The sequence below is a fragment of the Molothrus aeneus genome, chromosome 31 (genome assembly GCF_037042795.1).
Source record: "Molothrus aeneus isolate 106 chromosome 31, BPBGC_Maene_1.0, whole genome shotgun sequence".
Classification (NCBI taxonomy): domain Eukaryota; kingdom Metazoa; phylum Chordata; class Aves; order Passeriformes; family Icteridae; genus Molothrus; species Molothrus aeneus.
Genome location: NC_089676.1, coordinates 429,682 through 556,669, shown reverse-complemented (window position 1 = coordinate 556,669; position 126,988 = coordinate 429,682). Strand labels below are relative to the sequence as shown.

The 126,988-nt window shown below is 62.7% G+C and overlaps 18 protein-coding genes and 1 long non-coding RNA gene across 27 annotated transcripts in view; 8 read left to right on the top strand and 11 right to left on the bottom strand.

The window, feature by feature from the left end:
• EFNA1 (ephrin A1) overlaps positions 1–4 on the top strand; it is a 3,138-nt gene extending 3,134 nt beyond the window's left edge. Inside the window, exon 5 of the mRNA XM_066567936.1 lies at positions 1–4. This exon is cut by the window's left edge and continues 736 nt beyond it. The gene's annotated coding sequence lies outside the window, so the exon portion shown is untranslated.
• Positions 5–1,204: 1,200 nt separating this feature from the next.
• Positions 1,205–3,778, top strand: SLC50A1 (solute carrier family 50 member 1). Of its 2 annotated transcripts, XM_066567931.1 has the most exons (6): positions 1,205–1,321; positions 2,272–2,349; positions 2,452–2,575; positions 2,651–2,809; positions 2,875–2,994; positions 3,566–3,778. In XM_066567931.1, the coding sequence occupies exons 1-6, from the start codon at positions 1,257–1,259 to the stop codon at positions 3,665–3,667; spliced, it is 648 nt and encodes a 215-aa protein (XP_066424028.1). In that variant the 5' UTR covers positions 1,205–1,256; the 3' UTR covers positions 3,668–3,778. The 2 variants fall into 2 exon arrangements, with proteins under 2 accessions (XP_066424028.1, XP_066424027.1); XM_066567930.1 differs by having other exon boundaries at positions 2,875–3,674.
• A 3,673-nt stretch (positions 3,779–7,451) lies between these two features.
• DPM3 (dolichyl-phosphate mannosyltransferase subunit 3, regulatory) lies at positions 7,452–8,127 on the bottom strand. Its single transcript, XM_066567940.1, has 2 exons — positions 8,023–8,127; positions 7,452–7,760 (listed from the first exon to the last, which is right to left on the bottom strand). Exon 2 carries the CDS (start codon positions 7,752–7,754, stop codon positions 7,467–7,469), a length of 288 nt encoding a protein of 95 aa, XP_066424037.1. The 5' UTR covers positions 7,755–7,760; positions 8,023–8,127; the 3' UTR covers positions 7,452–7,466.
• A 584-nt stretch (positions 8,128–8,711) lies between these two features.
• Positions 8,712–11,703, bottom strand: KRTCAP2 (keratinocyte associated protein 2). Its single transcript, XM_066567938.1, has 5 exons — positions 11,604–11,703; positions 10,900–11,054; positions 10,046–10,109; positions 9,788–9,854; positions 8,712–8,917 (listed from the first exon to the last, which is right to left on the bottom strand). Exons 1-5 carry the CDS (start codon positions 11,656–11,658, stop codon positions 8,797–8,799), a joined length of 462 nt encoding a protein of 153 aa, XP_066424035.1. The 5' UTR covers positions 11,659–11,703; the 3' UTR covers positions 8,712–8,796.
• Positions 11,704–12,149: 446 nt separating this feature from the next.
• On the top strand, positions 12,150–20,890 carry TRIM46 (tripartite motif containing 46). 2 transcript variants are annotated; one of them, XM_066567902.1, is made up of 10 exons: positions 12,150–12,279; positions 14,136–14,386; positions 15,049–15,392; positions 15,865–16,008; positions 16,130–16,225; positions 16,349–16,602; positions 16,695–16,816; positions 18,859–19,158; positions 19,827–20,124; positions 20,457–20,890. In XM_066567902.1, exons 2-10 carry the CDS (start codon positions 14,137–14,139, stop codon positions 20,830–20,832), a joined length of 2,184 nt encoding a protein of 727 aa, XP_066423999.1. In that variant the 5' UTR covers positions 12,150–12,279; position 14,136; the 3' UTR covers positions 20,833–20,890. The 2 variants fall into 2 exon arrangements, with proteins under 2 accessions (XP_066423999.1, XP_066423998.1); XM_066567901.1 differs by having other exon boundaries at positions 14,131–14,386.
• Positions 20,891–23,913: 3,023 nt separating this feature from the next.
• On the bottom strand, positions 23,914–28,888 carry MUC1 (mucin 1, cell surface associated). Its single transcript, XM_066567918.1, has 7 exons — positions 28,275–28,888; positions 26,960–27,561; positions 26,704–26,777; positions 26,462–26,604; positions 26,074–26,192; positions 25,825–25,971; positions 23,914–24,166 (listed from the first exon to the last, which is right to left on the bottom strand). The coding sequence occupies exons 1-7, from the start codon at positions 28,315–28,317 to the stop codon at positions 24,092–24,094; spliced, it is 1,203 nt and encodes a 400-aa protein (XP_066424015.1). The 5' UTR covers positions 28,318–28,888; the 3' UTR covers positions 23,914–24,091.
• Positions 28,889–31,279: 2,391 nt separating this feature from the next.
• On the bottom strand, positions 31,280–38,557 carry THBS3 (thrombospondin 3). Of its 2 annotated transcripts, XM_066567888.1 has the most exons (23): positions 38,455–38,557; positions 37,545–37,751; positions 37,180–37,436; positions 36,987–37,089; positions 36,741–36,767; positions 36,396–36,478; positions 36,249–36,300; positions 36,016–36,164; positions 35,717–35,857; positions 35,471–35,548; positions 35,237–35,389; positions 35,025–35,135; positions 34,816–34,923; positions 34,433–34,592; positions 34,229–34,347; positions 34,054–34,106; positions 33,709–33,902; positions 33,456–33,634; positions 33,301–33,349; positions 32,964–33,160; positions 32,713–32,885; positions 31,734–31,873; positions 31,280–31,579 (listed from the first exon to the last, which is right to left on the bottom strand). In XM_066567888.1, exons 1-23 carry the CDS (start codon positions 38,531–38,533, stop codon positions 31,521–31,523), a joined length of 2,871 nt encoding a protein of 956 aa, XP_066423985.1. In that variant the 5' UTR covers positions 38,534–38,557; the 3' UTR covers positions 31,280–31,520. The 2 variants fall into 2 exon arrangements, with proteins under 2 accessions (XP_066423985.1, XP_066423984.1); XM_066567887.1 differs by having other exon boundaries at positions 36,016–36,300.
• Positions 38,558–39,206: 649 nt separating this feature from the next.
• Positions 39,207–43,431, top strand: MTX1 (metaxin 1). Its single transcript, XM_066567932.1, has 8 exons — positions 39,207–40,182; positions 40,266–40,335; positions 41,454–41,533; positions 41,676–41,768; positions 42,041–42,223; positions 42,460–42,536; positions 42,785–42,939; positions 43,043–43,431. The coding sequence occupies exons 1-8, from the start codon at positions 40,102–40,104 to the stop codon at positions 43,267–43,269; spliced, it is 966 nt and encodes a 321-aa protein (XP_066424029.1). The 5' UTR covers positions 39,207–40,101; the 3' UTR covers positions 43,270–43,431.
• A 1,684-nt stretch (positions 43,432–45,115) lies between these two features.
• LOC136568058 (lysosomal acid glucosylceramidase-like) lies at positions 45,116–48,970 on the bottom strand. Its single transcript, XM_066567905.1, has 11 exons — positions 48,677–48,970; positions 47,646–47,754; positions 47,329–47,520; positions 47,109–47,255; positions 46,854–46,987; positions 46,396–46,568; positions 46,065–46,302; positions 45,761–45,985; positions 45,508–45,671; positions 45,305–45,430; positions 45,116–45,224 (listed from the first exon to the last, which is right to left on the bottom strand). Exons 1-11 carry the CDS (start codon positions 48,968–48,970, stop codon positions 45,116–45,118), a joined length of 1,911 nt encoding a protein of 636 aa, XP_066424002.1.
• Positions 48,971–51,817: 2,847 nt separating this feature from the next.
• Positions 51,818–57,034, bottom strand: LOC136568063 (lysosomal acid glucosylceramidase-like). The gene is made up of 11 exons (XM_066567911.1): positions 56,995–57,034; positions 55,813–55,926; positions 55,422–55,613; positions 55,201–55,347; positions 54,943–55,076; positions 54,435–54,607; positions 54,095–54,329; positions 53,210–53,434; positions 52,198–52,361; positions 51,995–52,120; positions 51,818–51,923 (listed from the first exon to the last, which is right to left on the bottom strand). The coding sequence occupies exons 1-11, from the start codon at positions 57,032–57,034 to the stop codon at positions 51,818–51,820; spliced, it is 1,656 nt and encodes a 551-aa protein (XP_066424008.1).
• A 2,590-nt stretch (positions 57,035–59,624) lies between these two features.
• GBA1 (glucosylceramidase beta 1) lies at positions 59,625–63,211 on the bottom strand. The gene is made up of 10 exons (XM_066567907.1): positions 62,793–63,211; positions 62,329–62,520; positions 62,108–62,254; positions 61,894–62,027; positions 61,642–61,814; positions 61,312–61,549; positions 60,977–61,201; positions 60,741–60,904; positions 60,496–60,621; positions 59,625–59,943 (listed from the first exon to the last, which is right to left on the bottom strand). Exons 1-10 carry the CDS (start codon positions 62,857–62,859, stop codon positions 59,841–59,843), a joined length of 1,569 nt encoding a protein of 522 aa, XP_066424004.1. The 5' UTR covers positions 62,860–63,211; the 3' UTR covers positions 59,625–59,840.
• Positions 63,212–63,308: 97 nt separating this feature from the next.
• On the bottom strand, positions 63,309–69,689 carry ENTREP3 (endosomal transmembrane epsin interactor 3). 2 transcript variants are annotated; one of them, XM_066567903.1, is made up of 12 exons: positions 69,174–69,689; positions 68,531–68,587; positions 68,292–68,402; positions 68,035–68,160; positions 67,833–67,940; positions 67,521–67,681; positions 67,322–67,421; positions 67,154–67,238; positions 66,500–67,078; positions 66,128–66,196; positions 65,127–65,377; positions 63,309–64,315 (listed from the first exon to the last, which is right to left on the bottom strand). In XM_066567903.1, the coding sequence occupies exons 1-12, from the start codon at positions 69,390–69,392 to the stop codon at positions 64,145–64,147; spliced, it is 2,037 nt and encodes a 678-aa protein (XP_066424000.1). In that variant the 5' UTR covers positions 69,393–69,689; the 3' UTR covers positions 63,309–64,144. The 2 variants fall into 2 exon arrangements, with proteins under 2 accessions (XP_066424000.1, XP_066424001.1); XM_066567904.1 differs by having other exon boundaries at positions 66,128–66,193; positions 69,174–69,688.
• Positions 69,690–70,212: 523 nt separating this feature from the next.
• Positions 70,213–73,505, bottom strand: SCAMP3 (secretory carrier membrane protein 3). Its single transcript, XM_066567929.1, has 8 exons — positions 73,336–73,505; positions 73,098–73,217; positions 72,901–73,021; positions 72,680–72,808; positions 72,370–72,529; positions 72,115–72,216; positions 71,917–72,034; positions 70,213–71,459 (listed from the first exon to the last, which is right to left on the bottom strand). Exons 1-8 carry the CDS (start codon positions 73,450–73,452, stop codon positions 71,313–71,315), a joined length of 1,014 nt encoding a protein of 337 aa, XP_066424026.1. The 5' UTR covers positions 73,453–73,505; the 3' UTR covers positions 70,213–71,312.
• Positions 73,506–73,624: 119 nt separating this feature from the next.
• On the top strand, positions 73,625–77,272 carry LOC136568087 (uncharacterized). Of its 2 annotated transcripts, XR_010785184.1 has the most exons (5): positions 73,625–74,447; positions 75,180–75,229; positions 75,546–75,598; positions 75,709–75,822; positions 77,053–77,272. It is a non-coding gene; the product is annotated as an uncharacterized lncRNA (long non-coding RNA). The 2 variants fall into 2 exon arrangements; XR_010785183.1 differs by lacking the exon at positions 73,625–74,447 and having other exon boundaries at positions 74,484–75,229.
• Positions 75,603–89,884, bottom strand: CLK2 (CDC like kinase 2). Of its 2 annotated transcripts, none has more exons than XM_066567908.1 (13): positions 89,774–89,884; positions 85,766–85,935; positions 81,735–81,969; positions 80,019–80,115; positions 79,605–79,671; positions 79,190–79,306; positions 78,804–78,970; positions 78,297–78,391; positions 77,912–78,041; positions 77,145–77,227; positions 76,855–76,934; positions 76,585–76,675; positions 75,603–76,261 (listed from the first exon to the last, which is right to left on the bottom strand). In XM_066567908.1, the coding sequence occupies exons 2-13, from the start codon at positions 85,933–85,935 to the stop codon at positions 76,079–76,081; spliced, it is 1,515 nt and encodes a 504-aa protein (XP_066424005.1). In that variant the 5' UTR covers positions 89,774–89,884; the 3' UTR covers positions 75,603–76,078. The 2 variants fall into 2 exon arrangements, with proteins under 2 accessions (XP_066424005.1, XP_066424006.1); XM_066567909.1 differs by having other exon boundaries at positions 80,019–80,112.
• Positions 89,885–90,758: 874 nt separating this feature from the next.
• Positions 90,759–100,813, top strand: HCN3 (hyperpolarization activated cyclic nucleotide gated potassium channel 3). Its single transcript, XM_066567896.1, has 8 exons — positions 90,759–91,069; positions 93,476–93,905; positions 94,039–94,200; positions 94,931–95,149; positions 95,549–95,695; positions 96,231–96,471; positions 96,959–97,123; positions 97,607–100,813. Exons 1-8 carry the CDS (start codon positions 90,759–90,761, stop codon positions 98,728–98,730), a joined length of 2,799 nt encoding a protein of 932 aa, XP_066423993.1. The 3' UTR covers positions 98,731–100,813.
• Positions 100,814–103,922: 3,109 nt separating this feature from the next.
• On the top strand, positions 103,923–107,923 carry FDPS (farnesyl diphosphate synthase). Its single transcript, XM_066568198.1, has 9 exons — positions 103,923–104,116; positions 104,197–104,337; positions 104,822–104,902; positions 105,111–105,233; positions 106,240–106,328; positions 106,476–106,548; positions 106,792–106,869; positions 106,946–107,080; positions 107,674–107,923. The coding sequence occupies exons 1-9, from the start codon at positions 103,979–103,981 to the stop codon at positions 107,872–107,874; spliced, it is 1,059 nt and encodes a 352-aa protein (XP_066424295.1). The 5' UTR covers positions 103,923–103,978; the 3' UTR covers positions 107,875–107,923.
• A 243-nt stretch (positions 107,924–108,166) lies between these two features.
• Positions 108,167–116,238, top strand: RUSC1 (RUN and SH3 domain containing 1). Of its 2 annotated transcripts, none has more exons than XM_066568248.1 (10): positions 108,167–108,207; positions 109,078–110,790; positions 111,214–111,330; positions 111,712–111,788; positions 111,905–112,079; positions 113,037–113,142; positions 113,233–113,279; positions 113,512–114,493; positions 114,771–114,902; positions 115,642–115,779. In XM_066568248.1, exons 2-10 carry the CDS (start codon positions 109,152–109,154, stop codon positions 115,655–115,657), a joined length of 3,291 nt encoding a protein of 1,096 aa, XP_066424345.1. In that variant the 5' UTR covers positions 108,167–108,207; positions 109,078–109,151; the 3' UTR covers positions 115,658–115,779. The 2 variants fall into 2 exon arrangements, with proteins under 2 accessions (XP_066424345.1, XP_066424344.1); XM_066568247.1 differs by having other exon boundaries at positions 108,169–108,207; positions 115,637–116,238.
• A 2,549-nt stretch (positions 116,239–118,787) lies between these two features.
• The window catches only part of ASH1L (ASH1 like histone lysine methyltransferase), an 83,695-nt gene continuing 75,494 nt past the window's right edge, over positions 118,788–126,988 (bottom strand). For both annotated transcript variants that reach the window (XM_066568007.1, XM_066568008.1), the window contains exons 23-28: positions 126,315–126,453; positions 125,141–125,313; positions 123,656–123,822; positions 122,690–122,730; positions 121,778–122,079; positions 118,788–120,955 (exon numbers count right to left, since the gene is read on the bottom strand). In XM_066568007.1, the coding sequence (XP_066424104.1) occupies positions 120,864–120,955; positions 121,778–122,079; positions 122,690–122,730; positions 123,656–123,822; positions 125,141–125,313; positions 126,315–126,453 (914 nt within the window). In that variant the 3' untranslated portion in view covers positions 118,788–120,863. The remainder of the gene's footprint in view (positions 120,956–121,777; positions 122,080–122,689; positions 122,731–123,655; positions 123,823–125,140; positions 125,314–126,314; positions 126,454–126,988) is intronic.

Below are 126,988 nucleotides of genomic sequence, written 5' to 3'. Positions count from 1 at the left end.
CCACGCCGAGCTCCTGAGACCTCCCCCACCCTCCTGGGCCAAGGCTCTCCTGGCCCCTGTGGGGGGTTGGGCTGGTTAATTAATTAATTGGCTGGTGTTTGCACGGGGCTGTTAAGTGGCAAAGTGCCACAGTGGCTGGCACTGTCCCCGGCTTTATCTGGTGACACAAAGGCCTCCCCTGAGGGTAGGGACCCCTCCCCCTGCACTGCAGCGAGATTCCAGGTGGGGGGCAGGGGTTGTCCCGGGACAAACCCCATTGGAATGTGGCAGACCCCGGGGGATGGGATAAATCCCACTGCTGGTGAGGAGGGGGCTGGGCAGGGGACACAGCCTGGCTGCACCCCAGGGACCCCCACGGGGTGACCCCAGGGATGTGGGAGCCCTGAGAGGGAGACGGTGTGGGTGCAGGGAGCTGGCATCGCAGGGATGTGGGGTCCCTGGAATTGGGAACTGCAGAGAGGGAGGGCCCTGGAGAGGTGAGATTTTGGGGCACAGGGATGCAGGACACCCGAATGTGGGGGATTCTAAAAATGGAGGGTCATGGAGAGGGATCTCAGGGATGAGTGACCCCAGGATGTGTGCGGGCACCCTGGGACAGTGGGGTCACAAGGAACTGTGGATCCCAGGGACGCAGGATCCTGGGGAATTGTCACAGGGATGTGTGACCCCCAGGATGTGTGGGGGCACTCTGGGGTCACAAGGAACTGTGGATCCCAGGGATGCAGGATCCTGGGGAATTGTCACAGGGATGTGTGACCCCCAGGATGTGTGGGGGCACTCTGGGGTCACAAGGAACTGTGGATCCCAGGGATGCAGGATCCTGGGGAATTGTCACAGGGATGTGTGACCCCCAGGATGTGTGGGAGCACCGTGGGACAGTGGGGTCACAGGGCAATGTGGATCCTGGGGAATCGTTGTCACAGGGATATGTGACAACTCCTGCAGGAGGCGGGGGTGGGGAGCTGGGCTCACAGGGCTCTGAGACCCCCGGGCTGTGCAATCTGCACCGTGGCGTTCCCCCTGGCGATGCCCAGGGACCCCCAAACCTGAATACACGACACCTCGGGGCTCCTCCCCCCATACCGGCCCCGGTGCCGGCCCCGGTGCCCGCGGGGCGGTCACGCCGGTGCAGCCGGCGCTGCTCCCCCCGCTCGCAGCCGGATCCCCGCCGCTCCTCCCCGGTAGTGCGTCCTGCTCCGCCCCGCTCCGCTCGGCCGCGGGCAGCACCGGCTCCGCCGCGCTCCCCGGGCTCCGGCATGGTCCTGTCGGTGCTCGCCGGCCTCTGCCTGGCCGCCACCCTCGCCATGTTCGCCACCGGCCTGTGAGCGATCGGCGGCGGCGGCCCCGGGCGGGGCGGGAGCGGTGGGGAACGCACCGGGGCCGGTTCGGGGCTCACTGAGGGCCCGGGGTGCAGGGGGGGACCCCAGGGCTGGTTTTGGGCTGCAGGGGGGGCCTTGGGGGTGCAGTGGGGCCATGGGGGATGAGAGTGCGATGAGGACCCCAGGGCTGGCTTTGGGGTGCAGTGTGGGGCCTGGTGGGAGAGTTGGGGTGCAATGGGGAGGGCACCAGAGGAATTTTGGGGGCTGCAGTGGGGGCCATAGGGGTGCAATGGGAAGGGCATCAGGGCCAGTTAGGGGGTGCAATGGGGAGGGCATCGGGCCCAGTTTGGGGGTGCAGTGGGGGTCATAGGGGTGCAGTGGAGAGGGCACCAGGCCCAGTTTGGGGGTGCAGGGAGGGCCAAGGGGTGCAGTGGGGAGGGCACCAGGCCCAGTTTGGGGGTGCAATGGGGGCCATAGGGGTGCAATGGGGAGGGCATCGGGCCCAGTTTGGGGGTGCAGTGGGGGTCATAGGGTTGCAGTGGAGAGGGCACCAGGCCCAGTTTGGGGGTGCAGGGAGGGCCAAGGGGTGCAGTGGGGAGGGCACCAGGCCCAGTTTGGGGGTGCAATGGGGGCCATAGGGGTGCAATGGGGAGGGCATCGGGCCCAGTTTGGGGGTGCAGGGGGGGTCATAGGGGTGCAATGGGGAGGGCACCAGGCCCAGTTTGGGGGTGCAGGGAGGGCCAAGGGGTGCAGTGGGGAGGGCACCAGGCCCAGTTTAGGGGTGCAGTGGGCAATGGATGGCTGGTGCAGAGGGATTGGGGGTGGTGCTGACTTTTGGGGTGCGGGGGGAGGTGAGTGGGGGGCGCAGTGCCTGCTGGCTGCAGAGATTGGAGCCTCCCCCATCTCAGCACTGCCAGGCACCCAGGAGGACGCTGCCCTCCACCCTCCCCAGGTCTGACCTGCGCCAGATGTTGGCGACCAAAAGTGTGGAGAACATCCAGTTCCTGCCCTTCCTCACCACCGATGCCAAGTACAGCGGGGTCGGGTCCTGGGGAGGGGGAGGTCATACAGATTTGAGGGGCTGGGGGGATCCCCCAGGCTGCAGCCAAGTGCCTGTGCCATATCCCTGCAGCAACCTGAGCTGGTTGGGCTATGGCTGCCTGAAGGGGGACGGGACAGTGATCACTGTCAACGCCATCGGGGCAGCTCTGCAGACCCTCTACATCCTGGTGTATCTCTACTACAGCCCTGCCAAGGTGGGGCAGGGGCCTGGGGCGATGGGGAGGATGGGGGATCCTCACCCTGACATCCCCCCCTGCTGTCCCTCCCAGCGCCCCGTGCTGCTTCAGGTCCTGCTGCTCCTGGCTGTGGTGGTCACTGGCTGTGGCTACTTCACCATCCTGGTTGACACAGGGACACGCCTGACACACCTGGGGCTCTTCTGCAGCGTCTTCACCATCAGCATGTACCTCTCACCACTGGCTGACCTGGTGTGTGGGGCTTGGCAGAGCTGGGGCTTGCCAGCCCAGGCCCTGCCTGACATTTGCTCCTGCAGGCCAAGGTTATCCGGAGCAAGTCCACGCGGTTCCTGTCCTTTCCCCTGACCGTCACCACCCTCGTGGCCTCCAGCAGCTGGACACTCTATGGCCTGCAGCTCCATGATCCCTACATCACAGTGGGTTGGGGTGGTGGAATGCTGAGGGGTGCCATCCCATCCTATCCCATCTCACCATGTCCCAACCCATCCTCCTCCATCGCATCCCACACAGTCCCATCCCCATCCCACCCCACCCTGGCCTGCTTCATATACATTCCACCCTTCTCAATCCCATCCCATTCTGTTCTGTCCCTCTCCTGCCCCATCTCACCCCATTCCACCCCTGTCCCATCCCATCCCCATCCCCACCCCACTGCCATCCCATTCCATTCTATCCCATCCCAGCCTATCCTATCCTTCCCCATCCCCATCCTCACCCTACTGCCATCCCATCCCATGGATCCCATCCCATGGATCACATCACATCCCATCCCATCCCAGCCTATCCTATCCTTCCCCATCCTCATCCTCACCCCACCCCATTCCCCTCTCATGGCTCAGCACTGGCCCCGTTCAGCCCTGCCTGTGTCACCCAGCCAAGCATGATGACTATTGATTTTAATTAATTAGCTGGGATGGGGCCAATAAACCTCCCCCAGCAGCACAGGGGGGAGGGGTACATCCACTGTCCCCCCATGTCCTCCCACAGGTCCCCAACGTGCCAGGGATCGTCACCAGCCTTGTGCGGTTCTGGCTCTTCCAGCGGTACAGACCAGAGCAGGACAAGCCCTACAGCCCCCTGCCTGCCTGAGAGGTGCCCTCAGGAGCACCCCAACTCTGCCCTGGGCTGGCCCCACCGCTGTCCCCTTGGCCACTCCCAGTGGGACACCAGGAAGGACCTCCTGCCTCCAGCCCTGCATCCTTCAGCGAAGGCCCCGGAGCTCTCAGCGAATCCTTTGGGGTACCACAAGCCCCTCAAACCCCAGGGTGGGAGGATAGATTTCCATGCCTATGGCCCTGCCTGGCAGCAGGATTTCGAGGGGCAGGGCTTTTGAGTGGCTTCCAAGGGTCCAGGTGTCACTTTTGTATGGATTCAAGTGCCTTTTAATAAATCAGAGACTTCCCAGCGCCTGCTTCTTGTACGTGCTGCAGAGGATGGTGCTGCTCAGAGGATGGTGCAGCTCTTGGCCCTGCAGCTGCTTTGGGAGCTCTTTGTGGCCAACCAGGGGGCTGCTTATGGCCATACAGGGGCTACTTTTTGGGGGAGGCTCATTCTGACACACCCTGGGCTCTAGCAAACCCTCGGTAGGCATCAGCCGTGGTGTTGGGGACACAAGGGGACCCCAGGGAAGCCAGCGCTGCTCTGAGCCCCCTGAGGGAGACACCCATCACAGTGTGGGGGTAAAAGTGTGGAACTGATGAGCAGCCACCATGGCAGGACGTGGGAATCGATGGGAATCCTTGCTAAACCCCCTTGGATTGAGCAGGCCTGGATCAAGCATCGCTGCTCTGTCAATTAATCAATTAACAGCAATGTGGAATGAAGATATTGGGCTGGTGCCTCGATGGAGGAGCCAAATCACAGAGCAGACACCAGAGCCTTGCAGAAAGAGACCCCCACCCCATGCAGGACCCCCTCAGGACCGAGGAGCTCATCCCATGCTCCCCCCACGAGGGGACCACAGGGAAGCCAGCGCTGCTCTGAGCCCCCTGAGGGAGCCACCCATCACAGTGTGGGGGTAAAAATCTCTGGAACTGAGGAGCAGCCACCATGGCAGGAACCAGGAAATTGTGGCAGCAGCTCTGGTCACAGAGAGAAACAGGAATCGATGGGAATCCTTGTTAAACCCCTGTGGATCGAGCTGGCCTGGATCAAACATCAATGCTCTGTCAATTAACCAATTAACAGAGATTTGGAATGAAGATGTCGGGCTGGTGCTTCGGTGGAGGGGCCAAATCACACAGCAGACACCAGAGCCTTGCAGAAAGAGACCCCCACCCCATGCAGGACCCTCCCAGGACAGAGGAGCCTCATCCCACACTCCAGCCAGGTGACACCACTGGGATGAAGGACGCTGGCAGGAGCTGTGCTGTGCCTCTGCTGCTTGTGCACACCTCGCACACAGCCTGCAAAAATCCATATAAAGGGACAGAGCTGAGCGTGGTGCCGAGGGAAGGAGGACAAGCTCCCGGCGTGCTCTGTCTTGCCCTGTGGAGCTTGGGCTCCCCGTGCCTGCTCTGGGGACTTGGCTCAGCAGGGAAGAGCCCCCAGTTTCGGGAAAGAGCTCCCAGGCCGGCCCCACAGCCTGGGGAAAGGGCTGCCGGGCTGGCCCCACAGCCTGGGGAAAGGGCAGCTTTCTCCACTGCCACACCTTGGCTGCCAACCGGTCGCTCCGGCTGCCCCGTGCCGGGAGCGGCTGTGACGTGGCCCCTCGTGCCAGCTCCCGGATGCCTCCATGCAGGGAGGAGCTGCTGCCACAAGGGCTGGGAGGAGCTCCTCGTGGCCATGAGTAGAGGCTCTGGATCGCCATGAGTAGCCCCTGCATGACCATAAGTAGGTCCTTGAAGGCCATGAGTAGAGGCTCTGGATTCCCATGAGTAGCCTGCACAGGGTCATGGGTAGCTCACAGATGGCTGTGAGAAGCCCCTGGATGACCACAAGGAGCCCCCTGGCTGGCTGTCAGTAGCTTCTGATGGCCATGTGCAGCCCTTGGATGGCCACAAGGAGCCCCAGATGGTCCTGAGCAGCCTGGCAGCAGCCCCTGGATGGCCACAAGGAGCCCCAGGCAGTCCTGAGCAGCCTGTCAGTGGCCCCTGATGGCCAAAAGGATCCCCTGGCTGGCTGTCAGTAGCTCTGATGCCCACAAGGAGCCCACTGGCTGGCTGTCAGTAGCCCCTGATGGCCACATGTAGTCCCTGGATGGCCAAAAGGAGTCCCAGGTGGTCCCAGGTGGTCCTGAGTAGCCTGGCAGCAGCCCCTGGCTGGCTGTAAGTAACCCCAGGATGGCCACAAGGAGCCCCTGGTGGTCCTGAGTAGCCTGGCAGCAGCCCCTGATGGCCACAAGGAGCCCCCTGGCTGGCTGGAAGGCCACAGGTAGCCCCAGGATGGAGCTGGATTGCCATGAGTAGCCTGCAGAGTCATGAGTAGCCCCTGCATGAGCACAAGTAGCCACTGGATAGATGTAGCCCTTTTGAATGATCATCAGGAGCCCGTGGCTGGCTGTGAGCAGCCCCTGGTGACCCTCAGTAGCCCACACCAGGCTGTCAGTAGCCCTGCTGTGGTCCTGACCCCACCAAGGCCCCACGTGGCCAAATCCAGGGCAATGTCACCCCCCCAGCCAACCACCCATGTGCCAGCGAGGGCTCAGAGCTTCCCACTCTGCTCCCACCAGCCTTTGCTGCTCAGGAAACAGCTAATTAGCTGCTCCTGCTAATTAACCCGAGTCCTCCCTCCTGCTCCCAACTGCTCCTTTCTGCAGAGCATTCACAGCTGCTAATTAAAATCCCAAAGTCCTTTGGCTGGAGGAGCTGGTGGCTGCCAGGGCAGCAGGTTCCTGCGCACAGGGTCAGAGAGCAGGAATGGGGGTCCCCAGACAGAGCCCCCCACCCCTCCCTCTTCCCAGTGAAGCCCAGTGTGGTGCTGTGGATGGGCAGAGGAGTTGGGGGAGCTGCCCTGGAGCTGCTGGGTGGGGTGGGGGACAGCACACCACAATTTAAAGGCCGTGTTGCCTGCCCCACCCTAGCAGTCCCTCTCCTCCTTGCTGGGAACTCAGCCAGCAGGATGGGATGGGGCTCCTCCAGCTCCCACCTGCCGGGGTGAGCCACATCTGAGCTGGGAATGTGTCTGGATCCCACTTCAGAGCCAAATTCCAGAGAGCTCAGCCAGGGACAGGGGGGACATGCACGGAGACCCTGCCCTTCACAGAACCCCCAAACCCTCCCTGCACACCCCGAGAGCTGAGCAATCCCCCTGGGAGAACCCAGTGGTTCCTCCGGGTGCCTAGCAGCAGCCCCCGAGGCTCTCAGTGGACCCTCATGGAAATTCTTCCCTTCACAGAACCCCCAAACTTTCCCTGCACACCCCAAGAGCTGAGCAATTCCCCCAGGAGAACCAAAATCTTCCCTCTGGGTGCCTTCCAGCAGCCCCGGAGGCTCTCAGTGGACCCTCATGGAAATCCTTCCCTTCACATAACCCCCATCAGCGAGAGCTGGTAGATTCCCCAGGGAGAACCCAGTGACTCCTCCAGGTGCCTTCCAGCAGCCCCCGAGGCTCCCTGTGCCTGCACCTCCAGAGACTCCCGGCCCCGTTGTGTCCTGGGTCACACACAGCACGGGCAGCACCGTCCTGGGGTCACACACAGGACAGCCAGCACTGTCCCAGGTGACACACAGCATGGCCAGCACTGTCCCAGGTCACACACAGCACTGTCCCAGGGTCACACACAGCAGAGCCAGCACCGTCCTGGGTCACACACAGCACGGCCAGAACCATCCCAGGGTCACACACAGCACTGTCCTAGGGTGACACACAGCACAGCCAGCACCATCCCAGGGTCACACGCAGCACCGTCCCAGGTCACACACAGCACGGCCAGCACTGTCCCGGGCCTTTATTCGGCTCCCAGGCGCAGCCCCCGCCGCCGCAGGTCGGCCCTCGCCGCCCTGATGTGCTCCTGCAGCTCGGCCGCCGCCTCCTCGCAGTCGTTGAAGGTGGCCAGGCGGTAGCCCACGGTGGCCAGGGAGTAGCAGCCGAAGGCCACGAGCAGGTAGACGGGCAGCGGCAGCAGCGCCTGGCGGAGCGGGGCCGGCGGCTGCAGCCCCGGCGGGGCCAGAGCCAGTGCGGCCCAGGCCGAGCCCAGCAGGGCCAATCCGCAGAGCCACTGCGCCAGCTTGGTCATGGCGGCCTGAGGGGAGAGGAGAGTGGGAGAGCCGTGAGAGGAACAGGGGAGAAAACGGGAGAGGGGCAGAGAAAGAAGGAGCGGGGAACCGGGAGAGACGGAGCGCCCCGCACCGGGCCCAGCTCCCCCGGGGCCTCCTGACCCCAATTGGAGCGCGGCCCCAATTCCCCCTGGGCCTCCACCCGCCGGACCGAGCCCTCCCCAAAGACCCAGAACCCGGACAAGGACAAGGACACGGACCGGGACCCGGGCCCTGCCCCACCCCCACCTGGCTCGGTCCCGCTCCCGGTGCCGGTCCCGCTCCCCGCCCGGCGCAGTGATGACGTCACTGTAGCGCCGCGCGCGCGAGGGCTGCCGGGAATCGTAGTTCGGCGGAGCGCGCCCCCTGCTGGCGGGGCACGGCAGCACCGGGAGCCCTCCGGGAGCCCCGGTGCGGCCCCGCTGCCGGTGCGGCAGGAAGCGCCGGGCTTTGTGGGCCGCAGCCGGGGCCGCAGGAAGCATCTGGTTTCCTCTACGTCCGGTCGGAGGGGGTGCCAGGGAGCCGGCGTGGGAGCGAGTCCCGCCCGCCCTCCCACGGCTGCGGGAACCGCGCCGTTCCCACCCTCCCCCCCCACAACCGTGCAGCCCCGGTGCCCCCCCGGTGTCGTGCGGAGGGCACAGACGGGTCTGTGATGCCCTGCCAAGGGCAGCATCCTGAGCTGTGCCAGCACAGCTGGGGCTGGACCCCCACAGCCCCCTGCCCACTCCAGTCTGCTCCAATCCTGGCTCTGCTGTGATCTTCCTCCCTGGCAGGTCCGGGCACACAAGGTGCCAGCAGCACATCTCCCACCTTTGGCCACCTCTGGGCAACCCAAAACCTACCCCAGGCTCCCCCCAGGCTCCAGGGCCACTTCCAGCCACACTGGCACACAGCAGGGCCAGGAGCTGGGCTGGCAGCTGGCACAGGGGACAAGCAGCTACAAAGAAATGGCTTTATTGGGCGGGGGGGGGGTCCCGGATCGGCCACAGGGAGGGGGCTGCCCCAGGAAGGGGCAGCAGGACATCAATTTCTCTTCCTGCCCTTGCCAACAGCCTTGGCAGGAGGAGCGACGGGCGCTGTGGACTGGTAGAGAGTGGAGGAGATCTTGTTGATGTAGTAGAGACCCACCATGGAGAAGATGAGGCTACAGGGGCAGAAGGGCAGAGGCTGCTCAGCTGCTGGGGGCAGCAACATGCCAGGTTCACCCCAACACCTTTCCCCTGGGTCCCATTCCCTGCCTTTCCTAAAACAACAATTTCCCCCTGGATCCCACTGTGCTGCCCTTCTTAAACACTTTCCCCTTGGATCCCACTGTGCTGCCCTTTCTAAACCAAAAATTTCCCCTTGGATCCCACTCCCCTGCCCTTCCCAAACACATTCCCCTTGGGTCCCACTCTTCTGCCCTTTCTAAACCAACAATTTCTCCTTGGATCCCACTGTGTTGCCCTTTCTAAATCAACAATTTCTCCTTGGATCCCACTGTGCTGCCCTTTCTAAACCAAAAATTTCCCCTTGGATCCCATTCTCCTGCCCTTCCCAAACACCCTCCCTTGAATCCCGCTCTCCTGCCTTTCCTAAACCAACAATTTCCCCCTGGATCCCACTGTGCTGCCCTTCTTAAACACTTTCCCACTGGATCCCACTCTCCTGCCCCTCCTAAACACCCTCCCTTGGATCCCACTCCCCTGCCCTTCCCAAACCTACACTTTCTCCTTGGATCCCATTCTCCTGCCCTTCCCAAACACCCTCCCTTGGATCCCACTGTGCTGCCCTTCCTAAACCAACAATTTCCCCTTGGATCCCATTCCCCTGCCCTTTCTAAACCCACATTTTCTCCTTGAATCTCACCCTCCTGCCCTTCCTGAACCAATTTCCCCTCAGATCCCACTCTCCTGCCCTCCCCACCAGCCCCCTGATGCTCCCTGCTCAGCCTCCTGCCCCCCTCCCAGTGTCCCCCGTGCCCCCTCAGTGTCCCCTTGGTCACTCCCACCCCCCAGGGCACCTCTGGACCTACCAGGTGGTCACACAGACCCTGTGGATGAGGCCAGAGGCGAACAGGGCCAGCAAGAGGCAGGTGAGGACTGTGGAGAACCAGGAGACACACGGTGCTGCAGGGCTGCCCTTGGCGATGGAGGGGCAGCAGAATTTCCCCCAGACCCCAGAAAAAGCTCAAGAGGAGCTGCCACAGTTGCAGGGCAGGGCTGGGACTGTCCAGTGCCACTGCTGGGGCACCCCCAGCCCTTTGGTCACCCCCGTGTCCCCCAACACTCACTCTCAGGGAATATCTTGGCCTGGAAGCCCTTCCCAAAGATGAGGTTCTCCAGGTTGTTGAAGGCCTGGGTGTGGAGTTAAGGCACACAACGGGATCCTGCTGCCCCCATTTCCCATCCTCCCTGACCTCTGCAGGGAAGGGCCCTCTCGAGGGTGTGAGGGGGACAGTTTGGGGGTGCAATGGGTGCAATGGGGGGCGGGGGGGTGTAATGGGGAGGGCATCAGGCCCAGTTTGGGGGTGCAGTGAGGGCCATAAAGGTTGTAATAGGGGGAGGCACCATGCCCAGTTTGGAGGTGCAATGGGGCCCATAGGGGTGCAATGGGGAGGGCACCAAGGCCAGTTTGGGGGTCAATGGGTGCAATGGGGGGGTGTAATGGAGAGGGAATCAGGCCCAGTTTGGGGGTGCAGTGAGAGCCAAAGGGGGTGTAATGGGGGGAGGGTATTAGGCCCAGTTTGGGGGTGCAATGGGGGCCAAAGGGGGTGCAATGGGGAGGGCATCAGGGCCAGTTTGGGTGTGCAGTGAGTGACAAAGGGGTGCAATGTGGGGAGGGCACCAGGCTCAGTTTGGGGGTGCAATGGGGAGGACAACAGGCCCAGTTTGGGGGTGCAGTGAGGGCCAAAGGAGGGTGTAATGGGGAGGGCACCAAGGCCAGTTTGGGGGTGCCATGGGGAGAGCACCAGGGCAGTTTGGGGGTGCAGTGAGGGCCAAAGGGGTGAAATGGGGCACCAAGGCCAGTTTGGGGGTGCAGTGAGGAAGGCAGTGGGGGGGCGCTATGGGGGCTGCTCCCCACCACCCCTGTGCTCCCGTTCCCAGCCCACCATCCCCTGCAGCCCCTCCGGTGTCCCCGGGATGCCGTGAGGGAGCAGACGAAGAGCGCCGAGCCCAGCAGCCCGCCCTGGATGGTGAGCCACTCGGTGGAGGCCAGCTGCCGGCTGTACATCTGCATCCCTGCGAACAGCAGCAGCGACAGCAGCGACGACAGCGCCAGCGACGTGCCCGTGCCTACGGCTGAGTCCCGGGGCCGCCTCAGCACCGGCACCGGGGCTGAGCTCAGGGCCGTGCTGTGCCCCCCTTCCCCCAGCCCAGCTTCTCCGCAGCTCCCGTTAACCCCGTTATCCCCGTGCCCCCAATACCCTCCTGCGCCATCACACCTCCATTCCCTGTTCTCGTTACCCCCGGCCCCGGTACCCCCCGCTCCCGTTAACCCCGTTATCCCCGTGCCCCCACTACCCTCCTGCCCTGCCACATCTCCATTCTCCTCTCTTCATTGCCCCCCATTCCCGTTAACCCCGTTATCCCCAAACAACCTCCTGTGCCATCACACCTCCATTCCCTCTCTCTCCCCTCTGCCCCCCGCCCCGTTACCCCCGTGCCCCGGTACCGCCCGTTCCCCCTCCTTTCCCGTACCCCCGCTATGCCCGATACTCCTCCCGCCTCGGTTACCCCCGTTACGCCCCCGTTACGCCTCCATTACCCCTCGTGCCCCCGGCACTTCCATCACCACCCCAGTCTCCGTGCCCCCCCGTTCCCCGTTCCCCCCCGTGCCCCTCCCGTTACCCATGGTGCCCCCAGCCCGTCCCGGTGCCGCTCCCGGTGCCGCCGTTCCGCGCATGCGCACTCTGCCCGCTCGCAGGAGGGACACGGCAGCAGCGCCCGGGGCGCTCCACTGCGCATGCGCGGGAGGCCCCGCCCCTCTCAGCGCACCCCCCCTGGCGGCCGGGAGTGGCACTGCAAGTCCGCGCCGTCCCGGAGCGCCCTCTGGCGCCGGGGACGGGAACAGCGCGGGGACGGGACCCCTGCACCGAGCACCGGCCTCGGTACCGGCACCGGGCCCCCCCTCGGGAACGCCCCCGGGAGCATCGCCGGTACCGGTGCCTTGTTCATCCTGCCCGCAGCCCGCCCCCGGCGCCGCTCCTCGAGTGTCGCTCCTCGGGGGATGCCCGGGGGTACGGGGAGAGCATCCCCGCGCCACTCCCCCCCACCCCACACCGGTGCCGCCCCTCCGGTGTCTCCACCGCCCTCCGGTGCCGGCGGGGCGGGCGCCGCCGAGCATGCGCGCCGCCGCCCCCCGCCCTCCCCCCGGCTCCGCCGCTCCCTGCAACACACCGGGGCGATCGCGGCCGCCGCTGCTGCCGCCGCCGCCGCAGGCACGGGCGCGGGTAGCGGAGCCATGGCCGAGGGCGAGGACCTGCAGACCTTCACCTCCATCATGGACGCGCTCGTCCGCATCAGCGTGAGCGGCCGCGGTGGCGGCGGGGGGGCGGACAGGGGTCCTCCGGGACCGGGTCGCCGTGGCAACGCGGCGGGGACTGGGGGGGAGGGCGATGCCCTTGAGGGTTGGGCGGGCAGCGGACCCCCACCCCGACTCACCGCAGCGACCCCCGGGCATCCCCCGGCATCGGGACCCCCCCACACCGAGCCGTGGTCGAGCTGGGAGCACCGGGTGCCGAGAGGGCGGCCCCATCCCGGCCCCGGTCTTGGTGCCCAGCCCGGTCCTGGCGCCGGTCCCAGGGCTCTGCTGTGGGTCCAGCTCCAGTCCCCATCCCAGCCCCCATCGCCATCCTGGCCCCCATCTCCCTTTCCATCCCAGTTCCAATCCCACACCCATCCCAGTCCCCATCCCCATCCCAGCCCTGGGCCTAATCCTGGCGCTATTCCCAGTGCTGGTCCTCATCCCCATCCCCAGCCACCATCCCAGCCCTGGGCCCATCCTGGTACTGATCCCAGTAGTGGCCCCCATCCCCATTGCACTGCCAGTCCTGATACTGGTCTGATCCTGGGCACAGCCCCAATCCCATCCCCACACCAGGCCTGGGTCCCATCCGGGTTCTGATCCCAGTCCTGGTGCTGATTCTGCCCATGCTGCTGCTCCCAGGCCTGATCCTGGCTCTGATGCTGGTCCCTGTCCTCATCATCCCCCCATCCCTGCTCCTGCTCCTGGCTCTGGTGCTGCTCCCAGGCCTGATCCTGACCCTGCTGTGATCCCAGCCTCAGCCCCCAGCCCCATCCCAGTGCTGATCCTGGTTCTGACCGTGCTGCTGCCCCCAGGCCTGATCCTGGCTTTGATGCTGGTCCTGGTGCCAGTGCTGGCCCCAGTCCTGGTCCTGCTGTGGCCCCAATTTCCACCCCCAGTCCAGCCCTGGGTTTCATCCTGCTGCTGGCCCTGACTTCCAGGCCTCATCCTGGCCATGATGCTGGTCCCAGCCCTCACCCCTATCCCAGTGCTGCTCCTGACACTGGCCCTGCTCCTGGCTGTGGTTCCAATGCTGGCCCTGATCTCGGCCCTGCTGCTGATCCCAGCTCCATTCCTCATCTCAGTGGCAGCCCTGATCCTCATCCTGCTGCTGCTCCTGGTGTTTGTCCTCATCCCATCCCTGGTGCTGGTCCCAGGCCCATTGTTGCCCTGATGATGGTCCCAGTCCTTGTCTCCATCCCAGCCCGGTTCCCAGTACTGGTCCTGATCCTGATACTTGCCCTGGTGTTAATTCCAGGCCCTGGTGCTTATCCCAGCCCTGTTGTTGATCCTGGCCAAGGTGCTGGTCCTGGCCCTGGCCCTAGTGCTAGTCCCAGGCCCTGATTCTGATTTCAGCCCTGATGTTGGTCTTGGCCCTGATCCTGGTCCTGGTGCTGATCTCAGCCCTGATGCTGATCCTGGTCCTGATCCTGGCCCTGGTGCTGGTCCTGGCCCTGGTGCTGTTCCCAGGCCCTGATCCCAGCCATCGTGCTAATCTCAGTCCTGGTGCTGATCCTGGTCCTGGTGCTGGTCTCAGCCCTGGTCTCAACCCTGATGCTGATCTTGGCCCTGCTGCTGGTCCTGGCCCTGGTGCTGGCCCTGGCCCTGATCCTAGTCCTGGTCTCAGCCCTGATCCTGCTCCTGGCCCTGGCCCTGGCCCTGATGCTGATCTCAGCCCTGATTCTGGTCCTGGTTCTGGTCCTGATTCTGGCCCTGATCCTGGCCCTGATGCTGATCTCAGCCCTGATTCTGGCCCTGGTCCTGGCCCTGATGCTGATCTCAGCCCCGGTGCTGGTCCCATCTGGTCCAGCCCCGCTGTCCCCAGCGGGTGACGCCCCCCTCTCTCCGCAGACCAGCATGAAGAACATGGAGCGGGAGCTGGTGTGCCCGGTGTGCAAGGAGATGTACAAGCAGCCGCTGGCCCTGCCCTGCACCCACAACGTGTGCCACGTGTGTGCCAGCGAGGTGCTGCTGCAGCACGGCCACCTGTACTGCGACCCCACCTCCGAGCCCACCTCGCCCGCCGCCACCCCCTCCACCCGCAGCCCCCGCCTGGGCCGCAGGGCTGTCCCCAAACCCGACCGGCTGGACCGCCTCCTCAAGTCAGGTGGGGCTGGAGGGGCTGGCAGGAGGGACAGCAAGGGGACAGGGATGGCTGGAGACAGCAGGGAAGGCTGAGGGGGTGGGGACAGGGAGGGGTTTGGGACAGCCAGAGGGGATGGGGAGAGCTGGAGGGGACAGGGATGGATGGAGGAGAGGGGGATGGCTGGAGGGGACAGGGATGGCTGGAGGGGACAGGGATGGCTGGAGAGGTTTGGGACAGCCAGAGGGGATGGGGACAGCTGGAGGGGACAGAGATGGCTGGAGGAGAGGGGGATGGCTGGAGGGGACAGAGATGACTGGAGAGGACAGGGATGGCTGGAGAGGATGGGGACAGGGATGACTGGAGAGGACAAGGATGTCTGGAGAGGATGAGGACAGAGATGGCTGGAAGGCACAGGGATGGATGGATGGATGGATGGATGGATGGATGGATGGATGGATGGATGGATGGATGGATGGATGGATGGATGGATGGATGGATGGAGGAGAAGTGAATGACTGGAGGGAATGGCAGTAGGAATAGTAACAACAGAAGGGATGCGCATGGCAGGAAAGGACGGGGACAGGGACGGCTGGAGAGGTTGGGAGCAGGGACAACAGGAAGGGACGGAGGTGAGGATGGGGCTTTTTGCCCTGCTGACCCCCATCCCCTCCTCCCTCCCACAGGCTTTGGCACCTACCCGGGGCGCAAGCGGGGCGCCGTGCACCCGCAGACCGTCAGCTTCCCGTGCCCCGCCTGCCAGCGGGACGTGGACCTGGGCGAGCGGGGCCTGGGCAGCCTCTTCCGCAACCTGACCCTGGAGCGGGTGGTGGAGCGCTACCGGCAGACCATCAACATCAGCGCCGCCATCATGTGCCAGTTCTGCAAGCCCCCGCAGCTGGAGGCCACCAAGGGCTGCACAGAGTGCAAGTCCAGCTTCTGCAATGAGTGCTTCAAGCTCTACCACCCCTGGGGCACGCAGAAAGCCCAGCATGAGCCCACGCCCCCCACCCTCACCTTCCGCCCCAAGGTGGGTCCTCCTGCCCGCCTTAATCCTCTTGATTAAGGCTGAGAGGGTTGGGATTGTTCAGCCTGGAGAGGAGAAGCTTTGGGATCACCAAATTGTGGCCTTCTGGTGTCTGAAGGGAGCTTTTGAAAGGATGGGGCAAGTCTGTTTACAAGAGCCTGGAGTGACAGGATAAAGGGCATTAGATTCAGATTGAGAGAGAGTAAGTTTAAGTTAGAAATTAGGAAAAAATTCTTGTAGTGAGGGTGGTGTGGTCCTGGGAGAAGTTGCCTGTGGAAGCCAAGATGGGGCTCTTAGCAATGGGGTCTGGTTGAGGATGTCCCTGCCCATGTCAGGCGGGTTAGAACAAGATGATCTTCAAGGTCCCCTTCCAACCCCAACCATTCTGTGATGCTGAGATCTGGGGTGCAGGGGTGGGACTCTCGAGGGTGGAGGGAGGTGCAGAGCCCTGCTGAGCCCTGCTGTGCTCGTGCAGGGGCTGATGTGCCCGGAGCACAAGGAGGAGGTGACTCACTACTGCAAGACCTGCCAGCGGCTGGTGTGCCAGCTCTGCCGCGTGCGCCGCACCCACACCAGCCACAAGATCACCCCGGTGCTCAGCGCCTACCAGGCCCTCAGGGTAAGGGCTCCTGGGGCCAGGCTGGGGCTCTGTGGGGAATTGGGGGCACCACAGAGCCCCAGTGCAGATGAGGGGTGTGGGGCGAGGGCTGCTGGCACCACGTCTCATCACCTTCCTGCAGGAGAAGCTGACGAAGAGCCTCGCCTACATCCTGAGCAGCCAGGACACGGTGCAGACCCAGATTGCTGAGCTGGAGGAGACAGTGAAGCACACAGAGGTAAGGGCAGAGGGTGCCCATCTGTCCCTGAGTTGTCCCTAGGCAGGAGTGGCACAGCCACCCCGGTCCCCTCTGATCCCAGGAGGTGCCACACGCTGACCCTGCCATGCCTGTGCCCGGCAGGTAAACGGCTCACAGGCCAAGGAAGAGGTGTCCCAGCTGATCCAGGGGCTCTGTGCCATGCTGGAGGAGAAGCGGGCCACGCTGCTGCAGGCCATCGAGGAGTGCCAGCAGGAGCGGCTGGCCAGCCTGCACGGCCAGATCCGGGAGCACCAGGCCATGCTGGAGAACTCGGGCATGGTGGGCTATGCCCAGGAGGTGCTGAAGGAGACTGACCACCCCTGCTTTGTCCAGGCTGCCAAGCAGCTGCACAACAGGTACTGGGCTGCGGGCACAGGGCTGCTGGGGGCGTTGGGACCCTCTGGTGCCCGAGGTGCCACCCTGACATCCCTGCTCTCCTGTGCTGCAGGATCCTCAGGGCCACCGATTCGCTGCAGAGCTTCCGTCCTGCAGCCAACGCCTCCTTCAGCCACTTCCAGCTGGATGTCAGCAGGGAGCTGAAGCTGCTCACTGACCTGGCCTTCATCCGAGGTAAAGGCACCGGGACCCGGGCACCGGCTGTGCCCCGTGCCGAGGCACAGCCCCTGCGGGCAGAGCGGGTCCCTGCCCGCCTCGGAGCTGCAGCTCAGCCACGGCTGCCCAGGGCTGCTCGCGGATCTGCCGGTGCCCCCTCCCCGTCAGGGACAGCCCCCGCCCCAGCAGCCCCCAGAGATACCCCTGCCCTGCCCTGTGCCAGGGCGTCCGGGCCAGGGGCAGGCAGGCAGGGCCATGGTGCCAGGTGAGGGCAGCAGCAGTGCCGCGGGGTGAGTACGGAGCTGCCCCCGCTGCCGGGCAGGCGCTTCCCGCAGGGCAGGAGCCGCGTGGCCCTGCCAGACCCGCTGGCGACACGTTTCAGACCTGCTTCTACCTCTCTTTGTTTATAGGCTGCGGCCGCTGCCGAGGCGTCACCGAAGTAACTGAGGCAAGTCACACCCCTGCCCCAGAGCCGCCCCGCTCTCTCTTCCCATCCCTCCATCCCTCCATCCCGCTCCCGTCCCTGGCCCCGCTCCGCCACCATCCTCCGTCCCCGTCCTGCCCGCCGGCGCTGGCAGCCGGTTGGCTCTGCCTCCTCCATCTGCCGCCGCTCCTCCTGCCCTCCCGCCCCCTCTCGCCACATTTCTATCCCCATCCTCACCCCATTTCCGTCCCCCTCGCGCCCCATTTCTGTCCCACTCCTTGCTCCATTTCCATCCCTTTCTTGCCCCATTTCTGCCCCCTCTCACCCCATTTCCATCCCCCTCGCGCCCCATTTCTGTCCCACTCCTTGCTCTGTTTCCATCCCCTTCCTTGCTCCATTTCTGCCCTGTCTCACCTCATTTCCATCCCCTCTTGCCCTGTTTCCATTTTCTTCCTCGCCCCATTTCTGTTCAGCTCTCACCCCACTTCTGTCCACATCCTCACCTCACTTCTGTCCCATTCGTCATCCAATTTTCTGCCCCCTCCTCATTCCATTTCTGCTCTCCCTTGCCCCATTTCAACCCCATCCTTGCCCTTTTCCCACTTTCTTCTCATCCCGTTTCCATTCCCCCACTCTCAATTTCCATCCCAGTCTCACCCCATTTCCATCCCAGTCTCACCCCATTTCCATCCTCTTCCTCATGCCATTTTCATTCTCTCCTTGCCCCATTTCCACCCCTCTCCTTGTTCATCTTTCTTCCCCCTCTTGTCCCATTTCCATTCCCTTCCTTGCCCCATATTTGTCCCCCCTTCACTCCATTTATGTCCACATTCCTCCCCTGTTTATTTTCCCGTCTGCACCCTGCAGACAACAAGAGAGACGTTCTCTCCCCCTTTCAACCCATTTCCATCCTCTTCCTCGCTCTATTTCCACCCCTCTCCTCATCCCATTTCTTTCCCCCCTCACCCCATTCCCATCTGCCTCCTCACCCCAATTCCATCCTGCTGACCCCATTTCTTTTCCTTTCTGCATCCCATTCCCACCTTGTCCTTGCCCCATTGTTGCCCCATGTCCATTCTCCTTCTCTCTGTATTTCCATCTTACTCTCACCCCATTTCTGTCCTCTTCCTCTCCCATCTCCATCCCTCTCCTTGCCCTATTTCTACCTTCCTCACCATCCAGTTTCCTTTCTCTTCCTTGCCCCATTCCCATCCTTTCCTTAGCCCTCTCCCACCTGCCACCCTTCATCTCTCCTCCCCACCCCGCCTCTGTTCCTGCCAGTACCTTCTACCACCCTCCATTCCCATCTCCTCCTCCTCCTCCTCCTCCTCCTCTCCTGCTGCCTCCATTCTCTCTCTCTCTCTCTCTTTCTCTCTCTCTCCTCCCTCCTGACTTGCACTCAGCCTGTCTGGTCCCTGGAGCCCCACAGCAGCAGCTCCTCTGTCTCCCTGACTCTCGCTCTCCTCCGGTGCCGACACACGGTCCTCCGCAGTCAGACCCCTCTAGACTCCGCTGGTTGTGCGTCCGTCCGTCCGTCCGTCCGGAATCCCGGAATGCCCCCTCCCTGCGTCCGGCCGCCTCCCTGCCCGTGGGGTGGGGGATGCTGCCTGACGCCCGCTGCTGCCTCTCCCCGCAGCGCCCGAGGCCCCCGTCATCGACACGCAGCGCACCTACACCTACGACCAGATCTTCCTGTGCTGGCGGCTGCCGCAGCACTCGCCGCCCGCCTGGCACTACACCGTGGAGTTCCGCAAGACCGACGCCAAGGCCAAGGGGCTGAAGCTGTGGCAGCGGCGGGAGGAGGTCAGGGGCACCTGCGCCCTCGTCGAGTACCTGGACACCGACAGTGTCTACGTGCTCAGGGTGAAGGGCTACAACAAGGCGGGCTTTGGGGACTACAGCGAGGACATCTACCTGCACACGCCGCCCGCCCCAGGTGAGAGGCGATGCGATCACATCGGGGTCACCAATTGTCACCAATTGTCACCAAAGGGATAGCACCTGCCAGCCCCAGGTGAGAGGGGATGCAATCACATCGGGGTCACCAATTGTCACCAAAGGGGTATCACCCACCCGCCCCAGGTGAGAGGAGATGGGATCACTTCGGGGTCACCAATTGTCACCAAAGGGGTGTCACCCGCCTGCCAGCCCCAGGTGAGAGGGGATGGGGTCACGTCAGGGTCACCAATTGTCACCAAAGGGGTACTGGGGACAGACAAAGGTGATATAGAGACTCCATCATCAGAAGGCATGAAAAAAGGCACTTTATTATTAGAAATCTACAGTTCTTATAGAAACAATGGTGGACCTAAGACCTGATTGGCCTTTAGGAATCTTCTCTCACCTGTTGGTCAAGAAGGGACAGCTCCCTCTTGTAAACATCTTTGACAAACAGAGATTGGCTGCTAGGTGCAGAGATTGAGATAACAATTGTTTTAATTCTTTCTCTGAGCTTTTTCACAGCTTCCCAGGAAAATCCTGGGAGAACTATGTCTCTCTCTGTTCAGAGGATACCTGACTACCACAGATGGGTGCTTGGATCAACGCGGGGCGCCCCGCTGTGCTGTGCTGCTCACCTTTCTCCTCTTTGTCTGCTCCCCACAGTCCTCAACTTCTTCCTGGACAACCGCTGGGGCTTCAACCGGGACCGGCTGGCCATCAGCAAGGACCAGCGCGCAGTGCGCAGTGTGCCCGGCATCCCCATGCTCTTCGCCGCTGAGCGCCTGATGACCAGCTGCCACCTGTCCATCGACCTGGTCATCGGCGACGTGGCCATCACCCAGGGCAAGAGCTACTGGGCCTGCTGCGTGGACCCCAGCTCCTACCTGGTCAAGGTGGGCGTGGGGCTGGAGAGCAAGCTGCAGGAGTGGTTCCAGGTGCCACAGGATGTGGTGAGCCCCAGGTGAGCTTGGGGGGTGCAGGGTTTGTTCCTACCTCCCCACCAGGGTGTCAGGGGGCTCCTGGAGGGAACATCTCTCCACTGGGCCCAGAACAAACTCCTTCAGCACTGCTGGGGAGTCCCATGGGCAGCCAGTCCAGCCAGGGGGGCTGCTGGGTGCTGAGGCACCTTCTCAGATGGGTATTGGAGCTGGATCCCTGCACCTGGGTACTCTGCATGGCAGGTGGAGGGGCCACAGGTGGGGCAGGGCCCTCCTGGGTGGGTGCCTGTCCCTGGAGGCGTGGGGGGATCTCCAGCCTGTCCCGTGGGAGGACTCACCTGACCCCTCTCCACAGGTATGACCCCGACAGTGGCCACGACAGCGGGGCAGAGGACACAACGGTGGAGGCGCCTCCTCCCTACGCCTTCCTCACCATCGGCATGGGCAAGATCCTGCTGTCCCACGGCTCGGCCCTCACGTCCCGCGACCCCAACGGCTGCACCGTGCCCCTGCCCCCACGCATTGGCATCTGCCTGGACTACGAGCAGGGCAAGGTGAGCTTCTACGACGCCGTGTCCTTCCGTGAGCTCTGGGAGTGCGGCGTGGACTGCTCGGGGCCCGTCTGCCCCGCCTTCTGCTTCATCGGAGGCGGGGCCCTGCACCTCCAGGAGCTGGTGGCCAACAAGCAGGAGAGGAAAGTGACCATTGGGAACTTTGCCAAGCTGGACTGAGCCACACCCATGGTCCCCACATGTCCCCGGGCACCCTGCGAGCACCAGGGGGACACAAGTGGCCAGGGAGCAGAGCAGAGCAGAGCAGGGGTGGCCCCAGCCCTGCCACCACTGGGGACAGGCCAGGTGTTTGTTTTGTGGGATGGGGGGACTGGGACAGCTTTGCCGTCCCCTCCTCACTCTGTTTGCCTGCCCCTGGCTCCAGCCAGCCCCAGGCTGCTCTGGGCTGGGGCTGTGGGCAGGGCTGGCAGAGGGTCAGCCCTGGAGATGGGTCAGGGAGGGGGACAGGGCTGTGCAGGGAGGGGGGTGGAAGGTGACAGTGGGGTGACAGTGCAGGGGAGAGGCTGGGTGCTGGTTGGGGTGGGGGAGGCAGCTGGGGTGGGGGAGAGGGAGGTGGGGGGAGGCTGGGCTGGAACAAGGTGTGAAGATGTTTTGTAAAATGGCTCATTTTCAACGTGGATCATCTGGCTGCAGCCAGGCACAGCCCCTGCACACAGCCAGCGTGGGGTCCCTCCGTGGGCTGCTGGGCACCTCAGTGCCTGCCGCCTGCTCTGCCCTGTCCTTGGGGAGCAACGTGCCTGGCCAGCCCTGCACGTGGCCTCAGGGCCACACTTGGCTCCCGTTACACCTCTGGGTGCCCAACCCATGGCCGGGGTGGGCTGGGCCTGCAGGGTCTGGATCTGACCCGCCAGGGAACCCCAGTGCTGTGGGGGCTGTGCCAACAGTCCCACACCGGGGTCTGTCCAAGCTGCTGTCATTTCTCCTGGGTTCTGTTACAACAAACGCTGTATTTTCATGGTTTCCTACAATAAACTGCAATGCCAGACTCGTCCAGAGCCTCCCTGGCACAGGGGGGCCATGGGACTGAGCTGTGCAGGGGGCCAGACTGTGCATGGGGGCAGGGTGCCAAGGGACATGGGGAGCTGGGTCTGGGTTGGCTGGGGGGGTCACAGGGCTCTGGGGTCAAGGGCTATAGGGTCATGGGGCTGTGGAGTCATGGATTTGTGGGGTGGGTCACAGGGCTATGGGGTCTCAGGGCTATGGGGTCTCAGGGCCATGTGGTCACAGGGCTGTGGGGTCTCAGAGCTGTGGGGTCTCAGGGCTATGGGGTCTCAGGGCCATGTGGTCACAGGGCTGTGGGGTTTCAGGGCCATGTGGTCACAGGGCTGTGGGGTAGCAGGGCTATGGGGTAGCAGGGCTGTGGGGTCTCAGGGCTGTGGGGTCTCAGAGCTGTGGGGTCTCAGGGCCACGTGGTCACAGGGCTGTGGGGTAGCAGGTCTATGGGGTCTCAGGGCTATGGGGTCTCAGGGCCATGTGGTCACAGGGCCGTTGGGTAGCAGGGCTATGGTGCTGGGCTGGCCATGGGCCCATGAGAGCAGGCTGTCCAGAGGCACGTGTCCAGAGGCGTGCACGGGACCGGGGCCATGGGGCCGGGCTGTCCCTTGGGCCATGGCCAGCAGGTGCCAACCCTGCCCAGCCCGGGCAGTGCTGACGTGTCAGGTCCTGCCTGTGCTCTGCCTGGCCACGTGGTCACTGCCACCCCATCAGAGGGGGCTCCTGGAGGGGACATCTCTCCACTGGGCCCAGAACAAACTCCTTCAGCATTGCTGGGGAATCCCATGGGCGGCCAGTCCAGCCAGGGGAGCTGCTGGGTGCTGAGGCACCTTCTCAGATGGGTATTGGAGCTGGATCCCCCCACCTGGGTACTCTGCATGGCAGGTGGAGGGGCCACAGGTGGGGCAGGGCCCCCCTGGGTGGGTGCCTGTCCCTGGAGTTCCCAGCCCCTGAGCTGGAAGGGGAGGGGGCCACACGGCTGAGCTCTCTGTGAGCAGGCAACTCTTTGTAGGGCCCAGCCCTTCAAATCAGGCCCCTGTTCTGATCCCTGAGCTGGGGGGGCTGGGAGGGGAAGCAGCAGTCCAGGCACACCCCATCCCCTTTGGGGCTCTGTCCTAAGCACAGACCCCATATCCAGCTGGCAGAGAGGATCTGGGGGTGGGGGGTGCTCCACTGTGCCAGACCCCCCCCCCATCAGTGCACCCCCCCCAGCATCTCAGGGAGCCCCCTGTGCTCCAGAGACCCCCCAGCCCCTTGCCTGCACCCCAGCCCGGCTCTGATAGCTCCAGCACGTGCCAGGGTTCCTGGGCTCCTGGCACAGCCATGGGCCCCACCCAGAGCCCACATTCTGTGGCCCAGGGCTCCATCAGCTGCCCAGTGCTGGGCTGCTCCTGGGGCTGTTCCCAGCCAAGCCCTGGCTCCGTGCCTGCCACCACATGGGCTTTTCTTTGGGGAAGGGTTGGTTTCCTTGTTTTTCTGCCTTTTCAGCAGTTGCCAAAACACTCCCGGTGCCCAGGAACAGGCCCAGCTCAAACTGGAGCTGCCAGGGGGCCACCAGGGATGGCTGCTCCCAAGGTTTGTGCCCTGCTGCTGCCACACAGCCTCTTCTTCCAGCACCCCCGGAGCCTTTTTGAGGCTCACTGAGTGTTTGGAAGAGCCTGAGCCCGCAGGGGAGGGGAGCAGGACATGCTGCAGGCAGCCAGGGACACACGTGCAGCTGGACATTCCACCTGTGCAGCCACGGGGAAAGCGGGCACGTCAAACCAGACACGTTAAATCACGAGCAGAAACTGCCAGGAGGGGTGGGAGGGACGGGGTCTGGCAGGACATGTCACACACATCCAGAGGCATGCAGGGACCAGGGACACGGTGACACCCCCAGCACCAAGCCCAGGAGTGCCTGGAATGGGAAACAAGAGCCACCACCCAAGCCCAGGCCACCTATGTGGGTGACAGCCCTGTCCCAGAGAAGCCCCCCTGGCACATGGCTGCCCCCATCCTTTTATTTGAACTGTGATAAATACACCCCAGCCGAGGAGCTGCCACCCCGCCGGGCCGAGCCCGGCACCAACACCCCGCAAACAGAGATATTTATATAAAATAACACCACAAAAAGAGCCATGGAATCGCAGGGGGAGCACCAGCCCCGTCCTCCGCCCCCCGGCACGGAGCAGGGTTGCAAAGCCAAGCGAGTGCGGGGACCGTGGGCTGTGCGGGACCCTCCCTCCCTCCCTCCCGGCCGCCGATCTCCGTTCATGCCGTTCTGTCATGTGCACGAATCCGGCTGCTCCAGAACCATCCGGCTCCCGCTGCCCACGGCCGAGCAGCACCGGGGGATGTGCCCGGGGCCGGTGCTGCCCTCCCGGGAGTGGGGGGCTGCGGCCGCCCCCTCCCCTCGGCAGCCGCCCTCCTTCCAGCGATCCCTTCAGAGGTTGTCGGAGCCGGCGGCGGGGTTGGTGTAGGTGAAGGTGCCGGCCCTCGTGGTGCTGCCTCCGGCCACCTTCGGGGCAGGAAAGGTGAGAGGGGGTGTCAGGACTGGGCTGAGCCCCCACCCCGGGGCAGCCGAGTGAGACCTGCACCCTCTCCATGGCCACTATGGGCAAGCAAAAATCACATCCTCCGATCATGGTGGGCACAGGAAGACCTGCACCCTCTCCATGCCCACTGTGGGCAACTAAAAATCACATCCTCCCACCGTGAGGGGCACAGGAAGACCTGCACCCTCTCCACGGCCACTGTGGACAAGCAAAAATTGCATTCTCCCATCATGGTGGGCACAGGAAGATCTGCACTCTCTCCATGCCCACTGTGGGCAAGCAAAAATCTCATCCTCCCACCGTGATGGGCACAGGAAGACCTGCACCGTCTCCATGTCCACTATGGGCAAGCAAAAATCGCATCCTCCCACTGTGATGGGATACTGCCCCCACCCTTGGGCACTGCGGGCACCCTGGGCCCCCACCCATGGGCACTGCGGGCACCCTGGGCCCCCAGGGACACCCCGGGCCGCCCCCCCCGTGCGCAGGAGCCGCGGTGGCCCCGGCCGTGTTCCCGCACGATAAGCCGGCCTGGCGAGTGCGAAGGTAAATATTTACCCAGGCCCCTGGTATTTGCTCAGGGTGAGCTGCTCTCAGGGAGCCGGAGCAGCTGGACACGGCCCCCGCCCACAGCCCCGCCTGGGGGGAGCACAGGGCGGCCCCCCGTGCCCAGCATCGCCTTGGAGAGCCCTCTGTGCCTCCGGCAGCTCCCGGCGCCGCAGCAGCAGCTCCAGCTGCAGTTTGGGAGCTGCCGGTGCGGGATGAGGGATGCTGGCTGCGGGAATCGCCTCCTCAGCTCCCCCGCCTCAATCAGCTCTGCGGTGCCCCAGCGCTGCTCCCCACCCACGGCAGAGGATGCGGGAGGCCTGAGGGTGCGGCTGGGACACAGCAGAGCAGGAGAAGGGGCAGGGTGGGCAGGCAGCGAGCCCCCTGCTGCCGGCCACGGCGAGAGGCTGCCCAAGGTCGCCGGGAGCTCCCCGGAGCCGGGCCGGGTCTGCCCGCGCCGGCCGCTGCTCCAGCCAGGCGTGAATGTTCCACTCACCTCCCGGCGGGGCCGGCGAGGGACGAGCTCCCCGCGCAGCCGTCCCTGCCCTGCCATCCCTGTCCCTGCCCTGCCATCCCTGTCCCTGTCCCTGCCATCCCTGTTCCTGTCCCTGCCATCCCTGTTCTGTCCCTGACATCCCTGTCCCTGCCCTGCCATCCCTCTCCCTGTCCCTGCCATCCCTGCCCTGCCATCCCTGTTCCTGTCCCTGCCATCCCTGTTCCTGTCCCTGACATCCCTGTCCCTGCCCTGCCATCCCTCTCCCTGTCCCTGCCGTCCCTGCCCTGCCATCCCTGTCCCTGCCCTGCCATCCCTGTCCCTGTCCCTGCCGTCCCTGCCCTGCCATCCCTGTTCCTGTCCCTGCCATCCCTGTCCCTGCTCTGCCATCCCTGTCCCTGTCCCTGCCATCCCTGCCTTGCCATCCCTGTCCCTGCCATCCCTGTCCCTGTCCCTGCTATCCCTGTCCCTGCCATCCCTGTCCCTGCCATCACCTCCCACTAACCCAGGGACCCCAGCCATTCACCCAGGGATGCCCCCCTGCTCTCTGGGAGCCCTCAGGTGTGGGGCTCTGGCTCTCACCTGGCTGTAGGGGTTGGCTTTGCTGTTGGGGGACACGTAGCGCCCGTGGCTCTGGTACTGCAGGTACTCAGCCATGGGGTGGTAGGAATCCTTCTGGCTGAGCAGGTCCAGCTTCCCTCGGCTCTTCCGGCGGCAGCTGCAGGTGGACTTGGGGAGAGAGAGGGGTCAGAGCTTGGCTGGTGTGGGGACAGGGACAGGGCACCAAGCAGCAGAGTGCAGGTGAGGACTGGGGTGGGGATGGGGCCTCACCATCAGGAGGAGACAGGTGAAGATGGTGAACAGCAGCAGGATGCTGACCAGGACCAACAGAGCGATGGCCCAGTCCGGGATCATGGGTGCTGGAGCTGGGGATATCACTGCTGCAGAGCCTGAAAGGAGCAGAGCTGTGTGTGCACCACAGGCAGAGCTGGGACAGAGCCCTGAGAGGTCCCTGGGATAGGACACCAGGGTCTGAGCCCTCCTGCATGGGATCCTGCCTGACACAGGCACTGGGAATGTGCACTGGCCCCACCCTCTGCAAGCCCCAAGCCCATCACAGCACCAAGCAGGGCCCCTGCCTCAACCAGGACAGGGCAATGCTTCTGGAGCCCCCCAAGCTTCCCCCAGGCTCCACCCCCGTCCCTCCCCAGCCTCTCACTTTGGATGCTGTCCAGCTGCAGGCCCATGATGAAGCCATTCTGGTCCAGGCTCTTCCTCAGGCGCTGCTCAGCAGCGTCGGCAGTGACGGCATCACTTCCGTTCCCAAACACGAGGGTGGACTGGACCTCCACCGAGCCTTGGCTGCACGGGAGGAGGCATCAGCACCCAGACTGCCCCCTGAGGGGGTGCAAACCAGGGGGATACACTGCAGAACACCTCACTGGTGCTGCTGCTGCTCACCTGTACTGCAGCTCGCTGCACCCGGTGTAGGTCTGCGTGCCCATGCAGCCCGCGCAGCCAAAGACGTGTTGGAACTGGAAGGAAGCATTGAGGTCATGGCCACCTCCACACAGACACAGACACAGACACCCCTGTTTCCTGTCTCCATGCAGAGCTGGCAGAATGGATGCTTCAGGTGCTTCCATGGGAAGCCCCAAATTGAGGGGGCTCCTTCCCAGCACAGCCCAGGGCCTCTGCTGGTGGGACTGGGACTCACCATGATCAGGACAGTGCGGCTCAGGCTCCTGTACTCCTGTGACGCTGGGTCACGCAGGCTCTCATTGAAGCTCCTGTTGATGATACGGAAGGACAGCGGGACACGGACGAGCAGCTGGGCAGCAGGCAGCTGGGCTGAGGTTTTGCTGGGGTTGGGACCACCCTGGGTGGGAGCTGTGCTGCCCTCAGATGTTATCTGGGTGGGAAAGACCTGAGCACTGGTGCTCCCGTTGCCTTTGGTGCTGCCGTGCATGGTGGTGGGAGCAGCAGAGCTGCTGTTGGTGCCGAGGTGGGGGGCCCAGCCGCTGCTGTTTGAGGTGACATTGGCATGGGGGATGGCTGGGCTGCTGGGGACAGGCACCACAGTGCCATTGGATGTGGCATTGCTTGTGGAGTGGTTGCCAAACTGGAAGTTCGTGGTGTTTGTGCCAGGGAATGCAGTGGCATAGGGGAAGACAGAGGTTTGGGGCCGGCTGGCCCGTGTGCTTTTGGGGAATATATTTGGCAACCAGGTGGTGGTGCTGGTTTCCGTGGTCATCTCCACAGTGGTCGTTTCAGTGGTTTCCATCTCCATGGTTGTCTCGGTGGTCATGGCACTGGTACCTGGAGGAAACCCCTGGAGTCAATGCCTGCAGCCCAATCAGGGAAGGTTTCACCCAAAACAGCTCATCAGCTGGGCACTGTGGGCAGCACCACAACCCCCAGCAGCCAACAGCCAGCTGCCGTTGCCCACGAGGCTAAGGAGACCTTCAGCAACACCCCACATCGGGCACTTTTGGCACCACCAAGGGTCCAGGTGGAGCTGGCTGGGCGCTGACACCTGCGCCATGCCCAGCCTTGCAAACCCTGGGGTGTCCCTGCCATGCTGGGGGCTCAGGCACGCCACCCAATAAAGCCCCCCTTGCTGTGGGTGACAGGCTGGGGTGCCCTCGTGCCCTCCAGTCCTGCCTGGCCTGGCTGGGGGCCAGTACAGGCAGCTCCCGGGCAGGTTCCCAGCGGGGTCCGGGTGCTCACCGGGACACACCTGCATTCCAGCCCGCGAGCCCCGGGCACAGCCTGCTCCGGCTGGTCCCGGCACAGCCCAGCCCTTGGCCGAGCTGTGGACACGGCAGAGGGGCCGTGCCCTGAGCCCCCAGGTACCAACACACCTGGGCACGACCAGCCTGGGGCGCTGCACCCCAGAGCCAGAACAGGGACAACGTCCCTGCTGCCAGGATGCTGCCAGTTCCAGTATCCCCCGGTCCCCACGCTGATAGGGACCCCACTCTGCTCCCCCTGCCCGAGTCCCTGCCCCTCACCTGTGCCCAGCCCCTCACCTGTGCCCAGCACCAGCAGCAGCAGGAGGACAGGGAACGCCATGGGGCTTGTCCGGGGGGTGCCGGCGCCTCTCAGGGCTCGGCAGCGGCTGCTCTCCCGTTAGCTGGTGGCACACGCCTCAACCCAGGGATCCGGAACTGGCAGCTCGGCAGCGGCCCGAGCTTTATAGAGCACCTGGAGCAGGTGGGGAGGCCCCGCCCCGCCGCCGGCTCCAGGCGGGGGGGGTCGTTCTGCCCCGCTTGGCACAGGGGTGCCACGGCGCCCATGGGGTCCCCGCAGCATCAGCCCCCCAGGGTGGGTCTCTCACGCTTGCCCGGCTCAGGGAGACCCCGCTGGCAGCGTCCCCGTTCCTCGGGCAGACACAGCCGCGGTGGTCACAGGACGGGACAGCAGCCGGGCATCCTGGGGCAGGGGCGGGAGCAGCATCTGCCGGGCTCCCTGCGCGGAGCCACCGACCTGGTGAGGGGCACGGGGGGGGACACGGAGTCCCCCAGCCCCTCGTGCAGGGGGGGCCTCATCCTCTGGCTCAGCCCAGGGTTAATCATTAGCAGCTGGTCATCGCCTCGCCCTACACTCAAATAAACACTGACCCCCCCGAAACGCTTACGCAGGTACAGCCCAGGGCCCCACCACATCCCAGTACCTCCCAGTAAGCTCCCTCCAGGTAGCAGGGCCCCCCCAGCAGGCACAAACCCCCATCCCCAGTCAGGACACGGGTGATGCCAGGTGCCAGTGCCCCACCCCAGAGGTAACGGGCACCGCCCGTGCCTGGGCACAGGTGACATGTGCTCCTGGCATGGATGGGCATCAAAAGCTACTGGTCCCACTCTGCCCCTGCCCTGCAGAAATTCCTGATCCGTGGGAGAGCCCCAGTCTCTCAGCAGGGTGCTGATTCCTGTGGGGGTCCCAGTTCCTGGGGAGGTCATGGTTGGGGTCTCCACACTTGGCTCCTGGCCAGCCTCATGTGAGGCCAAAGTGCCACCCCAGCCACACCAAAGGCGAGGTGGTGCTGAGAAGGGGAGCAGAGAGGGGGACCCTGCATTCTGCAGTGATTGAGGGCAAGGGATGGATGTGCAGGTGGGGTGGGACCCAGCAGCACTCTGCTCCCCCCACAGCAGCCACAGCCTGGGCAAGCCAGGCCACGTGCAGGCAGCTGCAGGCAGGATGCAGGCAGCACCTCTGGGCAAACATTTCCTTCCCAAAAGGCCTCAGCACAGGAATGGCTCTCCCCGTGCAGTGATGCTGACCCCTGCTACCCTCTGCTCCAGCCCTAATCCCTCTCCCCACGCAGCTCTGGGGGCTTTCCCCTGAGCCAGCCATCCCCCCAGAGTGAGGGCTGCACTTTTCCTCCTGCAGACACCCACAGAGGACTGTGTGGGGGGCTGAGGGGCAGGAGGGTCCCAGCAACTGCTCTCACTCACCAGCCCTGGGAGCAGGGGCCATGTGCCCACCCTGTCCATGCTCAGTGGGTTCCATGTGCCCACCCTGTCCATGCCCAGTGCATCCGTGCGTCCACCTTGTCCATATCTTGTGGGTCTGTGTGTCCAGCCTGTCCATGCCCAGTGGATTCTCTGTGTCCAGCCTGTCTGTGTCCCGTGTGTCCAGCCTGTCTGTGCCCGGTGTGTCCGTGTGTCCGTGCCCAGTGTGTCCCATGTGCCCAGCCTGTCTGTGCCCGGTGTGTCCGTGTGTCCGTGCCCGGTGTGTGCCGTGTGTCCAGCCTGTCTGTGCCCGGCGTGTCTGTGTGTCCGTGCCCGGTGTGTCCCGTGTGCCCAGCCTGTCTGTGCCCGGTGTGTCCGTGTGTCCGTGCCCGGTGTGTCCCGTGTGTCCAGCCTGTCTGTGCCCGGTGTGTCCGTGTGTCCGTGCCCGGTGTGTCCCGTGTGTCCAGCCTGTCTGTGCCCGGTGTGTCCGTGTGTCCGTGCCCGGTGGTCCCGACTCTCCCCGTCCCCGCCCCGCGCGTGCCCGGCCCGGGCCGGTGGTCCCGAACCTGCGGCGCCCCCTGGCGGGCACAGCCCCGCACGACGCTCCCGCCGCGCACCGGGACCGGGACCGGGATCAGAACCGGGACCGGGACCGGGAGGGGAAAGGGGACCTCTACTGGAGTGAAACCGGGAGGGAGACAGAGACTGGGACTGGAGCGAGAGTGGAACCGCTGCTGGGAACAGATCGGGAGCAGCATCGGGAGTCGAGTGCAGTAATGCAGAGCGGGAGTGAGACCGATACTGGAGCGAAACGGGAGCGGGACTAGGAGAGGGAGCAGGAGCGGAGCGGGACCGCAGCGGGAATGGAACCGGGAACGGTACCGGACCGGGATCGGAGAGGGAGCAGAAGAAGGACCGGAACAGGAACGGGAACCGCGGTCGCCCCTCGCAGCTCGGGGGCGCGGGAGGACGCGCTCAGTAGCCACCGGTGATTTCACCTGTCCCGGTACTCCCGAGGAGAGCCAGCTGCGCTCCCGCGGCGGCCCCGGGCACAGGCCCCGGCCCCGGTCCCGTTCCCAACACCGGAGGGCAACCCCGCGTTGCCCTTTTAAGAGGGGCCCGGTGCCGCCGCGCCCATTGTCGCCGCCGCCGCCGCGGGGCGGGGGGGCCGGGCCGGTGCCGGGGCCGCGCTCTCCGGGGCGGGCGGGATGGGGGGGTGGGGGCACATTCCGCCGCGTTGCCGGGACAGCCGTCGCCGTGGCGACCGGTCCCTGCCGCCGAGCCGCGGTGCGCGCCGCGCAGTTCCCACGGAGCGGCCCGGGCGGCGGCGGCGGCGGCTCCGCTCCCTCCGGGGCGGCGGGAGGGCCGGGATGCGGTGCAGTGTTGTGCTCTCGCCCACCAATATTGCACTCGTCCCGGCCTCCCGCCGCCGCGGGCTGCGCCGGCGGGACCGGCCGGGCGCTGACCCAACCCCGCGACCACCGGGAGGACGGCGCGGGACGGAACCGAGAGCACGGCGGGGGCGGGGGGGGGACCCACGGCCCTCTCGAGCCAGCGGGAACCCCCAAGGGACCGGGCGCGCAGGGTAGAAAACACTCAAAACTTTATGGCCAGGCGTGGGGCAAGGACCGGAGCGCCCGGGGCAGGCGTGGCGGGAGCCCCGGCACTGCGGGGCCCCGGTACTGGCAGTGCAAAGTCCGCGGGGGGCCGGGAACGGGGCCCGGCCGGGAGGAGCGGCGGGGCCCGGTGCGCCCCCGGGTGCCGTCGGTGGCGGGAGCCCGGAGCGCCACCGGTGCCGCTGGCGGGGGAGGCCCGTGCCGGGCGCGGTCACTCGCGTCCCTCCAGCAGGAACCGGCGGAAGGGCTCGAAGTCGGCAGGGATCGTGTCTGTGGGGAGCAGCGCGGGGGGCGTCAGGAGCCGCCGAGGGGAGCGAGCCCCGGTAAAGCCCCCGGCCCAGGACTGAGCCCGCCGCAGGGGCGAGGGAGGGGATGCTCGGCCGGCCGCCGGGCCGGTGCGGGGGTCCCGGGGGGCCCTGCTCACCGTTGCAGCGGTACTGCAGGTTGGACCAGATGATGTTCTCCTGGGAGAAGCAGAAGACCCCCAGCCGGCCCCCGCGCATCGTGGTGTCGATGATCACACCGGAGTCGGCCACCAGCTGCGGGCCCTCGTACAGACGGACCCTGCCGGGGAACGGGGCCCGACCGGGTCAGCGGGCCCTCACCGGGACCCCTCCGGGGCCAGCTCCGGGATTCCACCGGCACCCCGCCGGTAACCGACCGGGGCAAACATCGGGATCCTACTGAGACTCCATCGGGGCCAGCACCTGGATCCCACTGGGACCACTCCACGACCAGCACCGGGCCCCGGGCATCCCGACCCGGGGACGGTGGCACCGGGCTGGAGCCGGGGCATCCTGCGGGAGACTGGGCCGGGGGCACCGGACCGGCTGGATTCTCGGGCCGGGGCCCCCCGCCGCGGCCGGGCTGAAGCCCCCCGCGCCGCCCCCGGCCCGGCCCCGCCGCCTTTGTCGGGCGCTTTGCATGTGAAAGGCGCCGGCGGGGTCGCCATGGCGACGGGACAATGGCCCCGGGGGCCCGGGGGGCGGAGGGCCCGGCGGCGGAGCCCCCCCGCCGCGGCCGTCCCGGCGGGAGCCTTAAAGGAGAAACGCGGCTGCGGCCCCACCGGGGAGAAACCCTCCCCACGGCCAAAATCCCCACACTGCGGTGGTCTCAGGGGCTGGATCCCCCCACGGCCAAAATCCCCACACTGCGATGGTCTCAGGGGCTGGATGCTCTCCCCCACGGCCGGTATCCCCTCATTAGGGTGGTCCCAGGAGGCACAAGGCCTCCTCACGGGCATCCTCCTGCCCCTGAGGGGGATCCGCAGGGCAGGACCCTTACTCGTGGTTATCATCAGGCCTGGTTTCTCCCCGGCATCCCCCCACTGGTGTGGTCCTGCTGGGGGTGCACCGTGGTGTCACAGCCCCCTCCCCAGCGGTCCCCACGCCCCCCCTGCTTACCTGATGTAGCCCACCTGGGGCCTGTGTGCCAGCTGCCAGCGGTAGGACGTCTTGTCCCTCCAGCCCACGTTCCGGGGGTCCTTCCAGAGCAGGCGGACGTGGTCGGGCGTGTGGCCCGTGTGCCACAGAGCATTGCGCAGGTGCTCCCCGGGGCCCGTCGAGGATTTCACTGCCTGCAGGTGCATGGGGGCTTCAAGGGGGGCCTCAACAGGGGGGGCCTGACCCAGCCCGTGGGTGGGGCCACCACCCACCTTGAGCTGCAGCCCCGGCTCGGCCACAGCCCGGAAGGGGGTGGCCTGCCAGTAAGTCTGCTCCGTCTGCTTCCACATCACCACGTAGAAGCTGGCGCTGTCCTGGTAGCTGAAGATGAAGCCAGCGTAGTCATCGTCGGTGATGGTGTTGACGTGGAAGGTGCCCTCAAAGTCCACCCCGTTGAAGGCCGTGTAACCTATAGGCAGGAAACGCTGCGGGGAGCCCTCTCTCCCCACGGGGGTCCCAGCCCACCCACCCTTCATCCCTCATCTGTGGGGCAAAGAGCCGGCTCTTATTCCCCTGCACGGTGGGAGTAAGGGGGTGAATATATCTTACCCACAGCCAAACCCGGGTCGCTGTTCATGGTCTGCACGATCTCCATGCCCTGTGGGGGGGACAGCTGGGTGAGGGGCACCCCTGGGCCCCTGAGTGTCCCCTGAGCTCCCACCCTGCAGCGCAGCCCCCAGAAACACGGGGCGCAGCACCCACACCTGGTTGAGCACAACCCAGTTGGGGTCGATCTGGGCGTCCCCCTCGGGGTCAAGGATGACGGTCTGGTAGGCGCGGAAGTCGGTCAGCGTCACCTCGGCGCTCTCGGGGCACACGTCCAGCTGGTCCACCACCGTGTCATTGTCAAAGTCCTCCTCACAGACGTCACCCACACCATTCCCTGGGGACACGTGCTCAGTCAGGGCTGGGCTGAGTCCAGGCAGGTCCTCCTCCCCCTGCCCACCCCGTGCTCACCGTCTGAGTCCTTCTGGTTGGGGTTGGGAATGAGGCGGCAGTTGTCCGGCCCAGGTGCCACATAGTCCGGGATGCCATCATTGTCATCATCGTTGTCACAGTCATCCCCCAGCCCATCGTTGTCCGAGTCCAGCTGGGAGCTGTTGGGGATCTCAGCACAGTTGTCCTTGGTGTCCTGATGCCCATCTCCATCACTGGGAGCAAGAACAAGGTCAGAGCAATGGACAAAACTGGGGATCTCCCCAAAGGCCCCATTGTCCCTCCTGACAGGTCCCTGAACCAGGAGCCCAGTTCTGCCCCCCAGGACACAACTGGGAGGTCACCCCATGGCAGTGCTATCCCCACCTGTCCTCGTTGGTGTCACAGATGTCTCCTACCAGGTCACTGTCCATATCTGTCTGGAGGAGAGCGGAGGCCTAGTTCAGTGCACATCCTGGGGCGAGGAAGAGGAGCCTCTGCTCCCCACTGGGCCAGGCCCCAATCATCCAGGCCCCCAGGCCCAGTCTGGCCCCAGCCATACCTGAGTGGGGTTGCTCATTTCAGGGCAACTGTCACAGGCATCCCCAACACCGTCCTCGTCCCGATCGGTCTGCAGAGGGTTGGGCACCTTGGGGCAGTTGTCCAGCATGTTGGGTATCCCTGCAAGGATGGTGCTAAGTGCATACTCTCCCTTACAGGATACCCTGCCCCCTGGCACAGCCAGGCCAACCCAAGAGCAGCTCACCGTCCCCATCAATGTCATTGTCACAAGCATCCCCCTCGCCGTTGCTGTCCGTGTCCCGCTGGTCATTGTTGGGCACATTGGGGCAGTTGTCACAGGCATCCCCAAAGGAGTCAGTGTCCGAGTTCTGTTGGTCCTTGTTGGGGAAGAGCCGGCAGTTGTCCTGTGGAGAAGAGGATGGGGATGTTGGCAGTGTGGTGGTGGGCAGACAAGAGGCCACAGTCCCACAGTGGTCAGGGCAGACAGACATCGCCAGCACCCTGAGACCATTCCCAAACCACCAGCCTGCTGCTCCCCAGGAGAAGCATCTTGAGGGACTCAGAACTGGGCCAAAACAAGAAACCCTCCTCGAGCCACTGGCATGGCCACCCATCCAGCACAGCCACCTCCACATTCTTGACACCATCACCATCAGCATCGTCATCACACTGGTCCCCAATGCCGTCGTTGTCAGCATCCTCCTGGCCAGAATTGGGCGTCAGGCGGCAGTTGTCCTGCAGGCACAGCCAGCATTAGGGACAGGGAGGAGATGAGGTCTGGAGCACAGCCCTGCTGTGGATCCTGCACCCCCTGGGCCTCCCCTGCAGGAGCCCACCTGCTTGCAGTGCTTGTTGTTGTCGATGCAGGGCAGGGGCTCGTCCGGGTACCCGTCCAGGTCTGTGTCTGGCCCACACACGTTGCCATTGCCAGCCCAGCCCACGTTGCACTGAATAAAGAAGAGATCAGGAACTGGAAAGGGCCCTGACAAGACAAATGCTGTTGTGCTGTACCCCCCACACCCTCCTCCTGTCCCTGTCCCCTGCTCACAGCACAGGAGATCTCCCCATTCCTCTCAAACAGGCAGAAGCCGTTGATGTCGCAGGGGTTGGAGGTGGGAGTGCTGCAGGACCTCTGGGGGATGCAGCCAGACGTTTGGTTGCCCACAAAGCCCGACTTGCAGGGGCCGCACTTGTAGGAGCCCTGGGGGAGAGAGGACAGGGCTGGGATGAGGGAGCTGAGTGGCCCCAGAGGCAAGGGAGGGAGCGGGACAGCACTGCTCACCAGAGTGTTGGTGCAGATGGAGTTGGGGTCGCAGCCCCCATTGTTCCCATCGTTGCATTCATCAATATCCGTGCAAACCTGTGAGTAATGTGGGAGGAATGCTCACCTGGGGCCTGTCCCTGTGGGTAGCTCTGCCCATTCCTCGCCATGAGAAGCTGTCCTCCTCCACAGGCACTGCATCATCCACGCTGTGCTGCACTCCAGGGACCCCACAGGGACCCCACAGGCCCATGGCACTGCACTCACCTGCTTGCTGGCCCTGGCATAGTCCACCCCCACGCCAGAGACGGTGTTGCCTCGGTAGCCACGGGGGCAGGGCTCGCAGCGGAACCCCGGGGCTGTGTTGATGCACTTGGAGCCGGGGAAGCAGGGGTTGGCATGGGCACACTGCAACACCAGGAGAGACACAGGCTTCATCCTTGGGCACAGCATCCTGCAGGGTGGCTGCTGCCCCAGGCCATCCCGGGCATTCCCAGAGGAAGCATCCTCTGCACGCAGAGCCCTGGCAGTGCCGGGGCTGCTGGTGCCCCCCAGCCCATGCCCACCTCCTCGATGTCAGCGCAGTGGGTGCCGTTGCCCTCCAGCCCCGGCGGGCAGGGCCCGCAGCGGTACCCAGGGTACTCGTACGTCTCCATGCAGTCCACACCACTGAAGCAGGGGTTGGGGTTGCAGCGGGACCGGTGTTCGTGGAAGCCTGAGGAGAGGAGAGGCAGGTGAAGGGTGAGACAAGGTGGCTCTTTGCCCCCCCAGGTGGGAGCAGAGCCTCGCCAGCACTCACCGCAGACCTGGCACTCCATGATGGTGTTGCGGATCAGAGACATCTCCTTCACCTGCAAGCCAGCAAAGCAGGGAGCATCAGGAGGGTGCTGGCACTCCCTGGGCTGGGTTTTCCCAGAGCACAGTGCCAGCACCCTCTCAGTCCCACCTGGTCCCTGATGTCTTCCCGCAGCTCGGTCAGGAGCCGGTTGAAGAGGGTCAGCTGCGTGACGAGTGCCTTGGTCTGCTCACCTGCCAGCAGCAGAAAGGAAAGGTCAATCCCAGCACAAAATCTCCCAGGGCTGTGGGCCAGGACTGTTCTGCCCATTGGCACTGAGCTAGGAGGATGAGGCAACTGACAGCCCATGCTCACACAGGGCACGTTTCCCTATGGCACACCCCACACCCTCTGATCCCACATGGGGCACTGGGACAGGCTGTGCAGGGATTTCTGCCTCTGAGGAGCCCCAAATGCCTCACACCAGGCAACGAGGGAAGTAGAGCAGGGACTTACCCAGGAGGGAGGCCAGCACACTTGTCACTGCAAGGAGAGAGACGAGACATTACCAAATGCCGCTGTCACACCCCAGCAGCGTCACCTCACATGGTCACTACTGGTAAGCACATGGGCAGCACTGTAGCTCCCACCTGTGTGGGGACACTGGGCCGGGAGGGACAGGAACATCCCTCTGTGCTGTCACCCCCCACCGCCTTGTGCCACGACCCACACGCGTGACCCCAAAACCCCCCAAGCCCTTACCTGCACTGTGAATGGACTCATCTCCTTGGAAAGGGCACTCACTCAGGGCCCCTACACGGCTCATGGACCCTCCCAGGATCAGCTTCATCGACTCTACAAACCCCTGATGTGTGTGGGGAGATTCTGTCAGCATGGAGGGCTCTGCCCATCCCCAAGCATGCATTGGCCGGGCTCTCATCCCCCTGGCACTCACCTGCATCCTCTGGTAAGCCTTCACCCCTGTGCGCACCTCAATGGACTCCACCTCGGCCAGGGGGATCTCCGAGAGCTCGGGCAGCCCCACGCTGGAGTCCATCTGCTTGCAGTCCACGTAGAGCTCCACGCTCAGCGTGTCCCTGCGCAGCCCGCTCAGGCGCACGATGACAGAGTGGCTCTGCCCGTCCGCCACGTGCGCGTGCTGCAGGTTGACCGAGTGCACCTTGTTGTCCTCCCGCAGGTACCTCACCAGGACTGCAGGGGAGCGGGAAGGGGCCGTCAGCTCCCCCCCAGCACCGGCAGCACCCTGGGAGCTGCTCTTCCCTGCAGGAGCTCAGCCAGGGCCTGTCCATCCCCACCCACCTTTGTTAATCTTCCCCACGACAGACACCTCCAGCCATCGGGTGTTGTCCTTCTTGGAGTAGAGGCCGAAGAGGGTCCCCCCCTGCTTGGGGGGCAGGCGGAAGGTGGACAGGAGGTACACGTCGTTGACAGTCAGGAGCTCCATGCGGATCTTGTGGGCCACGCTGGCCATCTGCCGAGCCTCGCTCACCAGCAGCAGGTCGATGACTGCGGGACACGAGCACCGGGGTCGCCACTGCACCGGCAGCCGCAGCTCCGGTGCCCGGTGCGGTCAGAGCCGGGGTGGGTGGGGGTGTCCCTGGACCGCCGGGCTCTGGGGGGACCAGGGAAGCCCGGGGGGCTCCGGGGCCGCCCCCGCGCGGTGGCGCTCCAGGACCGGCCGCGCCTCCTAACGGGACCCGCGGAGCCCCCGCACCGGCGGGACCGGCAGAGTCCCGGCCCGGAGCCCGCCCCGCTCCTGGGGCTTCCCTGCATCCCGCTCCGCGGAGCTCCCGGCGGGCCAGCCCCAGTAAGGGGCGATCGGACCGGGAGACACCGGAGGGACGGTCGGGGCTCCGGTACCGGCTCGGGGCGCTTAGGGGGGAGCGCGGACAGCTCGGTCCCGCTGCCGCACGGGTGCCCTCCTGCTCCGTGCAGACGCACCGGGCAGTCCGAGAGGGGCTGCGACGCCGGGGTCAGCCCCCGCCTCGCACTCCCCCGCGGCCCCGAGCCAGCACCGGAGCCGGCGGCCACCCAGCGCCCCGGGGTGAACCTTCTAGCGTCCCCGGTGGCCGCAGCCCCGCTCCCCCGGGGCGAGCAGAGCCGCTGTCAGCGGCCGTGGGACGGGGTCTGCCGCCGCCGACCCCCGAGTGTCGCCCGTCCCGCCGCCCCTTCGGGGCCGCCCCGCCGCCTCCCCGAGCCCCTCCGGTACCTTGCAGCTCCTGACGCGCCGCGGCGGCGGCGCCCAGCAGGAGCAGCGCCAGGAGCGCGGGGCTCCCCGGTGCCCCCATGGTGCCGCCGGTGCCGCCGGTGCGGAGCGGAGCGCGGCGGGGCGGGGTGGCGCACGGGGGAGGGGCCGGCGGGGCCGGCGAGGAGGAAACAAAGAGCCGTCAATCACCGGGCGCATCCCGGGGACACCGGCGGGCCACCGGCCGCGGCTCCAGCCCCGGAGAGGGGCACCGTGCCGGCGCAGCGCACTGGGCCCGGGGCTTCGGAGACCCCCCCGGCACTGCCGGCCCCGGGGCAGCCCCCGTTCACAGCGCCGGTTCACCGGGAGGTCAGGCGAGGGGGCTGGGGCCGCCCCAGCAGAGCCGGAGCATCCCGGCCCGGGAGAGCGGGACCGGCCGCGGGGCCGCTTGTGCGGGGGTGCCCCGCGCCGCGGAGGCCCCGGGCCCGGCAGAGCCTCGGGGCCGCTCCGCACCGCCGGGGGATGCTCGGGCCGCGGAGCCGCTCCCGCGGAGCTCCGGCCAAGGCGGGCGGGCGGCCCGCGGCGTCCCGGCCGTGTTTACAGCTGTTTCTCCCGGTACCATAACAACCGGCCGAGCCCGGCCCCGGGACTGCCGCAGCCCCGCGCCCCCGGCCCGGCTCCGCGCCAGCGATCCCGCGTAACGAGGGGGTGCGGGCGATGGAGGGGGGTGGTCCCAAGCCGCACACGGGGCGTTTTCCCTCCGCCTCTGCCAGCGGGCTCCCGGCCCGGCTGCTGTCCGTGGAGAACTGCGGGAGGGTGCGGGGCCGAGCAGGGTGAGCAGTGCGGGCCCACGCGGGGAGATGCGGGGTGCAGCAGGAATGTGCGGTGCGGAAGCGAGAAGCGTGAGCAGGATGGAGCTGAGCTGAGCCGTGCGAGGCAATGTGGGGCTCTGCGGGGAGATGTGGGGCTGAGCAGGACGGAGCAGTGTAGAGCTGAGCGGTGCGGGGCAGTGCAGAGAGATGCGGGACGCGGCGGGACTGTGTGGTGCGGGGCACTGCAGCGTGAGCAGTGTGGAGCTGAGCTGAGCCGTGCGGGGACAGGCAGGGCACGGCAGGGCTGTGACACGGTGCGGGACACAGGAGAGCTGTGATCACGGTGCGGGGCTGAGCAGCGTGGAGCTGAGCGGTGCGGAGCAATGCAGAGAGATGCGGGGCACGGCAGGGCTGTGATCACGGTGCGGGACACGGCAGGGCTGTGAGCACGGTGCGGGGCACGGCAGGGCTGTGAGCACGGTGCGGGACACGGCAGGGCTGTGACACAGTGTGGGGCACGGCAGGGCTGTGATTACGGTGCGGGACACGGCAGGGCTGTGACACAGTGTGGGGCACGGCAGGGCTGTGATTACGGTGCGGGACACGGCAGGGCTGTGATCACGGTGCGGGACACGGCAGGGCTGTGATCACGGTGCGGGGCCCAGCGGTGTGGAGCTGAGCTGAGCCGTGCGGTGCGGAGCGGGACGCGGGTTCTGCCGCAAGGACCCTGCAGACCCCCACCACCACCATTCCCAGCCCGGACCCCGCTCGGCTCCGCTCCATCGCGGGGACCCCCGGTCGGTGCCGCCCCGCGGCGGGGGCGGGCGGGGCCGCCCGTCCGGTTCCGGGTCGGCGGAAGATGGCGGCGCCCATGGAGCTGTTCTGCTGGGCCGGGGGCTGGGGGCTGCCCTCGGTGGATCCCGACTGCCTGGCTGTGCTGGTGAGCGCCGGGGCCGGCACGGGGGTGGGCCGGGGTCCCGCGGGCAGAGCCCCGCTCTATCCCTCCGTCCGTCCCTCCCGCAGACCTACGCGCGGTTCACGGGGGCGCCGCTGAAGGTGCACCGGGTCACCAGCCCCTGGAGGAGCCCCTCCGGTAAGGGCCCCGCCGAGGATACCGGCACCACCACCGGGACCCCCACCCCATGGCAGCCCCGTGATCCCCTTGTCTCCACTCCCCATCCCTGCACGCCTTACGCCTCCCACCCCATTACAGCCTCCCAGCCCGTCTTATCCCTCCTGTGGCCCCACACCGCTGATCCCCTGCCCTATTGCACCCCCTTATCCCACTGCAGCTCTCTTCCCCTATGGCCTCTCCTCCCCACGTGGCACCATCCTACCCTATTGCACCCTCTGTACCTCATCACACCCCCTGTCCCGTTACCACCATTACCATCTCATTGCACCCCTTGCCCCATCACACCCTCCCACCCCATAGCATCTCTCATGTCCTGTGGCCCCACACCGCTGATTCCCTGCCCTATTGCACCCTCTTGTCCCACTTCACCTTTCTTCCCCTATGGCCTCTCCTCCCCACGTGGCACCATCCTACTCTATTGCACCCCCTGTAGCTCATCACACCCCCTGTCCCATTACCACCATTACCATCTCATTGCACCATCACACCCTCCCACCCCATAGCATCCCTCATCTCCCGTGCCCCTGACTGCACCCTCACACCCTCTTATCTCATTGTACCCCATTGTCATGTGTCCCCCACCACTGCACTCCCCTCTATCCTGTTCCAACTCCATCTTCTCATCACCATCCCTGTTCCATCACACCCTCTCTTGCCCTATTGCACCCTCATGCCCCACCACATCCCCTGTCCCATTGCACCACCCCATCCCATTGCGACTCCTGTCCCATTGAATGCCCTTATTGCACCCCCCACCTCATTGCACCCCCCCTTTGTTCTGTTCTCCCATGCATCACTGCACTCTTATGCCCCATTGCTGCCCCTGTCCCATCGTTCCCCATTGCACCCCCTGTCCATCCCCACCACACCCCTCTTGTCCTGGAACGTTCCCCATTTCCCATCACACAGCTTCTGCCTCCTCCCCTGCACTGCTCTGTCCCCACCTCACCTTACACCCCTGCACTGCCTCGTGCCCCATCCAGGCATGGGTGTCCACCCCCCATTGCAGTTCCCTGCACCCCTCCCCTGCTCAGGGCATGGTGACTGCAGCCCCCACTGATTCCCCCTGCCCGCAGGGCACCTGCCCGCGCTGAGGACACGGGACGAGGGCACCATCTCCAAACCTCAGCAGATCATAACCCACCTCAGGAAACAGGTACAGAGGGGCTTGGGGAACCCCCTGCCCTGGGCTGGGCTGCTGGGTGCTGGAGCCCCTCAGGGAGGAGGGGACTCTGTTGTGTCACCCACAGGTGGGATTTGGGGTATCCCATGGGATCAAACTGGCATTTTCTCTGCAGAAATACAATGCTGACTATGACCTGTCAGCCACACAGAGCGCGGACACGCTGGCCTTCGTGTCCCTGCTGGAGGAGAAGCTGCTGCCAGTACTGGTGAGGCTGCAGGGAAGGGGGGCTTGCTGGGGATGGGGTCTGCTCTCTGGAGCTGTGCAAGCAGGCTTGGATGTGCCCAGCTGCCAGCAGTAGCATCCTGGCAGCCTGGCATGGCAGGGATGGGCGTTTGTGGGTGGCAGTCGTGGGTTGTGCAGCCCAGGCTGAGGTTTGCCCTTGACCCCTGGTGGTCTCCAGGGTGGCTGTGCCAGGCAGGGGCTCTGGTGTGCCAGCAGCTCTGCTGTGGCCAGGCTGTGGATTGTTCTCCACCATAGATCCACACCTTCTGGGTGGATGCCAAGAACTACGTGGAGCACACGCGGAAGTGGTACGCAGAAACCATCCCCTTCCCCCTCAACTTCTTCCTGCCCAACGCCATGCACAAGCGGCACCTGGAGCGGCTGCAGCTCATCTGGGGGGATGACTACATGGAGGATGAGGAGAAGCTGGAGAAGGAGGTGAGGGATGGGGTCTGGGCACAGTGGGTCCTCACAGGGAAATCCCTGTGAGGCTGTCCTGGGGTGACTGTATGATGCTCGTATCCCCATTTGTCTGTTTAGCCCAGAAATAAGCTTTGCACCTTTAAGATTGGCTCTGAAAAAATCCAAACTGGGGTGTGGGTTCCCCCCTCCTGCTCCCCTGAGCTCTGTGGTGGTACCTGGGCAGGTGACAGCCCTCTGTCCTCCTCCTGCAGCTCTACCGGGAAGCTCGGGAATGCCTGACACTCCTCTCCCAGCGCCTCGGCTCCCAGAAGTTTTTCTTTGGAGACTCGTAAGTGGCCAGAGGGGGGAGAGGAAGGGGCCTGAGAGCCCCCACACCCCAGCATGGCTGAGGCCCCGTGGTCTGCAGGGGAGCTGCAGCCACTTTGAGGGCAGAACAGGCTCGTAGGGGACAGGGCACTGTCCCAGGGAGGGAGAGCCACGTGCTGTCCTCTAGGGGTGCTGGGGCTGGTGGTGTCTGGTGGCTCTGGGTGGCTTTGGGTGGGGACAGTGGCCCAGACAGGGCTCTCTGTGCCCCAGGCCAGCTTCCCTCGACGCCTTGGTCTTCAGCCGCCTGGCGCCGCTCCTGAAGGCGAAGCTGCCCAACGGGAAACTGCAGCAGCACCTGAAGTCCCTGCAGAACCTGTGCAACTACTGCACCTCTATCCTCAGCCTTTACTTCCCCTGGGACGGAGGTGAGAGCCATCCCCCGCCTCAGCCTGCAACCTGTCCCCCCCAGGCGCTTCCCTCACTCTCAGGGTGACCCTTCCCACCCACACCCCTGCTCTGCCCCTGCAGGTGACCCCCTGAGCGGTGCCCCTCGGGCTGCAGGCACGGACAGCAGTGAGGCAGAGGAGGACCCCCACAAACGGCGCAAGCAGCTGCTGTCAGTGCTGGTGGGGCTGGCGGCCATGCTGGGCTACGCCTTCCTCAGCGGCATCGTTTCCATCCAGCGCGGCAGCGTGGGGCCGGCCGGCCGGCAGCCCATCGCCATGGAGGAGGAGGAAGAGGAGGAGGAGGAGTGAGGAAGAGCTGTGTGACTGTTCCTTCCCAGCCCCTGGAACTGACTGTTTTTACTCTGGAAGCCTGGCAGCATTGCTGCTCTGCTCTGTGTCCCACCAGGAACCACAGCCCTCTCCGTGGGAGCGTCCCTGCCTCACCAATAAACCTCCCTCTCTCCACCTGCACCCTCTCGTACTCCCAGCACCCCCAAGGCACTTCCCAGTTTCCCCAGTTGCCCAGGCTGGAGTTTTGCAGCAGGCACCAATGTGTCCTGCCTGTGGCTCTGCCCCTCCCTCCAGCCTTGGGTCTTGCTGAGGTCCCAGAGGGGGGACCTAAAAGCATCTGTGGCATCTGAGCAGTGTCTTTGTCCCTTCTCCAACAGCTGTGGGGCTGAGCCCCACATCTCCCTGCATCATTCCCCTGTGACAGCACTCAGGGTAGTGCAGACAGCAGCTCTGCAGGGCTGGTACCGCCCCTCCGCGCTGCTGCCAGCCCAGCAGCACAGCCGAGACACAAAACCAGAGCCAAGGGCAGCCGAGGCTGCTCGTCAGGACACGTCCCCAGCCCAGGAGCTCTCCCCACTGCCAGCGGGACACCCGGAGCCCCGCTCCAGCAGCCGGGATCCCTCCAGCGCTGACATCTGTTTGCATTCCAGCACGCCTGCCAGCGCCGGGGAGCTCCTGCAGCTGGCACAGCTGGGAGCGCATGGCGCGGGCTGGGAGCGGGGTCGGGGGCGGCCACCTGGGCTCCGTCTGCCCCCGCGGTCCCCTGGGCCACCGGGCGTGGGGCTGGTGCCGGTGCTGGCCGCGCCGCCGCTCCCGCTGGCCGCTGCCGGTTTACGATGCACGGATGGAAAGGCGGCGCGGGGCCAGGCCGGCACACAGCCCTCGCTTGTTTGGCCGCCGGCTGCCACCGCCAGCGGCATCCCAGCCCTGCTGCTGCGGCGGCTGAATGTCCCCAGGCTGCGCTCCTGTGCCCCCCAGCCAGGCACCGCCAGCGGCATCCCAGCCCTGCTGCTGCGGCGGCTGAATGTCCCCAGGCTGCGCTCCTGTGCCCCCCAGCCAGGCACCGCCAGCGGCATCCCAGCCCTGCTGCTGCGGCGGCTGAATGTCCCCAGGCTGCGCTCCTGTGCCCCCCCTAGCCGGGCGCAGTAGCCAGGGGCCCCCACACTGGGCTGGAGCAGAGCCACGGTGCTGGGCCAGCTGCGGAGCCTCCCCCATACTGGCCCAGTTCGAGGGGCCCCACTGGGAGGGGATGAGTCAGTGCAAACCCACCCCCCTCCAGCATGCTCCCCTCTAACGTCACTCGGGAACTATGTGCCCCGTGCTCTCGGTTCCCATTAGCTGCAGGGGCTGATGGCTGCTCCAGCAGGAGAAAGCACAGCTCTGGCTGGGGAGAATCTGGAGCTGCCGACGCCAGAGCTCTGCTCTAAATCCCGGCTGCGTGTCCTGACTGCAGCTTTGGGCCCTTCCCTGCCTGGGGGATGCTGCAGTGGAAGACAGGAGAGAGATGCCACCCCTTATGGGGACAGCCCCTGCATCCCCAGCCCTGTGGGATGCCCCAGGAACCTGGGCAGAGGAGGGATGGGACCCATGGGGCCTCAAATCTGTCTCCTCTGGCCCCTAGCATAGTCCTGCCCATAGAGCTGGCACCAAGGGGAGGCCAGGGGTTCAGGCAGGTTTGTAGAAAACCTGTTTATTTTATGAAACATCTAGAAAAGCACAGGCTTTGCAGCCCTAGGGTCATACAGGTCCTCTGGGGTGCAGGAGATGCAGGGACTGTGCTGCAGCCCCAACCCCATTGGAGTCTTCTCTCCAAGCTGCCACCAGCAGAGTGTTCCTGGCTCTGGCACCTCCCTCCTCTGCCAGGCTAGGCTGGCTGCTTCCAGAGGAAAGTCTGGATGGAGTCGCTGGGAGCCACGGCCTCGATGAAGCCGACGTGTGGGTCAGAGATCCCAAAGGACACGTCCGTGGGGGAGCTGTGGGGAAAGCAAGAGGGGATGGGGGCTCAGTGGGCTCAGTGGGGCCTTTTGGCAGGGATCAGAACTGAGCCACTCACCGGTTCAGGACCACCAGCACAACGGCGCCGTCGGGGCGCAGGAAAGCAGAGTGCTCCAGGTCACACCGGTGGCACTTCTTGGAGACAGCCAGTCCCACCCGCTGGGAGCCCTCGGGGATGAACTTACTGTGGGGACAAGCAGGGTCAGAGTGTGGTACGTAGGATGTGGTACCTGGAGCCAGCAGCCTGTGGCCCTGACCCACCTGAAGTGCCCCAGGTGGTAGAACATGGGCTGCTTGTAGAAAACATCCTTGCTGCTGTCCACGATGACGGGGCTGTCCACGTAATTCTTGCTCCAGTTGGGGCCTCCCTCCATGTCCAGGGCCAGGTTCCAGTCGGTCCAGCCTGTCACGTAGTTGTTGAGGTTCTGCAGGGCAGGGGGTGGTCCTGAGCCACGGGCAGGCCCAGGGGCTGGCCAGGGTGGCCAATGTGTCCCCAGCTCCCACCAGGCCCTACCGACAGGATGCTGTGGCTGTACTTGCTCCCACGCTCCCAGCCACCCAGGACCACCCTGGGCTCCCAGAAGTAGGAGCCTGTGGAGGCCTCCGTGGAGAGGAGGAAATAGTCTGGGAAGAGGTGATGGGTGATGGTGAGTGTCAGGTCGATGGGTGCCAGAAAATCCAGGTACCAGTGGATGCCGATGCCGCTGATGTAGCTGGCAGCCACAGGGTCTTTGAGAACCTGGCAGGAGAAAAGGGTCACCAGTGCCCAGGGCTGGGAGATCTGCTGTGGGGCCAGGACAGCTGCTGTGGGCACTCACCACCTCGGCCCAGTAGGGCAGCATCACCCTCTGGTCATCCAGGATGATGAGCTGGACGTGGCGGTGGGAGCTGTTGGCCAGCGCCGGGCCCAGGTCCTGGGCAATGAAGTCCCTCTGGTGCTCAGGGGAGAAGCCCAGGCACTGGAAGGGGTAGAAGACAATCTCACCAGCCGTGGGCTCGTTCCCTGCTGTCACTGCCCAGAAGGTCAGGTTGTGCTTGGCGTATTCATCCAGGAACCTGGTGTGGGGTAGAAGGTGAACGGCCCCGTCACACCTGTGCCAGCTCCAGGTATGGCATCCCTGGCACCCACCACACTCCCGTGGCCCCTACCGGATAAAGTACTTGGCCCAGGCCCGGTGGTACTTGTCCCCAGGGCTGCCCTTCAGTGTTCCCCTCCCTGTCATTGCTCCATTCGTCTTCATCCACACGGGGGAGGTCCAAGGGCTGGCATACAGAGACAGCGGCCGCTTGGCCACTGCCTGCGCTGCTTGGAGGATGGGGATCTAGGGAGAAGTGGGATGGCACAGAGATCTCTGGGTCTGTCCCAGTGCTGGACAGCAGGAGGAGTCACCTCCCTCCCCAGAGGCGGGATGGTGTTCCCTTTCCCCACCCCATCCCATCCCATCCCATCCCGTCCCATCCCGTCCCATCCCGTCCCATCCCATCCCATCCCATCCCATCTCATCCAATCCCATCCCATAGATCCCATCCCATCCCATGGATCCCATCCCATCCCACCCCACCCAGGCAGCAGCCCCAGTCCCTCAGACCCTTCCTGCAGGACTCACCTTCATGTGCGTGTCCTCCTCGGTCAGGTTGAAGTGCCTCAGCTCGAAGTCGCCCTCGGCGTCAGCGTAGGTGTACAGGCGGATGGAGAAGTCAGTGCTGGCCATGGGCACACGCACCAGGTTGTACTCAATGCCTGAGGATGGGGCAGGTGGTGATGGGCATCCTCAAGTTGCATTTGGGGGCTCCAGATCCCCCAGCTCCCCAGAACTAATCTCAGCAGCCAGACCCCAACAGCTTTGCTGCCCTGGGCTCACCTTCCTCGGAGAAGTAGGAGCGGAGCAGGTGGTTCTGGGCAGCCTTGGACAGGGACTGGATGTTGATGGCAGCTGCGTCAGTGATGGAGCCACCAAAGCCCTTCACCTTCTGGTACCTCTGTGTTGTGTCCAGGGTGAGGTGGAAATCTGTGGGGACACACAGTGTCACTAGCCCTGCCACCTGTGAGAGGACTGACCCTCCCACAGCCCAGGGTGGTACCTGGGCTCTTGGTGTTGTGCTGGAAGCTCCCCTGGCTCCGCTCCAGCCTCTTGCCAGCCTTGCTGCTCTCATATTTGATGTAGGAGCCAGGGGCTGGCAGGACCAGGGGGTCCAGAGTGTCACAGTACGTGGCACTGCAGGCACAGACCAGTGAGCCGTGCCCAAAATCCTTGGCATCACAGGGACGGCCACCTGCAGCAGAGGAAAGAGTGAGTGGGCACTGAGGGCTGTGGCAGGAGCCCAGCTCATCCCTTTGACTCATGACAGACTCCAGATCTGCCACCCTCCAAAGCCCAGGGACACGTGCCAGCACATACCTGTGACCTGCAGGGCTGCCTGTGCCAGCAGGAGCCAGCCCAGGACACTGGCACAGCCTGGCCCCATGGCACCTCTGCTGCAGCGGCTCCGACGATGCCGATGGACACGCTGGGAGCAGGACAAGGTGTCAGCACCCAGAGCTGCTCAGCCTGGCCCAGCCACACACAGGGACAGAGACACAGGGCAGGGAGAGCCCCAGCATCATCCCCCTGCCCAGGGGACCACTAGAACCCCCCTGGAAGGGCTAAGCCTGTCCTGCCCTCTGCCCGCTGCTCCAACCCAGCACCCACCTTCCCTCCCACCCCTCCAGAGTCCACCAACAGTTCTGGCCATGTCCCAGGTGGGGGTGCAGCCCCCCAGGTGTGGGCAGCCCCCAGGTGTGAGCCTGCTGCTCCTAGCTGCCCACACTGGCTGTACCCAGCAACTTTGTTCACTCCCATCAATTCCCTCCCACTTCTTCTCCCTCCTCACCCGTTCCACAGCTGTGCCATGCCATGTCATGCCATGCTGCATCACCCCATGTATCCCCAGTGCCCCCCGAGCCATGCCCAGGAGCAAACAGCTCCACACTCCCAATCCCACATGTGTGGCAGCTGGGGTTTGTCCAGCCACAGTGGTTTGGGGCTCCAGCCCCTGGCATGGAGAGTCCCACATTCCCCTGTTCTTTCAGGTGCTCACACCCTGTCTTGTCCTTCCCATGGTGCTGGGCAAGGAGCCTCTCAATGAGAGCACAGGAGGAGCCACCTCCAAGCCTCGGGACCCTGGTGCCAGACTGAGGACCCTGGGGACCTTTGCCAGGGTGGGATGGTGCTGTCTTGTTGCTCCCCAAGCTCCTATGGGTTGTGGAGCAGGGCCAGGCAGCTGTCCCACCTCCACTGCCTCCCACTCCCTGCCTGGGAATGATGCCCAGCTTGGCCAGGACATGGCCTCAGCACGGTCCTGCTGCCCAGGGCTGTCCCATGCCCATACCTGTGCCCATCTCTGTCCCCATTCCCACTGGCTGAAGCCACCTCAGACCCAGGGGACTCACCTGCCTCCAAACCACCTCTCGCTGCTGCGTCTCTGTGGCAGCAGTGGCAGGTCCCGTGTCCCGGCTGTGCCTGGTGGGAGGGGATGCTTCTGGAGGAGCAGGAAAGGTGAGTTTGGAATGGGACAGCTCATGGGACTCTGTATTTGAAGAGGAGCCTGGGGATGATTTTGCAACCTGGCTCCAATGAGCTTTCCACACACCGCAGCATTTGCAAAGCTCTCCTGAAACCTGTTCCAGTGGCCAGAGGGAAGCTGGGGAGGGGAGGATGCTCACCAGCCCCCCAAGTGCCTCCATCACCCCCCACCCTCCCTTTGGGAAGAGCAGCCCTGTGTCCCTGGGACACCTCGGACAGGGCAGGGCAGGGCTGGCTGTGCCCGCCTTGGGTCCCTGCTCTTGGCAGCACCTCAGCTTTGTGCCACCACCACGACCTGTGTCCCGTTTGTGGCTGCTCCAGGACCTTTCCTGGCACGGGCAGAGGCAGCAGCCGCTCCCGGCAGGGACTCCCGACCCCTCCTGGGGTGGGCACAGCGGGGGCTGCCCACTCAAGTCCCCTCGCCCCCGCCGTGCCCCGTAGGCTGGAGCCCCACGCTGCAGCGGGCTGGGTGGAGCCGGCAGCAGCGGTTTATCATCGGCAAAACAAGTCTGGGCTCCACACCGTCTAATTTGGGATCCTTCCTAATTACAGGCATCTGCTCCGCAGGAGAAACAGGAGGCGGGCAGAGGCACCGGGGGAGTGGCAGCTCCCCGGGGTCCCCCTGGGGCAGCTGGTGAGGGTGGCCAGGAAGAGACCCCCACCCAGGGACCACCGTCCCTCACTCAGTGTCACATCCCCACCCAGGAACCACAGCCCCCGAGCCGGGGTGACAGCACCCTGTGGGAAATAGTAAAGGTGAGATGATTTTCAGAGAGCTGGAAAAGCAGGCCTCAGAAACAGAAAGAGCAGAGAACTAGCTGCAGCTGCAAAGTCTGAAAGTAAAAAATGTTATGAGTACTTTTAGTACTTTTAGTAATTGGCTAAAACAATTGCCTGTGAGCTTTAGCAATGTGCTATTGGCTAGAAAGTTTTTAAAATGCTCTGTAACAAAGAAATCTTCAGCTACTACTGGCTGTACATGAGCTTTACCTTCCTATTGTCTCAACCGTGTCATGAGGCTGATGCAGCAAATAAAGCTCAAGGAATGTACCCCAACAGTCCCATCCCATAAAGAAAACACCTCTCCAACACACCTCCCACCCAAGGCCCTGCTCCTCCTGCTGCCCCCGGAGAAGGGATCCCCCAGCCCACGCTGCAGGCAGTGAGGATGGTGGGGGTGGTTCTTCAGCCTCACCCCACCCCTCACAACCATCCTGCTGTGGTTCCAAACAGGCAGGAGCAGCGAGACAGCCCAGAGGGACTGGGCTAAAGCCTTTCCCTGCACGATTGCCCCTGGGCACTACTGAGCACCAGGGAATGAGGGCTCTGTGTGGGCCATCCCAGCACAGCAGAGGTCCGATGTCCCTTGAGAAGGGGACATTCCCAAGGTGTCAGGAATAGAGTGGCAGCAGGACCCGGGCACTGATGAGGTCATACCTCGAATCCTGGAGGTCAGATCTGTGCCCCTCATGAGGGCTGGAGCATGTCCTGAGAAGGGGATGGAGCTGAGGAGGGGTCTGGAGCATGTCCTGAGAAGGGGATGGAGCTGAGGAGGGGTCTGGAGCTCCAGGAGGAGCTGGGGAGGGCTCAGCCTGGAGAAAAGGAGGCTCGGGGGGACCTTGTGGCTCTGCACAATTCCCTGACAGGAGGGGGCAGCCAGGTGGGGGTCAGGCTTTGCTCCCAGAGAACAGGGACAGGACAAGAGGAAATGGCCTCAAGTTGCATCAGGAGAGCTGTGGCATTTCCCAGGAGGGATTTAGGTTGAATATTAAAGAAAATTTCTTCATGGACAGGACTGTGCAGCCCTGGCATCAGCTGCCTGGGGCAGTGGTAGAGTCGCCATCCCTGGAGGGATTTAATAAATGTGTAAGGAGCACTTGGGACGTGATTTAGGGCTGGCCTTGGCAGTGCTGGGGGAACTTGGGTTGGACTTGATGATCTTCGAGGTCTTTTCCAACCTCAAGGATTCCATGACTCTATTCTATGATTCTAAGCACAGGCAGCCAGACCCAGCTGCCGTTGGGGCCAGCACTCCCCAGGAACATGGATAAAAGCACAGGACAGGCTGGTGTGCTCCAGGAACAGGGCTGGGACGGAGCCCGGTGCCACCTTCACACCACACTCCAATAAACCAGCTGTAAAGCCTCTGGGTTTTTCATTTTCCCCAACCTCAGCAGTTCCGTGGCTTTCACACAGGGGCATTGGCCAAGGAGAGCTCTGGTTTTCTCATTCCTGTACTTCAAAGGTGCTGGTAACGTTCCCAAAGGCACAGGGAATACTGTAACTGGTATTTAGGGAAAGCAAACAGGACGGGGAGGTCACTCTGGGCTGCGGTCGGTGTTGGCCACAGCCAGAATAGAGGGGACTCTGTCCAGAGGCCACCCTGGAGAGGTGGCACCAGCCTAATTTGTCCATAAGGTTTGGTGGATGGGCACACTGATATCATTTACTCTGTCTTTCTGACAGCATCTGACATTTGGATTTTTTTTTTTTTTTAATTCCCCAAAAAAAAAGTAGGCTGGGGAAAACCAACAGCACATATGGAACGAATCAAGGGCTGGCAGCAGCAGAGGCTCCAGCTGCAGGGATAAACAAGGAGCCACCCGCAGGCCACGGGGGCCGGAGCCCCCGGGGCAGCCCTGGCCCCGGCGAGGAAAACCGAGCGATTTCCGAGCGCGCAGAGGAAACACTGACGGGAACAACGGCGCATTCCGGAGGGAGCGCGTCATGGCTTTACTTGGCGGCCGCCACACACGCGAAGGTTTCAAGGGGGCCACGTGTGGAAGTGTGCTCCAGGAGACGGCGCTAAGGGAACTTCCAGGGGGATGGGAAGTGCCGGGAGGGAGGGGAGGCGGGGAGCAGCAGGTCCCGGCGCCAGGAGCGCACGGAGCCCCTCGTGCAGGGGCTGCACTCCCACCTGCTGCTTCCACCCTTGAGGGATGCTGGAAAGGGTGGGGGAAGAGCTGACCCCCAGCATCCCCCTGAGCCCCCCAGCACTCCCCTGGCTGTCACTGCTGGCGCCACAGGTAGGTCTGGATGGAGTGGGCTGGAGCCACAGTCTCAATGAACCCCATGGCAGGGTCCCGGATTCCAAAGGGCACATCCCGGCCAAACCTGGGGAGCGAGAGAGGCTGAGCAGGCACGGCTGGGGCTGAGCACCACCCCCATCCCCTGCCTGGGCTGACCTGTTGAGGACCACCAGGACAAGGGCACCGTCGGGGCGCAGGACGGCCACGTGCTCCAGCTGGCAGAGGAGGCAGCGGCGGCTGCTGTGCAGCCCCACGCGCCGGGAGCCCGCGGGGATGAACTTGCTGTGGGGAGAGGACCAGGAGAGGGGTTCTGCCCCTGGTCTGGGGCTAGTGGCCACACCTGAGCCCCCCTGACCCACCTGAAGTGCCCCAGGTGGTAGAACATGGGCTGCTTGTAGAAAACATCCTTGCTGCCGTCCACGATGACGGGGCTGTCCACAAAGTTCTTGACCCAGTTGGGGCCTCCGTCCAGGTCCAGGGCCAGGTTCCAGTCGGTCCAACCAGACACAAAGTGGTTCATGACCTGGGAGGGCAGGAAAGGGGCTGAGTGGGGCTCCCCCAGCACTGGATTGGGGGTGTGAGGGCTGTGTGAGGGCACTGTGAGGGCAGAGTGAGGGCTGTGTAAGGGCACTGTGAGGGCAGAGTGAGGGCACTGTGAGGGCACTGTGAGGGCACTGTGAGGGCAGAGTGAGGGCAGAGTGAGGGCAGAGTGAGGGCAGTGTGAGGGCAGAGTGAGGGCAGAGTGAGGGCACTGTGAGGGCACTGTGAGGGCCGTGTGAGGGCCGTGTGAGGGCACTGTGAGGGCCGTGTGAGGGCCGTGTGAGGGCACTGTGAGGGCCCTGTGAAGGCCGTGTGAGGGCTGTGTGAGGGCACTGTGAGGGCCCTGTGAAGGCCGTGTGAGAGCAGAGTGAGGGCACTGTGAGGGCCCTGTGAAGGCCGTGTGAGAGCAGAGTGAGGGCACTGTGAGGGCCCTGTAAAGGCCGTGTGAGGGCACTGTGAGGGCCGTGTGAGGGCCCTGTGAAGGCCATGTGAGAGCAGAGTGAGGGCACTGTGAGGGCCCTGTGAAGGCCGTGTGAGGGCTGAGTGAGGGCAGTGTGAGGGCCGTGTGAGAGCAGAGTGAGGGCAGAGTGAGGGCCATGTGAGGGCACTGTGAGGGCCGTGTGAGGGCTGAGTGAGGGCCATGTGAGGGCTGAGTGAGGGCACTGTGAGGGCCGTGTGAGAGCAGAGTGAGGGCAGAGTGAGGGCCGAGTGAGGGCAGAGTGAGGGCCGAGTGAGGGCCGTGTGAGGGCACTGTGAGGGCACTGTGAGGGCACTGTGAGGGCACTGTGAGGGCTGAGTGAGGGCTGAGTGAGGGCAGAGTGAGGGCTGTACCGTCAGGATGCTGTAGCTGTAGTGGTCTCCTCGCTCCCAGCAGCCCAGGGACACGGCGAAGCGGAACATGAAGAAGCCAGTGCAGGCCTCGGTGTAGAGGAGGAAATGGTCAGGGAAGAGCTTGTGAGTGGCCTCCAGGCTCCAGGCAGGTGGGACGATGGCGTCTAGGTACCAGTGGACGGCCAGGCCAGCCACGTAACGGGCAGCTGTAGCATTTCCCAGCACCTGGGGAGCAAAGGAGATGCCTCACACTGAGGCCACCCATGCCTGAAGCCTGCAGAAACGGACACATGGACTCCATATGGCCTCTCAGAGCCACCTCTTGTCCCCTCCTGTGGGCACCACACCCTTTAAGCAGCACCCTAGCATGGATCTGGTGCCCCAACATGGCTTTGGCACCTCCTTGGGGGCAGTGCTAAGGAGGTGGGCACAGGTTTTCCCCTCAATGGGCCCCTTGCCCCCAGCCCAGCTCTGCTGCTGCCTGGTCCTCTCCCCACACACCCCTGGGGTGGTCCAGCCCTGCAGCCATGGAGGGAAAGGAGGAACACACTGCCTGGCTTGAAGCTGGGGCAGGAGCACGTTTTCCTTTCTTTCCTCCTAATTTAAGGCAATATCCCCAAACAGTATCATGGGGGGAAACCAAATCAGCCAAAACTCTGCCCGGAAAAAGGTGCTGGTGCCCAGCGGCTGCGGCAGGATCCGGGGATCCAGGGTGTGGGTGCCACCTCCTGTCCTCACTCCCGCCGGGCACAGGCGGAGGCGGCCGCTCCGGCAGACCCGGTTTGCTCCCACTCTCTAGGGCTGGGAGAGGCCACGGCTCCATCTCCCAAAGAGCCTGGGGCTGGGCAGCGAGGCGGAGGGGAAGGAAGGGGCGCTGCTCTTCACCACTTTGGCCCAGTGCGGGAGGTGGATGCGCTGGTCGTCGAGCATGAGGAGCCGTGTGCGGTGGGGGCTGCGGGCCAGCGCGGGGCCCAGGTCCTGCGCGATGAAATCCCGCTGCTGGGCGGCCGTGAAGGCGATGGTGGGGGCTTGGGGGGGCGTGAAGAGCCCCGCCAGCGGCTCGTTCTGGGCCGTCACCGCCCAGAAGGTCACGTTGCGTTTTGCATATTCATCCAGGAACCTGGTGTGGAGAAGCGGGGACAGAATCAGATGTGCTGCCCCCCCGACCCCACCCCACTCCCCGATCCTCCCGCTGTCCGTCCCAGCCTGGTTCCACAGACGGTACTTGATGAAGTAGTTGGCCCAGGTCTTGTGGTACTTGTCCCCTGCCTTCCCCTTCAGAGTCCCCTTCCCACGGACGTCCCCGTTACTCTTCATCCAGGCTGGGGCGGTCCAGGGGCTGGCAAACAGCAGCAGCGGCCGCTTGCTCATGGCCAAAGCTCGGCGCAGGAGGGGAATCTGTGGGAGGGGGCAGAGGGAGAGGGTCAGCTCCAGCTGCAGCTCCCCAGAACCACAGAGCCCAAAGCACGGGAGAACTCAAGGGACCTCAGCAGGGACTGGCAGCTGGCAAGCACCACCCCCCGGCACAGCACCCTGGCTCCTCACCCTGCCAGTGCCAGCTGGGATGCGCCAGGACGTGCCCCGGAGGAGGTGCCAGCTCCCACAGGCTGTCCCCATGCACACTGCCACGGCGGGCAGGGACAGCAGCACCTGGTCCTGGGGGTCCCAGCACACGCAGGAGCTCCGGCACAAGAGGGGACAAGGTGCTGATGGTAGCGGCTTCAGCCTCCCACCTTCATCTTCACGTCCTCGTCCGCCAGCCTGAAGTGCTTCAGCTCGTAGTCCTTGGGGACATCATCATAGCTGTAGGGGCGCACGGAGAAGTCGCTGCACGCCATGGGGACCCGGATGAGGTTGTACTCGATCCCTGAGGAGCAGGAAAAGCATCAAATGGCACCGGAGCAGGTGACGATGTCCCTGCAGCGGGGACAGGCACAGCCACCTCTGGTGACCCCAGGATCTGCTCCCACTGCCGTGCCCTCACTGCTCACCGCTCTCGGAGAAGTAGGAGCGCAGCAGGTTGTCCTGGGCCGGCTGGGACAGCTTCAGGATGTTCATGGCAGCAGCATCGGAGAGGGAGCCGCCGAATCCCTTCACGCGCTGGTACAGCGTGGAGATGTTGAGCGTCAGCAGCAGCCCTGCGGGAAGAGCCCTGCTCGGTCCCTGCTGCCCGGGGGGCCGCGGTGGCACCGCCACCCACCAGTGGCGCTACCTCGGGTGCTCAGACTGCTCTGGAATTTCCCCTCGCTCCGCTCCAGCCGCTTGCCGGCCTTGCTGCTCTCATATTTGACGTAGGAGCCGGGGGCTGGCACGACCAGGGGGTCCAGCGTGTCACAGTAGGTGGCATTGCAGACACAGACCAGCGAGCCGTGCCCAAAATCCTTGGGGATGCAGGGTCGGGCACCTGGGAGGCACGGGAGGGTGGGGGTGGCTGCCGGCTCAGGGACGTGTCCCCATCTGCTCCCCTGCCTGCCCCGGGGAGATGCCACTGTCCCCATGCTCCGCATCCCGGGCACCTCCCGGGCACCTTCCGGGCACCCAGCCCCGCGCTGCCCCAGGGTGCCCAAGCCCCGCTGCCACCCCCGCGACGTCCCCGGGCTCACCTGCCACCTGGGGCACCGGCAGCAGCAGCAGCAGCAGCAGCCAGCCCAGGATGCCGAGAGCCCGCATGGCCCCTCCGCGTTCCCCGAGCTCTGGAAGGTCCTGGGGAGCAGCACCTGCGGTGGGGACACCCTCAGGCCCGGCAGGGGGATGGAGGGATCAGCCCCATCTCCTCAGCCCCTTCCAGCGCCTCGGAGCTCCTGTCACACCCTGCATTCCCCCTAAACCCCCTCGTCTCGCTCGGGGAGGGTCCAGCCCTGCCAGGAGCCCGCAGCGCGCCCGCCTTCACCCCGGCTGCTCCCGACCTGCACTGCCGCCAGCCCTCCTCCTCCTCCTCAGCAGCTGCAGCCTCCCCACCTGGCCTTTACAGGGAGCTGCTCGGAGACCTCCCTCCGCAGCACACCCTCTCCCACCCCCACAGCTCCTCCTTGCTCCGCTCCCGGCCCGTACCTGCCCTGGGGCGAGGACCGCCGATCACCTGCTCGCCGGGTCCCCTTCGCCCTCCACTGCCACGGCAAGGAGGGACAGGGACATGGTGCTGGCAGCTGGGCCTCAGTGAAAGGTCCAACCTGCACAGGGAAGGGTCACAGGAGCAGATCTGAGACCCCACCGAAGGAGGAGCTGATTATTTTGTCAGGCAGGGTCTGGATGAGCCCCTGAGAGCCCAGCAGAGCCAAGGGCAGGCTCATGGCACGACTGTCTGTCCTGCTGGGCACCTCCAACAGGACACCCACTTATCCCTGCCCACCACCCCGCTGTCCCCACTGTCCCCCAGGAGCCACAGGGCCGTGCAGGATGGTCCAGGACACCCAGGCAAGGTCAGTGAACGTGGCTGCACAGCTCAGGGCAGCATAGGGGCACAGCAGGGGTGGCCACGTGGGAGCTGGGGCTCTTGCCATTCCCTGCCCAAGCCTTTGGCATCACTCTCCCCAACTCAGCATGTGCTGGGGAAGGTGACAGCAGTGACAGCAGTGGCAGCAGTGACAGCAAGCAGGCAATACCCCAGCTCCTGGGCAAGCAGGGCCGCACTCCAGCTGTCAACAACAGCAGTTAGACCCTCAAAGGGGACCCTGCTGTCCCAACACCATGCCAGGAGCAGAGCCCAGCTCTGGTGCTCCTGTAGCACTCCAGCCCAGCAAGCCAAGGCTGAACTGGGCCAGCTCACCTGGGCACACAGCCCCTACCTGGTGCCATCACCCAGGATGTCCCCACTCCTGTGGACATGTACCCCTCACTGTGGGGACATCCTCAGCAGCCCCACACAGGGCTGGTGTGGGAATGGAGAGTGGCCACATCCCAGCCACAGCTCCCAGCCACAGCTCTGCTGGCTTGGAGCATCAATCAGCAGCTCAGGGCTGCCCTGCACAGGGTTAAACTGCTCCGTTAGATTTCCCTCCATGGGTGGAGCAGCACTTTGTGACTAATTTTCTCCATTTCTGGCATATCAGATACAGCTCTGGGGCAAACCAATTCATCAAATTTCCTCCTAACCCCAGCATTGCCCTGCCATGGGCCCTGCCACAGTTCCACCCCTCTGCTGGGAGCTGAGCCATGAGACACCTGAGCCTCTGGGGCTGGGGCAGATGGGGCCAGGCAGCCCCTGGTTACAGCTCACGGGGCAAACAGGTGCCCCAGGAAGGAGCTCCTGTCCCTGTCCCGCTGCACCGTGGCTCTCCCACCTCCCAAGTGTGATTAAGGTGTGACCAGACTGCTACACCCAGGCTAATGAGCCCCAATTTTGGGGAGGGATTAATAGCTCCTAAGGCAATCAGCCACCTTGGAACTCATTTCCAGACATCCAGGATGCCCCCACTCACCCTTCCCCATTCCAAGCTCCAGTTCTTCCTGCCCCCCATCACCCGCAGCCCCCCAGCTGGCTCAGGTCCCACAGCTCCTGGAAGCAAAACACTGCGGAGGCTGCTGGAGCTCATCCTTATCAACACCAGCTGATAAGAGCGCCCTGCTGAGCAGGAAAAGTGAGACCCAGGGGCCAGGCAACGCCTCACATGGCACAGCAGATACCAGGCAGCGCCACCAAGCCCACAAAGCTGCTTCTTGTGGCCAATCTTTAAAGAGGGGGAGCTCCTGGGGGTGGCAGGGGCCTCGTGGCATGGTGTGACCGCCCTTTGCAGTGCTCAGGTGGGTTTGTTCAAGGAGGTGGGGTCAAAGGAGCCACCAGAGGAGCCAGAGGGTGAATTTTGTCCCTAAGCCAGGCCAGTGTGGATGGGGACACAGGGACACGGAGCTGGGCTGAGTCACCTTTCAGGGGATCTTTGTTAATATTTATGCCAAAGAGCCTCAGTGTGGCATCACAGCAACTCCTTCCCAACAGCGAGACCCCAGCCCGGAGCACGTGGGGACAGTCCTCAGGGTGACACCAGGGTGACACCAGCAGCCCCCAGTCACCACGAGGCCCACACAAGCCAAGGCTTTGCACAAGAATTAATGAGCAGAGCCAAGCCCAGCGACGTCGGAGGATTCGCCCCCGCTGCGTTTATCCCAGAGTCAGTCGGTCCTTGAGCACCGAGCCGAGCGCAGCGGCACCGGGGTGATTCAGCATCCGGCCACAGCTGCGAGCAGCCGGGCAGGTAAGCGAGGAACAGGTGGGGGAGCGGCCCTGCAGCGGGAGAGGGATGCTGGCAGCGGGGCGATGGGGATGGGGCTCGCTTCGTGATCCTGGAGAAACATTTCCCTCTTGTGGACAAACACAAACAGCCTCGGGGCAGGAGCAGGCTGCTCTCGCCAGGACTCTGGCGGCAGCTCCCGGGGTCCCACGAGCAGCATCCCTGTGGCTCCGTGGCGTGCCAGTGTCCCAGGGTGACACTGTCACTCACCGGCCACGCCTGGGCTGTGCTCAGCCCACGCAGCATCGCGGCTGTCAGTCCTGACAGCACCCCTGGGCACATCCCACCTGCACGGATCCCCGCCGCCCTCCTCGCCCTGAAATTATGACCTCCCTGCCCTAATCTCCTGCTCTCACACCCTGCCAGCTCCCTCCCTCCTTCCTGGGTGCGCCCACACTTGGCACCCACTCCCGGTCCTGCCCCCGCTTGCTCCAGGCACCCCAGATCTGTGGTGGGTGCTGAGCCCCTGGTGCACCCCCAGTTTCCCCACCACAGTGGGGACCCCTCAGATCAGCCCCCATGGGGAACAGGAGGCTCCAGGCAGGGCTGCTGCAGCCTGGACAGCCTCCCTGCCCCAGAAAGGCCCCAGGAGCAGATGGGGCTCAGCTAGAGCTGGCTGGGACCCTGAGCCCCCCATGCTGCCGTGCTCCTGGAGCTGGCCCTGCCTCCAGCCCTGGCCTCAGGACCTTGGTCTGGGACAGATGTGACCCACAGAGCCCCTGGCCTGACATCGGGCTGCAGGTGGCTCCAGAGTGGCAGGGAAAGCACAGAAAGCTGAGGCTTGGCTGCAATCCCTGCTCAGCCCTTCCATCGAGGGTGGGTGTCCAAGTGCTTTGTGCCTGCTCCTGATGCAGCACCCAGAGCATTCAGGGTGACTCCCGAGCCACCTGATAGCTCCTAAAACCTGTCCCCATCAGCAGCAGGAGCACACCTGTGCTCTGCTCAGCCCCAGCCAGGCAGTGCATGCTCAGAGCTGGGAGCAGACTCCTGCCTGGAGCATCTCAGCAGGGTGAGCCCCACGGGAGCCGAGGCGGGCAGAGGGGCAGGGCAGGGAGAGGGGGCTGCCCACGACGCTCCAGCTGCTCTGTGCTGCTCTCCAGGCTCCAGCAGGCTCCACGCCGGGGTGGCACCCAGCCACAGTGCCCAGGAGCGGGGGAGGGACCCGGAGCTTTCTCTTCCAGCCACAGACATCAAGGCAGCATCCGTGTTTAATGTCGGAACAGCAGAACACAGCGCTCACAGCCTGTGGGGTCTCCACCCTGAGGGGCACCGTGCCCCCGGCCCTCCTGCACACGCTCAGCGTCCCCGGCCCGCTCTGGCTCTGTCACAGCCCCGGGGACGCTGCCCCCGGCCCGAGCCCGCGGGCAGCTGGGGCTGCACGTCTGGCCCCCGGCGCCTCGGCCCCGTCACTGCCGCTGCCACACGTAGGTCTGGATGGAGTTGGCCGGAGCCACGACTGCCAGGAGGCCCACGGTGTCTGCCAGCCCAAAGGTGATGTCCTGGGGGGACCTGCGGGGTGACAGCAGGGCGGTCACACCTGCAGCACCTGCACAGGGCCCAGCAGGATGGGGTCCCATACAGGGGTGGCAGGATGGGGGTCACACATAGGGGTGATGGGACAGGGGTCCCACATGGGGGTGGCAGGACCGGGATCCCACATGGGGCTGGCAGGATGGGGATGCCATACAGGAGTGGCAGGACCGGGATCCCACATGGGGCTGGCAGGATGGGGGTGCCATACAGGGGTGGCAGGTGGGGGTCCCACACAGGGCTGGCAGGATGGGGGTCCCACACAGGAGTGATGGGACAAGGGTCCTACACAGAGGTGGCAGCTTGGGCGTCCCACACGGGGGTGGCAGGACGAGGGTCCCACATAAAGCAGGCAGGATGGGGGTCCCTCATAAGGCTAATGGGACAGGGGTTCCACACAGGGCTGGCAGGATGGGATCCTACACAAGGCTGGCAGGACAGGGGTCCCTCACAGGGGTGGCAGGACAGGGGTCACACACAGGGGTGGCAGGACGGGGGTCCCACACAGGGGGGCCAGGCTGCATCACCCACCGGTTCAGAACCACCACAACCACAGCCCCGTCGGGGCGCAGGAAAGCCGTGTACTCCAGCGCTGTCTTCTTGGACTCTCTGGAGGCAACGAGCCCCACACGCTGGGAGCCCTCGGGGATGAATTTACTGAACAGACAAATGAGAAACAACCTCAGGGAGACCCCAGAAGAGCTCCTCTCGAGCCAAATTTGCCTTGCTTCTCTCAGGACAAGGCAGCTTAGCACATGTTGTGGGCTCCAACCCACCTGAAGTGCCCCATGTGGTAGAACATGGGCTGCTTGTAGAAGATGCCTTCACTGCTGTCCACGATGATGGGGCTGTCCACATAGTTCTTGACCCAGTTAGGGCCCCCCTCCAGATCCAGGGCCAGATTCCAGTCAGTCCAGCCGGCCACAAAGTGGTTCAGATTCTGCAACAGGACAGCTCAGAGGCCTGCCCAGCACCAACAACCCTCCCCAGGGCCAGCACGCAGGGGCCTCACCGTCAGGATGCTGTGGCTGTATTGGTTGCCCCGCTCCCAGCAGCCCAGAATCACATCCCGCTCCCAGAAATGGGCCCCGATGCACGCCTCCGTGGCCAGGATAAAGTAGTCAGGGAAGAGCTCATGAGTGGGCAGCACTGTGTCCTGTATGGGGCCAATGAAGTCCAGGTACCAGTGGATGCCGATGCCATGGACGTAGCGAGCTGCCTGCTCATCCTCCAGGACCTGGCAGGGAGAAGAGTCAATCCCATGGGGCACAGAGGCCCAGCCCTCCACAGGCAGAGCACCCAAGCCCCCCACAGGACAGGGGTTCTTCCCAGGGTCACCACACTCACCACTCTGGCCCAGTGTGGCAGGTGGAGCCGGTTGTCATCCAGGATGATGAGCTGGACGTGGCGGTGGGAGCTGTTGGCCAGTGCTGGGCCCAGGTCCCGAGCAATGAAGTCCCTCTGCTGCTCAGCTGTGAAACCCAGGCACTGGAAGGGGTAGTTGTTGATCAGCCCTGCCGTGGGCTCGTTCTCTGCTGTCACTGCCCAGAATGTCACATTGTGCTTGGCGTATTCATCCAGGAACCTGGCGTGGGGGGAAGGGGTGAGCCGTGAGGAGTCCCCAGCGCCACCACTGAGAGGCCCCCGGGTATCTCCCTGGCCCCAGCAGTTCCTCACCGTACAAAGTAGTTGGCCCAGGTCTTGTGGTACTTGTCCCCTGCCTGCCCCTTCAGTGTCCCCTTCCCCACGTAGGACTCGCTGGTCTTCAGCCAGGTGGGGGAGGTCCAGGGGCTGGCGTACAGCGACAGTGGCCGCTTGCTCATGGCCGAGGCTCGGTGAAGGAGGGGGATCTGCAGGAGGAGGTGGAGGGGCCAGCTCAGCTCAGCCCCCGTGACCCTCCACCCTCCCCTGCTCCCTCCCACCGCTCACCTTCAGCTTGGTGTCCTCGTCCCGCAGGGCGAAGTGGGTGAGCTCGTAGTCGTAGGGGACGTCATCATAGGTGTAGGCATGGAGGGAGAAGTCACAGCTGGCCATGGGGAGCCGGATGAGGTTGTACTCCAGCCCTGCCAGCACAGCGGGACACGAGGTGTCCATGATGTCCATACTCCCTGTCACCATCCCACCTGTGTCCCCCACGTCCTACCCTCCTCAGAGAAGTAGGAGCGCAGCAGGTGATCCTGTGCTCTTTCCGGCAGGGATAAGATGTTGATGGCGGCTGCGTCGGTGATGGAGCCACCAAAACCCTTCACCCTCTGGAAGCGCTGCGTCGTGTCCAGCCTGAGGACAACATCTGCAGGGAGGGGAGCCCAGCATGATGGCGGGTTGCTGCAGGGTCCATCCCATCCCTGCCGGCCGCGGCAGTACCTGGGGCGCAGAGTTTGTGCTGGAATTTCCCCTCGCTCCGCTCCAGCCGCTTGCCGGCCTTGCTGCTCTCGTACTTGACGTAGTAGCCGGCGGCTGGCAGGACCAGGGGGTCCAGCGTGTCACAGTAGGTGGCATTGCAGACACAGACCATGGCATCACGGCCGAAGTACTTGGGGCTGCAGGGCCGGGCGCCTGGGGGACACGGAGGGTGGTGGGGGCAGCCTCAGGGACGTGTCCCTGCCAGCTCTCCCGCCTGCTCCGGGGGTGACGCCATTGCCCCCGTGCTCCACACGCCGGCACCTCCCGGGCACCGAGCCCCACGCTGCCCACGGACCCCCAGACAACTCCCGGGCATCCCCGGCCACGGACTCCAAAGGTATTCCCAGCTCCTCCCCTCCCCTTCCGGGCCGCCCCGGGACCCCCATCCCCGGGCCCACCGCGTATCCCGGGTCTCCCTCGCTCACCTGCGGCCCGGTGCACGGCCAGCAGCACCGGCATCAGCCGCCAGCACAGGGCACCGACTGCCCCCATGGCCCCGCCGCTCCCGGTGCGCTCGGAGCCGGCCCGGCAGCACGGGCTCCGCCGCCGGCCTTGCCTTTAAGGGAGCCCGGGCAGCTCGTCCCGCCCACACCCGGTGCAGGAGCGGCACCGACTCTGGGCGGGCTTGGCCTCGGCCCTTCCCCCGCTCCGGTTCTGGCTCCACGAACCGGGAGAACCGCGTGGGAACGGGGTCGCTTCCCCCCGACCCGTCCCCGAGAAGAGCAGCCAGTTCCAGTCCTGGTTCCGGTGCCGGTCTCTGGGCCGGTGCCGGTTCCGTTCCCGGTTTCGGTCCCCGCTGCCTCCCCAGGCCCCGACGGCACCGGTCGCCCCGTCCCGCGGAGCCGCTACAGGGAAACCGGGACCCGGCACCCCGTGACCGGTCAGCTGACCGCCCGCCCCGCCCCGTTCGGCCCCGCCCGCCCCGTGACACCGGCCCCGTGGGCGGCGGCGACCACCTTTATTCGGTCTCTAGCGAGGGGCAGCGGCCGCGGGACCGGCCCCGCAGCGCGGCCCGGGCGCAGCCGGGCGGGGAGGAACGGGCACGGCCAGCACCGGGACCGGCACCGAACGGGGCGGAGGGCCTGGAGAGGAGACGGGCACGAGAGACAGAGCAAGGGACAGGCATGGCAGTTCCGGGGTACGCTGGCACAGGAGGCCAGGGACCGGGCCAGCACAAGGGACAGGCAAGGTCGTCCTGGACCGAGGATCAAGCCAGCATAGCCAGCCAAAGGGACACGGCAAAGGACAGCATGGCCAGGGCAGGGGACAGGCACGGCCGGCACAGGGGACACACGGCCATGCCAGGCTACAGGCACGGCTGGCACAGGGGACAAGGGATGGCCAGTGTGTGGGTCAGGCACAGCCACAACATGGGACAGGGCAGGGGACAGGCGTGGCCATCCCAGGGAATAGGCACAGCTGGCACAAGGGACAGGGCAAGGGACAGGCATGTCCAGAAGAAGGAATAGGGCAAGGAACAGGCATAACCATCCCAGACAGGCAGGGGACAGGCACAGCTGTCCCAGCCCCCCACAGACACTCCAGGGGACCAGCCCCGAACCCCAGCCCTGCTTGGGGAAGGGGCCCGGCCGAACCCCCGGGGCAGCAGTGCAGGGCCCAGCCCCACCGGGGCAGCAGCAGCAATGTCCAAGCAATGTCCAGGGCTGAGCCCAGAGCAGGATTCCCTCCCCAGGGAGGAGGGTCCCTGCCCGGCCCCAGGGCTGAGCCCAGAGCAGGATTCCCCCCCAGGGAGGAGGGTCCCTGCCCGGCCGTGCCCTCAGAGCGCGCTCTCCTTGCAGGCCCCGCTGAGGCTCCGCGGGCGGCCGTGCTCCAGGCGGCGCGAGGACAGGAGCCGCCGCAGGGACGAGGTGGAGCTCAGGTCCCCGCAGCTCTGCAGGTGGATCCCTTCGTGGGGCCGCTCTGCACCTGGCCAGGCACTCCAGGGAACCTGCAAACCATGGGGACGGGCTGCAGCCACAGGGATGGCAGCCCTGGCCGTGACACCCCTGCCCATGGTACCCCTGCCCTTGGCACCCCTGCCCATGACAGCCCTGCCCATGGCATCCCTGCCCGTGCACCCCTGCCCATGGTACCCCTGTCTGTGACACTCCTGCCCATGGCACCCCTGCCCGTGGCACCCCTGCCCGTGGCACCCCTGTCTGTGCCACCCCTGTCCGTGGCACCCATGTCCATGGCACCCCTGTCTGTGCCACCCCTGTCCCTGGCACCCCTGTCTGTGCCACCCTCCCGTGCTCACCCCCCTGTGCTCAATCCCCCCCACACTTCAGCACAGCCAGGCAGCACACGGGGCAGGAGGACAGAGGTGACAGGGATGGCAGAGGCGTGCATCACGCGCCCACACTGGCATTTGGGACAGGTTGGTTCCCGTCAAGGCCTCCCGGGCTGCGCAAGGACTCCTGTAAAGCTGAGCTGTGGGGATGTCCCAGCAGCTGCCTCCAGGTGCAGTGACTCAGGGGCAAAGCCAAAGCCATTGCAACAGGAATGATTTTCCCAGCTGTGGCTCCAGTGGGGATCAAGGAAAAGGAGCTGCCCCCCAGGAAGGGCTGGGCAAGGACAGTGCTGCAGGAAGAACGCTCTGCCTGCAGCCAGGGTGCCCACACAATGGGGGTGCAGCAGGGGAAGGGAAACAATGGAAGGGCCAGGGTGGAGGTGTTGATGAGGAGAGAAGGGAGGGGAGCATGGATGAGAGTTCTCTGGGAAGGAGGAGTTGCCCATCCCTTGTAGCTTCCAGAACCCACCTGTTTGTGCCCATGGAAGCTGTGCCCAGACACCTCCATGCTGCGCTTGGGTCTCTGCAGGAACCTGGCCACCAGCCCACGGGTGCCCCGGTAGCCCTTGAGGTCCCCCAGGGAGCGGGTGGCTGTCTTTGACAGCTGCTGTGGCACCTTCTTGGAGGGTGGCAGCTTGTTCTTCCCCACAGAGCCAGCCCGGAGCAGCGGCGGGGAGTCACAGTGGGAACGGTGGAGCAGGCAGGCCTCGGAGCACAGCCCTGTGGAGAGGTGCTGTCACACTCAGGACACTGCTCTGACAGTCCTGTCCTTGTCATCAGAACAGGGACACTGCCCTGATGGACCTGACCCATTGTCAGACCCAGGACACTGCTCTGATGGACCTGTCCCCATTGTCAGACCCAGGACACTGCTCTGACAGTCCTGTCCTCGTCATCAGACCTAGGACACTGCTCTGACAGGCACAGGACACTGCTCTGACAGTCCTGTCCTCATCATCAGACACAGGACACTGCCCTGATGGACCTGTCCCCAACTGTCAGACCCCAGGACACTGCTCCGATGGGTCCATCCTCACCATCAGACCTGGGACACTGTTCTGACAGGCACAGGATCTGCTCTGATGGACTTGTCCCCACTGTCAGATCCAGGATACTGTTCTGATGGACCTGTCCCCATTGTCAGACTCAGGACACTGCTCTGACAGGCACAGGACACTGCCCTGATGGACCTGTCCCCATTGTCAGACTGCTCTGATGGATCCATCCCCATCATCAGACCTGGGACACTGCTATGATGGACCTGTCCCCACTGTCACACCCCAGGACGCTGCTCCCAGCAGACCTATCCTCAGAGCCCTGGGGTCCTGCTGTGTCCCATCCCCAGTCAGCAGGAGCACTCCCACCACTGGTCCCCACTGTCCCAGCCCCAGCAGGGTGAGTTCAATCCCCAGAGGGCTACAGACACCCCCCACGCCCCCTTTCTCTCCCAGTACACCCCAGTGCCCTGACCTGTATCAGCGGAGGAGTCAGACACGGTGTCCTCCAGTGCTTTGGTATAAAGTACTTCCCTGAAATCTGCTGGGAGCAGAGAGAGCCCTCAGGCCTGGGCAGGCAGCCGTGCACACCCCAGGCAGCAGAACCCTGCAGCACCCCTGCTCCCAGCCCAGCAGAGCTCCCCTGCTCACCCCGTTCCGTCCCAGACTGGCTCTAATCCCACCTGGCCGCACAAAACCGCAGCCAAACCTTGCGGCACATCCCGGCCGCACTGCACAGACGCTGCTGCCACACTCCCATCCCATCCCATCCCATCCCATCCCATCCCATCCCATCCCATCCCATCCCATCCCATCCCATCCCATCCCGGACGTCATTGTCACCTACCAGCACGGCCGGCCATGGGGACGCCGGGGTCACTGTGGGACCTCAGCAGCGGGCGCGGGGCCAGCCCCGGGGCTGGGGACGAAGGGCACGAGGTCTCGCTGTTGCGCCGGGGGCGGCCGGCGGTGGCGGTGTCCGTGTGGCGGCCACCCCCGCGTCCCTGCAGCGAGGAGCCCTTGTCCTTGAGGCGCACCTCGGGGAAGCAGGGCCCGGCACAGCGCACCGGCCCCACCAGCCGGTTGCAGCTGTGGGTGACGGCTCCCCCCACCAGGACGCCGCCGTCGGGGCCGGGCTCCGCGGTGGAGCAGGAATAGGAGCGCTCGCCCCGCACGCGGGGCTGGGGCATCTCCTCGAAGGGGCCCTGCAGGGCCAGCGTGGGGCTGCGGGCGTGGTGGCTGCACTGCACGCAGTCCACGCTCAGGCAGTAATCGGCGCGGCTGCGCTGGATGGAGCGGAACAGGACGTAATCCACGGAGCGCATGGAGCCCTGCAGCTCCAGCAGGCACGAGTCCTCCGAGGGGCTGCTGTCCCCGGGGATGTCCATGATCTCGGACATGATCAGGGACCCGCTGTCCATGGAGACTGCGAGAGGAGAGGACGGGCACGGCTGAGGAGCTGCTGGAAGAGGCGGACGTGCCCGGGGGGAGGAGCACTCACCTTCCCCGCTGAGCACGATGGAGGGGACGCGGTCGCAGGTGCAGGCGTGGGAGCCCTCTGTCAGCTGTGAGTCGAACAGGGTGGCCTGTGGGGCAGCAGGCACAGAGCTCAGCTGAGCTGGAGCCCATCCTGCCCAGCCTGCCCTGCCCACAGCCCCACAGCCCCCACCTGGCTGTCTCCCCGCAGCCCCATCACAGTCTCGTATGATGGGGGGAAATCGGTTGGGTAGAGGGGCACGGGGCTGTCCATGGAGCCATTGTAGGTGATGCTGTGGAGGCAAGAGCAGAAAAGCCACTCTGGGTGGGACAAGCCCAGCCTGGGGGCACACAGACCCCCCTGTCCTACCAGCCTCGCTCCCAGCTGGTACCTCTGTGCATCCGTCTCAGAGCTGCAGGTGTACTCAGGTGGGTAGTAGGGGGGAGGTGGCACTGGAGGCACAAACTCCTCGAAGTCCATCATGCTCTGCAGGAAGGTGTCAGGTGGGGACGTACATTCCAATGTCACAGAGCTCGAGCGCTGTGGGACCAGCTGCAGGGAGAGGGGACAAGGGAGAGCTGAGACCTCCTGCCCTGAGATCCAGCGAGGGATGTGCATCCTGGGCTTTAATCTGCACCTGGCTGGTACCCGAGGGACCACCCCAGCCTGGGACTGCTGCTCCTGGGCCAGAGCTGGCACTCACCACATGGACGATGTCAAGGGAGAAGATCTGGATGCAGCAGACGACAGCAGAGAGCATGCAGATGATGGTGGAGAAGATGGTCAAGCCACAGACACTGAAGAGGAGATCCTGGGGAGCAGTGGGGTGAGCTGCAGAGCCCGCCGAGCATGGCCGGGGGTGCGGCCGCTTCCCAGGGAGCCCTTGCATCCCCCTGCTCCTCCACCTTGAGTGCCACACGGATGCTCCGGCAGTTGGCGTTGGGGAACATGGTCAGCTGCTCGCTCTGCTGGCTGCAGGAGGCGGGCGGGGGCTCCGAGCGGGCCTGGCAGCAGACACACGTGTCCCTCTCCTGGCGACAAGAAACACTGCGAGGAAGCTCTGGATGCCGTGCGATCCCCTGAGAGCCACCAGCACATCCCACCAGCTCCCCAGAGCCCCCCACAGCCAGCAATGAGCCCGGGGGTCCCTGCTCGGCCTCACCCTCTCGCAGGCCTCCAGGGTCTTCACCAGCTGCGCGTTCTGGCACGACAGGATGGAGCCGGCGAGGCTCAGCATGACGCCCAGCACCGAGAGCAGCGTGAAGAAGGCGATCTGCAGCGGGAGGAGAGGGGCTGCCGGCGGAGCAGGGAGCCGGCAGAGCACCCGGGGGCACGGGGGTTTGCTCGGCCTCCCCATCCTGGGCTCCCCCGCCTGCGGAAGGGTGTCCCCCCAACACCTACCACCAGGGTGAGCGGCCGCTTCCAGGAGACGATGCCGACCAGCCCGGACAGTGCCAGCTGCAGGTGCACAAGCCCCGGGGTGAGCACAGGGAGAAGGCTCTGTTAGGCAGAGGGGCCAGAGCAGCCCCTGCCCACGGGCAGAGCCCCCTGGTCCCTGCAGGCCTGGAGCCAGCCCGGGAGCAGTGGGGCTGTAGGAGCAGCCCTGGCGCCACGAGATGGGAGAAACTGCTGATTCAGGGCCTGGGGACTGCGGGCTGCTCTGGCTGGGCAGCAAACCCAGGCCAGCATCCGTGCTGCAGGGTCACCACGGGGGACCCCGGGTGCTGCCCCCACCCCAATACCCAGCAGACAGAGCAGAGCCCCCATCGCCACCCTGTCCCTGCCCTGTGGTCACAATGGTGCCCCCACACCCCTCCCTGCCCGTGGCTGCGGACCCCAGACATTCCCCCGCACCCCCCGGGGGTCCCCATCCCTCACAGAGTCACCCTGGGGGAGCCCTTGGGATTCTCCCACAATGCACCGCGGCAGGAACGGGCAGAGGGTGGGGGAGCAGTGGGGCTGCCCTCCCCTGGGACCGGCGGCGGGCTCGGTCCCGGGGGGGCAGCGCAGCCCCCTCCCCGCGCCGCCTCGGCCCCGCACTCACCGAGAAGCCGGCCCAGGACGGGCAGGAGTGCCGGATTTTGGTGGAGGGGGTGATGGTGGCCGCCACCAGGCTGAAGGTGACGATGAGGACGCCCAGGATGGCTTGCACGAGAGCCAGGACCAGCAGGACCTGCAGCCAGGTGCGCTGGAGGCGGAGGTGGGTGAGGCTGCGGGAGCTGCGGCCGGTCAGCGAGCGGCTGGAGTCCGTGGGGGAGGGCATGGCCGCGGCGGGCGGCGGCTCGGGGCCGGCCCCGGAGCCCCGGGGCAGGCGGCGGCACCGCGCCAGGACCGCGGGGAGCAGGAGCAGCCGCTCTGCGGGAACGGGCCGGGCTCCACCTTTCGGCCTTGCCGGAGGATGCTGACGGCGGCTCTTCCCTGCCCCGGGCGGGGGGGGCTCGGGCAGCGCCCACGGCCACGCGGAGCCGGGGCCGCCTGAAGCTCCGCGGAGAACAGAACCGGCCTAGAAGCGCCGGCCGGACACGGAGCGCGGCGCCGGGACCGCCGCCTCCTCCCTGGCCGTCGGTGGAGCGCCGGGCCCCCGCCGGGAGCTCATCCCGCCCCGCGGGGTCCGAGAGCCGCCGCCCGGGACGCGGCCCCCGGGGCAGCGGCAGCAGGCGGGAGCCGCGCTCCGGACCGGAGCATCCTCCGCGGGCGGCGGCGGGCGCAGGGCCGGGTCCCGGTACCGGTAGGGGCGGGCGGCTACCGGCGGTCCGTCCGCCCCGCGCCCCGCAGCCCCGGCGCCGCGCGGAGCGGCGGGCGGGGACGCCGGAGCGGCGGGAGGCTGCGGCCGAGCATCGCCGCCGCCGCGCCCTCCGGGAGCGCCCGGGGCCGCAGCTGGAGGCGGGCGGGCGGCGGAGCGCCGGGAGCGGCGGGGACGGTCCCCACAGGCCGGCGGGGCTTGGCCGCGCCCGCTCCGGGGCCGCCCCTGTGCGGCACGACGGGAGCTGTAGTCCGCCCACACCGGCCCCGGGAGCCGCGACACCGGCAGAGGCCCCGCCGCTCCCCCCTGCCCCGGGTGGCGCACGGAGATGGCGAAGGAAGGGAGTGAACCTTCATTTATTCCTTAAATAAACCGGGAGCGGTCGGGAACAGCACACGGGGAGCAGCGGAGGAGGCGGGGACGCCCGGAGGAGCCCCGGCCGCAGCGGGACCGGGAGGGCACCGGCCCCCACGGCTGAAGGCACAAAGCCTCTCGCCAGCCCCGGAGCATCCGAGAGGAGATGGACTGAAGCAGAATGCGTGAGACCTGTCCTGGGGATCCCCAGGGACACCAGGACAGGGGACAGAGGGCAGGTAAGGGGGCGAGGGGCTGCACACCGGGACTGGCTCAGCCCCCGAAGGCCTTGGCTGAAGGGTGCTGGGGGCAGCAAGGGGGTCACAGTCCTCGAAGCGGGTGGGGAGGGGGCTGCAGGAGCTGTTCAGCCCTCCCTGGAGGCAAAGGGGTGCCATGTAAACGCCAGGGCTGCTCCTCGGCACCCAGCCTGGCTTTGGGTTCCACATGGACGAAAGGCAGGATCCCCACAAGCAGCAGCTGCCCGAGCTCTGCCTGTCCCTGCCCTGTTCTCCTCATCCCTGGGCCTGAAGAGAGGGAGAGGATGGGGAAAGGGACAGGACAAAAGGACAAGACACCCTAGGGAAAGCACCAGCCCCATCCTCATCCCACTGGAGCAAGCCCCAGGAGGAAGAGGGGGATGACGTTCTTGGCAGAGCATGGGGGTCCCAGGGCACACGGGGGGCAGGGGACCCTCCCACACCCTAAGGGAGCACAAGCGTCATCACCAGGTGGGGAAACAGGAGAGCACAAGGAAGGCAAGTGACCATTCCAGTCCCTGGAAGCAGCATTCCAGCCATCTGGGGAGGCTCCTGCCCCCAGCAGCTGGTGCTGGAAGGGAGGGCGATGGCTCAGGGCTCCCCACCCTGCTCCCCCCAGTCTGCTGAGGGGAGGGGACCAGCACAAACCACAACAGCCTCTGTCCGTGAGGAAAGGGGGTTAAGAGCAGCAGACGATTCAGGCACCAGCACTTCCAAGCTGGGATGAGGCAGCCTCTGACAGCCGATGGGGATCCAGTGAAAGTGCGACTCGGGTTTCCTCTTCCTCGGGAAGAGCCCCGGGGCGCCGGGAGGGGCAGGGCCCGCACGGCTACGGGGCACGGAAGGCGTTGGTGGCCGCGCCCGCGGCGGCGTTGGCCGCAGCCGTGCGCACAGCCTGGTTGGAGAAAACCCCGGCTGCAAACTCCTCCTGCGCCTTCTGGAAGCTGGCACCCGTGCGGCGGTACAGGGAGTGGATCTGGGGCAGGAGGGAATGGGGTCAGGGCTGGGGCTGCAGGCCCTGGGAAACAGAGCTGTGATGGCCCAAACAGCCCCAAAAGGGATGAGGGATGGCTCAGGCTGTAGGTCCTGAGTGAACAGAGCTGTGATGGCCCAAACCTCCCCCGAAAGGGATGAGGGATGGCTCTGGCTGCAGACCCTGGGTAAACAGAGCTGTGATGGCCCAAACCTCCCCAAAGGGATGGCTCAGGCTGCAGGCTCTGGGTAAACAGAGCTGAGATGGCCCAAACAGCCCCCAAAAGGGATGAGAGATGGCTCTGGCTGCAGGCCCCTGGTAAAGAGACTTGTGATGGTCCAAACCTCCCCAAAGGGATGGCTCTGGTTGCAGGCCCCAGTTAAACAGAGTTGTGGTGGCCCAAACCTCCCCCGAAAGGGATGAGGGATGGCTCTGGCTGCAGGCTTTGATCCCAACCCACCTTTTTCAGCATGATGATCCCCAGCACAGCCACTGCCGTGAAGGACAAGGACACCAGGATCATCATCACGGCCACAGCCGTGTTAGTCCGCAGTGCTATCAGGCTCAGGATCCAGCCACTGCAAAACAAGAGGCAGTGACCCCAGGTTCCCTCCTCCGCACCCACCTCTTGCCTTTGTAGGGTCAGCACATGGCCCACCTGAATCCCCAGTTTGGGATGCCAATGGCCTGCAGCACATACATCACGTTCTGGGCAAAGAAGACGAAGAAGAAGACAAAGAAGTTGAAGGAACTGTCGCTCCTGGCAGGAAGAAATGGGCACGGTTAGGCCACAGAAGGAAGCTCCCAAACCTTCCTTAAAGCAGGAGAACAGGGAGCTCGGGGTGGAACAGCACATCCTGCAGAGCCAGAGGCCCCCAGGAGCTGGAGCAGGTGCTCAGGGCTCGGGACACACCTGAAGGCTTTGTACATGGGCCGGTACCAGCAAACAAAGGAACAGGGCGTGTAGAGCAGAGCCCAGAGGATGGAGAGGCCAAACCCAGAGCCGGCTGTGGGATCCACGCAGAACCAGGCGAGCGAGGACAGGAAGTTCAGGAACAGAGCAATGGTGCTGGCTGAGGGACAGGACAGAGCTCAGGAGCCCGTCCAGGCTCCCCCAGCCCCCACAACCACCTGTTCATCCCCATTTCCCCGCCGCAGCAGCACAGGAAATTCATCCTTCACCTGCTGCCAGGCTCTGCCCCGAGGCTCCGCTGCAGACTCACCCATCCAGAGGTAGTACATGGTTGTAACTGTTTTCTGGAAGTCAGCAGGGATCTCCACGGGGATGTCCTGGTAGAAGCACGGCTTCACCGGGCAGAAGGACGGCAGCGGGGGCCAGTTGTTGAGCCTCGCTGCGGACGGAAAGGGGTGAGGAGGAGCGAGGAGGGCTCCGGGGGGGTCCCACCGGGGGGTCCCACCCCTGCCCAGCCCCGCAGCCACTCACTCTGGGAACCGCCGAGGGCCGCGTTCTGCAGCTCCCGCTCCCGCCGGTCCAGCTCCTCCGCTTTCCGGTTGAGCTCCTCCTGCCGCTTCAGCAGCTCCGCCGTGGCGGCGGCGGCCGAGGCCTGCGGAGAGGGGGGACACAACCCTTGGGCTCCCGCCGGTGCCCGTGTCCCGGCCTGGCGGCGCCTCCCCCCGTACCTGCGAGCCGTAGGAGCCGTAGTTGCGGGGCTCGGTGGGACTCGCCTTCCGCGGGGGCTGCGCGGCCGCCGGTACCGGGGGCGGCGGCGCTACCGAAGGGGTCTGGAAGGGCGGCGGTGGCTGCAGGGGAAGAGCAGAGAGGTGAGACCCGCGCCGGCAGCGGGGAGGGCTCCGGTGCCCGGGAAGAAGATCCGGTACACGGGCAGGCCCCGGTGCCCGGGCAGGCCCCGCCGCTCACCGCGTCGCTCTCGAAGGGGTTGTAGCCATCCAGCACAGCGCCGGGCCGGGCCTGCAGCGCCGCGGGGTCCTGGAAGGGGTTGTCCGGGAGCACCGCGGGGCCGCCGCGCTGGGCCATGGCCGGACCGGGACCGGGAGCGCGCTGGACCCGCGGGACCGGCGCCGCCGCCGCCGCCAGGCCCCGCCCCTGCCCGCCGCTGATTGGTTCCGCTGCGCCGTGACGTCATCGGGGAGACCCCCGCCGCAGGGGGCCGCTGCGCACGCGCCGGAGCCGCGCCGGGCGGGGCGCGCGCGTGACGCGGCCACGTGTCCCGGGGTCACGTGCGGCGCGCCCGTCCCCACCCCAACCCCCGGGCCCGCCCTTCCTTCGGGTACCCCCGACCGTGTATCCGCCGCCCATTACCCCCCGGTGTCCCGGTATTCATCGCCCATCACCTCCCGGTGTCCCGGTATCCATCACCCGTCACCGCCCCGTGTCCCGGTACCCATTGGATTCACCCCCCGGTGTCCCGGTATCCATCACCCGTCACCCCCCCGTGTCCCGGTATCCATTGCCATCACCCCCCGGGTTCCCCATGTTCCGGTCCCCGCCCAGCCGGACCTGCCGGGACAGCAGCTCCTCCTGCGTGTCCCCCCGGTCCGGCTCCCTGCTCTTACCGGGCAGCCCCGGTACCGTTCACCTGCTGCCCGCGCAGCCCCCCCCGTCCCCCCAGGCGTTACCCCGCGGGTCGCGGGGGCCGCTCCAGCAGCTGTCACCACAGCCAGCCAGGGACTCGGGCACGACGAGCACTTGGGGAATTTCTCCTGTGTCTTCTGGAGCTGTTATTTATAGGAATCTCCAAATCCTTCCCCTCCAGCTGCCCGGGGACTGCACACTGACCTGTCCCGGGTCCTGCTGAGCATCCCGGGAGCAGGACATGCACCTGTCCCTGCCCTGTCCCCTCCCGGTGCTCAGCAAACTGCTAAAAACACTCTGCACAGACTGAGAGTGACATCTGAATCCCACAGGTGAGCTCCCACCTCAGCCCAAAGCTGGAGCTACTCCTGGCAGAGGTGGAAGCTGTGGATTTGGGGTTTGGACACCAGCATGAGTTTATTTTCTTGAATCCTAAGGTATGAATCAGTCAATTTAATTCTCCTCCAGCTTCAGTGTGGGGCTGGGCACAGGGGCAGGGGGACAGGAGGCAGTGAGGGCTCCCAGCCCAAGCTCAGTGAGCTGGGATCACAAGTCCATGGAGATGGCTCAGTGTCCCCTTCCTGAGGCTCTCACAGGCCCATGGAGATGGCTCAGTGTCCCCTTCCTGAGGCCCATGGAGATGGCTCAGTGTCCCCTTCCTGAGGCCCATGAAGATGGCTCAGTGTCCTTTCCTGAGGCTCTCACAGGCCCATGAAGATGGCTCAGTGTCACCTTTCCTGAGGCTCTCACAGGCCCATGGAGATGGCTCAGTGTCCTTTCCTGAGGCTCTCACAGGCCCATGGAGATGGCTCAGTGTCCCCTTCCTGAGGCTCTCACAGGCCGATGGAGATGGCTCAGTGTCACCCTTCCTGAGGCTCCCCACGCTCACTCCAGGTGAAACCAGACATTTCCTTTCCCCTCTGCATGGTGACAGCCTGGCACAGCCTGATGGTGCCACAGCAGAGCACATCTGTCATCCCCATCCCAGCGAGACTCTCCCCCTGCCATCAGCTGTGACACAGCCCAGAAAACACCCAGGGAACAGCCCAAACCAAGGCCCAGCCTCCCTGCAGAGCTGGGAAGAGTCAAAAAGCCACAGCCAGCCCTGGGGTGGATGTAGGACAGTAGGACAGCTGGATGTGGGCTCCTGACAGCCTCTTTTCCAACAGCCACCAGCAGCAGCCAACACTCCCCAGCTAAGGCTGAGAGGTTCCTTCAGGTAAGAGAACAGAACCCCTTCCTGGCCAACACCTTGGGTGTCTCTACAGGACTGCAGTGATGGAGGGACCATCATCACTCAGGGAAGCCCTGTTTGAGGGCCCCACTGTCCCTTCTCTGCCTCCCATGCCAACACTGCACCCAGGGCATGAAGAAAGGGCCAGTCCCCGGTTTTCTGCCCCACACAACAGCATCCACTCAGGTCCAGCTGCAGCCCTGAGGGCCAACAGCAGCTCCTATTCAGTGTAGGCTTGGGAGGTGCAGGTGGATACAGCTGGACCACAAAGTTCCTTTCATCCCTCTCCTTCCCCCCACAGGGCACAGTAGAACAACCCCAGGATCAGCTGCTGTCAGGCCAAACCCAGACCAGGTGCTTTATTCACTTCATATTTATTTTTCACAAAGACTGTACAAAATTCTTATAAAACTCTGGTGTGGGGATGGGCTATGACATTGATCCAAAAAATAATTCCCATGCAGTCCCACCAGTTCCATAACTTACAAGGAAACAGATAAGCTACAGAGAGCTGCGAGTCCTGGAGTATTTACACCGAGGAGGGCAGGAACAGGAGACAAAGCAACACAGGACAAGAGGTATTTACAGCACGGACACACAGACCCCCCTCACCTCACAAGAACAGCAGCAGCGACAGCAGGTCAGGCCCGTGGTGCTCCTAGGCCGACAGAATCTGGGCTATTTACAGTATCTCACATATTAACAGCTTTACAAATGTGTCCAGGAAGTTCATCTCATGTTTATATAAAAAAAAAAAAGCACCAAGTGTCTGAATAGAAATCACACAGGCCTCCACGGGGGCTAGAATCCGAGGGCTGGCTGGCACCTGTGGCGTCACCGGCTGATGTCCCGGCTCGAGTCCCACATTTTAGTGCTGGGCTCCATGCCCAGCATGTCAAAGAAGGGGTGCTTGAGGGCCTCAGCCAGGGTGACACGCTTGGAGGGCTCGTACTCCAGCATGCTCTCGATGAGGTCGAACAGGCGGTGATGGTCCTCGGCCTCCGAGGTCAGGTATCGCTGCAGGTGGAGGGGAAGGTGAGGCTCAAGGAGGCTACACCCATCCTGGGATGTTCCCTGCGCTCAGGGATGTTCCCTGGTTTGTTCACACCATCTCTCAGCCTGGAGCTGAGCTCTGCACTCCTCTCTATCCAGAACTGACAGATTTTCACACACCCTCCCTTCCCCAGGCACTTCCTGAACTTTCCATGTTCTCCTCGTCCTCCACTTGAGATGAAACTCAGGCTGCTGCAGCTTCCTATTGCTGGGACAGCCAAGGCTCCCTTCAACCACCCTTCTGCTGGCCCAAGCTTGCCCAGAGGGGGAATCTGAGGAGGCCTTACCCGCAGTGGTTTGCAGTTCTCCCGAACGTAGCGTCCAGCTGAGGTGTTCTCGTCCCAGTCCAGGCGGCCGTGGTAGAAATATTTCTGTTTCCTGTCAGAATAACAGGTGGCAGCAGGTTACACCTGAGCACAGCACACCCTGCAGCAGCAGCAGCAGCAGCAGCAAGGTGCCAGCCCCAGTGGGACACAGCTGGCTCTCCCTCAGGGAGAAGCACTGCCCCTGGAGCAGGAGGGCTGGCACAGCTGCAGGGCCCAGCTGGCCTTGCTCACCTTGTCTTCCGGACCATTCGAGAAGGAATTGGCCCCAAAATCCTCTCCATCATGGCCAGGTGCTCCCTGTTGTCATGTGTCTGGGAGAGAGAAATGTAAAGGGAAGGCATGGAATAGATTCCAGTGGTTCTGCCCCCAGCCCTGGGTGTTCCCCCACCCAGAACCCCTTCCTGGCCAACACCTTGGGTGTTTCCACAGGACTGCAGGGATGGAGGGACCCCCATCAGTCTCAGGGAAGCAGCCAGCATCCTCTCACCAGTTGGGAAGTACCCACACAACACAGTTCTCACCTGGAAAAGGGTGAAACCCACATAATACTCAAAGATGATGCAGCCAATACTCCACACATCACAGGGCTGGCTCCAGCCAAGCTCTGAAAAACAATGTTGTTTAAATAAATGATCCCGTTACAACACAAGAGTCCAAATCCCTCTTTCTTTTAAAAATAAATAACTAAAAAAACCCAAAAAACAAAAAACATCCTATTCCAGCCAGGCTTCTGGTGCTCTGCTGGCAATACACTGCCCAGCTGATGGTGGATCATGGAATCATCAAGGTTGGAAAAGACCTTCAAGATCACCAGCTCCAACCTGTGACCAATCCCAGTCCAGGACACGGAGTGCCACATCGAGCCATTCCTTGGACACCTCCAGGAATGGGGACTCCAAACCTCCCTGGGCAGCCCCTTCCACTGCCTGACCACCCTTTCCAGGAAGAAATTCCTCCTGATGTCCAACCCTGGCACAACTGGAGGCCATTTCTTCTTGTCCTGTCCCTTGCTCCCTGGGAGCAGAGCCCAAGCCCCCATGAGGAAGCTGTGGAGCGTGAGAGGGTCCCCCCTGAACCTCCTTTTTCCCAGGTGGAACAAACCCAGAACAATGACAGGGCTGTAACCATGGAGTTCCCAAGAAACAGCACTGCAGAGCTGTTAAATCAAGCACTTCTCATCTCCCAGGGCAAAGCCAGAAAGCTCCTGAATGATGTGGAAGCCCAACACCCCCTATCCCAGCGGGGTACAGGGGGCACAGCTGCCCTGGCAGACCCAGGGGCACCTTACCCAGGATGACTTCAGGGGCCCGGTAGTGCCTGGTGGACACGATGGTGCTGTGATGCTCGTGGTCAAAGGTGGCACTGCCAAAGTCCACCACCCTGATGGCCGTGCTCTTCACGCTCCTCTCATCCCGTTTCTGCAGGGGGGACAATGGCATCCATCACCTGGCAGCCCCTCCAGCCCCTGCCTTACCCAGCTGAGGGCACCACGGGAGGGGAAAGCTTCAGCAGCCCCAAAGCAGCTCCCAGCAGCAGCCATGGCTCACTCAGCACTGGCAGATGATGCAAAGCCCTGAAGGACTGCACAGAGCCCACATCCCCTGGGGCTGTGTCTGACCCCTCTGGCAAGGTCAGGGACACCAAGAGGAGAGCCAAGTGAGGCAGTGTGTTACCTTTTCCAGGTTGTAGGAGAGCTCGTAGTCAGAGTTCACAAAGAGGATGTTCTCTGGCTTGAGGTCAGTATGGGTGAGTTTATTGTCATGCAGAACTGAGGGAGAAAACAGAGCCTGGGTGAGGGGAGAGAAGCAGAACAAGGCTGCACCCCTCCAAAAAGCCATCATTGGTTCAGTTTGCTCATACTGGCACCAGTTGAACCCACATTTCAACCTGGGTGTGAACAGCCAGGCAAAGCCCAGGCCACGATGCTTCAGTAGAAGCACAAAGATTTATTGTATTGATCGCCAGAAGGTGCAGGGGGGTGGATGCTGGAGTGCTCTGAGCTACTGCCAGCCCACAAGCACCAGAAAATGAAGAGGATTCATTCCCAGCGGGGCAGGAAGGCTCAGGCTCAGAACCACAGCAAAAACTTGTTGCTCTGGGCCACCAGTTGCAGAAAAGTGCAACCTACTCAGCTCCCCAGGTCAGCCCAAAGCAGGGGGAGAGCAGCAGGGAACACTTACACTTCACAGCCTGGCACACCTGGAAGGCCATGTGCCGTACTTGGTGGATGGGGTAAGGCAGGTAGTTGTTATCCTTCAGGAAATCAAAGGTGCTGAGCCCCAGCAGCTCGAAGGAGATGCACATGTGGCCATGGTAGTCAAACCAGTCAAACATCCTGACACAGAGACTGACAGAAACATTCCAGTTGGGAACAGCTCTGCAGGCACCACTCAGCTGTGTCACCCCTGTGTCAGGCTCCTCCTTTCCCTGCTCAGTCTGTACCTCACAGCAAGCCAAGGTGCTTCCAAAACTATTTAGGATCACCTTCAAGCACACAACACCCAGCACCTCTTCCACCCCAGCCCTGAAACCAGCCCTTCCTGCTGAACACCAAGAGCACACTCACTTGGTGTTCTCAGGATCCTTCTCGTTGATTTTCTCCAGCACGTTGATTTCCAGTCGAGCAGCCTCTTTGTATTTCTCCACGTTTTTAATGATTTTCAGAGCAACGCGTGCACCACCCCTGTGGGAGAAACAGGAAGGAAGCACAAGGTGAGCCCTAAGCAGGTAAAAGAAGCTGTGCCCTGTGAAAGGGACCTTCTGACCAACCTCCCTTGCTCAAGCAGGTTGTTATTAAGGGGTGTCTACCAACGGTGCCCCTTTCCCTCCCTACAAAACAACCCTGAAGCTTCCCCCAGCACTTGGGCAACACAAAGAGGGTGAGAGCCTGGAGCAGCAGAGGATATTGGAAACCAAGGGACTGATTTTCACCCCCAGGCTCCCACATTTTGCCAGCCACGGTCTCCCCTTTCCCCACATACCTCCGGTGATCCATGCACTGCACCACTCTGCCGAAGGTCCCTTCCCCCAGGGTGCTGATAATCTCATCTGGGAGGGAGAGAAGGAGAGGGAAGGAGCTGAGAGAGGGAGCAGGACCTGGCTGCAGCGATACACAGGGCAGAGGAGAATGCATTGCAACACCTAACCTGCACACAGCTGGAGAGACCGGAGCAGCGGAAGGCTGACACCGGCTGCACAAGGCAGCTGCCCTAATTCCCTGGCACTTCAGTAACAATACACAATATAAACGTAGCTTTAACAAAAGGGGAAGGAAAAGGAGAGGGTTTTCTCTTTAATAAACAATGAAAATAAAATGAAACAGAAAGATAAGACAGATCTGCGACTGCGATGGGAGCTTAACTAGAGAGCTAAATTATGTTACGATTTGGCTGTACATCTTTCTTGTAGCCAGTCGCCGACGCGATAGATCAGATGCCCCTCGTCGTCGTCCTCCACACTCTTGGCCCTTCTGCTGCTCTGTCGACTCCGCTGCTGGCCCAGGCAGACAGGGAATTCATCATTCACCAATCAGATTTTCAAACCAGCGCAGCAGCAGCCAGCGTCACGCATTGGTTGGTTTGGAAATTCACATGGTTGTTTGAGGAGGGGTTGCAGGAGGAGATTCCCAGCCAATTCATACGGCACAGAGGAATATATAACGATAGGGATATTGCAAGGGAACATGTCAAGATACAACACACTAGCTCAGAAAAGAAAAAAACAGTTTGCTTTTCGTTGTAGCAAAAAAAAAAAAAAAGAAAAAAAAAAGAAAAAAAAAAGAAAAAGAAAAAAAAGAAAAAAATAAGAAAAAAAAGAACCTACAAACAGCCCCAACCCGAACCAGTGTGACAGCAGAGCTGTCAGAGTGAGGGAGCTGAGGGGCATGGAAAGGGCTGGCTGTTCTTGCTCCCACAGGGGCTCAGAGAGGAACAGCACCGGCCTTCGGGTCCTGGGGACAGCCTGAGCACGCCGCAGAGCAGGGGCAGCAGGAGGCAAGTGCTGGCTGGGAGCTCCTGCACAAGCCCAGGCTGCCCCCACAGGCACCCCTATCCCACTCCAATAACCGCCCACACAGCTTCCCCCAGCCCCGACACTCAGGGAAAGATGAACTCCGAGGTTGCAGAAAAGCAGCTTTAGATACAATGATCCATCCAAAACGGAAAGTTCCCAGTGACTGCCTGGGGAAAAGATGGACACTTCTTCCTAGACCCTCCCCCAAAGAAGCTGATCCTGGAAGGACTAACTTCCAGAAGAGAAGCTGAACCCAACAGGGAACAGGGACAGCCCTGGGATGAGGCAGATAAGAGGTTTATGCTGGAGAAGAGAAAATTCCTGCCTTCGGTTCCTCAGCTAAGTATCCCCATACTTGGGAGCAACCAGCCAGCAGACTTGGGACCCAAATCCAGCCCCCAATCCCCTCCCTGGACACAGAGCCAGAACAGACCAGACAACACTGAGAGCTCCACACACAGAGCAGAGAATGTGTCTGGGGTCTAACAGAAGTGGAAGGTGAACAGCAGAACAGACAAGAAGAGAAAGCCAGGGATGCTTCCGGGAAGAGCCTGGGATGGTTCTGCCTCCACTTGAGCTGAGTGCTCCAAAAGCTCTGCTCCTCCACAAAGCCCACATCAGCTGGGCCCACCCAGGAGGATCCTGCTCAGAGCCAAGGCCCGAAACAGGGACCACAGGGGCAGTCACCTGCCCCAGGCTCTCTGGGACTGGGACCAGCTGAGCGCTGGCTCTTCGAGCCTTGCACAAACCCTGCCTGGCTGGGGCTCCTACACAGCCCTCCGTGAGCATCACTGAATGGGAGGAGATGCAGCACCACCCTGGGGACCCGCCAGCCTCGCGGGGCACTCCTGTCCTCCCACTGAGAGAGGGCCTGAGCCACCCGTGCCCAGCTGGCACCGGGCAGCGCCAACCACGGCGCGCAGGGACGTGAGCAGCAACAACTCTGCACCAAAACTCCTCTAAAACACACACACACACACACACACAGCTCAAGCCGACTCCGACAGAGCATTTAAAAAGTGAATTTTCTACTTACCCAGCTCAGCACCTGGGAGAGAGAGAAAGGTTACAGGGCAGGCACGGCACAGCAGGATACTCACCGATGAGGAGCGGCTAAAGGACCGGCTGCGGCGCCGCCTCCGCCTGTGCTTACGCCGGCTGCTTTTGCAGCTCCGGTAGCTGCCCTCGCGGTCCCGGGAGCGCCGGTACTCGTACGAGTGGCGGTACTCGGGCTCGTAGTAGGCGTCGCCCCGCTCGCGGCTGTAGTCGTTGCGCCTGTAGCTGTCACAGTAACGGCGGTCGTAGGCCCTGCGGTCTGCTGAGTGGTCGTCGTAGCTGGGCATGGGCATGGGGAGAGGGGAGGGGTCAGTCCCTCTCAGAGGCATCCAGAACATCTGAGATAGCCCAGCTACCCCAAATGGTAAAAAATTAACAGGATGGGTTCTGAGGTGGTGTTGGAAAAAGGTTTAATAAAAGGAGAAATAAGAAAGCTCTTACAGGTAAGAACCGAGCCAGGGGCAAGAGGTTCTTGCTCTCAGAGGAACCCAGCTACCCCAAATGGTATAAAACTACCAGGATGGCTTCTGAGGTGGTGTTGGAAAAAGGTTTAATAAAAGGAGAAATAAGAAAGCTCTTACTGGTAAGAACTAAGCCAGGGGAAAGAGGTTTTTGGTCTCAAAGGAACCCAGAACATCTGAGATAGCCCAGCTACCCCAAATGGTATAAAACTACCAGGATGGGTTGTGAGGTAGTGTGGTAAATGGAAAAAGGTTTAATAAAAGGAGAAATGAGAAAGCTCTTACAGGTAAGAACCGAGCCAGGGGCAAGAGGTTTTTGGTCTCAGAGGAACCCAGCACACCTGAGATAGCCCAGCTACCCCAAATGGCAAAAAGTTAACAGGATGGGTTCTGAGGTGGTGTTGGAAAAAGGTTTAATAAAAGGAGAAATAAGAAAGCTCTTACAGGTAAGAACCGAGCCAGGGGAAAGAGGTTTTTGCTCTCAAAGGAACCCAGAACATCTGAGATAGCCCAGCTACCCCAAATGGTATAAAACTACCAGAATGGCTTCTGAGGTGGTGTTGGAAAAAGGCTTAATAAAAGGAGAAATAAGAAAGCTCTTACTGGTAAGAACTAAGCCAGGGGAAAGAGGTTTTTGGTCTCAAAGGAACCCAGAACATCTGAGATAGCCCAGCTACCCCAAATGGTATAAAACTACCAGGATGGGTTGTGAGGTAGTGTGGTAAATGGAAAAAGGTTTAATAAAAGGAGAAATAAGAAAGCTCTTACAGGTAAGAACTAAGCCAGGGGAAAGAGGTTTTTGCTCTCAAAGGAACCCAGAACATCTGAGATAGCCCAGCTACCCCAAATGGTATAAAACTACCAGGATGGGTTGTGAGGTAGTGTGGTAAATGGAAAAAGGTTTAATAAAAGGAGAAATAAGAAAGCTCTTACAGGTAAGAACCGAGCCAGGGGCAAGAGGTTTTTGGTCTCAGAGGAACCCAGCACACCTGAGATAGCCCAGCTACCCCAAATGGCAAAAAATTAACAGGATGGGTTCTGAGGTGGTGTTAGAAATGGAAAAAAGTTTAATAATAAAGGCAAAGTAACAAAGGCCTTACAGAGAAAAACCAAGCCAGGGGAAACAGGTTTTTGCTCTCAAAGGAACCCAGCACACCTGAGATAGCCCAGCTACCCCAAATGGTATAAAACTACCAGGATGGGTTCTGAGGTGGTGTTGGAAAAAGGTTTAATAAAAGGAGAAATAACAAAGCTCTTACAGGTAAGAACCGAGCCAGGGGCAAGAGGTTCATGCTCTCAGAGGAACCCAGCACACCTGAGATAGCCCAGCTGCCCCAAATGGTATAAAACTACCAGGACGGGTTCTGAGGTAGTGTTGGAAATAGAAAAAGGTTTAATAAAAGGCAAAATAAAAAAGCTCTTACAGAGAAAACTGAGCCAGGGGAAAGAGGTCCTTGCTCCTGCTGAAACACCCCCCAAAAGGGATTATTTCCTTTGTTCTCTTCTTTTTCTAGTGAATTACTGTCCAACAAATTACCTAGGCTGGACCTCATGGCCTCTGTCCAATTGGGCAGCCCCAGGTCTGAGGTGAAGTCCCAGACGTCCTATGAGGTGTCTTTGTACCAAATTGGGAGAGAAACTTCTGGGCTTTTTGCCTTTTTAAGCAGACAAAGAATAATTTTGGACCAAACATTGCTACATTGGGGAATGTTGAGGGGTTGGAGTGGACTTGAAGATCTTCATCACCTCGCCCTAGACCAGACTGCCTTGTCCAGTCTGGCCTTGAACACTGCCAGGGTTGGGGCAGCCCCATCCACCCAGTGTGCCAGTGTCTCACAGGGAAGATCTCACTCATGTCTAGCCTAAATTCTCTCTCTTTCAATTTGTACCCATTATTCCTTGTCCTATCACTACAGTTCCTCATGGAGGGTCCCTCTCCAGTTTCCTTGTAGGCCCCTTTTAACACTGCAAGGTGCTGTGAGGTCTTCACACAACCTCCTCTTCTCCAGGCTGGAAACCTCTCCCAGCCCAAATCCTCTCACAACCTCCTCTTCTCCAGGCTGGAAACCTCTCCCAGCCCCAATTCTCTCACAACCTTCTCTTCTCCAGCCTGGAAAACTCTCCCAGCCCCAATTCTCTCACAACCTTCTCTTCTGCAGGCTGGAAACCTCTCCCAGCCCCAATTCTCTCAGCCTTTCTCCATGAGGAAGGTGTTCCAATCCTCTTAACAACACCCCAGCCTCCTCTGGACCTGTTCCAACAGTTCCATGTCCTTGTTATGTTTGGAACACCAAAACTTTTGCAGTGCTTTGAGGGAGCCCAAGGCAAGAGGCCATGAGCTGCCAACCCTTGGCATAACAAGGGGGACAGGGATCTGTGCCCCAGCCAGGTGAGGGACACTCTGAGCTGAGGACCCCAGATCTTCCTGTACTGAAACTGTGAAGGGATAAAGGCTCAGCGGGTCCTTTGTTCAGGATCCCTCCTTGAAGGCACCAGCTGGAGTTTCTTTGTTATTGCACCAAGATTAAACCATTTTTAAGGATTGAGATGTCTGAGACTCAGCTGTGAGAAACCAGGGCTGAGCCAATAAGGAAACTGGTCTGACTGGGAGTGTGGGGTGTATAGGGAGTCAAACAGGGCAAACATTGGGTCACTGAAGCCACTGCTGTGAAGGAGCCTCAGTCCCTGCTCAGGTGGTGCAGTGGCACTGCCAGAGGGGCTCCTGGCTGCCAGACAGGGAAGTTTCCCAAAGAGGGGAGTGAGGGGCTTTGGTGACAAGCACTGCCCAGGCTGTGACAGCTCAGAGCAGGCCCAGGTCACGTGGAACCTGGGTGAGTATGGATGACTGGGCCATGATTAAGGGACTGGAGCATCTCTCTTAATGAGCAGAGACTGTGGGAGATGGGCCTCGTTAGTCTGGAGATGACTGAGAGGAAATCTCATTACTGCACATCAGTATCTCCAAGGCAGGTGCCAGGAGGGTGCCAGACTCTTTTCAGTGGTGCCCAGCAAGAGGATGGGTAGCAATGACCATAAACTAAAACACACCACGTTCTTTCTACCCCAACACAAGGAAGAAGTTGTTCCCACAGAGGGTGGCAGAGCACTGGCACAGCTGCCCAGGGTGAGCATGGCACCTCCCTCTCTGAGGACACCCCACATCAGTATCTCCAATGCAGGTGCCAGGAGGGTGCCAGACTCTTTTCAGTGGTGCCCACTGACAGGATGGGTAGCAAAACCATCAACTAAAACACACCATGCTCTACCCCAACACAAAGAAGAAGCTGATCCCACAGAGGGTGGCAGAGCACTGGCACAGCTGCCCAGGCCGAGCATGGCACCTCCCTCTCTGAGGACACCCCACATCAGTGTCTCCAATGCAGGTGCCAGGATGGTGCCAGACACTTTTCAGTGGTGCCCAGTGACAGGAAGCTGTTCCCACAGAGGGTGGCAGAGCACTGGCACAGCTGCCCAGGGTGAGCATGGCACCTCCCTCTCTGGACACATCCCAAACCCACCCGGCCGTGTCCCTGAGCACTGGGTGACCCCAGAGGTCCCTCCCAGCCCAGCCCCCGGGTGAGCCCGTGCAGGAGGGCAGCTGAAGCCCCGCTCACCTCCGGGATCGGACGTGGTAGCTGTCCTCCCGCCGGTGCCGCCGGTCCCGCTCGCTGCTGCTGGACCGGGACCGCGTCCGCCGCCGCTTGTGCTTGCGGCTCCGGTAGCGCTCGTGGTAACTGCCGCGGCTGCTGCGCTCCGACGAGCGGTACCTTCGGGAGTGCGGCATCTGCGGGGACAGCACAGACACTCAGGGACCCGTGGGGACGGCAGGGGGACAGCAGGGACACTCAGGGACACTCAGGGACCCGTGGGGACAGCAGGGACACTCAGGGACCCATGGGGACAGCAGGGACAGTCAGGGACCCGTGGGGACAGCAGGGACACTCAGGGACACTCAGGGACCCGGGGGGACACTCAGGGACCCGTGGGGACAGCGGGGACCCTGTGGTAACTGCCGCGGCTGCTGCGCTCCGACGAGCGGTACCTTCGGGAGTGCGGCATCTGCGGGGACAGCACGGACACTCAGGGACCCGTGGGGACAGCAGGGGGACAGCAGGGACACTCAGGGACACTCAGGGACCCGTGGGGACAGCAGGGACACTCAGGGACCCATGGGGACAGCAGAGACAGTCAGGGACCCGTGGGGACAGCAGGGACACAGCAGGGACACTCAGGGACCCGGGGGGACAGCAGGGGGACAGCAGGGACACTCAGGGACCCATGGGGACAGCAGGGACACAGCAGGGACACTCAGGGACCCGTGGGGACAGCAGGGACACAGCAGGGACACTCAGGGACCCGTGGGGACAGCGGGGACCCTGTGGTAACTGCCGCAGCTGCTGCGCTCCGACAAGCGGTACCTTCGGGAGTGCGGCATCTGCAGGGACAGCAGGGACACTCAGGGACCCATGGGGACAGTGGGGACCCTGTGGGGACACCCTGGGGACAGCAGGGACTGTCAGGGACTCATGGGGACAGTGGGGATCCCCTGGGAACAGCAGGGACCCCGTGAGACACTCATGGGGACAGCAGGGACCCTGTGAGGCACCCATGGGGACAGAAGGGACCCCATGAGGACAGCACAGACACTGAGGCACACGGGGGGACAGAGGGACACTGAGACACCCGTGGGGTCAGCAGGGACCCTCTAGGGATGGCAGGGAACCCTGTGAAGCCCCCATGGGGACAGCAGGGACCCCATGAGGCACCTGTGGGGACAGCAGGAACCTCTGGGGTCAGCAGGGACCCTGTGAGACACCCGTGGGGACGGCAGGGACCCCATGAAGCATCTGTTGGGACATCAGGGACTTTGTGAGGTCAGCAGAGACCCTGTGAGGCAGCTGTGGGGACAGCAGGGACCTGTGGGGATGGCACAGACCCTGTGAGGCATCTGTGGGACCAGCAGGGACCCTGTGAGGACGGCACGGACCCTGTGGGGCACCCAAGGGGACAGCAGGGACAGTGAGGCACCCATGGGGACATCAGGGACCCTGTGAGGCACCCATGGGGACAGCAGGGACTCTGTGGGGACATCAGGGACAGTGAGGCACTCTGTGAGGCTCCCGTGGGGACAGCAGGATTCTGTGGGGTCAGCAGAGACCCTGTGGGGACATCAGGGACCCCGTGGGGACATCAGGGACAGTGAGGCACCCATGGGGACAGCAGGGACCCTGTGAGGCACTCGTGGGGACCCCATGGAGACCCCCTCTCTGCTGTGAGGCACCCGTGGGGACAGCAGGGATGTCTGGGGACAGCAGGGACCCTGTGGCACCTGTGGGGACAGCAGGGCAGCATTAACAGGAACCCAATGTGTGTGAGTGTGCCAGGGGATCTGAGAGAGGAGAGCAACCTCTGAGAGACCCCAGAGCCCCACAGGACAGGGTGAGACCCCCCATGGTCATCCTGCCCCGTTCCCTTTCCCAGAAAAAGAACCCTGGTTCTCATTGCCAGGTTTGTATCTCTTCCTCACACCCATCTCTACTGCCCACAGCTCCAGGAACAGATTTTGCACCTTTTCTCTTCAAGCTGCCCAGGAATGAGGGAAGCAGCACCAAGGGAGGTGAGGGAATGTGAAATGAAGCCCTGGATGTCACCAGAGCCCCTGGGCAATGTGAGAAATGGATTTATAGAAAATCCTCAAAGCCTGGCAGAAGTTTTAAAAGGTGGCCTTGCAAATAAGACTGGATAATTTGGAGAAACAGAAGTATGAAAGATGCATTGTAGTGGGACCCACGAGGGGTAATTTTAAATTATTTGCTTTAAAGTATTTACAGCATGGTGTGGCTAAATAAGCCAAAAAATTATTCTGATGTACTGTAATTAAGAAATAGTTCATTTCTGATTGTGATGACGTGAATTATAACATCTGAATTCTTCCACCCTTCATATGAGACTGAGAATAGAATAAAAGTTTTTAAAATGCCTCTCAGTTGCCCCATCTCTGGGTCAGAAAAAGGCTTAATCAGGCTTAATCCAGCAATGGATGCCCAGAGAGCAGCTCCTCAAGAGATGCCTCAGGTTTCCTGCCAAGTGCCATCTACACTGGGTCACAAGGGTGGGGAAGGGTCTGGGGCTGTTTGGTCTGTTCAGCTGGGACTGAGGGGAGATCTCAGGGGGCTGCAGCTTCCCCAGGAGGGACAGCTCTGGTCTCTGCTCTGTGTGACAGTGACAGCACCCCAGGGAATGGCTGCAGCTGTGGCAGGGAGGTTTAGGCTGGATATAGGAAAAGGTGCTTCCCCCAGAGGTTGTTGGGGCACTGCCCAGGCTCCCCAGGGAATGGTCCCAGCCCCAGGGCTGCCAGAGCTCCAGGAGAGGTTGGACAATGCTCCCAGGGATGCACAGGCCGGGATTGCTGGGGTGTCCTGGGGAAGGACATCAGGATGTGCTGATGCCTTTGGATCCCTCCCAACTCAGGAGGTTGGTGACACACATCCCTCTGTCAATGGAGAACCACCCAGGAGCAAACCCTCCCTTCCCAAAGGGCACCAACAGGGCCCTGCAGATCCCCAGCTCTGCCCCTCTGGAGAGCCTGGAGCCAAGGAGATCCAAAGGGCACCAACAGAGCCCTGCAGAGCCTCAGGGGTCTCAGCTCAGCCCCTCTGGAGAGCCTGGAGCCAAGGAGATCCAAAGGGCACCAACAGAGCCCTGCAGACCCTCAGGGGTCTCAGCTCAGTCCCTCTGGAGAGCCTGGAGCCGAGGAGATCCCGAGGTGGGATGGCACAGAGGCTGCAGCCCCTCAGAACCTGCCAGGCCGTGCCCCACAGCTCTCAAACATTCCCCGTACGAATTTGGGTTCCTAGCACAATTGGTGGAATCATGGAACGTGTACTGGGAGGGACCATCACGCTCACTCAGTCCCACCCCCTGCCATGTGCAGGGCCACCTTCCACTGGCCCAGGCTGCTCCAACCTGGCATTAAACACCGCAGGGATGGGGCAGCCACAGCTTCTCTGGGCAATCTGTGCCAGGGCCACAGGAGAAGCCGGAGCGCCCGCGGCAGTTTCCCCCATCCAAAATGCCCCCGGCTGCGTCCCCGTCCCCGCCCAGCGCTGACATCACCGCCAGGGCTCGGACAGGCCGAACCGGCCCCGGCGCGGGGTGATCGGGGGCACGGGCCCGGTACCGCCTGCACGGGGGGCTTTGCCCGGGGTTCCCCCCGAGCCCCGCGGTTTCCAGCCGCGGACTGAAGGGAGCGCGAAGGCGGCGCTGGCGGCCCGCCAAGGCCCGGCTCCGTGGAACGAGCACCGGGGCTGCGTTCCGCAGCGGGGCTGGAACCGCTTTGGGGACGGTGATGGCGGCCGCGCCGGGCGGGGCATCCGCCGTGCAGGCCCGGAAGCACCGGGACACCGGGAGAGGGCGGGGCGGCCTCGGCGGGGAGGCCCCGACCGGGTCCCTCCGGGCCATCCGGCCCCGCCGCCCTCACGGGAACACCCAGGCCGCCGATTGCCACCGCGGCCCCGCCGGGAACGACAAACCGGGCCCGCCCCGCGCCGCCCTCACCGGCCGCGGCCTACCCACCCCGCCCCGGCCCGCGGGGCCTCGCACCGCGCCGCACCGCCACGCACCGTCCTCGCAGCCAGCCCGGTGCGCTTGTCCCACAGGAAATCCGTGATGGCGGCCGTGGGCCCCCGGGCCCCGCTCCAGCTCCTGCCGCCGCCGCCGCCGATCCGGGTCCTGCCAGCCCGCGGGGCCGCGCACGCACGTACGCGATCACGTACGCACGCACGTAGGCGCGCGGAGCTGCGTCACACCAGGTGGGGCCGGTGGGCGGGGTTAGAGCAGAGGGGCGGGACCGGTTCCGCACGGATCCCTCTTTAAGCCACGCCCCCTTCTCGGACCCATCGGCGCGGCCTTGGCGAGGCCGAGGGGCGGGGCGAGATTTGAGGGGCGGGGCCTGGGTCGCTCTCCCCGCCCACCTCCTCCCCGAAGCCACACCTCTCCCTCCTGACGGCGGCGGGACAGACCCGAGGGGCGGGGTCGAGCTATGGGCGGGGCCTATGCTGATATCCTCGCCCATGGCCTCCAGGAGCTCCGCCCCTTGTCCGCCCACCGTCTTCCAAGCCACGCCCTCTCCTCGTTCCGCTGCCCGCGATGGGGCGGGGCTAGACAGAAGGGGCGTGGTCCTTATCGGGTAGTCCCGCCCCTCTCTCCTTGAAGCCCCGCCCCTCTTTGGTCCCCCCGGCGGTACCGGGGCCGGACCGGGGGGAGCGTTCTCCTTCCCGAGGCCCCGCCCGCCAGCTCCGCCCCGCCCCGCCCGCCGCGGGGTCCCGCCGCCGCCGCCGCTCCGGTGCCGCCCGGGCCTCGCCGCTCCCCGCGCCGCCGCTCCGGTGCCACCGGCGCTTCCCTGCTGCCGGCTGCCGCCGCGCCCGCGCCGGAGCGTGCGCAACAGGCGGGCGCCGGCGGAGCTCCGTGAGCGCTCGGTGAGCGAGTGGCCGCGGGCGGCGAGCGAGCGCCCGCCCGCCCGGGGCCGGGCATGTGCGGCGGGGCGACGGGCAGGGCGCCCGGGCAAGGGCGTTTGAAGGAAACGTGAGGCGAGGCGGCGGCGGCGGGATGGAGGCGGCGCCGCGGCGGAGCCCCGAGCCGCGGGAGAAGCCGCCGGTGCTGGACGGGGAGGCAGCGGGGGCGCCCGCAGGGGCGTCGGGCGCGGCCCCGGCCTCGCCGGCGGCGACGGAGCAGATCGTGGCGGAGGGCGAGGCGGCGGCGGCGGGCACGTTCGTGCAGCGGCAGCTCGGGGCGATGCTGCAGCCCGCCGTGAACAAGTTCTCGCTGCGCATGTTCGGCAGCCACCGGGCCGTGGAGATCGAGCGGCAACGGGTGAAGTCGGCGGGCGCCTGGATTATCCATCCCTACAGCGACTTCAGGTGGGACCGGGGCCCCGCGACCCCCGCCCCGGCACCGGCACCGACCCCCATCCCGGCGCCGGTCCCCGCTCCGGCTCCGGTGCCCGCCGCCGCTGTCCGTGGTGCTGAGCGCGGCCCCGCCGCCCGACACCGTAGGGGCAACAAGTGCCGGTAGCCGGGGCTCCGCACCGGCCCGGGGAGGCGGCTGCCGACCGCCGGAGCCCGGGGCCGCGCTGCCCCAGCCCCTTCCCGTCCGGGATTATCCCGCCCGCACGGACGGCTCTGTCCTGCCCGGCTCCCGCGGCTCCCGCGGCTCCCGGTGCCCGGGGCAGCCCGGCTCTGCCGAGCCGCGGAGCTCCGCTGACCCGGCCCCGGGCGTGCGGAGGCGGAGGCGGGGGTTGCTGGGCTTTGCCTGCCCTTAGAGCTCCCCCCGCCCTTCTCGATGCTGTTTTTAATTCCATCAGGAGCCTTCCTCCCCCTGGGACGCGGCTCCCCGCGGCTGGAGCGGGGCCGCTCACCCAGCGAGGAGCCGGGCCCGGCTCTCGGTGTCACCGGGATCACAGCGGGAGCTCGGGGATGGATGATGTGGGAGGAACTGGGTGTCACGGGGATGTTGAGTCATATAGGGTGGGCTTTCTCCGCGGGGAATGGAGCTGCCAGGCAGTCATCTCCCGCAGCAAGCTGTGACATGGATGATGTCCCCAGCCTGGAGAACGCAGCCAGCACCCGCTGAGGGTCCCTGGCACCTGTAGCCATCCCCCCTCACCACTGGGCCCCTGCCACTCGCTGGGTCCCTTGCACCACCCCAGCATGGCACCCAGCCCTGAGAGCCCTTTTCCAGGGAAAGCATCCCAAAGTTTGTGAGCCTGGAGCTCGGCAGGAGCAGTTTCTGCACGCAGCAGCGTGAAGGGAGCTGGCAGGTACACAGACAGAGGGATTACTCCAGTGTTTATCACATTAGGGAGATACATAAAGGCCATGGAGATCAGGGCCCCAAGTGTTCAGTGTGACACTCAGTGAAGGACAAGGCCTGTCCTAAAGAGCTTAAGCCTAAATCTGAAGCGAGGGCTCCAGGCAGGCTTGGGCAGCTGCAGGGACAGGCAGCTTCCCTGCTCAGCTTCTCAGGGCACAGCATGGAGGTGCAGGAGGCAATTCCTCAGCTGGGTCAGGCCCCTTCTGCCTCATTTCCTTCCCTGGCCCAGCAAATCCTGGCCATTGGCAGGAAGGTGTTAATTTGGGAGAGGCTCCTGACCCTGGAGTGGCTGCAGGCCCTGGGGTGGTCTCTGGACCTGACCTTGGGGTGGCTCCTTGAGGAGAGGGTGCCTCCCCCTACTCCCCTCAGGCTCTGGTGCTCTCTCTGAAGGAGCCTCTCACAGCACCAGGACCTCCCTTCCCCTTCCCCTTCCTCTTCCCCTTCCCCTTCCCCAGCTGCAGAGATCCCAGTACCCGTGTCCCACCATGGGTATGGGGTAGGAAATCCCCACAAGCTTCTGCCACCTGCAAAAGCTGGTTTGGACTCACTGGGCACTGAGAGCTGCCCTGAAATCACCTTTGGAGATTTGAGCCTACACCCACGGCCAGGGCTGGGACTAACAGGGGATGCCTGGGGACACCTAAACCTGGGCTTGCTTTCCCAAGGGCCCATGAAGGCTGTGATGGGGGGGATCCCAAGGCTGGTGGAGAAAGTCGTGATGTGTCTGTGTGAAGAATGAAAACATCCCGGTGGCATTTGCATGTGAACAGGGCTGCTGGGTGTCCCGACTTATCCAGCTGCTGCCGGCATCTCTTGGCTTTCCCTCCCTTCCAAACCCTCTGAGCCTGCCCACTCTCAGCCAAGGGAGGTGGATGAGGAGTGCCCTCATCCTGCCCTGAGCATGTGGCACCTCCTGAAGGGCTGGACCCTCCTCCCACCTTCCCCTGGTGCCAGCATGGTCTATCCTTGCTTGGCTGCTGCCTGGCTCACCACAACAGCCTCCCTGATCCTTTTCTGCTGCCCCAGGAGCTCGGCTCTCCGTTTGCATAACCAGCAAAGCTTATCCCAAATCCTGCTAAGCCAACTCGGGTGGTGGCAGGGAGACAGCAGATGACAAGGAGCCTCAGGGGAGCAAAGCCCACATCCTCTCTGAGCTCTCCATGGGGCACGTGGCAGCTTTGGGGTGGGGGCATAGGAGTGAATGCACTGCCCTGCAGTGGAGAGAGAGAGACAGCCAAGCTCCTGCATGCCCCATTCCCACACAGGGGGACTTTTGCACCCCATTTCTGCTCACACCTGTCCCAGGGTGTTAGTCATGTGTGTGGGCAGGCACGTGTGTGTGTGTCTGCTCAGCACCTGCCTCTCTGCACTGTCAGACCCTAACTTTGATCCTGGTTTATTGTCTAACTGTGTCCTGCCTGTCCCACTCTGGCCCCTGCATTCCCACCCTGCAGGTTTTACTGGGACCTCATCATGCTGCTCCTGATGGTGGGGAATTTGATCATCCTGCCCGTGGGCATCACCTTCTTCAAGGATGAGAACACCCCTCCCTGGATCGTTTTCAACGTGCTTTCGGACACTTTCTTCTTGGCTGACCTGGTGCTGAACTTCCGGACAGGCATCGTGGTGGAGGACAACACGGAGATCATCCTCGACCCTCACACCATCAAAATGAAGTACTTGAAGAGCTGGTTCCTGGTCGACTTCATCTCCTCCATCCCTGTTGACTACATTTTCCTCATTGTTGACCTGGAGACCCAGGTGGATTCTGATGTCTACAAGACGGCGCGGGCGCTGCGCATCGTGCGCTTCACCAAGATCCTGAGCCTGCTGCGCCTGCTGCGCCTCTCGCGCCTCATCCGCTACATCCACCAGTGGGAGGAGGTGAGAACCCCGGGGGGGTCTCCTGCTCAGGGTCCCAGGCCAGGCTGGGGGTCCCCAGCTGGAGGGCAGAGGGCTCCAAGGGCTGTCCTAGGAGGAGAGTTCCTCTGCAGCTCCGCTCCTGCGTGTTCTCCAGATCTTCCACATGACGTACGACCTGGCCAGCGCCGTGGTGAGGATCTTCAACCTCATCGGGATGATGCTGCTGCTGTGCCACTGGGATGGCTGCCTCCAGTTCCTGGTGCCCATGCTGCAGGACTTCCCTGAGGACTGCTGGGTCTCCAAGAACCACATGGTGGTGAGTGCCCAGACCAGGGTGATTCCAGCTGGGATCTGCCCTGGTGGGGAGAGGATTTGGTTCCTTCTCTGCCACGGCAAGGCTGGAGCTGCTGGGAGACGTGCTGGTGAGCATTGTCCCCGTGGTCACAGCACTGAGACAGGGCAGAGGGAACCTCTGCATCACCTTCCCATCTCAGCCCAGCTTGCTGGAGCCAGGGAATCCCTTGGGGAGGGAGTAAGACACTGGGGCTCCTGCCTCCTCCCCAGAGCAGGGGCTGGTGCCTTTTTAGGGTTTCACAGTCCTCTTCATGGAGAATTCACCACCTGGGGAGGGAACAGGACACTGGGGCTCCTGCCTCCTCCCCAGAGCAGGAGCTGGTACTGTTTAGAGCTTCACAGTCCTCTTCATGGAGGAGAATTCATCCCTTGGGGAGGGAACAGGACACTGGGGCTCCTGCCTCCTCCCCAGAGCAGGGGCTGGTGCCTATTTAGGGCTTCACAGTCCTCTTCATGGAGGAGAATTCATCCCCTGGGGAGGGAACAGGACACTGGGGCTCCTGCCTCCTCCCCAGAGAGGGGCTGGTGCCTTTTTAGGGATTCACAGTCCTCTTCATGGAGGAGAACTCATCCCTTTGGCCTTGGAGGAACCTTGGTCTCTGGACTCCCCAGCTCAGGGAGGTGGGACTGGGGGGTTCAGCTGCACAGCACCTTCCACCAAACCCTTCAGCACCACTGTCCCTCACCTGCAGAACGACTCCTGGGGCAAGCAGTACTCACACGCCCTGTTCAAGGCCATGAGCCACATGCTGTGCATCGGCTACGGGCAGCAGGCGCCCGAGGGCATGACCGACGTGTGGCTCACCATGCTCAGCATGATCGTGGGGGCCACCTGCTACGCCATGTTCATCGGCCACGCCACCGCCCTCATCCAGTCCCTGGACTCGTCCCGGCGCCAGTACCAGGAGAAGGTGAGTGGGGTTGCGGAGGGAGGGCCTGGGTACTGGGGAAAGAGTCCTGGCACCGCTCCAGAACCAGCTCAGCACAGCTGCTGTGCCCTTCTGATTCCACAGGTTGGGATCTTTGGCCTTGCCACTCTCCCTTGGGTTGTTGCAGGTGGAGCTTGGGCTGCCCATTGAGGGTGGGACCATATTGGTGTCCATACTGGGGGTCACTTCTGCACAGTGTGGCCCCACCCTGCCCTCTTCCCTGTGCATCCTGAGTGCGCAGCTGTCCCGTCCTTTGCCCCCTTTGGGTCAGGGCGCTGGAGCAGGGGTGTCTGTATCTACACCATTGAGGAGAAGGGACACATCCTGCAGCCGTGCAGGTGGTGCCAGCTGAGCCCTGTGTGACTCCCCTTGTCCCCACAGTACAAGCAAGTGGAGCAGTACATGTCATTCCACAAGCTGCCTGGGGACACCCGCCAGCGCATCCACGAGTACTACGAGCACCGCTACCAGGGCAAGATGTTTGATGAGGAGAACATCCTGGGGGAGCTCAGTGAGCCACTCAAAGAGGTGAGGGCAGCACTCCCAGGCTGTGAGCTGGAGGGCAGAGGCTGCTGCTGGCAGGGGCCAGGCTCGGTGATGCCCCCACTTATTGAAAGAGGATGACCCCTGTGTGGGGAGAAATTATGAGAAGGACTCTATAATATCAGAAGGGTAATTAATTATTCTGTTCTATTCTATTCTATTCTTTATATTATATCATATCATATCATATCACATCTAAACTGAATTTGCCAAGTACTCAACTTTGTACACAACTGCTCAATATCTCGTGACTGTCAGCTGACAGTCCCAACATATGTACACACTTGGCCCTGATAGGCCAAGGAAACAAAACACCACAACTCTGGGTAAATAATTTTCATATTGCATTCCACTTTGGCACAACACAGGCACAGCAAACGAGAAGAATTGTTTTTCCTTTCTCTGAGGTTCAGAGAATGTGAAACACAGAAATATTCTTGGGAAGAATTGTGTCTTGCTTTTCTCTGTGAAGTGAAATGTGGCCACACCCGCTGAGCTGCTCCTCATCCTCACCCCACAGGAAATCATCAACTTCAACTGCCGCAACCTGGTGGCCAACATGCCCCTGTTTGCCAACGCTGACCCCAACTTTGTGACAGCCATGCTGACCAAGCTGCGCTTCGAGGTCTTCCAGCCTGGGGACTTCATCATCCGTGAGGGCACCGTGGGCAAAAAGATGTACTTCATCCAGCACGGCGTGGTCAGCATCCTCACCAAGGGCAACAAGGAGACCAAGCTGTCTGATGGCTCCTACTTTGGGGGTGAGGCTGGGCTGGGGGAGCTGGTGGACAGAGCAGGGGCCAAAAGCTGCCCAGGAGCAGAAGCTGGGGCATCCCTGATGTTTCTGCCCGCCCTTCTCCTCTTGTCCAGTGCCAAAGTCTTGGCATCCAGTCAAAGTGCCAAGGTCTCCACGCCAGTTCTGTCTGGCTGGGGCAGGGGGAGCATCCACTGCTGGCCAGGGAGGAGAGGAGGTTAGAGCAGAACATCTGAGCCAGTTTATAGGATTCAGGCACAGCTCTGGGAGGGAAACAGGCCAGGCCATCACAGCAGCCACACCTGGGGGTGTCTCCATGGCCTGGAGAGGGAGGAAAAAGCCTGGGGAAGGAGAGAGGCTGCAGGGTCTGTCCCTGCCTCTGAGCCATGCTTTGTGCAGGGTGTTGGGGTGCTGGGCAGTGCTGTTCCTGCTCCCAGGGCCGGCAGGGGGCTGGATGGCTGTGTCACCCTGAGGCCAGCCCCGTGTCCCTGCAGAGATCTGCCTGCTGACGCGGGGCAGGCGCACGGCCAGCGTCAGAGCCGACACCTACTGCCGCCTGTACTCCCTGGCCGTGGACAACTTCAACGAGGTGCTGGAGGAGTACCCCATGATGAGGAGAGCCTTCGAGACCGTGGCCATGGACCGCCTGGACCGCATAGGTGAGGAGGAGGGGCCTCCTGGGCTCAGCACAGCCACCCCCAGGGCCCACAGACCCCCAGGCACACAGGTGTGGAGTCACAGAGCTGGGATGAGCGCCCCAACCCCATGGGTGCCCAGCAATGAGGATGATGGGGAGCATGGGGAAGCAGCCTGCCCTCTCTCCCCCCCCAGCAAGATCCATAGGACAGGCTTCCCTGGGGAAATGTAAGTGCACTGCACGGTCCTTGCAGTGTTTGGCAGTGACCAGCTGCTCGTCCTCACCCTTCCTTGCCTGTGGAGGACAAGCAGGACCCCAGGCCCCAGTCCCTTTGGAGTCAGGACTCTCCTGTTTGGTCCCTGCTGCTTCCACTGCTTTAATCTAGGCCCTTCCCCTGGAACGCTGGTGAGGTTTTATTGTCCCTTCCCCAGTGCCACCCTGCCCTCCACACTGTCCCCGAGAGCCCGCGGTCCCAGTGTCGGTGACACTCCTGCCTCCCCTCCAGGGAAGAAGAATTCCATCCTGCTCCGCAAGCGAGCCGAGCACAGCTCGGGGCCCCTGAACACCGAGATGATCCAGCAGATCGTGAAGCACGACCAGGACATGGCCCACAACATCCAGGACCTGCAGCAGATGGCGATGGGCCGGGAGCTGAGCGGCAAGCCGGTGATTTGGGAGCCGCTGGTGCACGCACCCCTGCAAACAGCCGCCGCCACCACCAACGTGGCCATCGCGCTGACCCACCAGCACAGCCTGCAGGCTCACATCTTCCTGCCGCCCTCCTCCATCTCCAGCCCGCTCTCTCCCGAAGCCACGCTGCTCACCAAGCCCGTGCGCCGCTCCCAGCCCAGCCTGGGCGGCTCCCGGCCCTCCTCGGTGAGCTCGCCCTCCGGGGCTCAGTCCCACCTGCAGACGCCGGCCGCAGGTTCGCCTTCCTCGCCCATGCTCCAGTCCCAGGTACCGCTGGAGAGCGCGGGGGCCCAGAGACCCAGCTCGGGGGCGCAGCCCCTGCCCCGCACGGCGCAGAGGGCGGAGATGCCAGCGGGGGCCAAGCAGCCCCCGGCCGGCCCCCAGCCCCAGCTCTCCCGGTCCCGCGGCGCCTCGGTCTCCACCTCGCTGCTGCAGCAAGCGGCGGGCGCTGCGTCCCCCAGCTCCGAGCAGGCGCTGCCGCCGGGGAGAACGCTCCACTACAGCCTGTCCCGAGCCACCGGCTCGCACATCTCGCTCCTGATGCATCCCCAGCAGCTGGTGAAGCACAGGAGCATCCAGGGGCTGCCGGTGGGGCGACTCACCCAGGATGTCCGGCTCCTCTCCGCCTCCCAGCCCTCCCTTCCCAACAAAGTGGCCCAGCAAGCCGACGGGAGCTCCTTGAAGCAGGGCAGGAAATCTGCAGGGAACCTGGCCCGCAGGTCCTCGCCCTCGGTAGCCGGACTGCTGGCCAAGCCGTGCTCGGGGATGCCCGCACACTCGCAGCAGATGCCCTCGGGATCGCTGGCTCAGCCCGGCCGCTCCACGCCGCAGTCCCCGGGCCCCGCATCCCGGCAGGCAGCCGGTCCCTCCCGCAAGGGCTCCGTGGCCTTCAGCCCCGAGGTGGAAACGGCGAAGCCCAAACTCCCGTCCAACATGTGAGTCCTGGCGGCGGCCGCACGGGCAGGAGGGAGCCGGGCGTGCCGGCGGCAGAGGAGGCAGGAGAAGCAGAGCACCAGCCCCACCGTGTCGGAGGGAAAATGAGGTGAGAGGCACCAGGCGGGGCCATGGAGGGGCTGTTTCAGGCACGGGGACACGGCAGGGATGGGCATGGGCCCAGCTGGATGAGGAGGGGGCTCTGCTGACTGCCCCAAGGGGGTCACCCTGCCCGGGCTCTCCCCCTTCTTGCTCATCACCATCTGTGAGTTCTGCCCTCCTGCCGGAGGCATAGGACAGGTCAGAGCCCTTGCCCAAACTCTGGCCTCTCTGGGGAGCTCAGATCCCCATAACTGCCCCTCGGGGGCTGGGCCCCCCACTCTCTGTGCCGTGTGTCCCACAGCCTGGCCTCGGGGCAGGCTGACAATGGCAGCTCCTCCAGCTTGTCCTCTGTCACAGCAGGGGCTGCCCGATGCCCACCTCGGTCCCCAGACTGCTCTGCCCAGCGCCTTTGCCTTCAGGGTGAGGAGGCAGAGGCACCCCCTGGGTCCTCTGCCCGGGTGGAGGGATGAGGCTGGAGCCCATGGCAGGGGCGTGGGGGCCCAGGGTCAGCACTTCCCCTTCCCAGAGTGCCAGGACCACCTGGGGGTCCTGGGCAGGGCTCCCCTGGTGTGACGAGTGCCAAGGGGCAACGCTGGGGGGCAGAGGAGCAGCCCCCCAGTCCCTCTCCCCTGCTTGTGGGACCGTTTTGCCTCAGAGGTGCTGAGTGCCAGGGAGGTTGGGATGTGCTGCTGGGCAGGGCTCTGCCCCACAGCCGGGCACTGCCCCTCCACGTGCCCCCATGGGGGCAGCCTGGGGGAATTCTGCTGCCTGCAGCTCCAGGAGGATGCTCAGAGGGTCAGCCCAAGGGGAACCCTCTGTGGCTCCAGGAGGATGCTCAGAGGGTCAGCCCAAGGGGAACCCTCTGTGGCTCCAGGAGGATGCTCAGAGGGTCACCTGCAGGGCCCCCACTGCCTGTGGCTGCAGGAGGATGCTCAGCCCGGGCTCTGCTCCCCTGCCCTGCCCTGCAGTCCCATTTCCAGGTCCCCTGGGGATGCCAGTCACCGGTGCCACAGGAGCAAAAGGCTGTCACAAAGAGATGCCAATCCCGGGCAGCGCCTGGGTGACGTGTGGGGCTGTGGGGTCACCCCCCGTCCAACAGGAGCCCGGGGTCCCCGCAGATGCCCCATCCCTCCCCCTCCAGAGACAGTAGTGTGCAATGTGTGTGCGAGTCGTGGCTCTGCCAAGCAGCCGAGCTCTGCTTCCAGTGTCGCTTTGGGCCAACCGTGTTCAGTCCTGGTTAGAGTAGTGTCCCTTCCGTCCCCACCGCGCCGTGCCAGCTGCTTCCCTCTCCCGGAGTCAGGAACCATGGCTTGTCTTCGTGCTCTGGGGCCGAGCGGGGCCCGCCGGACCCCCAGCGCAGCGGGCGAGGTCTCGTTCCCCTCGGTACTTCCCCAAGTGAGGTGTCCCGTTCTCCACCCTCGTGTTTTGGGGCGTCGGGAGCAGTCCGGAGCTCGGGGCTGCTCTGGGAGCACCAGCCCACAGGAATCCCGGCAGGGGATGTCCTGCACTGCCTTTTTTCCACGGATTTCAACCGCCCTCCCCTGCTCACCCCCCCGTCCCGCTCCATCCCCGCGCTCCGTCGGGCGGGGGCTGCAGCGGAGCCGCGCTGCTGTCCCGAGTCCCCGGGCTGTGTTCCCACCGCGTGATGTAGATGTGTTAGCGGCCATCCCAGCGCCCCGCAGAGCGTGCGGGGACAGCACCGAGCTCCCTCCTCACTGCACAGCCCCGTGTCGGGAGCCGGAGCCGCCCTGCGCTCCTGGCACCGCCGCCGTGGGCACCTCGTGGCCCGGTGCCCACCCCGGGGGAGGCTGCAGGGGCTGGGGGCGCAAGTTTAGCCACCAAAGACCATGATCCTCCACTCTTGCACTCACGGCAGTCCATGTACAGAGCTTGTAGTTTTCATATCGCAGAGAATTTAAGAGCGTTTTTTTATTTTTTGGTCGTTGTACATAATGGATTTAAATAATAAAGAGAGATTCTGAGCTGGTCTAGGGGAAACTCCTTCTGCACCTCCTGCGACCCCACAGCACCGTGCCCGGGGATGGGGCAGGACAGGGGGATGCTGCAGCACCCCGGCTCCAATCCTGGCCTTCTGCAGAGCCGGGAAGCCCTCGGGAGCCATCGAGGGGCCTCTCCCCGGCCCCACAGACCAGGGTGGCACGGCAGGAGCCCAAAGGCAACAGGTGCCCTCCCACCCAGCCCGGTCCCTTTCGGCCATGGGCAGATTAATGTTTAATCTTTGGTTATTTTCCCCTTTCCATCTCCGGTGCCTTTATTGCCGGGGGGAGGGGAGGGTTTGATACCGCCTGATTGCAGAGCAGCACTCGAGGCATTAACGCGATTAAATGAAGGTCACACAGCGCAAGGTGGGCCGGGGCACCCGAGCCACGGGCACTGCGGCACCTGGAGCGGCTCTCGGGCACGGCCGCGCTCTGTCACCGGCCACAGCCCCCAGGCAAGACACGGTGGTGGCAGGACACGGGGACAGACAGGACACGGTGGTGGCAGGACACGGTGGTGGCAGGACACGGGGACAGACAGGACACGGTGGTGGCAGGACACGGTGGTGGCAGGACACGGGGGCTGGTGGCCACCCCACTGTGCCCTGCCCGGTCTCCCCACCGCAGCCCCGCGTTACCGGGCCAGCCCCTGCCCTCAGCCCCTCCTTACCGGGGAAGCCCCGGCCTGTAGCCCCGCATAACAGAGCAGTTCCTGTCCGCAGCCCCCCGTTACCGGGGCACCCCCTGCTCTCACCCCCCCGTTACCGGGGCACCCCCTGCCCTCACCCCACCGTTACCGGGGCACCCCCTGCCCTCAGCCCCCCGTTACCGGGGCACCCCCTGCCTTCAGCCCCCCCTTACCGGGGCGCCCCCTGCCCTCACCCCACCGTTACCGGGGCAGTCCCGGCCCGCAGGACGGTGCTGGCGGCCCCCCCCAGCTCCCCACAGGAATTAGGCTCCGTGACACACGAAGAGCTCAACGCTGATTAACGGTTTCTCTCTAATTTGATTATTTCAGATTACATCGCAGCCAGCCTGATTAAGGGGGCGCAGGACAAAAAGGGAATTTTTGGGGAATGAATTCCAGCACATGTCCTACTCCTATTCCAACACTCTCCCATCCAGTTGATATCCATCGGCAGGGCTGGCAGCTCTGGCGGCCGAGGCACGGGGACCACCGGGTCACGGCAGAGCCCCGCTGCCCGCCCGGGGCTGAGGGCAAAGCCCCGGGACACGGGGGCCCCGCAGAGCCCCGGGGATGCGGGCAGAGCCCCCGCCCGTGCCCGGTTCCCTCTCCCCAAGGACACCCGTCCTGGAACCGGAGGCTCTGCCCCGAGTCCCCGCGTCCCGGTGGCGGCGGGAGGGGGATTAGAGGGCACCACGGAGAGATTAATTAACGTGGGTGAGCCGGGATTAGGGGATTCGGGGCGGGCGCCAATCTGCGGGGCGGGGGCCCAGGCAGGAGCTGCGGGCAGCAGCGGGAAGGTGGCACCGCGTGTGCCCGGCCCGGGTCACCCCTGCCGTGTCCCCTCGAGGGCCCCTGGGCAGCGGGACCCCTCCCCAGAACCCGGGAGCTCCCACGGGCACACGGGCGTGCGGTGCAACCCACCCTCCACACCTGTACTGCAGGTGCCCCGTACGTGTGCAGCACCCACACGGTCTGCAGCACACCCCACATCCACTCTGTACCCTAAAACTGCTCTGTACCCTATAACAGCACTGCACCCCACCCCACAGCTGCTCTGTACCCTATAACAGCACTGCACTCCATAACTGCTCTGTACCCACACCTGCACAGCACCCACACAGGCTGCACCACACCCCACAGCTGCTCTGTACCCTATAACAGCACTGCACCCCATAACTGCTCTGTACCCACACCTGCACAGCACCCACACAGGCTGCACCACACCCCACATCCGCTCTGTACCCTAAAACTGCTCTGTAACCTATAACAGCACTGCACCCCATAACTGCACCACACCCCACAGCTGCTCTGTACCCTAAAACTGCTCTGTACCCTATAACTGCAGCACACCCTACAGCCGCTCTGTACCCTATAACAGCACTGCACCCACACCTGCACAGCACCCATACGGTCTGCAGCACACCCCACAGCTGCTCTGTACCCCATAACTGCTCTGTACCCTATAACTGCAGCACACCCCACAGCTGCTCTGTACCCCATAACTGCTCTGTACCCCACAGCCCCTCTGCACCCCACACCTGCTCTGCACCCCACACCTGCTCTGCACCCCACAGCCGCTCTGTACCCACATGGTCTGCAGCACACCCCACACCCGCTCTGCTCCCCATGACTGCTCTGCACCCCACAGCCCCTCTGCACCCCATAACTGCTCTGTACCCCACAGCCCCTCTGCACCCCACATAGTCTGCAGCACACCCCACACCCGCTTTGCACCCTATAACTGCTCTGTACCCCATAACTGCTCTGCACTCTATAACTGCTCTGTACCCCATAACTGTGATGCACCCACACCTGCACAGCATGTCAGCCGCACGGCATCCCACACCTGCGCTGCACCCCACAGTCGCGTGTTGTACCACACCTGCACGGAGACACCCGCACAGCGCCCCAAACCTGCCCTACAACCCCACAGACCGCATGGCCCCCCACACTGGCCCCCCACAGCCCCGTTCGGCCCCAGTTCCAGCGCAGTCCTGTCCCCGTCCGGGTGCCCGCGCCCCCATTCCCCGCCCGGTTACCGAACACGCCCCGCCACGCCCTAAAGCCACGCCCTAAAGCCACGCCCCGGAGCCACGCCCTCAATCCCCGCCACGCCCCCGCGCCACGCCGGGCTCTCTCTCCATTCCCCCTCTCCACCAATCACCGGCCTCGCTCCCGCCCCCGCCGCGCTTCTATTGGCTCAGCCGCCTTGGGCTCATCCTCGCGCGATGAAACGGGCCAATGGGCGCTGCTGCAGCCGCGTGCCCGCTGGCCCGCCCTCAGGCGCGGGGCACCCTGGGAGTTGTAGTCCAGCGGCATCGCTGTAAGCGGCCGTGGCCGCGCTTCGGGACTGCGCGTCCCGGCGTGCCCCGCGCGGTGGGCGGGGCGGGGGCGGGGCCAGAGACGCCGTGGAGGTCGCGGGCGGCAGCGGCGGGACCGTGAACCGGCACCGTGAACCGGCACCATGAGCGGCGATAGCGGGGCGCGGGCAGCGGCCGAGCGCGAGGAGTTCGCCGCCTTCTTCCCGCAGATCGTCCGCGACCTGACGGAGGACATGCTGGGACACCCCGAGGTGGGAGACGCCGTGGCGCGGCTGAAGCAGGTGAGAACGGGGAGGGGGCGGTGGCACCGGGGATGGAGGGCGGGTCAGGTCATGGCTGCTCACCTGGCTGCGCTCCGCAGGTGCTGGAGTACAACGCGCCGGGCGGGAAGTGCAACCGGGGGCTGACGGTACTGGCCGCGTTCCGGCGGCTGGCGGGCCCCGAGCGGCAGGACCCGGAGAGCCTCCGCTGCGCCCTGGCCGTGGGCTGGTGCATCGAGCTGGTGAGAACCGGGACCCCCTCTTGGGGATGGAGACCCCCCCCAATGGGGGTGGGGACCCCAATGGGGATGGAGACCCCCCCAATGGGGGTGGGGACCCCCCAGTGGGGACGGGACCCCTCCAGTGGGGGTGGGGACCCCAAAGGGGATGGAACCCTCTGGAGATGGGGACCCAATGGGGATGGGACCCTCCTGGGGACGAGACCCCCCCCATAGGGATGAAACGCCCCTAGGGATGGGGCCCCCCCGGGGGATGGGAACACCTTGGGAGATGGGACCCCAATGGGGATGGGAGACCCCCCGGGGATGGGAGCCCTGGATATGGGACCCCCGTTTGGGCATGGACCCTCCTGGATATGGCACCCCCTCCGGGGATGGGACCCCAATGGGGATGGGGACCCCCCGAGGGATTGGATCCCTCTGGGCATGGGAACCCCTGGGGATGGGACCCCCGGGGTTCCCCCATCCCTGACCCAGCCTCTGGCAGTTCCAAGCCTTTTTCCTGGTGGCCGACGACATCATGGACGCGTCCCTGACCCGCCGGGGGCAGCTCTGCTGGTACAAGAAGGTGAGAGCGTTCAGGAGAGCCCTGCTCAGGGCTGGGGGTGTCCCTTGGGGGCCAGGAGCCTCTGGGACACCTCCCTGCCTGTCCTGGGGGTCAGGAGCCTCTGGGACACCTCCCTGCCTATCCTGGGGGCCGTGAGCCTTTGGGACACCTCCCTGCCTGTCCTGAGGGCCAGGAGCCTCTGGGACACCTCCCTGCCTCTCTGCTGCAGGAGGGGATCGGGCTGGATGCCATCAATGATGCTTTTCTGCTGGAGTCCTCGGTGTACAGGCTGCTGAGGAAGTACTGTGGGCAGCAGCCCTTCTACCTGCACCTGCTGGAGCTCTTCCTGCAGGTGAGCCTGGCTCCCCAAACCCTTCCTTGGGGATTTCTTGGGGTCTGGGCCTGTTTTCTGATGTGTTCCTGAAATTCCTGGATTGTGTGTGGTGCTGTTTGAGGGTCCCAGGATGAGAATCTTGACTCTATGTTTCAGAAGGCTGACTTATTATTTTGTACATAGAAATAAATTATATATTTATATAATATAAGCATAAATATTATGTTAATTATATAATATAATATATAATTATAATAAATATAATTATATATTTATATATAAATTGTATAAAAATAAATATATATTATATTAAGAGAAAATTTATACATTAAAACTATACTAAAAGAATAGAAAAAAGGATTTCAGCAAGGACTAGAAAGGAATGATAGCAAAATCTTGTGACTGTTCACAGCCTCGACACAGGTGGCTGTCATTGGTCATCAAGTAAAAACAATTTCACATGCTGGGTAAACAATTCTCTAAATCACATTCCAAAGCAGCAAAACATGGGGAAGCTGAAGCTTCTCAGGAGAAAAGATCTTAACAAAAGGATTTTTCATAAAATATGGCTGTGACAGACAGGTCCTGCCTTTAGACCCAAAGAGGAGCTGAAATGGGGCTTGGGCTCTGCACTGTGGGGTTGGGACTGTCCTGGAGGGCTGTGGGAATGAATCATGGAACCCCAGACTGGTTTGGGCTGGATGGGACCTTAAAGATCATCCAGTTCCACCCCCCTGCCATGGGGACACCTTCCACTGTCCCAGGCTGCTCCAAGCCCTGTCCAGCCTGGCCCTGGGCACTTCCAGGGATCCAGGGGCAGCCCCAGCTTCTCTGGGCACCCTGTGCCAGGGCCTGCCCACCCTCACAGCCAGGAATTCCTCCCAGTACCAATATACTGATGTGTCACAACCATCACCCTGTATCTCATTCTCCCCATGCAGAACATCCTCCTCCCTGTTTTTTACAACCCCTTTAAACACTGGAAAGCTGCAGTGAGGCCACAAATCCTTTCTTTCCTCTCCAGACAGGCTACCAGACCGAGCTGGGGCAGGCTCTGGACCTCATCACTGCTCCAGTTTCCCAGGTGGACCTGAGCAGGTTCAGCGAGCAGAGGTACAGGGGGGCAGAGCCAGGTCCCCTCCCTGCCCTGCTCAGCCTGGGGCTGGGTTTTGGGGTGCCCGGGGCTGGGTTTTGAGGTGCCCTGCAGTCCCTGCCCTGCAGAGGGGGGCCCTGGGGCTCAGCCTGGTTCCTCTGGCACAGGTACAAGGCCATTGTGAAGTACAAGACAGCATTTTACTCCTTCTACCTGCCCGTGGCTGCAGCCATGTACATGGTGAGTGTGCTGGGGCCTCACCCTCCTGCCAGGCTGGCCAGCAGGGCAGGTCCTGGCAGGCTCAATCCCCAGGCCCTGGAAGGCTTTGCTTTAGCCCCAGGCCCTGGAAGGCTTTGCTTTAGCCCCAGGTCCTGGAAGGCTTGATCCCCAGATCCTGGAGGGCTTAATGCCCAAGTCCTGGAAGGTTTTACCTTATCCCCAGGTCCTGGAAGGCTTTTTTATCCCTGTTATTCCCTCCCCCAGGCAGGCATTGATGGTAAGGAGGAGCACGAGGATGCCAAAGCCATCCTGCTGGAGATGGGGGAGTTCTTCCAGATCCAGGTAGGAGGTGTCCCTGCACCCTTGGGTCCTTGCCAGCTGCTGGCTGTGGCACTCAGGCCCTGCCATTGTCCCACAGGACGATTTCCTGGACTGCTACGGGGACCCAGCCCTGACAGGGAAGGTTGGCACCGACATCCAGGACAACAAGTGCAGCTGGCTGGTGGTGCAGTGTCTGCAGAGGGCCACGCCACAGCAGAGGCAGATTCTGGAGGTAAGGCTGGCATCACACACCTGGCAGAGGGGCTGGAGTGCCTGCATAGGCACCTGGAGTGCCTGCATGGGCACCTGAGTGCCAGGGGCTGTCACCTGGCTGGGAGGAGGAGGGTGAGAAGAAAGAAGAGAGTGTTGGGGTGTTGTGTGTGAGGGTTCTGGGAGGAGGGAAGAGGTGAATCTGACTCCATAATTCTTAGAAGGCTGGTTTATTATGATATGATATTATGTTAGAAGGAATTATATACTAAACAATAAAAAAAGGAATATATCAGAAGACTAAAAAAAGAATGAATAATAAAAACCTGTGACAGAGCAGAGAGTCTGACACAGCTGGGCTGGGATTGGTCATTGAGTAAAGACAATTCACATGGAACCAATCAAAAATGCACCTGCCACATCCCAAAGCAGCAGAACACAAGGAGAAGCCATCAGATAATATTGTTTTTCTTTTCCTCTGAAGCTTCTCATCTTCCCAAGAGAAAAAATCCTAGCCAAAAGATTTTTCATCAAATATCACAGTAACAAAGAGAGAACAAAGCTGCTGCCCCATGGGCTGGCATAGCCCTGACTCACTCCAGGGTTTTTCCTCAGGAGAACTACGGCTCTAAGGAGCCCCAGAAGGTGGCGAAGGTGAAGGAGCTCTACGATGCCCTGGGCTTGCAGGCGGCGTTCCGGGAGTACGAGGAGAGCAGCTACGGGCGGCTGCAGGCGCTGATCGGGAGCCACGCCCGGCGCCTGCCCAGGGACATCTTCCTGGACCTGGCACAGAAGATTTACAAGCGGCAGAAGTGATGGAGGGGCCTGGCAGGGGGCTGGAGCTGCTCCCTGCCCTGGGCGGGGCCGGGGGCGGGTTCGAGAAGGCGCGCGGGGGTGGCCGGGGGGGTTCAGCTATCTGAACAATAAATATAAATTATTGTAGGTGCGTGGCTGCTGTTGTGCGGGGAGGGGCGTGCCGGGATGTGCCGGGATGTGCCGGTACCCCTCCGGTGCTTTCCGGGGTGCGGGGATGCCCGGAGCGCCGCCCCCGCCGGCGGCGGGGCGGGACCGGGCGGCTCCCGGCGGGCGGCGGCGGGGCCGCGGCTCCTCCCTCCCTCCCGCAGCCGCATTCGCCGCCGCAGCGCCGAGGTGAGCGGGGGACGGGGAAGGGGATGGAGCCGGGCGGGGGCTGCAGGGGGATGGGGAGGGCCGCGCCCAGCAGGGCCGCTCCTGCTGCTGGGCCGCCGGTGCTCGCCCCGGGGCCGGGGGATGCTCGGGGATGGGGGATGCTCGGGGACGGAGGATGCTCGGGGGATGGGGGATGCTCGGGGACGGAGGATGCTCGGAGGATGCTCGGGGTTGGCAGATGCTCGGGGCCGGGGGATGCTCAGGGGACGCTCGGGGCCGGAGGATGCTCGGGGGATTCTTGGGGCCGGGGGATGCTCGGGGTTGGCAGATGCTCAGATGCTCGGAGCCGCCCTCCCGCGCTCGCTGCTGCCCGTTTCCTGCCCGGAGCCTCCAGCAGGTGCCCGGGGCTGGGGCTCCCCCCCGGTAAAGCCGGGCCCGGTGGTGCGGTGCCGGTTCTGCGGCGGTTCCGGCCAAGCCCTGGTCCCTGAGCCCCCCTGGTGCCACCGCCCCCAGACAGGACAGCGTCCCCCCCTGCCCGCCCCGCCTTGACGAGGCTCCAAGGGCGTTTTCTCCTTGACGGCATCCCCGAGATGCTCCCGACCCTCCGGAGGGAATCCAGCCCCGGGCCAGCCGAGCTTCCTGGGATCGTTCCCAGGCCATGCTCCAGGGACCAGCGGCTGCCTTCAGTCCCTGCCCGGCTGCAGAGTCCCAAGCCTGGCAGGAAGCTGTGGGGCAGCCCCTCCCTCGGGGCACATCCCTTTCTCTAACCCCCAGCCCTTGTGCCAGGCCCTGCTGCAAGGTCACTGCTGTCCCTCTGCCCCCGGCTGTGCCTCTCTCCAGGTTGGTCCTGCCGTGTTCTTCCCTGACCAGGAGGGTGTTTGGTGCTTACAGGGAGCTGGATGGTGTGAAGAGAGGAGCTGCTGGCCTTTCCTGGGAGCCCTGGGCACTTCCAGCGAGGCAGCACCATGCTGGCTCCAAAGAAAGGCCTCCTGTGCAACCTCAACCACATCCACCTGCAGCACATCTCCCTGGGGCTGCACCTCTCCCGGCACCCCGAGCTCCAGGATGGCTCCACGGGCGGGGGGGAGCAGACAGGCTGCACCCAGTGCCCGGAGAACCGGGAGCCGGTGGATGCCAATTCCAACAATCCCTCGGTGAAATGTCGCTGCTGTGAGTCCCACGCTCCGGAGCCAGAGACCCTCGGGCTGCAGAACCCTGAGGATTTCCCCTGCCTGCACAGCGGAGACGAGGAGGAGGCGGCGTCCCCTTGTGATCCCCCTTGTGATCTGGCTTCTTCCTCCTCCTCCTCCTCCTCCTCTGTCAGTAGCTGCTCGGATTTCAGCTTGGATGACTCCCCAGTCTCGGTGTACTGCAAGGAGTTTGCCAGAGCAGGGTCCCAGTCCCCTAACAAGCAGCTGAACGTCATTCCCACAGAAAATGCCTGGCATGGAGAGCCCTTGGCTGATAGAGAGCCCCTGGCTGATGGAGAGTCTCTGGCTGATGGAGAATCTCTGGCTGATGCAGAGCCTCTGGCTGATAGAGAGCCCCTGGCTGATGGAGAGTCTCTGACTGACCAGCACAGGACGTGCCATGGGAGAGATGCCAACCACAACTCCCCGGTGCCCTCGAGAGCCACCAAGAGCTCTGTGGCCAGCAAGAGCCCGGACAGCCTCTGCAGCAACAACTCGCTCGATTCTCAGTGCGAGGAGCTCTCTCCCAGCACAGCAGCACCGGAGACCTGCACCGACCTAGACCCCAACTGCAACCCCCTCCCCGAGGCCGATGCCGCGCCCCCAGCCCCGCCGCCCGTGCCGGAACGGAGGGATCCCGGTGTCCCGAGCAGCGCTGCGGAGCCGCGGCCCCGGCCCGGCGGGGTCCCCCCGCCCGTGCCCCCTCGGCCCCGGCGGCGGCTGCAGGTCCTGAACGCGCACAGAGCGGAGCAGCAGCTGGGCCCGGAGCCCAGGGCCGGACCGGCTGAGCTCTGCAGAGACACGGCCACCAAGACCATCACCTCCTTCCACGAGCTGGCCCAGAGGAGGAAGAGGAACGCGGCTGGACCCACACCTGCCCAGGCCAGGGTTGACCGCAGTGACTGGCTGATCGTGTTCTCGCCTGACACGGAGCTGCCCCCCACCAGCGAGCTGCTCTCGGGCACGGCGGGCCAGGAGCCAGCCCGGCCCCAGCCCCAGCCCCAGCCCCAGCCCCAGCAGGACGGGCCAGCCAGGCCGCCCGGCCCCAAGCAGAGAGAGGTGACCACGTTCAAGGAGCTGCGGTCCCGCAGCGCCGCCAGGCAGCCCAAGGGCCCGCGGGCAGAGCCGGCCCAGCACCCCCCGGTGCCCCCGGTGCCCGCCCCGGGCTGGGGACCCCCCGCGTCCCTGGGGGGGACACCGGGGCTGGCACACGGCGACAGCCACCAGCCGAGAAGGAGAGCCCGGCCGAGCCTGCAGCCCATCGCGGAGGGGCAGCCCAGGGATGTGGAGAAGGGGGGGCTGCCCCCAGGGGAAAAGGGGCTGGGCACTGCCCCGCTCCGGAGGCTCGGGGCGCCCGGCGGGGACCCCGCGGTGCCACGGGCGGCCCGGAGAGGAGACGAGACCGGCATGGGGGGTGAGTCTGGGGGGAGTCTGGGGTGAGTCTGGGGGGAGTCTAGGGGGGAGTCCGGGAGGGAGTCTGGGGTGAGTCTGGGGGTGAGTGAGTCTGGCTCCTTCCGGGGTCCTGCCTGGGGGATGCGGGGCCCGGTGCGGGTCCCCGGGCGGTGGGAGCGATCCCGGGGCGCTCCGGGCCGGGCACGGCGCGGTCCGGGGGTGCCCCCGCATGGCCCGGGACGTGCCGGGGCTGTCCCGGTGCCGCTCCGCCCCGCGGCTCCCAGCGCGCTTCCTCCGCCCGGCCCGGCCCGGCCCCGCCGCCCTTCGCCCCGCGGCTCCATGAGCCGGAGCGAGCTGGGCCCCGCCGCCGGCCCCGCTCCTCCCCCGGGCCCGGGCAGCGCTCCAGCCGCCGCCCCGCCTGACCCCGCTGCCCCGCTCTCTCCAGCCAGGCCCGAGCCGCTCCCCGCCGGAGCCGCCGCCGGAGCCGCCGCCGGAGCCGCCGCTGGAGCCGCCCGGCCCGGCGGGGGAAGAGCGGAGGGGCCCCATGGCGAGCAAACGAAAGGTTGGGGCAAATCCTCGCCGGAGGAGTGGGACAGAACCGGGCGGGAGGGGAGGAGGGGGCAACGGGACCCGCGGGGTCGGGAGGGTGCGAGGGGCTCGTCCCGGGCCGGGCACCCGCAGCGCTGGGCTGGGGCAGGGACGCTGCAGGCAGGGACCGGCAGCGCTGCCCGCACCGGGCCCGGCCCTGCCTGCCCCCGGCCCGTGATCCGGGCCAGCCGGAGAACGCGGCTGCAGCCGCCACCGCAGGTCCCGGTTCCAGCACAGCACCGTGGGCGCTGCAGGGTCCGGTGGTGTCCAGGGCTGCTCGGTGCCCGGTGTGTCGCTCTGAGCTGACCCTCCTCTCCTCCTCTCCTCCTGCTCTCCTCCTCTCCCTCGTCCCCAGCGCTGCTGGTCGCCGTCAGCTCCGCTGTGGACAAGGTCATCGCCCACTTCAGCACTGCACGGAACCTGGTGCAGAAGGTGAGAGCTGGGCTGGGCTGGGCAGGAAGGATTTTGGGATTCCCTCATCCGTCCCAGCGGAATCAGGGGCCGGTGCTGCCCTTCCCTTCCCTCCCCTCTGCTCGTGCCTCCCTCAGGCCCAGCTGGGGGACAGCCGGCTCAACCCCGATGTGGGCTACCTGCTGCTGCACACCCTGTGCCCTGCGCTCTATGCCTTGGTGGAGGACGGGCTGAAGCCTTTCCAGAAGGATGTGATCACAGGCCAGAGGAAAAACTCCCCCTGGAGCGTGGTGGAAGCCTCGGTGAAGACAGGTGAGGGTGAGGCTGGGGGCATCTCCAGGTGCCTGGAGTGCTGCTGTGCCCTGGGCACTGAGTGTCCATGCCCTATGCACTGTCCGTGCCCTGGGCACTGAGTGTCTGTGCTCTATGCACTGAGTGTCCATGCCCTGGGCACTGAGTGTCCGTGCCCTGGGCACTGAGTGTCTGTGCTTTGGGCACTGAGTGTCTGTGCTCTATGCACTGAGTGTCCGTGGCCTGGGCACTGAGTGTCTGTGCCCTATGCACTGTCTGTGCCCTGGGCACTGAGTGTCCATGCCCTGGGCACTGAGTGTCCATGCCCTGGGCACTGAGTGTCCGTGCCCTGGGCACTGAGTGTCCATGCCCTGGGCACTGAGTGTCCGTGCCCTGGGCACTGAGTGTCCATGCCCTGGGCACTGTCCATGCCCTGGGCACTGAGTGTCCGTGCCCTGGGCACTGAGTGTCCATGCCCTGGGCACTGTCCATGCCCTGGGCACTGAGTGTCCGTGCCCTATGCACTGTCTGTGCCCTGGGCACTGAGTGTCCATGCCCTGGGCACTGTCCATGCCCTGGGCACTGAGTGTCCATGCCCTGGGCACTGTCCATGCCCTGGGCACTGAGTGTCCGTGCCCTGGGCACTGAGTGTCCATGCCCTGGGCACTGTCCATGCCCTGGGCACTGAGTGTCCGTGCCCTATGCACTGTCTGTGCCCTGGGCACTGAGTGTCCATGCCCTGGGCACTGTCCATGCCCTGGGCACTGAGTGTCCATGCCCTGGGCACTGTCCATGCTCTGGGCACTGAGTGTCCGTGCCCTGGGCACTGAGTGTCCATGCCCTGGGCGCTGAGTGTCCATGCCCTATGCACTGAGTGTCTGTGCCCTATGCACTGTCTGTGCCCTGGGCACTGAGTGTCCATGCCCTGGGCACTGTCCATGCCCTGGGCACTGAGTGTCTGTGCTCTGCCCCCCACAGGCCCCAGCACCCGCTCCCTGCACTCCCTGTGCTGGCACGTGGCCGGGCTGGCCCCACTCAGCAGCAGCAGGCAGAAGTTCCACGCCTTCATCCTCGGCCTTCTGAAGTGAGTGGTGATGGCCCCGCCAGCCTCACTGCCACAGCAGCTTGGAGCTGTCCCAGGGGCTCTAATTTGGGTTCTCTTTGTCTTGTTTAGCATTAAACAGCTGGAGCTGTGGATATCTCACCTGCAGAAGAGCCCAGGTAAGGACACGGTGCCCAGGAGCTCCCTCCCCAAGCCCTCTCAACCTGCCAGGCTGAAAATCCCACTGTGGGCTTGGGATACATCCACTTTCCATGGTGGATCGTTTTCCCTGGTGTATCTTCAGCACAGAGGATGCTCTGGCTGACATGGGCAGCCTGGCTGGCCCTTGCTGGGGATGTGACAAGCACAGGGGGCATTCTGCCCCTCCCTCACCTGTCTCTGTCCCCACAGGTGTGATCTCCGTGCTTTACTCACCCACGGCCTTCTTTGCCCTGAGCCAAGGCCCTCTTCCCCACCTTGCTGACGAGCTCCTGCTGCTCATCCAGCCCCTGTCGGTGCTGACTTTCCACCTGGACTTGCTCTTTGAGCACCACCACCTCTCCGTGGACGTCCGGCCCTTGTCCCGCCGGCTGCAGTCCCCGCTGTCCCCCGTCCCCGTGCGGGGGTCTCTGGGGGGCCAGAGCGGTGCTGCTGGGGACAGCCTGGAGGATGAGACCCCCCCCGATGCTCTGGGCAGGGTGGGGGGCACAGGGGGCCGGTCCCAAGCGACCATGGGTGGGTTGGTCCCTGCTCCCCCAGTGGGAGCTGCCCTGCAGCAAACCCTGCAGCAGGTGCTGCGCTGGGGCGACCAGCTCAGCCGCACCTTGCTGGGCTCTGACACCCCCCCGGAGAGCCACGGGCCTCAGGAGGGCGCTGGGGGCCCTGGGGCTGGCCTCAGTGGCTGGTGGGGCCAGCTGAGCCAGAGCTCCAGGATTTACACTGCTCCCAGCAAGGAAAAGTCCCCCTCGGTCTGGTGGACGAAGCTGCGGGCGGGGGAGCCCAGCCCGGGCCAGGCTGGGCAATCCCAAACTTCCCTGAGTGAGCCCAGAGGCACAGAGCTGCAGCTCCTCCAGACCAAAGCTGGCCCTGAACGCTCTGGCCCAAAGCCCAGCAGCAGCACTGACACCTCAGGGACCTCTTCCCCTGAAGATCTCTTCTTGCCCACTGGAACCAGAGTGTTCACCAAGCTGGATGATCCCACTGCTGGAAAGAACCTCCTGGCTGCTTCCCCAGAGCCTCCTGCCAACAGGAGCCAGGCAGCACCTTGTGGCCCAGAGATGGCTGATGCTCCCAGTGCTGACAAGGGCAGCTGGCTGGGCTGGCTCTTTGGAGCCACCAACCCCTCGTCCAGGAGCTTCCCCTCCAGCCCGGACACCGCCTCGGCCAGGTCCAGGTGAGACCCAGCTTGGGCAGGCACAGGGGGAAGGGTTTGTGTGTGCTGAGGGGTTCCTGTGTGCTCAGGTGTGCTGAGGAAGGGTTTCTGTGCTGGCCTCGTGGGGATCTTGTAGGGTTTCCCTTGGGATTAGTGCACATCCCAAGCGCCGCTGCCATCGCCTTGGAGCAGCAGGAGCTCCTGGGGAAGGCTCAGTGCTGCTTGGTGGCTCCCAGATGAGCAGATCAGCAGCAGGAAGGGCTCCCAGGCGAGCTGGTGGCTCCCTTTGCTCTGGCAGGAGGCCGTCCCGCTGGCTGGCCCCCAGCCGCCGTGTCCTGGCCGGGGTGGTGAAGGGTCTGGCGCCCGACAGGAGCCGCGCCCCGGAGCAGCAGCCGGGCAGGACCGAGCCCGCCCTGCCCCCGGCCCGCAGGTGAGGCTGGGCTGGGCTGGGCTGGGCTGGGCTGGGCAGGGCAGGGCTGCGAGGGCTTTTCTGGGTGAGGGAAAGCCGGGGCTGCTCTCAGACACGGCCCGGGGGTCGCACACATCCCTAAAGGGAAAGCCATGACTGCACCCCTAAGGATCCCCTTCTCCTGCTCGGCTGTGGGGGAACCTGAGCCTCTGCCCACCTGGGGTCAGCTGTTTTTCCCAGACGTTTTGGGGACAGTTTTTTTTGCATTTTCTTGTGTGCTTCGTGGATTCGTGGCAGCTTGTGTGGGGCAAGCATGTGGCAGCCGTGACCTGGCTGTTGGAACAGCTCTGTCCCAGTGGGCAGGGTGGGTGTGTGGCCATTCCAAATGGTGTTTGGCTGCTTCCCTCTTCCCCATCCTCACTGACCCCAATATCCCCACACCTCCTGCTCTGCTCCCCCTCCCAGGGGCTGCTTGGCAGGACAGCTCTGCCAGGTACAGACCCCTCCTCAGGGGCCACCTCTGCCTGAGAAAATCCCTGATTCCACCCAATTCCCACCCCACAAGGGCTGAGGGAGCCTCTCAGGGTCCTTGGAGTCCCCGGGGAGGGGAGTCTAAAGTGACATTGGTGGCACAGGGGTGACATTTGTGGCACAGGGGTGACATTTGTGGTGCAGGGGGTGACGTGTGGTGCAGGGGGTGACATTGGTGGTGCAGGGGTGACATTTGTGGCACAAGGGTGACATGTGTGGTGCAGGGCAGTCCGGGCACTGTGTGACCACACGGGCACGGCCGACGGGCACCTGAGCTTCCAAAAAGGGGACATCCTGGAGCTTCTCTCCACCGTGGATGAAGACTGGATCCGCTGCTGCCATGGCAACAGCACCGGCCTCGTTCCTGTTGGTTACACATCCCTGATTTTGTGAGGAGGAGGAGGAGGAGGAGGAAGGGACCTGAGGGAGCAGCTGAGCTCTCCGGAGCGGTGCCAGCTCTGGGTGGGGATGTCTCCTGTCACCTCCAGAGCTTCACCACCTCCGGGGCTGGCGGCTCCCAGGGGACCCTGCCCTGTGCCTGTCACTGCTGCATGAGGTCACCGTCTGCCACCGTGTCCCCCCGGCTCCTCTGCGGCAGCTCGGGGGTCCCTCAGCTGCTGCCCACCCCCCGTGCCAGGGCAGGGGCGGCTCCTCTCCCTGCCCCGCGTCGCCTCCGTGCCGTCTGTCTGTCCTGCCACCGCTGCCACCTCCACGTGCCCCGCCGGGGCCCGGGCCGGCCCCCCCAGCACTCTGTAAATAATCGTAACCACTGGAATGAGCTCGTTCCGCCGGGAAAAAGCTGGAAATAAAGGATGTGACTCACGTGTCCACGTGTGGCAATGGGCGCTGGGGCTGGCACTGCCGAGGGGCCGGGCTGGGTGGGATGAGGGGATGCTCCAGCCGGGAGATGCTGGGGCTGTGCGGGTTCTCAGCACCCCGGCTGCCAGCCTGGGAGAACAGGGAGGCCTCACACCCCAGCAGAAGGTGCCCACAAGATGCCCAGGCTCCTCCACAGCGTGGGAGAGGCGGCTGCAGCCTCCCAGAGCCAGGAATATCCCTGGAAAAGCTGCTGGGGAGCAGCCGTGGGAGCCGCGCAGCAACTGGGAACAGCCCAGGTCACTGCTTGGGTTATTTATAAAACTTCGAGTGATCTTTTCATAGCCAGAGGATGGCAGCAGGGGCTAAACGGCTCCAAGTTCTTGGTGTTTGTGTCATTGCTTGTGATTTGGTGCCAGAATTTGCATTTCCTGCTGGGCTCCCGGTGAAAGGAAGGTGTGGCCATGCCGGGGAGCGGCCACACGGCAGCAGCAGCCTGGCCCCAGGGACGGTTTTGGGCCTCTGCTCCCTCCCACGGCCACGTTTCACCCTCCCGACTTCCCCTTTCGGTGGCCGAGAGCCGCTGTGTGAGCCCCGGGTGAAGCTGCTCTCCTTTCTCTCTGCTCTCATTTCCACTTCTCTCGCTGGGATTTTTATTCTCAGTCGAGTGACGTTATATCCTGATTGGAATGTTCCTTGGCTCGCCTTAAGGAGGCTTGATTGATTTCCACAGCTGCTTCTGGACTTTTTGAACGAGGTCATGCCAGGAGGGGAGGAAGCCAGGTGGTACTTCCATTTATTTATTTTCTTTTTAAATAAACAGCCCTCCGAGCCTTGGCCTGGGGCCTTGGCTCTAAAAGGGGCACAGAGGTCAAGCATGGCATTTTCATGATCACAGAGAGCCAGCCTGGGAAAGGGAAAAAGAAAAATCAGGTTCCACACTGGGAGTGTGGAGGAGAAGCTGTTCCATTCCTGAGGGAGCCTGCAGGTGAGAGATCCCTCTGCACTCACCTGAGCAGGTGAGTGCCCTGCCCCAGTGGGACACGCCCGGGGGTGACAGTCCCCAACCTGAGCAGGACAAGGGGGGGGGTCCTTGGGTTTATCCCCTGGGAATAGGCACCAAATGTGTGGATTCAATGGCTCCTGCCCCAGCTTGCCTCACAGGCAGCCGTGGTCACAGCCCCTGTGACCCCTCACAGTGACTGTGCTGCCCCCACCCCTCCTGCAGAGCCACTGGGGTCACACGGAACCCTCTGAGATGTCCAGCAGCTGGGGGCTCAATCCCAGGGGGTGTTCCTGGGTTGGTTCCCATCCCACTGGCTGTTCCTGGGTTGGTTTCCATTCCAGGGGGGTGTTCCCATCTTCTCATCCCAGGGGGGTGTTCCTGAATTGGTTCCCATCCTGGGTGGGTGATCCCAGGTTCCCGGGTTGTGTTCAGGAGCTGGGACAGCCCAATCCCCACCTTGTCCCCAGCCCAGAGCACTCAGTGTCACCTCCAGGTGTTCCTTGGACACCTCCAGGGATGGGCACTCCAACCCTCCCTGGGCAGTTCCAATCCCTGAGCCCCCTTTCCATGGGGAAATTCCTGCAGTGCCCACCCTGAGCTGCCCTGGCCCAGCCTGAGGCCGTTCCCTCTGCTCCTGTCCCTGTGCCCTGGAGCAGAGCCCGACCCCCCGGCTGTGCCCTCCTGGCAGGAGCTGTGCAGAGCCACAAGGGCGCCCTGAGCCTCCTTTGCTCCAGGCTGAGCCCCTTCCCGGCTCCCTCAGGGATCCTGCAGCCCCTGCCCGGCTCCCTCAGGGATCCTGCAGCCCCTTCCCGGCTCCCTCAGGGATTCTGCAGCCCCTGCCCAGCTCCCTCAGGGATTTTCCATTCCCTTCCCAGCTCCCTCAGGGATTCTCCATTCGCTGCCCAGCTCCCTCAGGGATTCTCTAACCCTTTTCCAGCTCCCCCAGGGATTCTGCAGCCCCTGCCCAGCTCCCCCAGGGATTCTGCAGCCCCTGCCCAGCTCCCTCAGGGATTCTGCAGCCCCTGCCCAGCTCCCTCAGGGATTCTCCATTTGCTGCCCAGCTCCCTCAGGGATTCTCTAACCCTTTTCCAGCTCCCTCAGGGATTCTCCAGCCCCTTTCCCAGCTCTGGACATGCTCCAGCCCCTCAATCTCTTTCTTGTCACAAAGGGCCCAAAGCTGACCCAGGGTTTGAGGTCTCTCAGCAGAGGCAGCACAAGGGGCTGGGGTCACTGTCCTGGTCCAGGCCAGGTGCCATTGGCTCTTGCCCACCTGGGCACACCTGGGCACACCTGGGCCCGTGTCCAGCTGCTGTCCCCAGCACCCCCAGGGCCTTTCCAGACACTCTTCCCCAAGCCTGGAACGTTCTGTGGGGGTTGCTGTGACCCAAGGGCAGCACCCAGCACCTGCTGAGCCTCACTCCATGGATCTCATGGATCCCATGGATCCCATGGATCCAGCCTGCCCAGGTGGATCCTGTCCATCCACCTCCTCCTGTCCTCCTGTCCATCCACCCTCCCACCCAGCTCAGCAAAGAAAACCCCCCGAGCCAACCTTAGGAAAAGATTTTTCCATTTAATACTAGACTCTCAGGATTGAGATGCAGGCTTTTTATGCAATTACATCCAATGTTAAAATTGGTAATACATAATTTACAAAGATTAACATCAAAACAATGATCTATTTAGATATGCTTTGTAAAAAGGAAATATATTAGCAGCATTTATTTTCAGCAATCACACAGCCTACACCCATGCAGACTAAGGTTCAGCTCTATTTGCAGTAACGTAGTGCTTCCTGGCTCCGGCGGCGATCCTGGGGACACACGGGTCTGCTCAGTATTATAAAATAACCAAAAAATAAAAAAAGTCATTAATTTCTACACCAGTAAGAAAAAACAATTCTTTGCACTTACCTAACATTTGATTGTCTAAAAAACATTTTGTTTAGTCTTTCAACAAAAGAAAGATAAAATGACAGAGCTAGTGTCTCGCTTCTGTACGCACTTTATTTTTTTTTTTTTAAAAACTTTTTAGTGTTTAACACCATTTGAGACAATGATTTCTGTTTGAAACTAAATGAGACAACTCGAGGGTTTGGACATGCGATATTCCTACTACACGCACGAGTATTTTATACTCAGGGTTCCTGGTACTGTACAGTGCTTCTCTACAGTAAGAAAATATTCCAAACTATTTTCTTATTTCTTTTTTTTTTAATAAAATATTTTTTTTCTCAAAGGGTTTTTTTCCTTTCTTTTTTTTTGTGTTTTTTTTTTTTTGTTTTGTTTTGTTTTCTCTTTTTAAATCAACACATAAAAGTTAATGGAATGAGTCATGTTCCACTAAGAGTAAAATAATTATAATAATAACAAGAATGTACATTAGGACGAGCTTGGTCCATAAAAAGGAACATGTAACTACGGTATTGCTTTACATCCACGCAGCAGATATATACAACTTGGCACATTAAAAACTGGATTTCTTATAAGAACACCTAAAACAGGACTGGATATGCATGTGTACGTCTGAGACAGGAAAGCAAAGCCACCGTCCGGGGGCAGCGGGGGGGGGCTGGCGGGACAATCGCGACAATCGCGACAATGGCCGCGGGGTGGGGCCAGCGGGAGCCGCTGCCCGGACGCTCGGCTGTCCACCAGCACACGAGGGTAGTGTTAGCAGTTGATAAATTCTACAGCTCACGACAAACACTCGCTCGGATACTGCCTGACGGGCACGGAGTGAAAGGGTCCTTGGGGTTGTTTTTTTTTTGGTGGTTTTTTTTTTCGTTTTGTTTTGTTTTTTTTTTTTTTTTCCTTTTTTCTTTTAACGGATTTTTATTTGCACAACACACGAGACACACGAGAACCACAGCTTATCAAAAAAACCAACAGCAATGGTGGCGTCAGGAGCTGACTTCGCTTTTATAAAATTTCTCTGCAGAAAAAAAGTGAAAAAAACTCACACCCCACCCCCTCCCCCCGCACAGCAAGTGCCTCATCCCAGCTCTCCTGCCCTGCTCCAAGGGCCTCTGGAAGCTTCTCCTTGGCACAGACCACAGGGACACGTGCTCAGCTGTCCCACGGCGAACCTCGTGCTCGGCTGGGGACGTTTCTCTCTTCTTGGAACTTGTGCAAATCAGAGGCCACAGCTTCAGGGCAGCTTTTCCTTTTAAGCCACTGGGCCTTTCCTCTCCCCTCTGGATTCCTGGATTCCCTTCCCTGGCGGTGCTGAGGGTGGCTGGTACAATCCCAGGTGAGCAGTGACCGTGGGGCACATCCTCCTCAGAGTAACTCAGTCCTTTTCCTCTGCCCTCCCTATTATTATTATTTTTTTAAATTTTTTTGTTTTGTTTCATTTTTTCTCCTCTGAGTGGGAATATCAAGCAAAAATAAATTAAATTTGACCATCCTGGACAATAACCACGAGGTTTCCTCAGTACCTAACATCAATACAAGGCACGCCCACCAACACACACACCAAGAGCACTGCAGAGCAGGGTGGGCGCCGTGCCAGCCCGGCCCCCCAGGTGCTACTGTTTGTATTTTGTCAGTTTGCTGCTGCCCTCCTTCCCCAGGCTGGGCTGTGCCCCCAGCCCAGACAGACCCCAGAGCTCGGCTGCCCCTCCTGGGTCACTTCCTGAAGCTGCTCTCGGGGATGGTCAGAGTGCGGCGCCGCAGCTTCCGGCCCGAGCCCTCCTCCAGCAGGTAGGTGACATCGATGGCTGCAACAGAGCACAAGGGGCACCTCGGTCACTACAGCATCACTGAGCTGGGAAAAGACCTCCAGGATCATGGATCCAACCTGTGAGGGATGCCCCACCTGGGCACCCAGAGCTCAGCACTGAGCGCTGCCTCCCATCACTCCTCGAACACAAAATTCCTGTTTCTTTATTCCTGGTTCTTTCAAGGATGTTTCCCTCCAGGAAATCCAAACCATGCCTGGAAAAGGTGCTGAGTGACCCAAGCCCTGAGCCATGGCTGGACCAGAAAAGCTCCAAAAATCCTCTCAACCCAAATGAAGCATCAGTCCATGACTGTGTGGCATTGGACAGACTGGACAGGGCTCATCCTGGGCTTGAATTTAAAAGCAGGGTCACACTTTACCAGTGTCTCTCATCCCACAGCTCAGACAACACCTACAGCAGGCACTCAGAACCAAAGTAAAGCTCATGAAAGGTCAAAAGAGACTTTCCAAATTCCCCTCAGTCTTTCCTGGCCTGTCTGTTAAGTTTCTCCATTGTAGATATTGAACGATGCAGGGGGGAATGAGTTTATGGAAAGGTTTTGTGGTTATTAAAAATATTATACAAAAAGACCCTAAAAATATGATACAAAACAGTGTCATAGTTGTAAGAAATTTCACTTGGAAAATTTAGTGGATTTCTGTTGCAAAGGAAAACGTGGCTACAAAGAAAACTGACTTTCCTAATGCCCACTAGCAAGAAATCCACACAAAACCATTCATTGTATCAACACAGCTCAGCCAAGTGACCCCAGAGCTGCAGGAGACCCAGGGGCTGTGCAAGCAGAGCCTGAATTCTCACCGTTTTTCCCTGGGATTTTCTCTAGGAGGTTGAGCAGGATCTGGTTCAGCCTCTCCCTCTGCAGGTGCCGCCGCTCCTCGGGGCTGCAGAGCGGCCTCGAGTCCGAGGGGTTCTCGTCCCCCTTCTTCTCAGCCTCGCAGCTCTCGCTGGGCACGGGCTCCTTGTCGGGCTCCTCGGGGCTGGGCAGCTCCCCTGGAGCCTGCTCAGGGGCCCCCAGCACCTCCTCCATCAGGGGCAGGGAATCTTCCTCTTGGTTTAAGTCTTTGATTTGTGGTTTCGAGCGATCCGATTTCCAGGATGACCTTACAGGAAAAAAAAAAAGGGTTTAAAGAGAAGTTTTTCAGCTCAAAGGACAATTCCCAGCGAGTTCAGGACTCATCCATGGTTGGGGATCTCTGGAGCTCAATTTCTTCCTCCATCCCTGCACTCACACCCCCCAGTGCTACAGCTTTATCTGCATCGCACCAAACACAGCTTTGAAAAACAAATGGATTTTTATTTTCAGTTTCAAAAGATTTTACCTCCAAAACCACTGTGGCCCAGCCCTTAGTGGGATGTTCTTGCAGGCTCTAGCAGGTCTGGGCTCTGACTGCCCCACAGACACAGGCAGCAGGCCCAGGACCTGGGTTCCTCCATCTGGGAAGGCTGGAGCCTCCTGTTCTGAGCATCTCCTCACTCAGCTGCTTTTTTCTGACTGTCAAATGGCTCCTTTCTTTTCCTGATGTACATTATTATTAATGCCTATCCTGCCTCACTTGTTCCCTTTTATCTCTCTGCAAGTTTAGAGAGCTTTAAATAATTTAAACTTCTTATTTCCATAGCACCCAGGGGAAAGGGGCAGGAGGAGAGTGGGCACAAGAAACAAACAACATTATTTCATCTCTTCTCAACGATCTGGGAGGAGAGACTCACCTGCCTCCGTTCCTCTTGTAGTTGTCTGGCACATAATGAGGCTGCAAGAACAATAAAGATTATGATCAATACCAAATCAGAGTCACAGTGGAAGGAAGTGCTGCTCTGTCAAATGCTCTGGAAGTGCCAATGCAGGACGCTCTGGAAATGCTGTTGTACCTCAAAGAGACTTCACAGGAGGAGGCACAATCATGTAATAAGATCAATTAGAGCCAGATTTGTCTGGTTCTTCGTATCTTCTAAGTAAATTTCAAGCCACAGACCATCATGACAAAAATCATCTTTGCTTTCTGCACAGCATCAACCTGGAACCTTCTCCAAAGCCACTACAAAAACATCTGCTCCAGGAAGAGCAGAGCTCACTTGCAGAAGGTTTGCAGATCTGCTACCTCTGAGTCTCTCTCTGAGCTCACCATCACCATTCCCTGAGCACCTCTCTACCTCTCACCTGCAGGTTCTGTTCCACCCAGTTTTCTTTCCAAGCTTGCTTTCCAGCCAGCTTTTCCCCCAGGCTGTGCATACTCAGAGAATCATGGAATGACTGAGGTTGGAAAAGCCCTCCCAGAGCATCCAATCCAAGCTGTGCCCCATCCCCACCTCGTCCCCAGCCCAGAGCTCTGAGTGCCACCTCCAGGTGTTCCTTGGGCACCTCCAGGGATGGGGACTCCAAACCTCCCTGGATTTGGAGAGAGGTTTGGATGGGGCCTCCAAACCTCCCTGCCAAGGCCTGACCACCCTTTCCATGAGGAAATTCCTCCTGATATCCAGCCTGAGCCTCCCATGGCACAACTTGAGGCCGTTTCCTCTTGTCCTGCCCGTTGTTCCTTGGGAGCAGAGCCTGACCCCCACCTAAAGCATCAGCTCCCTCTGCCTGACCAAGCTTCATTTATCAACACTCAGGAGCTTTCCAGAACTCCATCCAGCCTCCTAAAACCAGATGAGGAAGCTGAGAGCAAAGCCACTCACAGAGAAATCCCTCTTGGGTGTGAGTTTCTTGGGGAAGTGGTCGAAGGCGTAGGGCTTGGTGCACACGGGGTAGCGGTTGCGGTGGATCTTGTAGAAGAGGTGAGCTGATTTATCCAGGCGGTAATCACAGATGTAAACATCCTGCTCCTTCACCCCCTTCGGCCTCCCTGGCACCAGAACAAGGAGAAAACAGTCATGGACTGAGGGGGAAATGTGGTTTATCCCAGGGGTCACAAGTTTCCACCATGCAGTTGTGGAGCACAAGCTGCAGCGTGGTTTCCATGGGCACAGCAGAGCTGTCACTGCACCCACAATCTCTTCCAACACTGAGGAAATCCATCCATTTCTATCTCTGACCCTTTCCTTAAACCTCCAACCTCACCTGCTTTCACCATGCAGTTGAGGAGCACAAGCTCCAGTGTGGTTTCCATGTCCCTGTTTGCTCTCTCACTCAGAACCCCAGCAGGGTCACTCTGAACACCTGCATACTCTGATCAAACACTTCCCAAACCTTCACAGACACAATTTTCAACCGACATCATTTTCTCTTCCCTCTTCAAACAGGAATCCCTGTCCCAGGGCAAAGCCTCAGCTTTGGGCCAGCTCTGAGCCACACAAGCATCCCCACAGCCTTTGGACAGCAGGAACTGCTCCAGGGCATGTCCTTGCTTCCAGAACAGAGTGGATTTGTCCCAGTGCCTGGTTCAGGGTAAGGATGATGTTGGCTGGTGCCCAGCAGTGCTCACCCTCCGCCCAGCACTCTCCAGGCTCCCCTGCTCTGCCAGCAGGGCCAGCACAGCTGACCCCAGGATGTTCCACACCATGGAGTGTCCAGCCCAGTGGGGGTGGCTGCGATCCCCAGTCATGCTGGGGAGTGGCTGCACTGGGCATCACTTGTGCTCCCTGGGGTTTATTCACAGAATCATGGAGTGGTTTGGGCTGGGAGGGACCTTAAAGCTCATCCCATTCCACTCCCTGCCATGGGCAGAGTCACCTTCCACTGTCCCAAGCTGCTCCAAGCCCTGTCCAACTTGGCCTTGGACACTTCCAAGGATCCAGGGGCAGCCCCAGCTGCTCTGGGCACCTGTGCCAGGGCCCCCCCCACCCTCACAGGTAAGAATTTCCTCTGTGTATCCAACCTAAATTACCTCTCTTTTCAGGTTGAAGCCATTTCCTCTTGTCCTGTGACTCCAGTTCATGATTAAGAGCCTCTCTCCACCTTCCTCCTAGCCCCTTCAGATATTGGACACCTCTCTTTCTGTAACCTCCCTTTCCATTACTACTACTACTATCATTATTATTACTACAATATTTTAATTTGTTTCAACCATGAAACTGTTTTTTATCCCAACCCCTGGGGTTTAACTCTTACCTGTTCCCTCCCATCCCAGGGGGAGAGAGTGGCTGGGTAATGCTGAGCTTCCAGCAGGGGTTAACCCACCACAGCCCAGTGCCCAAATGCTTAGGAATGTGTTTAATTCCCACCTTTGCAGTAGGTGTAGAGGTCTAGCACACAGCAGGTCCCCACCACGGCCTCCAAGGGGATGATTTCATACAAGGGCACCCGGAAGAGCTCGTTGTGGTAGAACTTGCGAGACGGGGAATGGTGCGTTTCGTGTGGACGGAAATAGTGGTGGCCAAAGGCAAAGCGCTCCTCCCTGAGGGTGCAAAGGGGACACAAACACCAATCAGGCCATGACACAACCCCTCAATGCCCCCTGCTTTCTTTGGAGCTCCCTTTCTTGCTGTGATGAACAGCAGAGCCACACAAGTTCCATGTTCCACTGCCTGCCTGCAGTGAGGACAAACCCTCCCAGTGTGGTTTCCATGGGCACAGCAAAGTGTGACTGGCCAGGGCACAGCCCAGCTGTCACTGCATCCACAGCCTGTTCCAACACTGAGGAAATCCATCCATTTCTATCTCTGATCCTTTGATTAAACCTCCAACCTCACGTGTTTCCAACCATGCAGTTGTGGAGCACAAGCTCCAGCGTGGTTTCCATGGGCACAGCAGACTGTGACTGGTCACAGCTGTCACTGCACCCACAGCACAGCAAAGCTATCACTGCACCCACAACCTGTTCCAACACTGAGGAAATCCATCCATTTCTATCTGTGATCCTTTGATTAAACCTCCAACCTCATGTGTTTCCACTGTGCAGTTGTGGAGCACAAGCTCCAGCATGGTTTCCATGGGCACAGCAGACTGTAACTGGCCAGGGCACAGCACAGCTGTCACTGCACACACAATCCCTTCCAACACTGAGGAAATCCATCCATTTCTATCTGTGATCCTTTGCTTAAACCTCCAATCTCACGTGTTTCCAACCATGCAGTTGTGGAGCACAAGCTCCAGTGTGGTTTCCATGGGCACAGCACAGCTGTCACTGCACCCACAGCACAGCACAGCTGTCACTGCATCCACAGCCTGTTCCAACACTGAGGAAATCAATCCATTTCTATCTGTGATCCTTTGATTAAACCTCCAACCTCACGTGTTTCCACCGTGCAGCTACAGAGCACAAGCTCCAGTTGGGAATTCCCAACCTCTGCACTTTGCTCATTGCTGCATCCTAAAGGTGAGACTAGCACAAAATTCCTGTGCTTTGGCAGGCAGGTCAGTGGGATGGCTCAAACTCCAAGGCTGTCTGGCACTCACTTCTCGTTTTTCCAGAGCTTCTCGATGCGGAAGATGTCGAGCTTGTCGCGGTTGATGTGGGACAGCAGCCGGTACGATTGCCGCACCGGGTGCCCGTCGGGGGTCCTGCGGCTGTCTCTCATCAGGTACACACAGTCACCTGTCCAGGGACACAAAGGACACACCTGGCCTGAGCCCAGCACAGCAGAACCACAGGAAATAATCATTAAAATGAACACAACCTAATGCTGGATTGTAAGGAATGACATGAAGCCACTGCAGAAGCTGCCAAGAGCACTCAGATGTTTTTCACAGCAGCTTTACACAAAAACTACCCACAGCTTTCCATGGCAGACTCAAAACACCAGCCTCCAAGGGATCAAAACCATGACAAACCACAGGATATGTAAACATGCCAGTCATGATTAGGAAAAGGTGTAGGAATTAGTGATGGCTGCAATAAATATGCGAGAGAGAAGATACTTAGGGAGGAGGTTACTATTAAGAAAATCCTGTCCTGAGAAGCCCCAAGCCTTTGGTTATTCCAGCAGAATTCCAATGAGATGTAGAGCTCAGGAAAGGTAAAGAGAATTCAAAAAGGACTGAACAAACTGGCACTGCTGGCAATCAAAAAGTGTTTCCCAAGGGCAACCCCTAAGCTCAAATGTATTAACTTTGTCCCATAAGTGAATTCA

What these genes read in the sequence shown, in the direction of transcription:
- RUSC1 (XM_066568247.1), top strand. Translation starts at nt 109,152, where the DNA reads ATGCTGGCTCCAAAGAAAGGCCTCCTGTGCAACCTCAACCACATCCAC. An exon ending in AGACGAGACCGGCATGGGGG is followed by an intron (nt 110,791 to 111,213) that starts GTGAGTCTGGGG and finishes CGCTCTCTCCAG; the next exon opens with CCAGGCCCGAGCCGCTCCCC. An exon ending in ACCGCCTCGGCCAGGTCCAG is followed by an intron (nt 114,494 to 114,770) that starts GTGAGACCCAGC and finishes TTGCTCTGGCAG; the next exon opens with GAGGCCGTCCCGCTGGCTGG.
- LOC136568058 (XM_066567905.1), bottom strand. Translation starts at nt 48,970, where the DNA reads ATGGAGGCACTTGGGGGGCTGGTGAGCATCCTCCCCTCCCCAGCTTCC. An exon ending in GAGAGGTGGTTTGGAGGCAG is followed by an intron (nt 47,755 to 48,676) that starts GTGAGTCCCCTG and finishes TCCTGCTCCCAG; the next exon opens with CGTGTCCATCGGCATCGTCG. An exon ending in ACAGCCACAGCATCCTGTCG is followed by an intron (nt 45,672 to 45,760) that starts GTAGGGCCTGGT and finishes CCTGCCCTGCAG; the next exon opens with AACCTCAACAACTACGTGAC.
- CLK2 (XM_066567908.1), bottom strand. Translation starts at nt 85,935, where the DNA reads ATGCCGCACTCCCGAAGGTACCGCTCGTCGGAGCGCAGCAGCCGCGGC. An exon ending in TACCACGTCCGATCCCGGAG is followed by an intron (nt 81,970 to 85,765) that starts GTGAGCGGGGCT and finishes GCCCATGCCCAG; the next exon opens with CTACGACGACCACTCAGCAG. An exon ending in AGAACTGCAAACCACTGCGG is followed by an intron (nt 76,262 to 76,584) that starts GTAAGGCCTCCT and finishes CTCCACCTGCAG; the next exon opens with CGATACCTGACCTCGGAGGC.
- DPM3 (XM_066567940.1), bottom strand. Translation starts at nt 7,754, where the DNA reads ATGACCAAGCTGGCGCAGTGGCTCTGCGGATTGGCCCTGCTGGGCTCG.
- FDPS (XM_066568198.1), top strand. Translation starts at nt 103,979, where the DNA reads ATGAGCGGCGATAGCGGGGCGCGGGCAGCGGCCGAGCGCGAGGAGTTC. An exon ending in AGCTCTGCTGGTACAAGAAG is followed by an intron (nt 104,903 to 105,110) that starts GTGAGAGCGTTC and finishes TCTCTGCTGCAG; the next exon opens with GAGGGGATCGGGCTGGATGC. An exon ending in TGCTGGAGCTCTTCCTGCAG is followed by an intron (nt 105,234 to 106,239) that starts GTGAGCCTGGCT and finishes TTTCCTCTCCAG; the next exon opens with ACAGGCTACCAGACCGAGCT.
- MUC1 (XM_066567918.1), bottom strand. Translation starts at nt 28,317, where the DNA reads ATGGCGTTCCCTGTCCTCCTGCTGCTGCTGGTGCTGGGCACAG. An exon ending in TCACCTGTCTCCTCCTGATG is followed by an intron (nt 25,972 to 26,073) that starts GTGAGGCCCCAT and finishes TCTCTCCCCAAG; the next exon opens with TCCACCTGCAGCTGCCGCCG. An exon ending in AAGCCAACCCCTACAGCCAG is followed by an intron (nt 24,167 to 25,824) that starts GTGAGAGCCAGA and finishes CCTGCCCCGAAG; the next exon opens with GTGGCCGGAGGCAGCACCAC.
- ENTREP3 (XM_066567903.1), bottom strand. Translation starts at nt 69,392, where the DNA reads ATGCCCTCCCCCACGGACTCCAGCCGCTCGCTGACCGGCCGCAGCTCC. An exon ending in CCCTGGAGGCCTGCGAGAGG is followed by an intron (nt 68,161 to 68,291) that starts GTGAGGCCGAGC and finishes TCTTGTCGCCAG; the next exon opens with GAGAGGGACACGTGTGTCTG. An exon ending in GGCTGCGGGGAGACAGCCAG is followed by an intron (nt 67,239 to 67,321) that starts GTGGGGGCTGTG and finishes GCTGCCCCACAG; the next exon opens with GCCACCCTGTTCGACTCACA.
- MTX1 (XM_066567932.1), top strand. Translation starts at nt 40,102, where the DNA reads ATGGCGGCGCCCATGGAGCTGTTCTGCTGGGCCGGGGGCTGGGGGCTG. An exon ending in CCGACTGCCTGGCTGTGCTG is followed by an intron (nt 40,183 to 40,265) that starts GTGAGCGCCGGG and finishes TCCCTCCCGCAG; the next exon opens with ACCTACGCGCGGTTCACGGG. An exon ending in TTACTTCCCCTGGGACGGAG is followed by an intron (nt 42,940 to 43,042) that starts GTGAGAGCCATC and finishes CTGCCCCTGCAG; the next exon opens with GTGACCCCCTGAGCGGTGCC.
- KRTCAP2 (XM_066567938.1), bottom strand. Translation starts at nt 11,658, where the DNA reads ATGCGCGGAACGGCGGCACCGGGAGCGGCACCGGGACGGGCTGGGGGC. An exon ending in GGCCAAGATATTCCCTGAGA is followed by an intron (nt 9,855 to 10,045) that starts GTGAGTGTTGGG and finishes GGTTCTCCACAG; the next exon opens with TCCTCACCTGCCTCTTGCTG. An exon ending in AGGGTCTGTGTGACCACCTG is followed by an intron (nt 8,918 to 9,787) that starts GTAGGTCCAGAG and finishes CTGCCCCTGTAG; the next exon opens with CCTCATCTTCTCCATGGTGG.
- SCAMP3 (XM_066567929.1), bottom strand. Translation starts at nt 73,452, where the DNA reads ATGGCCCAGCGCGGCGGCCCCGCGGTGCTCCCGGACAACCCCTTCCAG. An exon ending in ACGGCTCCTACGGCTCGCAG is followed by an intron (nt 73,022 to 73,097) that starts GTACGGGGGGAG and finishes CCCTCTCCGCAG; the next exon opens with GCCTCGGCCGCCGCCGCCAC. An exon ending in GGATCATCATGCTGAAAAAG is followed by an intron (nt 71,460 to 71,916) that starts GTGGGTTGGGAT and finishes CTCCTGCCCCAG; the next exon opens with ATCCACTCCCTGTACCGCCG.
- LOC136568063 (XM_066567911.1), bottom strand. Translation starts at nt 57,034, where the DNA reads ATGTCCACAGGAGTGGGGACATCCTGGGTGATGGCACCAG. An exon ending in GCCGGTGCCCCAGGTGGCAG is followed by an intron (nt 55,614 to 55,812) that starts GTGAGCCCGGGG and finishes CGTGCCTCCCAG; the next exon opens with GTGCCCGACCCTGCATCCCC. An exon ending in CTCCTACTTCTCCGAGAGCG is followed by an intron (nt 55,077 to 55,200) that starts GTGAGCAGTGAG and finishes CCTGCTCCTCAG; the next exon opens with GGATCGAGTACAACCTCATC.
- GBA1 (XM_066567907.1), bottom strand. Translation starts at nt 62,859, where the DNA reads ATGGGGGCAGTCGGTGCCCTGTGCTGGCGGCTGATGCCGGTGCTGCTG. An exon ending in GCACAAACTCTGCGCCCCAG is followed by an intron (nt 62,255 to 62,328) that starts GTACTGCCGCGG and finishes CCCTCCCTGCAG; the next exon opens with ATGTTGTCCTCAGGCTGGAC. An exon ending in CTCCTACTTCTCTGAGGAGG is followed by an intron (nt 62,028 to 62,107) that starts GTAGGACGTGGG and finishes CTGTGCTGGCAG; the next exon opens with GGCTGGAGTACAACCTCATC.
- HCN3 (XM_066567896.1), top strand. Translation starts at nt 90,759, where the DNA reads ATGGAGGCGGCGCCGCGGCGGAGCCCCGAGCCGCGGGAGAAGCCGCCG. An exon ending in TCTCCAAGAACCACATGGTG is followed by an intron (nt 94,201 to 94,930) that starts GTGAGTGCCCAG and finishes CCTCACCTGCAG; the next exon opens with AACGACTCCTGGGGCAAGCA. An exon ending in GGACCGCCTGGACCGCATAG is followed by an intron (nt 97,124 to 97,606) that starts GTGAGGAGGAGG and finishes CCTCCCCTCCAG; the next exon opens with GGAAGAAGAATTCCATCCTG.
- TRIM46 (XM_066567901.1), top strand. Translation starts at nt 12,217, where the DNA reads ATGGCCGAGGGCGAGGACCTGCAGACCTTCACCTCCATCATGGACGCG. An exon ending in GCCAAGCAGCTGCACAACAG is followed by an intron (nt 16,603 to 16,694) that starts GTACTGGGCTGC and finishes CCTGTGCTGCAG; the next exon opens with GATCCTCAGGGCCACCGATT. An exon ending in CAGGATGTGGTGAGCCCCAG is followed by an intron (nt 20,125 to 20,456) that starts GTGAGCTTGGGG and finishes CCCTCTCCACAG; the next exon opens with GTATGACCCCGACAGTGGCC.
- THBS3 (XM_066567887.1), bottom strand. Translation starts at nt 38,533, where the DNA reads ATGGGGGCACCGGGGAGCCCCGCGCTCCTGGCGCTGCTCCTGCTGGGC. An exon ending in ACTGGGTTGTGCTCAACCAG is followed by an intron (nt 33,350 to 33,455) that starts GTGTGGGTGCTG and finishes TCCCCCCCACAG; the next exon opens with GGCATGGAGATCGTGCAGAC. An exon ending in CGACCCGGGTTTGGCTGTGG is followed by an intron (nt 33,161 to 33,300) that starts GTAAGATATATT and finishes TCCTGCCTATAG; the next exon opens with GTTACACGGCCTTCAACGGG.
- SLC50A1 (XM_066567930.1), top strand. Translation starts at nt 1,257, where the DNA reads ATGGTCCTGTCGGTGCTCGCCGGCCTCTGCCTGGCCGCCACCCTCGCC. An exon ending in GCCATGTTCGCCACCGGCCT is followed by an intron (nt 1,322 to 2,271) that starts GTGAGCGATCGG and finishes CACCCTCCCCAG; the next exon opens with GTCTGACCTGCGCCAGATGT. An exon ending in TCTACTACAGCCCTGCCAAG is followed by an intron (nt 2,576 to 2,650) that starts GTGGGGCAGGGG and finishes TGTCCCTCCCAG; the next exon opens with CGCCCCGTGCTGCTTCAGGT.